The 144,179-nt window shown below is 40.5% G+C and overlaps 2 protein-coding genes, 2 long non-coding RNA genes and 1 other non-coding gene across 10 annotated transcripts in view; 2 read left to right on the forward strand and 3 right to left on the reverse strand.

Annotated features, from left to right (window-relative positions):
• Nucleotides 1-596: 596 nt before the first annotated feature.
• Nucleotides 597-10,896, reverse strand: LOC116814182 (uncharacterized). The gene is made up of 5 exons (XR_004371198.2): nucleotides 10,732-10,896; nucleotides 4,182-4,279; nucleotides 2,442-2,593; nucleotides 1,365-1,410; nucleotides 597-830 (listed from the first exon to the last, which is right to left on the reverse strand). It is a non-coding gene; the product is annotated as an uncharacterized LOC116814182 (long non-coding RNA).
• On the forward strand, nucleotides 2,264-2,369 carry LOC116809951 (small nucleolar RNA U13). The gene has a single exon (XR_004370110.1). It is a non-coding gene; the product is annotated as a small nucleolar RNA U13 (small nucleolar RNA).
• On the forward strand, nucleotides 9,685-109,369 carry GSAP (gamma-secretase activating protein). Of its 4 annotated transcripts, none has more exons than XM_032761253.2 (31): nucleotides 9,685-9,866; nucleotides 20,484-20,560; nucleotides 21,973-22,029; nucleotides 29,157-29,226; nucleotides 29,530-29,583; nucleotides 39,323-39,411; nucleotides 44,131-44,200; nucleotides 45,410-45,459; nucleotides 49,711-49,815; nucleotides 50,233-50,292; nucleotides 51,330-51,373; nucleotides 52,274-52,359; nucleotides 63,519-63,596; nucleotides 65,276-65,353; nucleotides 70,566-70,658; nucleotides 70,791-71,008; nucleotides 72,556-72,679; nucleotides 73,220-73,302; nucleotides 76,309-76,362; nucleotides 89,887-90,015; nucleotides 90,854-90,912; nucleotides 91,610-91,641; nucleotides 93,973-94,034; nucleotides 96,487-96,582; nucleotides 98,813-98,883; nucleotides 99,399-99,493; nucleotides 105,719-105,838; nucleotides 106,655-106,716; nucleotides 107,912-108,013; nucleotides 108,178-108,277; nucleotides 108,678-109,369. In XM_032761253.2, the coding sequence occupies exons 1-31, from the start codon at nucleotides 9,758-9,760 to the stop codon at nucleotides 108,767-108,769; spliced, it is 2,619 nt and encodes an 872-aa protein (XP_032617144.1). In that variant the 5' UTR covers nucleotides 9,685-9,757; the 3' UTR covers nucleotides 108,770-109,369. The 4 variants fall into 4 exon arrangements, with proteins under 4 accessions (XP_032617144.1, XP_032617145.1, XP_032617146.1 ...); XM_032761254.2 differs by having other exon boundaries at nucleotides 72,610-72,679; XM_032761255.2 differs by lacking the exon at nucleotides 96,487-96,582.
• On the reverse strand, nucleotides 71,356-113,522 carry LOC131380800 (uncharacterized). The gene is made up of 2 exons (XR_009209013.1): nucleotides 113,161-113,522; nucleotides 71,356-71,525 (listed from the first exon to the last, which is right to left on the reverse strand). It is a non-coding gene; the product is annotated as an uncharacterized LOC131380800 (long non-coding RNA).
• Nucleotides 113,523-125,707: 12,185 nt separating this feature from the next.
• Nucleotides 125,708-144,179, reverse strand: part of CCDC146 (coiled-coil domain containing 146) — a 178,712-nt gene continuing 160,240 nt past the window's right edge. For 2 of the 3 annotated variants that reach the window (XM_032761257.2, XM_058425428.1), the window contains exons 15-19: nucleotides 143,800-144,028; nucleotides 139,651-139,779; nucleotides 139,002-139,139; nucleotides 127,747-127,995; nucleotides 125,708-126,247 (exon numbers count right to left, since the gene is read on the reverse strand). In XM_032761257.2, coding sequence (XP_032617148.1) covers nucleotides 126,044-126,247; nucleotides 127,747-127,995; nucleotides 139,002-139,139; nucleotides 139,651-139,779; nucleotides 143,800-144,028 — 949 coding nt within the window. In that variant the 3' untranslated portion in view covers nucleotides 125,708-126,043. The remainder of the gene's footprint in view (nucleotides 126,248-127,746; nucleotides 127,996-139,001; nucleotides 139,140-139,650; nucleotides 139,780-143,799; nucleotides 144,029-144,179) is intronic. The other variant, XM_058425433.1, reaches the window with a different exon arrangement.

Here is a 144,179-nt window from a genome sequence, read left to right on the forward strand (position 1 = left end):
TTGTATATTGTGATTCATGCTAAGATAAATAAAAAATAAACCACGATTGAAATTTTAAAAAAGAAGTTGCTTAACGAAGATCTTTAAGTGGCTAATGAGTCAGTGTGTATTCACAGAAGTTTGATCAATGCTAGCACGGACTATTTTGTGCTGAGAACAAAGACTCCAAAGAGATAGCCACTGGGAGGAGACCGGAGGGAGGCAAGAGGCTCCTGTGGAGCACTGGAATCAGGAAAAATTTCCCAGCCCTCATTATCAAAACCGGCTGGAGGGAACAGCAGTGAAAAAAACAACATGCAAAGCCACAAACAGGTGAAAACGGCAGAAAAATGTAATGTTCTTAGCAAGGAGGCACATCCTTCATTTATGATCACCTACAACATATTTTCAAAGTAAAATCCTATCAAAGAAAATAAGCTCTTGTGATTTAACAGCCATAGGACAGCTGGCATTTCCCTCCTCCCCCCACAACTGACACTCTCCAGAAGCACACCAGAATCCCCTGAATTTGAGTATTACATCTTACAACAAAATATTTAATTTTAATCAAATTTATTTTCCTACGGGGCATTCAAAAGAGCACACTAACCCATCACTTTCGAGATGGTAATTTATTTACTTAGTTTTTGCTTATTCAGAACCTTCAATTGGCTGACTTGGTTCCTCCAGGAATTGCCCCTCCAGAGGTGGTGACAGTAGGTCTTCTGTGGAGGGAATTGCTGGGACAGCGTTCAGCTTCATTAAAGGGAGCTTTCAGGGAAAGCGGGAGCTGGGGTCTGGCTGCCAAGATTTTAATGAATTGCTTCAGATATTCTCTCTGGTGGCTTCCACTGTGCTTAGAAATTTGAGAAAAAAAAATCTATGTACAGAACACATGGCAGTTGGACATTAAAAATCTGCCACACACACAAATATCTGTCATACATTTCTTTTAAAATGGCTAAGTGCTACTCATGAAATTCACAAAGGATTTCAGGAAGTCAATGTGTATATTTTAATGAAAATATTTCTGTAATAGATATTATTTATTCTTTGTCATCAATTTCCCTGTGCAATTAAGTCATATGTTTATTTTGCAAAAAAAGTTTGATTTTAGTAATTTTTTTCCTGAGACCAGTTAATGGAAGTTTCTTCTTATAGAGGAAAGGACAGTCATTTAAAAGGTAAAAATAATACTTTTCATTAAGCTTCTCCTGTTATTTGACTATGGCTTATTTCAGCCAGTTTTGGAGAATTAAATTCATACAGCACAAGGCCAATAAATGCGGTTAATTTCATTAGGGGTTTGCAGTACAGTGGTGGGAAAATGCAATCTAATGTAAAGCCCTTGCATCTTTTAATTCAGTGTTTTAAATCAAACTTACCCATGTCACTAAAGTTTGCCTACAGCACAATAGGAGATGATAGTTCCTTGTGTGGGGGAGAAAGAAAAAAATTTTATGAGACTTCAGAAATACCAGTCCTTCTGATAACATTTATGATTTTTAAAAATATTTTTCGGCTGGGTGCAGTGGCTCACGACTGTGATCCCAGCAAGGGAGGCCGAGGCAGGCAGATTGCGAGGTCAGGAGATTGAGACCATCCTGGCTAACACGGTGAAACCCTGTCTCTACTAAAAATACAAAAAATTAGCCAGGCACGATGGCATGTGCCTGTAGTCCCAGCTACTCAGGAGGCTGTGGCAGAAGAATTGCTTGAACCCGGGAGGCGGAGGTTGCAGTGAGCTGAGATTGCGCCACTGCACTCCAGTCTGGGCGACAGGGTGAGACTCTGTCTCAAAAAAAAAAAAAAAAGTATATATATTTATTTCAGGCCAGGCATGGTGGCTCTTGCCTGTAATTCCAACACTTTGGGAGGACCTGGAGGGAGGATCAGTTGAGCCCAGGAGTTCAAGACTAGCCTGCCAAAATAGTGAGACCCTGTCTCTACAAAAAAATTAAAAAATTATCCGAGTATGGTGGTACACACTTGTAGTCCCAACTACTCCGGAGGCTGAGGTGGGAGAATTGCCTGAGCCCAGGAGGTGGAGGTTGCAGTCAGCTGTGATCATGTCACTGCACTCCAGCCTGGGTGACAGAGAGAGCCCCTGTCTCAAAAAAAATTTTTTTTTTGCATTTCGAAACAATCACAAACTTACAGAAAAGTTGGGAGTTTAATATAGGAAACATTTTTTTCTGAACTATTTGAGAATAACTGCTGATCTGATGTCCCATTACTCCCAGATACTTTAGGATGTATTTTGTACAAACAGGAATATTCTCTGATCCTTTCATAGTTCATAAGCATGATGATCGGGTGTTCACGTGCTCACATGTGACATGTGCCACCCTCGAATCTTGGTACAATGTTGGGACATCACCCATCTGACTTGAAAAAACTATTAAAAAAAAGAACATTCTCGTATATAACCACAGTACAAACATCAAAATCAGGGAACTAACCTTGATTCAGTACTACCACCTAATCCTCAGACCCCTTCCTTTGTAGGAAAAGAATCCAGGACAGGATTATGTGGAACATTTGGCTGCCATGTCTCTCTAGTCTCCTTTCTGGAACAGTTATCAGTCTTTCAGTGGCTTTCGTGATCTTGACACTTTAAAAGATTACAGCTTAGTTATTTTGTAGAATGTCCTTCAGTTGGTTTTGTCTGCTGTTTCCTCATGATTAGATTAAGGTTATTCATTTCTGGAAGTGGTTGTATCCTACGATTTCCATTTGTCCTGTTACTGATGATGTTCACTTAATTAAAGTGATATATAGCAGGCTTAATAAGTATTTTGTGGGATAGTATTTGGAAACTAGATGTCCTGTTCCTCAAACTTTCAATGTATATATCTGTATTTTTAATACATATGTTACATGTATTTTAATATATGTATATATTTTAATACATATATATCTGTATATATACAGATATCATATGCATATACATATATATGTATCTATATTCCTATGGACTTATGGTTTCTTGTTTTAATAGGTTATACTTCTTTATTGCCATTGTGTATTTTGATGTTTAAATTGTCCCAGATCTGGCCAGCTGGAAGCTCCTTCATGTAACTGCGCAATGGGTTCATTTTGCCCTGCCCAGATAGAGTCGATTTATCGAGACATAGGAATTGCAATAAAGAGTTTAACTTATGCAGAGCTGGCTGAACAGGAAACCAAAGTTTTATTATTATTCAAATCAGTCTCCCTGAAAATTCAGGGACTTGGGTTTTTAGGGATAATTTGGTGGGTCGGGGAACAGGGAGTGGGGAGTGCTGATTGGTCAGGTTGGATGAAATCATAAGTAGTCCTCTTGTGCAGAGTCAGTTCCTGGATGGGGGCTGCAAGACCAGATGAGCCAGTTTATCGATCTGGGTGGGACCAGCTGATCCATGGAGTAGAAGGTCTGAAAAAGACCTCAAACACCAATATTGGGTTTTACAATACTAATGTTATCTATAGGAGCAATTGGGGTGGTTAGTGATCTTGGGGTTTCTGGCTGCATGACTCTTAAACCATAATTTCTGATCTTGTATCTAACTTGTTAGTCCTACAAAGGCAGTCTGGTCCCCAGGCAAGAAGGGGGTATGTTTTGGGAAAAGGCTGTTATCATCTTTGTTTCAAAGTTAAAGTTAAGTTCCTCTCAAAGTTAGTTTGGCCTACATCCAGGAATGAACAAGGACAGCTTGGAGGTTTGAAGCAAGATGGAGTCAATTAGGTCAGATCTCTTTCACTGTCATAATTTTCTCACTGTTATAATTTTTGCGACAGGGGTTTCATTCACACTGGCTCCTGTGTCCTTCTGACATGTCCTTATGGTTCTTTGAGCATGTTCTTGCTTTCTGGCACTACAAGGTGTTCCAGGTTCATCTTTCTTTGTGCCAGATGTGTTGATTGAGATGGGGCATTGCTGCTCCCTGATGTTCAGTGGACAGAACAAAATAATATATGTGTGTATGTGCATACATGCATATGCATATTTATTATGATATCTACCCCTCTATCTCCCTATCATCATCTATGCATTAAAAACTATGTTGGCTGGACATGGTGGCTCACGCCTGTAATCCCAGCACTTTGGGAGGCGGAGGTGGGTGGATCATGAGGTCAAGAGATTGGACCATCCTGGCCAACATGGTGAAACCCTGTCTCTGCTAAAAACACAAAAATTAGCCAGGCATGGTGGTATGTACCTGTAGTCCCCGCTGCTCAGGAGGCTGAGGCAGGAGAATCGCTTGAACTCGGGAGGTAGAAGTTGTAGTGAGCCGAGATCGCACCACTGAACTCTATCCTGGCGACAGAGTGAGACACCATCTCAAAAATAAATAAATAAATAAATAAATAAATAAATAAATAAATAAAAATAAATAAAAACTATGTTTACCCCAATATTTATAATTCCAATCCAACACTACAGCTTTTTTCTTTTTTGTGACTTTTTTGCCTGCCAGTGAGAGACATGGGTCACATTATTCTTAATATATTCACTTAAATAATTCAACCTCGTCTTAGCTGCCACTCCCATCCTTGGCAGATGCCCTCTCTAAGCCACGTGAAATCTGATACCCCAGGCTGGACAACCACTCCTTGCCCACTCATCCACCCACGTGACCCACATGGACACCCTTCTCATCCTACTTAGTTAGACTCTGACATCTCATGCTGGGTGACCATTCCCTAGTCCCCACCCCATCCCCCAAGGATAACCTCTTCTCCCTGCTTGAGTTCTGACATCCAAATTTTGGTCGACACCTTGCTCCAAACCCCTGTGCAGAGGCTTGCTTTTCTTTGTCTAATCTGGTAGTTTTAGGATGGAATTGTTTAGAAGGGGAAGGGAAAGGAATAAAGGGTGAAAAGTAGGAAGGAACAGGAAGAAAGGGGAAGAACATTTATGTGGAAGTCACAAGATTAAGTTTCTGTTTGAAAATGATACAGTTTTAATAAGAGAAGAATCAAGCCACTTAAAATGGAGTGTTTTCTGACTGATATAGAATATAACATCCTTTCTTTCTTGGTCATTACAAATGATACTAAAATCCATGTATTCATTTATCCTGTGAAATGAGTTATCATAGATGGCAACATAACTTTCATATGATTATGTATTTCTCAGATGATCTCTTTATATTTTGTACATTCCATTGTTCTATTTGAGATATAGTAATTCCATACAGTTAATATTTGTTCATCAACAAAACTTTAAAAGGAAATTAGTGAAGCATTCTTACTCTCAGAAATGTTTAGTACTCTATTTTCACCTCAGTTCTTCCTTGTTCCTTTGATTAAATCAGATATAGTTCCTTTAGAATATTTGAATTGTTGTCTAGCCCATCTTGTTAAATGGCAGTTCTTTATTTCCTGCCAAGTCATAGGGCTATCATTCCATAGAAAATTTCCATAAAAAAATCTGTGTCAGTCTTCTTTTCAACAAATTTCAGGATGAGTGCTTTCACTCTAACATCATAAATAATAACCAAGCAGATTTAAAGAGTTATTCTATTAATCATTGCTAAACTCAGTGTCAGCTTTTTAAGAAAACAAATAAAAACAATATGAGTTCGTGACCAGCCTGACCAACACGGCAAAACCCTGTCTCTACTAAAAATACAAAAATTAATTGGGTGTGGTGGCGGATGCCTGAGTAATCCCAACTACTCAGGTGGCTAAGGCAGGAGAATCGCTTGAACCCGGGAGGCAGAGGTTACAGTGAGCCGAGATCGCGCCACTGTACTCAAGCCTGGGCAACTGAGTGAGACTCCGAAAAAAAAAAAAAAAAAAAAAAAAAAGCCAAAAACAAAAAACAACAATATATGACGGCCCTGAGCATGTAGCCATCTATGTAACTACACAGGACAAAAATTAGCAGAAGTTGTCAGGAAGATGGTCCCTTAAAGGCTGAACAATAATTTTATAGTCAAAATCTGAGTGAAGATACATTTTAAAAAATTAAGCTAGTTTTTAAAATTGAAAAGCTAACATGTGCCTAAGGTTAAACAAAAACAAAAACAAACAAACAAAAAAACAACCTTCACTGAGTTACATTCCCCACAGAAAACTATCGTTAACAGTTAGGAGTTGGGATAGTCCTTGGAATTCCACTTGCAACTGTTAAGAAATAGGACTATATCTTCTATTTTAAAACATATCTAAATAAAACCGTTAGATGAAGAAAATATGTAGGGTGTCAATGTGCTTCATTTTTAGGACAGAATTAAAAACTGCTATGAAATGACTGCAAAGACATCTTTATTATAACAGCACTTGGAATTGGCAATTCAGGAATTATTCATCTTGAACATCTTATGTAGTTTTAAAAATTCTCTAGAAAAACCACAACTGTTTTCATCTTCTCTTGTGTACATCTTTAATACTATTCTTGAAATTATACTAAGAAGAACCCTGAAAAGTTAGTGAACATATGTAAAGTAGATCACCTTGATTTAGGATGCCTATTTATTTTATTAGGATCACTGTGTTGTGCTGTGCACAGAGTGTTTCGGAGGACTCATATTCCTCTACCCCATTGCCTACTGCATCTTGGTGAGGTCTCTGCTCTGCAACAAATCAACACAGGCTTGAAACTCAGTAATCCAGTCACGAAGAGAAGGAAAGAAAACCACCTCCATTTAAAGCACCAGATAGCTAGACCAGTGCTTCCCAAACTTCAGTGTGCACAAGAATCATAATTTTGAAGATTCTGATTCACTGCATTGCTTCACCTCTTTTCTTGCCTTGTGCTTGCATCTCCACTATAGTGTAAGCACCTTTATCTCCTCCCTTTAGCTTACTGATTCTCTGTGGCTTGCTACTAGAACTTGTGACTCATGGCATGGTTCAAACTTCTGGAATCAATATTTACCTCCATTTTAGATTTCTCCCCAGATACAGACCTTTAGCTCTGGTATATCTTCAAAGCTAGCCCTTTCATGCATATCCTCACTTGGCCCTCCCTATGGTGGACAGTAAGGCAGCAATACAGAGGTGGAAAGATCCTCTTATTAAGTAGCAGAATGTTGCTATTCAAAATGTCATCTGTGGACCAGCAGCTTTGGTGTGACCTGGAAACTCGTTAAAATGTAGATTCTTCAGCACCACCTCACCCTACTGAATCAGAATCTAACTTTTATCAAGATCCTTAGGTGAGTTGAATGCTCATTAAAGTTTGAAAATCCCTGATTTAAGATGCTTTTGGCACAAGTAACAGAAAACTCAACTCAAACTGGCTTACATAATATGTAGAATGACTTTCAGGTGATCTAATCCAGAGGCCCTTAGGTTTTCAGGGCTTTGCAACAAACTCTTTTTGCTTATCTGAGCTGTTTCCTGTAAGCCTACTCCCTCCACATAACTTCATTTTATGTTAACAATACAAAATGTAGAATGTGTTCTAATAAGTGTTCAAAAAAAAACCTATTATTATAGTGCTCTTTGGCCTGTGCCCTAAATTTTGAAATGATCACTCCTTAAAATTGGAACCCTTGGTTGCAAGTAAAAGTCTGACTTAGTATCATTTAAACAATAGGAAATTCAACATCTCTAATATCAGAAAGGGCAGAGGATGGCTCCAAAAATAATTTACCAAGGTTTCTCTTCTCTGCAGTTCTCTGGACTCTCCTGACTCCAATGACTCCATTTTCAGTGTGCTAGATGGCTGAAATTCCAGCAATCATATCTAGACCCCGAAATAGTTAAAGACTGAAAGGGACCATCTTTTCCCATGTCTGTTTTAAGAATAGAGAAATCTGTCATAGCTGAGGTTTCCTTACAACTCAGTGGCCAGAATTGGGTATCATACTCTGACAGAGATCTCTAATTGCTTCTGAATATCTACTTTCCCCACCTTCTTTAGTAATACTGTCCTGATTTTTATCTGGGCACATCACTGGCCAGGTATATTTCCTTGCCTCCCTTGAAAGCTACATTTGGCCATGTGACTAAATTCTGGTGAGTGAAACATATGTAGAAATGTTGTGTAGAACTTCTGGGAAGTATCCTTAAAAGAGAGGTAGCATCCTCTTTTTATTCCTCTTCTCCCATTCTGATTTCTGGAATGCAGACATGAAGGTTGAAGCTTCTGCAACCCTCTTTGATCATGAGGACAAGGGTACACTCAAGATCAGGTGGAGCAAAGAGCTGCAAGGAGCCTGGGTCCCTGATAAATTAGGAACCTGCCCTAAGAGCTTTATTCTGCCCATCTCCAGATAGGTGACAGAATACAACTTGTGTGTTTAATTTACTGTTAATCTGAGTTCTTATTAACTTCTGGAGAATATAATCCTAAATGATACACATGCCTTCATATAGCACCCTCATGATTTTGGCCACATCTTTCTATTATTATCTTATTATTTCTCACCTTCTTTACATTCGCTTTTTCACTTAATTTGAAGAGAATTTTTTATATCATCACTGCTTGACTATAAAATCAGTCCTGCCTGGCAAAAATAGAAGTTAACTGCAAAAATAAAAACAATGGAAATGTATTGAATTTAAAAAATTGGCAAACAGTGTTTCTGTATGACAAAGGCAACAAGCTTATTTGATACGAAATAGTAGTTGCATTAGCTCCTCGGGGGCTCCAGTGGCCTTCCTTTTATTAACTGATAATATTAGCAGCTTCATTGGGCATTTATCTTAAATCTGCATGCACTTCCCAGGTGGGAGGACTTTCCTCTGTATATGGTGGTGAGTAATGGAGTTCTACCTGAAATCATCCACTACCTTAGTTGGAGAAACATGTCTCTAGGAGGGAAAAAAATTCAAGACTTTCTTTTACATTTAGTTGGAGTAGTTTTCAAACTTAGTAAGCCTAAGAATCGCCCGAGGCTCTGGGTAAAATGCACATTTCTGGTCTCGTCCAGGTCTAGAGATCAGGAGTCTGCATTGTAAAACGGTGCCCCAGATGACGTCAATACAAGTAGTTTTCAGACCTTAATTTCGGGAAACATGTGAAAAAGCATTCTTTACTACTGTATTCACTCATTCTTCAGTAATTGTCGAGCACCTTCCAGAGTGCTCTGTTAGCCCCTGGTGGGAGGCAGAGGGTTTGCGTGGAGACTTAAGATTCAGTTTTCATGTCTCAAGGCATCAAATGAGATGTACTAGAGTTAAAAGGCAAAAAGGACGCTGTTTGTATCAAGCGCATTAACCTTTTTTAGCGTTTCTCTTACAATGGGACCACCTTCGTCACACGCTCCCAGTTGCTACTCATTACCTTAATAACACTAATAAAGCACCACCACCTCGAAGCTGGGGCGAATAGGCCCAAGAGACGGCCTACTTCTGTGGTGACCCTGAACTGCTCCAGAGGACCCAGCTCTCTCAAGCCAAGTGGTTTCCACACTTCGCTGCACTTGGAGAATAAAGAAAATAGGCAGACCCTCCAGGTTTGGAAGCCACTGGGCTAGCGGCCTCGCCAGGGCCCTGAAGCGCCCACGTCCTTGAGCCCTCTATCGTCAGCCCCGAGGGTGCGCGCAGAGGCCTCCCGCCCCGGCGGGCCTGGTCCAGGCGCCCGGTCCTCCCCGCCCCACCGCTACCCGCCGTGCCCGGCTCCGGCTTAGGTGCGGGCCGCCGGCGGTTGAGGGCCGCTGGCCGGGAGGAGGCGGTGCCGGGGCTTCTCAGGCCGGGGCGCCGCAGAACCGAAAGCAGCAGGGGGCGGGGGAGAGGAAGGAGGGGGCAGGCACGGGGACGCGAGGGCGAGGCGGCCACGCGGGGCCGGGAATGCCCGCGGTGCGGGGACCCAGAGCCGCCCGGTGGTCGTGTCCGGGCGATGGCTCTCCGCCTGGTCGCCGACTTCGACCTCGGAAAGGACGTGCTCCCGTGGTTGCGGGCGCAGCGGGCAGTGTCCGAGGCCAGCGGGGCCGGAAGCGGCAGCGCAGGTGCGGGAGGCGCGCGTCGGGGCGGGGTGGGGGCGGGGAGTGGGAGTCCCTCATAGCCCCCGGACTCCGACCCGGCGGGGAGCAACCCGGGGCGTCGCCGCCCTGGGAAGGCTGGTGCGAGGGCGCCGCTCCCCTCCTCGGAGGGCTGTTTTGGCTTTGCCACCCTCACCCAGCCACGGCGGAAAGTCTGGGGGCAGAGCCTGGGCCAGGTCGCGGTGGGGCCTGAGGCGCCTGGCTCGCTGCCGGCCCGCGGAAATTCGCCTTTGGCAGAGGGGCCGGGCTGCTGGCGGTTCCCTCGGCATCACCTTACGGCGAGGGCAGAGGGTCGTGCTCAGCTCAGCTGTCGCATCCCACCTCCCGGGGGGTTCATCGGCAGCGCAGGGGCTTTGCCAAGACAGGGGTGCTCCTGGAAGCTTCACGTTTTGAGAAAGAATCCGTGACCACCAAGCAAATCACCCTATACCTAACAGTGGAACAGTTTGTCCCCACATTTGCGAGACGTGATTCTGTGTCTGTTGAACCGTGTCCGTGGCTGAGGGGACACGGGCCTCGGCGGTGAGGCGCGAGAGGGCAGGGGCCGCCTCCAGGCTGCGCGCGGGGGGGCGAGAGGCCCCAGCCGCCCCCGTGCTCCGCACCTGTGCAGGCTGGGGCTGCGCGCGAGATGCTCGGCTCCCGGCCCCGCCACCTCTGGGCTTTTCGATGATTCGGTAAGGGAGTGAAAGTGACTTGTGAGCTTTCCCAGCACTGATCTGTTTTAAAGAAGGGGAACTTTGTGATTTCTCACAGAGTTTTTAAAGTCTTCTGTAAATGTTGGAGCTTCAGAGCTTAAATGCAGCTTCAAAGCAATGATGCCCGTAGGTCTCACCTTGTGTGTAGGGAGCTGTCCACTTCAGTGAATTTGGAAGTGGGTTTTTCGGAAGTGGGTATTAAATGACCCACATCTACAACTCCTTTCCCTTAAACGCTGGTGAAAGTTTTCTTGATGTGAGTTATATATCAAGTTGCTATCTTGTATCTTCACACTCTCTTACGACTATAGCGAAATTATTTGTAGGTTTCCTTGGTTTGGAATATTATTAGCTCCAAATAAGGAGTTATATGTTTGTGTAGCGTATACATTGAGTTTGCGTTAGTGCCATGCTTAGTAAGGCTTTACTTTTTTTCGAGGTGGAGAGGGTGATCAAGGAAGAATTTTATACAAAAACTAGCTGGGCGTGGTAATCCCAGCTACTCGGGAGGCTGAGGCAGGAGAATCGCTTGAACCTGGGAGGCAGAGGTTGCAGTGAGCCGAGATCGCGCCACTGCACTCCAGCCTGGGCAACAGAGTAAGTCTCCGTCTCAAAAGAAAAAAAAAAAAAAAAAAAAAAAATGTCGCCCAAATGTCTGAAAAGTTTTTGAAGGCTTAACTTTTTGAAATACTACAGGCAGCTCTGTCTTCTACCACCAAGTACTCCTTTTTCTGGACTCCCACTTTATTTTGCTAAATGGCAGGTGTCTGCAAATGAGAAGTTAGATGAGCGTGAAATGCCACAGTCTTATGTTTCCGTAATGTGTGTTGTGCTTGAAAAGCTGTGTGTGACCCACTGGGACCTGGCTTCCTTGTATCTTTCGCTCATCTCTGAAGAAATACAAACTTGTGTATTGACCTTCCACTAAACAACAGCCCTAGATCCTCAGAAGGTACTTTCTGGAAATACTAGCTTTTCTGATACTGGTAATATTTTGCTCTTTCAGAGCAAATACCTTGGTAAGATATTAGCCCTGTTACACTAAGAGAATTATCACCTCTGATAATCACCAGTGGGTGGTAGCTCAAAAATACCCCCACACAAATTAATTCCTGTTCTGTAATTTATAGCAGTGGCAAGGAAATCTGGGATTCTGTCTCATTTCTAGCACAGCAGCTACTACACACATTTGTGGAAATCATTATCCTTTCAAAGTTCTAGCTTTTCAAATGTAAATTATGAATTACTATACCATTGTAATGCCTCCTCTATGCATACTTGCTTTTTAAATTTGAAGCCTTAATATTTTTACATCAACAAATACAATTGAAGTTTTCTTAGAGGTGCTAAGTAATTCTCATGAAATATGCATGATATATTCCTGGCAAAACAGAGAGCTGGGCTAAGTCAGCCATGGAAATTCTGTGCCTGTAAGCATTTTGGTCAACAAGGGGTCAAGGAGGAAGGAGAACAGATTTGGTTACTGCATTTGCTCCTGGTTCTGGGTTGAACTTTTGAGAAAACAGTTTCTCCTGAAATAAAAGAAGATATTTGTTAAAAATCAAAACAACTACATAGAAGAATATTTTAACAGGTAGCTGTAAATGATAAAAGAAAAAAAAAACCACCAAAGCAAAACCGTGTATCCACTACCCAGCTTAAAAATAGAGCAATGTCAAGACTCTTGAAGTCTCTTATGTGCTCCTTTCTGATTCTATTTCTTTCTCTCGTCCTCACCTCCTAGGTTAGCAACTATTTACATTTTTATATTTTAACATTTCTTTGACTTTATTTGTAGTTTTAGCCTATATGTATGGGCAAAATATTTCATTTTGCTTGCCTGTGAACTTTAAAGCATACTGTATGCATTCCTTTTGCTTATTTTCTTTCTCAATATTGTGAGATTTACCCATATTGACTGGCTAGCTGCAGGTTATTAATTTGTATTAATTAATGCTATATAGTGTTCCATCGTGTGAATTCAACATGATGGTGGACATGGAGATGTACCCCTTAGATTTTCGTTTCAAAGAAGAGCTTGTCCCAGGTGCTATGAGTATAGTCAGCAGGCAGTCTTCAGCTGTCAGCCCCTTCAGGGATTGCCTGGCAAGAGGGCTGCCCTACCCAACTTCACTTCCTTTTGGGTATGGACCACATGAGATTGAGTGGGCTTTAAAGGCCGAGCCATTTTGACTGAACATGGGACAACTCCATTTCAGTTCTGAAGCTTCCTCTTTGGGGGACCCAAGGTCACCTGAGGATGTTGGGCCTGGGTTGCTACTGGACTTCTCACCCTACCAGGACTTGCTTCCTTCTCCTTCCTCTTAAGGGTGTTAATCCCACTTTCCCACTCCCTGATGAACATACTGGGTACTAAACCCTGTCTTAGAGTGCTTCCTGGGGAACCGAACTTATTTTTCCAGTGGGTGGCTTTTGGGGGGTTTCTGGGGTTTGCTGTATGGTCAGTACTCTTACTAACCACCTGGTGCACACAGGCATATGTTTCTCTAGAATGTACGTCTAAAAGTGGAGTTGCTAAGTCATAGGCTGTGCACATCTTCGTCTTTCCTGGGCAGTGCCAAATTGTTTTCCAAAGTGTTGTACTTATTAACACTCCGATTTGTGGCGTGGAAATGTTTCTGATACTCATTATTCTCACAAGCCCTTTACAGTTCCAGATTTAATTTTTTTTTTTTTTTGTCACACTGGTAGGATTAATTATTTCATAGTGCTCCAAGGTTGAGCATCTCTATGTATTTACTGGCCACTTGAATTTCCCTGCCTGTGAAATGTCTATTCATCCTTTTGTCCACTTTCCTATTTTTTTAATTGATTATTTTAGAGGTTATGTTTTTGGGATTCTAGTTCTTTATCACATGTGTTGCAAATATTTTTCTCTCAATCTGTCACTTCTGTTTCAGTTTGTGATGGTGCTTTTGATAAACAGGAGTTCTTAATGTAGTCTAAATTAGTTTTTCTTTATAGTTTGTACCTTTTTGGATCTCTTAAATCCTCCCTGTTTTGAAGTCGTGAAGACATTTCTAATATTAACTTTTAGAAGCTTTATGACTTTTTCACCTTTTGATTTTGATCCACCTAGAATTTATTTTTATGTGATTTATAGGAGTCCAATTTTTTTAAAAAAATATTAATAAGTAATTGTTTCACTATTATCAACCAAATAGTCCTTTTAGTTCTCACAACAAAGCCACTTCTGTCACATCAAGCTTCCTTACGTAGGTCTCCTTTTCTGAGTTTATTTTGTTTCATAATCTCAACTTGACAACTTTTTTTTTTTTTTGAGAGTCGAGCTCTGTCGCCAGGCTGGAGTGCAGTGGCACAATCTCAGCTCACTGCAACCTCCGCCTCCCGGGTTCAAGCGATTCTCCTGCCTCAGCCTCCCAAGTAGCTGGGATTACAGGCATATGCTGCCACACCCAGCTAATTTTTGTATTTTTAGTAGAGACAGAGTTTCACCATATTGGTCAGGCTGGTCTTGAACTCCTGACCTCAGGTGATACGCCCACCTTGGCCTCCCAAAGTGCTGGGATTACAGGTGTGAGCCACAATGCCCGGCCATGACAACATCTTAATAACTGTGCTTTATGATAAGTATTGATAACTGGTAGGGTAAGTCCCCTCACCTTAGTATTCTTCACGAGTGTCTTAGCTATTGTATGCGCTTTGCTTTTTCATATATATATTTTTGAATCTGCCTGTCAGATTTTACAAAAAAAGTTGATTTGGATTTCCTTTAGTCGCATTGCCTCTATAGATCAGCTTGGGGAGAATTGGCATCTTTACAATATTGGATCTTCCCAACTATGAACAAAATATAGCTCATTATTTATTTAGATCTTTTTAAATGACTCTTAATAAGTCTTAGAATTTTCTCCATGAAGGTTCTGCACATGTTTTGCTAGATTTCATCCTAGGTTATTTTTTGTTGCTCTCATAACTAGCACACTTAAAAACATGACATGTTGTAACTATTGCTGGTATATAGCACTATAATAGATAGATCTTACATGTTGACTTTTGTATCCCATGCTTAATCCCTTGTTGGGATTGATCACATCTTCAAGAAAATAAGATCTGCAATATGTAAGTTTTCTAACATTTAAATGTCAATATTTAAGACTGGAAAGGATGTAGATTTTCTTGCCTGCTTTTATTAGTCTTGGATTTATGATACACCAGATTGACTTGTCTTTCAAATATTGTAATCTTTGCCAGGGAAGTGGTATATTTTACCAAGTGACTGATTCAAGAATAATACTTTTCTTTGTTGCCTCCTATGTATTCCTAGATTGATTTGGGGGCCAGAGGGTTACCTTAATCACATTGTTTTCCCTTTTTTTTTTTTTTTTTTTAACTATTTTCTTGCCACTATCTGTCCTTTTTACTTTTCTTTCCGCTAATTCTTTCCTAGTCTCCTTTTCTAATTCTTATCTCTCTCTTAACTTCATTTTAGTCAGAATATGAAATATAAATCACATAATGTTTACTGCATAGGTTTAGGAATTATAATAACTGGTCATCTTGAGCCTGAGGATTTATATGAATTATTTAAAGAATAAGAAGTTATAGGTATAATCATATTTTATCACCTCTTGATGTATGTATTAGGAACGAGTTCAAAATTTTGTATAAGGCTGCATGACATTTTTCTCCTTGTGGTCATTGGGAAGACAAATACTTTAATTTTTGTCTCATGGCAGTTTGGGATAAAATGTACACATTTGAGAAACCCTCTACCTGTAAAGTGAAATCACTTTTGTTTGACAAATAATAGATTGAAACAAATGAGAATATCTGGCCAACCAGCTTTTGTTTTACAAGAGCTATGCCTTGCCAATACCTTTAATATCTAGGTACTCTCCTTTCTTTTATAGGTTTACCTATGCAAGTATCTATCAAAATGCTACATTGTTTTATTCATGAGCACTGAGTATACTAAACTGTGAAATTAAACCACATTTCCTCATTTGAAGTTGCAAAACTTCTTCCTCTGGACTTTCCAGTGATGAAGTACTGGGAGAAGAGTCAGAATGAATAAGCAAAGAGGTTACTGAATACTTCTTTTAAAAGGGTGTGTTAAGACGTGGGCAACTAGTCCAGGGAGGAAGAGCTGATGGCTTAATAGTATGTGGTGAGACATTGGTCTCTGGATTTGCAGCATTACCAAATTTGTCTATTTCACATGTCCTTGAAATGTGAACTGTGTACTTAACTGCAGGTTATTCAGCCCTGCAGTTATTACCTAATGTTCCCATGAAAACATTATTTTTATTTCTTTCAACTCTCTGTCTACCATGGTTATAAGATGGTCCAAGTTATGCCCTCTAACAAATATTGCTTAATATATAATGTACATTGGTAGTTCAATGGTTCTTAACCCTGGCTGTACATTAGAATCACCCAGGGAATCTAAAACACATACGTATACACCAGAGAGTGGGCTCCACACCAGCTCAATAAAATCAGAATATCCTGGGTATGGCTTGGGGCATCGGTGTTCTTTTAAAAGCTCCCTTAATGATTTTAAGACAGCCAGAGTTGAGAACCACTAGTTTAATGGGATAAAAATGTGCCATTTAGTGGCCGGGCGCGGTGGCTCACGCTTGTGATCCCAGCACTTTGGGAGGCCGAGGTGGGCGGATCACGAGGTCAGGAGATCGAGACCACGGTGAAACCCCGTCTCTACTAAAAATACAAAAAATTAGCCGGGCGTGGTGGCGGGCGCCTGTAGTCCCAGCTACTCGGAGAGGCTGAGGCAGGAGAATGGCCTGAACCCGGGAGGCGGAGCTTGCAGTGAGCCGAGATCGCGCCACTGCACTCCAGCCTGGGCGACAGAGCGAGACTCCGTCTCAAAAAAAAAAAAAAAAAAAGTGCCATTTATTGTAATCTGCGTTTGTTGGAGAATTTTTTTCTCTTAGTATTATAGTAATCTGAAAACAGATATGCTTTTGCAAGTAAATTGGATTTAGCAAGATTTCTTGTAAAGGAGTTCTTATCTTAGCCAAAACCTTTTAAGTATACTTTTGCGACGATCTCTCCTAGCATACTTATAATCTTTTTTTTTTTTTTTGAAGATTCAGTGATAAAGTTTTATTAAATACCAATACTGGCTAGGCACAATTAGACACATTATTATCTCATTTGCTGTATCTGGTATCAAACAGCAAAGCCTGTTTGATGGCCTCATTAACATAATTAATCTGTAGTGACATTCCCTGGATAATAAATACAGTTTTATGTCCGTGTGTCTTCCGTGTCTTCCAAGTTGCTACAGGGCTCTATTTGATAGCATACTTATAATCTTGAAAGAAAAAAAATATTTCTCAAAATATTGACACATTGCATTCCAGAAGTTTTGAGTCATGTACAGGATGAAAAAACTCACTGAAATTCTCTTTAGATGTCTACAATATCTACCTTTCAAAGGACTTTTGAGTAATTGCCCATTTTCTCATTGTAAGCTTGATACAGAACACTCAGCCCATTGTTCTGTTTACCTTTTTCTAGGTTTGAGTTCAGTCTGCGCCACCTTTTCACTGTATATTGGTCAAGTATCATTATCTCATTGAAAAGTATAGTAGGCCTGGAATACATTATACAATGCAGATGAGATAGAAATGAGAACTCTCTAAATTGTGAAGGCCTACTTAGCCATAAGCTTATTTTTATTAAGAGACAGGGTTTTGCTGTGTTGCCCAGTTTGGTCTTGAACTCCTGAGCTCAAGCCATCCTCACACCTTGGCCTCCCAGAGTGCTGAGATTACAGGCATGAGTCATCATGCTTGGCCCATAAACTGATTATTTAAATCCTAGTCTCCTAAGAGACCAAATTATTATCCTTATTATCCTTCAGTGTGAAGTGAGTCTGACAGCTCCATATACATGTCAATATACTGACAAACGTTTATACCCATGTATAGGAAACACTTTGCCCTGCCCCTAGGAGACCCACGAAGCTGCTGCTTGTGAGGGGTGGGGAAGAGAGATCTCAGGATGATGTCTAAGTTCTCAGTGAAATCTGCTCTTCCTCTTTCTAAATGTTTCCCACCTCCAGCTCCAGTGCAGGTGTCCAGCTCACCAATTATCCTTATTTTTTTATCTTGTCTTTTCCTTTTAGGAATACAGGTAGAAATTTGTGGAGTTACAGATAGTTTGCATATGTTTTGTCTGAATATTAGAATTTGTCGTAATCAATGTAATTAACATGTAAAAACTATTCCTGTATGGGAAAAATGAGTTAAATTTAAGCAATTTATCTTTTCTTTTCTTTTTTTTTTTTGAGACAGAGTCTTGCTCTGAAGTGCAATGGCTCAATCCTGGCTCATTGCAACCTCCACCTCCTGGGTTCAAGCGATTCTCCTGTCTCAGCCTCCTGAGTAGCTGGGATTACAGGTGTGCACCACCATGCCCAGCTAATTTTTTGTATTTTTTAGTAGAGATGGGGTTTCACCATGTTGACCAGGCTGCTCTTGAATTCCTGGCCTCAAGTGATCCATCTGTCCCAGCCTTCCAAAGTGCTGGGATTATAGGCGTGAGCCACTGTGCCAGCCATAATTTTGGATAACTTTTGAGGAAATTGGGAAAATACACGCTTCTGCCCAATTAGTGATAATTACAATGCTGAATCTACCAGTGTTTAAATCCTTTAACTGTAGAATTAGGAGAAATATCCTAAAATTTTAGAAGAAAGATGGTCAGTTAACTTATAAGTTAAATGTTTTGTGTAAAGAGTCTGTGTATCCTTCAGCAAAATAGGGCTTTCATATAGACAAGTAGACAAGTTATAAGTTCACAGGTTTAGTTAATTTTCACCAAGTGAAACACACTTATGCAACTAAGACTCAGAACAGGAAGGAAAACATAATGGAACCTCAGAAGTCCTTCATGCTCCTCTCTAACAGTCACTTATCTAACACTGTAGATTAGTTGTGCCCATTATTGAAAACTTGCTTATGAATTGAAACATACAATTTGTACCTTCTTTTGGTGGTGGGGAAGGTTCTTTTGCTCAGTTTCATATGTGTTATTGCAGAATATTAATTCATTGTTTCGTACTATTCCATTGTTTGGATATAACACAATTTATTCATTCTTCACTTAATGGATAGTTTGGGTTTCTGGTTTGGGCAATAATGTACCACAGCACTATAGACATTCTTATGTGTCCCTTGCTAAATATCTATATATATATTTCTTTTGAAGATACATGTACAAGTACAGTTGCCGAGTCATGTGTTCAGCTTCACTAGATACTGCCAGTTTTCCAATTTATACTCCCATTAACAATGTATGAGAGTTTCAGTTGCTTCAGATTTTTTTTTGCATCACATAATACTAAAACATAATAAGTCAAGGATGCATGTTATAACTTTTAGTATAACTAATAAAAGAATAGCAAAAACATATAACTGATAAGTTAATAGGTAATAGAATGAAATAATAAACTTAGTCCAGAAGAGTAGTAAAACAGGTGAGACACATAGAAAACAAATAGTAATATGATAAATATCAACCCAATATGTTAGTAATTACATTAAATGTAAATGGACTGCATATCCCAATTAAAAGATTAAGAATGTCAGATTGGAGGAAAAAATCTCAAGTAGATATTGCTTATAAAACGTATCTTCAGTATAAGGACACAGGAAGATAACAAAGTTACGCAAGCACTAACCAAGCTGATGTAGTTATACTAATATCAGACAAAGTAGACCTTAAAGTAAAAATAATTATTAGAAATAAAGGACATTATATAATGAATAAAGGGTTGCTAATCCAGCTCCTATTTTAAAAACTTATGTGTAATTTTTCAGACCCAACTATGTGCAGTTACAAAGACTTTATCTGACAGGCCTTACAGGAGAAAGCTGCCCTCCCCAAATCCAACTTGGTGTGTGGCCAATGCCCTGTAGTCTCTGAAATGAGTTGTGGCTGTGATTCAGGCCCTTGCTGGCCAGCCATACTCTTATAGATAGCTGCATCCCTAGCCCGGGGTTCTTCATTTAGAGGCCTCTTTATCAGAGGCCTTTAGCAGAGACCTTTCTCAGGTGCCTCTAAACCACTAAAACCACCTTAGTAGCGGGGAGAGGGGAGCTTCAAAGACTGTTTTTTCTCTACTCCAGTGAAATACTTTTCCACTCCTAGCTCTTCTCCCTCTCCCTACCCTAGGCTCCTGTATGCATGATACTGCAAGAACGTTTTTGGGAGGGTCCCTCGATAGTGAAGAGAGCTCCATATCTGTGCTGATTCACCTGACCCTTGGCTAACGGCACCATTCCATGGGGAGAAAATGGACCAGGGACATTAGCACTTTCTCTTGTTTAGCCTCTTGCTTTATAGCATCACAGTAAGTGATTAAAAGCTTGACTGTTAAAAAGTTAATATTAACTTTTTAATCTTGTTTCAATTGAGTACTCAGACACCTGGCAGTTCAGCTTAGAGCCTAACAGTGGTTAATCCACCAGGAGGCTATAACAATTCCAAATTCGTATGCCCTTAATGATGTATCCTCAAAATGCATAAAGCAAAAACTAATAGATACTTGAAATGTATTGTATAACGTTCACACAGAAAAGAGTATACAGCTCAGTGAGTTATTACAGAGTATATCAGTATACCCAAAACATTTAACAAAACCAACACCTAACAAGGCTCACTTGAGATACCTCTTAATGACTGTGGCTTTCTCCTTCCTTAAAGGTCACTACTGTTTGTACTTCTAATAAAAGAGATTCGTTTTGCCTGTTTTTAAGTTTTATATAATAGAATTATTAGTATATATTTATATTTGGCTTCCTTCACTAATGTATTGGTTAGATATGTTTCTAACCATCTTCTGCTGAGTATTAACCTCCTATTATCATTTCAGATGTTTTAGAAAACGATTATGAGAGCTTACGTGTATTAAATGTTGAAAGAAATGGAAATATTATTTATACCTATAAGGTATGTCTGTATTCTTTTTTATTGTGGTAAGATGTAAAATTTACTGTTTTTAATCATTTATATTCTCTTTTTACAGAATTCTATACTGTATCTTATTGAAGGGTAATGAATAAACTTGTTGGCATTTAATCTTAACATATGACTTTGTGTGTGTGAGACTGAATAAAGTGATTGAAATTTAGTAGTATTAGGCTGGGCATGGTGGCTCACAATTATAATTCTAGCACTTTGGAAAGCTGCAACGGGCAGATCACTTGAGGTCACGAGATCGAGACCAGCCTTGCCAATATGGCAAAAACCCCGTTTGTACCATAAAATACAAAAATGAGCTGGGCGTGGTGGCGCACACCTGTAGTTCCAGCTACTCAGGAGGCTGAGGCAGGAGAATCGCTTGAACCCAGGAGGTGGAGGTTACAGTGAGCTGAGATTGTGCCACTGCACTCCAGCCTGGGTGACAGAGCGAAACCCTGTCTCAAAAAAAAAAAAATTTTTTTTAGTATTAAATGTTTCTTCATTTTAAAATAAAACTAAACGGGTATATCTGACATAATACTCAAATTTTGAATCAATGAACAATTTCATTTTCTAGACAAAAAATGCCAAGTAAAAATGTTTAAACCTAATTAATATGTTAACATTTTATCATTGGAGAAAATATTAAATATGATTATGCTCTTCAGACGTAGGTATGTTAGGACTTTTGAAGTATTATTATTATTTTGTTTTTAGAAACAGAGTCTTGTCCTGTCACCCAGGCTGGGGTGTGGTGGCACAATCATAGCTCACTGCAGCCTCAAACTCATGGGCTCAAGTAGGTTCCTTGAGCTCCTGCCTCAACCTCCCCAGTAGCTAGGACTACAGGCACGTAAAGCATTGTTATTTATCAATGTGTTTTCAATGTCAACTGTTCTAAGGAAAGTTTAACTTTAATAGGCACACATGAATAATTCAAATGGCCAGTTTGCTTTGCGCAGTTATGTCATTGTACTTTTTAAAGTAAAAATGATTATTTTAAGTTGTGTCTTAGAATGGTACCTTTAAGGAATTGTGTGATTCACAATGTTTTACTTAAAAGAATGTTATGGACTTGTCCTAGCCATCCCTATTATCTATCATATGTATATATTTTCAAAGACATAAGTGGAAGTATAAAAAGATTTACACCTTCACCATGCTCAGTGCTACTAGACAGTTACCCAAATTCACTGAGCTCTACACTGTTGATCCATTTCATTCTTTGAGCCCAAATGACTAGCTGAACTGGATTCAGTCCCGCCTCTGACAGGCACAGAAAGCTTCTTTTAGAGTGCTTACTGCTAAGGTTGAGTTATTGCAGGTTGGTTTTAAAACTAGTAACATTCTAACTTCCTAAACTATGACATTTAATAAACATCTGGTTAATTTTTTTTTAGGATGATAAGGGAAATGTCGTCTTTGGATTATATGATTGTCAAACCAGACAAAATGAGGTAAAAATCATAGATTACTCATTGGTTACTTTACTGCCTTTAGAGTTTTCTTTGTCTCCTCCTTTTTCTAGATATAAATTCCAACTTTATTTTCTCTTGTTCTCTAAACATTTATTTGAAAAAACAGAATTGCAATTTGAGGCATACACACAGACCAGGGTAGTCTTTGGATGTTCAAAGAACTAAGAAAGGTTGGGGGTTTTATCAGAAAGAGAAATGTTACACATGGCTTTGAAAGAAAACTCATTGGCAATAGGAAAGTTTCCAGGAGCTGGCAAGATCTCATTGGTGTGTGAAAGCAGTAGGTAAAACTAGTTTTAGAGCCATGGCGGTTTGTTTCAGCAGCTACTAGGTGAAGCTGTTCTTAAGTTTATGGCATTTGGTATTTTGGCAGCTGGCTTGCACAGTACATGGGCAGGCACTTGTGCCCTGTGTGCTTCTCTTTTCCTCTCCTGATCTCTTGATTTAACTCGATTGAGTATGACAGACTAACTCCAATTCTTGTAATCAGTTATCACAGTACATGCAACAGTTTTATTCATTTATTTGTTGATGGGCACCTGTTTCTAATATTCGCCTATTATGAACACTATTGTATACATAGCTATGTTTTAATTCTTTTGTATGTGTATCTAGGAGTGGGAATACCAACTTTATTTTCTAAAAAATTATATTTCTTTGCTTTCCTTCTCTTCTCCCTTAACGATCTCTTGGTCCTCTTATCTTAAACAAAAAATGCAAGGACTGTTGGACCAAAAAGTGAGGTGAAGTCTCTTAGACCTTTGAGATTTAAGTAAAATTGGCCCAAACAAATTATTCAATATCCTGTAAGAAAGTAGGAGGTCCAGTGTCCTCCTTGAGATTTGTGTACTCCCAGTTCATCGTATAATGACTTCTGACTCTTTCTGCTTCTGCTTAACCTTCACATGTCTTGTTTCTCATTATTTCTTAGTGATCCAGACAAGGAACCCCTTTCCTTATTTTTTTCCCCCAAATTACTCACCTAAGGCGTTGGTTGATGTGACAGGCTTTGTCTAATTCTGGGAACAAATGGGAGGGAGTAATTTTGTGCCTATGTAAAAACAATTTAGAATTGAATATTAGACATCTTTGAACTTAAATGTCCTTTATCCATCACAAATTTCTTACAGGTCACCTTACTCTTCAGAGTTCCAATATGCTGCTTGGTTAATTCTCTCTTCCCTTCTTCCACCCCTTTCACCTTTATTCATTAATTCATTCACCCATTCACTGATCCAACAAATAAGTATTGAATGTTTTCCCTATCAGGTGCTGGAGACACAGTGATGATCAACATAAACTCTTTCACAATACACAGTCTAGGGAAAGAGAATAAAATCTCAAGTTTTCAGTGCAATTGTTAGCTTAATTTCTGTGTGGCACGTATTCTAAAAAGATGGGTTGAGAGGAGACACCGTAGTCTGTCTTCTGTCAATCCAGTTGTGGTGACTGCTGCTATCTTTTGTGGTCATATTCCTCTCTCCCAAGACTGTGAGCACTTGACAGTAGGAGCGCTTTGCATACCAATGTGTTTCATCCCTGTCACCTTTAGCTTACTGCCTGTGAGTGGTAGGAGTGCAGCGAATGTTTTTCAATGGATTGATAGTGATGGGTTCCCTCCAGAGTGGCTGTTTTTCAAAAATTTTCCAGTGACAAAGCTGCTTTGAATTCCAAAATGTGAAAATTAGTCCAGAAAAGAAATTGGCCAAAGGATAAATTAATAGGAAATTTAAACTAGCTTTGTAAACAGGCAAATTTTTCTTCTGAACCGTAGTTGCTAAACAAACCCTCCCCTTCTCCTGTCTCTTCTCCACATAAGCACAACCCTTACAGCCCATATGTTTTTTTTTACTGACCTTTTGATGGTTTTATTGAAGGAATGGATCTGTATACCAAATCTAGATTTAAAATTCTTTTTTTTTTTTTTTTTTTTTTGAGACGGCGTCTCACTCTATTGCCAGGCTGGAGTGCAGTGGCGCCATTTCAGCTCACTGCAACCTCTGCCTCCTGGGTTCAAGCAAATCTCCTGCCTCAGCCTCCCAAGTAGCTGGAACTACAGGTGTGTGCCACCATGCCCAGCTAATCTTTTGTGTGTGTGTGTGTGTGTATATATATTTTTTCTTTTTTCTTTTTTTTGTTTTTTAGTAGAGACGGGGTTTCCCATGTTGGCCAGGATGGTCTCAATCTCTTGACCTCGTGATCTCCCTGCCTCTGCCTCCAAAGTGCTGAGATTACAGGTGTGAGCCACCGCGTCTGACCTAAAATTCTTTTCAAGTACTATATTTTTCCTTGGAAAGGTGCCACCATGAGAAAGATGGTGCCATCAAGAGAAAAAAAAAATCTTTCTCTTGGTAATTGAGCTTCAGGATGGGATAACAGTGTCTAAGTCTTAATGCTTACCCATCCTTCTCTAAAAGTTTTTATTTTTTAAATTTGAAAAACTAGTACAGTAATGTCCTATTGTACTCTTCACTCGGTTTCTCTCAATTGTTAAATCTTGTGTAACTATAGGATAATATATTAAAACCAATAAATTAATGTCAGTAGGATGTGTGCATATAGTTCTATGCCATTTCATCACTTGTGTAGATTCCTGTAATTACCACTGCAATCAAGAAAGAGTTACTCCATCACTACAAGATCTATTGGTGTTGAAATTTTACCAGTTCGAATGAAGTATATAACTATTATCTCCTTTTGAGTCTCTTTACCTTTCTGTGTTTTTGATTGTCTTTGATATTTCCTATACATTCTTTAAGATCCACATCAGGCAATGTTATACTTTTTGCCCTGATTGTCGAACATAATTTAGAAAACACAAGAGGAGAAGGAAAGTCTATTGTGTTTACCTGTATATTTGCTCTTTCTATGGTTCTTTCTGATGTTAAGATTCCTCTTTTTTTATCATTTCCTTTCTCTTTCAAGAACTTTTTTTAGCCATTTTTTTAGGGTAGGTATGCTGATGACAAATTTTCATAGTTTTCTTCATCCGAGAATGTCTTTTTTTCTTTTCATTCCTGAAGGATAATTTTGCCAAGTATAGAATTCAGGATTCATAGTTCTTTTTTGTTCCTGTCTTGAAAAACGTGCCACTTCCTTCTGGCTTCTCTGGTTTCTCATGAGAAATCTGCTGTCTTTTGAATTCCCCCCCCACCACCCCAATATAGATGTCACTTTTTTCTTTGCTGTTTTTGAAAATTTTTTTTTCCTTCTCCTTAGTTTTCTGAAGTTTGATTATGCTGTCTTGGTGTGGATTTGTTTGGATTTTCCCTGTTTGGGGTTCACTCTGCTTATTGAATCTGTAGTATCTTGCCAAATTTGGGACATTTTTAGTCATTAGCCAATATTTCTTCAAATATTTTTTCTTAAAGTTCCAATCTGTTTCTCTTCTCTTTTTATAGACTCTGATTACAAGAATGGTAGATCTTTTGTTATAGTCTCACAGATCACTGAGGTTCTGTTTCTTTTATTTTTCGATTTTCTATTGTTTAAATTAGGTAACTTCTATTGTTTTCAAGTTCACTGATTCTTCTGTCCTCTGCACTATGTTGTTGAGCCTATCCATGGAAGTTTTGTTAAAAAAAAAATTGGTAATTGTATTTTTCAGTTGTGAAATTTCCATTTGTATTTTTCTTTATACTATTTCTTGCTGAGACTTTTTTCATTTGCTTCAAGCATGCTTGTAATTACTTATTGAAGCATTTTTATGACCGTTTTAAAATCTTTGTCAGAAAATTCCAATATCTTTGTTATTTCAGTGCTTGTGCCTATTGTTTTCTCATTCAGTTTGAGATCTTCCTGGTTTTTGGTATGACATGAGGTTTTCTATTGTATGTTAGACATTTTGAGTACTACATTATGAAACTCTGGATGTTATTTAAGTCTTCTCTTTAGTATACCTCCTGTGATAATTTACCTGTTGGGGAATTAGCGGGGTTGGTGGTACAACCTACTACTGCTACTACTGCTTGTGCCGGGGGAAGGTCCAGGTTCCCCACTTGGCCTACTTGGACACCCCAGTGGAGAGAAGTGTCTTGTTATGGCTAGACAGAGGTGGGATTTCAGTCTCCCCACTTGGCCTCCACTGATACCACAGCAGAGGAGCAGGATGGGGGAAAGGTAGGTGAAGGCCTGGTTATCATTGGGTGGTAGTGAAAGTTTTGGCTTCCCATTCAGCCACCTTGGACACCATCCCAGTGAGGAGGTGGAGAGGGACCTCTTTACTACTGGGTCTGGGTGGGAGTCCAGGATCCATGTGGCTTTGCTGGCACTCTTGGTGGGGGAAAGCTTATTTACCACTGGGAATGGATGAAAGTCCTGATTTCCTACTTGGTCTTCATTGATACTCTTCTCGCAGAAGGGGGAAGGCTGCCTTGTTATAGCTGGGCAAAGGTGGGAATCTAAGCTCCCCATGCAGCCTTTGCTGGTAGAGATGGGAGTGGGGTTGCATTTTCTTTTGTGGTGTTTGACTGGAGTTAGGGTGGTTATAGTAAAAAGGTTTCTCTCTTGCTATGTTTCCCCTTTCCAGTTCCTTTGGCTAGAGAGCATGGGTGTGTGTTTGTTTTTGTCCGCTCCCATCGGTATTTCTGTTGTTTTCACCTCTTTAGCTCTGAGTCTAGGCTATATGACACAAAAGGAAAACCCAGGGAACTCACTACTGTGTCATTCATCAGGATCTGAGGTCCCTAAAAAGTCTGCTGCCTTCTCTCTGCATTTTAGAGTCATCATTGAAACTTAAGAAATGTATGTCCAGGGTTTTAAAACTGTACTTGGTGGGAACAATAGGGACAAGTGGGTTGACTCCACTTTGCCCTGCCCCCCTACCTCAAGTTTTGAGTTAATGGTCTTACCCCGCAATATGCAAATGGGAAGGAGTGTATTACTTATGCTTTCCATTAGCATAAGTAATGGGATAAGCATACGCACGGTCCCAGTAGCTTTCCTTCCTCACCCTCTTCCATCTCTTTCTCCCACCTTCTGTCATGTAGGACTTCCCTGGTAGTGCATACAAGAGTGAACATGACCTAAACTGGTTGGATACAAGAGAATACTTTGCTGGGAATTTGGGACATGGACTCTTCTCTTTTCCACTGGGTTTGGTGATAAGTGAATTCACTGGGTTGGAATTGCTGTGGCTTTGGGGAATAGAACTTGGAGCTCTATTGTGTGGAAGCTGACAAATGTATTGAACCCAGAAAGCTAGGAGAATGTGTATTTCTAGCTCTGGATCAAGCCAATACTGAAGTAACACCCCATTCTGTTCAATTTCATGAGCCACTAATTGTCTTTTTGCCTAAGCTAGTTTGGGGAAGATTTTTTGACGCTTGGAGTTAAAGACTTCTGATACTTGCACACCTATTTACCTAGAAATTCCACTTTGAGGTTTTGATTCTACAGAAATATCTGCACAAATTCACACAGGTTTATGTAAAAGGTTCATTGGATTATTATATTACCTAAATGTAGGAGGCAAACTAAATGCCCATCAGTAAGTTTTTGGAAATTGATACAGCTCTTAAAGGATTAAGAAGTCTATAAATGTACTGGTACAGAAGGCTCTCCAAAACATATTGTTACATGAAAAAAGCAAGTTGTCAGAATAATACATTCCATTTATGTTTTTAAAAAACTTGCAATGTAACTGTGTAATGGAAGTGCATAAATACAGAAAATTTATAAACATGCTTCCTTTTGGAAGAGAGTTGGGATTGGCTGAGTATAAAGGACTGCCATTTCTTTTGACCTTTTATTTTTGTTTGAGACAGGGTGTCGCTCTGTCACTTGGGCTGGAGTGCAGTGGCACAATCATGGCTCACAGCAGTCTTGACCTCCTGGGCTCAAGTAATCCTCCTATCTCAGCCTCCCAAGTAGCTAGGACTACAGGCATGCCACCATGCCTGGCATATTTTTTAAAAAACTTTTGTAGAGACAGGATTTTGTCGTGGTGTCCAGGCTGGCTTTGACATTTTATTTGATGGTGTTTGAATCTTTTAAACATTGAGACTGTACTTATGTTGTCTTTGTAATTAAAAGATAACAAACTAAAAATTAAGTGTATGTACCCATTCTTCTTAGTAATAATTTAGAATGAGGTTCTTCTTAGTAATAATTTAGAATCCCTCAGTTAGAGCAAGAGTCAAAGGAAACTGACAATTCTCACATGAATTCAGTAACTGATTAATTGAAAGTTCACTTTCTATAATCAATTGTTCCCTAACTTTCCCAGCTTTTCCCGTAAACTTCTAGCTATAGGGGTCTGGTGTGTTCTCAATACTTTTTTAGTGTGCAGATACTAGTAATCTTCTTAATACTTACACTATTTACTGTTTCTCTTAGTCGGTTCTCTTCTGAGGTCTGAGACTGTCTCTTTCCCTTATCCTCTGGGTGTTCTTTAAGAGAGCCTGCCTAATAGAACTGGTGTTCTCTACTTCCTCAATCTCTACATCACATCCTCCTGCGTGGGCATTTTCATTTTCTTTAATATTCAAGAAAATGGAATCTTGCAATATTTTGAACATTTTAAACAACAACAAGGAAAAAAAATTAAGACTACCTTCCCAGTCCTCTAAATATGAAAGGCCTGTGGGAGATGCACTTGTGACAGTGGCTAAGAAAACTAATGATTATTTTGTAATTAATCACCTCAGTAATTACAATAGCTAACATTTGAGTGCTTATTGCACTAAGTGCTTCATATAGATTATCTCACTTGATCCTCCTAACAATCCCATGAGTAGATGTTATGATTCCTATTTTACTGATGGGAGGGATGGAGAAGCTGAATAATTTATCCAAGGTCACACAGCTAGCAAGTGACAGAGTCAGGATTTGAACCTGGATCTAGCTGGGTTCCAACGTCTGTGCTCTTAACCACTATACTTGGTTGTCTCGTGGCTAAATATCAGTGCCAACATGGCTTACAATAGCAAACTTTTTTTTGGTAAAGAGTAGTCTGGAATGTGTCAGCATAGCTAAACTAGTTTGATTCTTTACTGAAATATTTTGCCCCAGTAATACTTAGCACAGAGCTTAATGGGAATTTATATTAATACAATTGTTATTTAATATATGAAACTTCAAATTAAAAAATACTTTTGTTTTAATAGCTTCTGTATACTTTTGAGAAAGACTTGCAAGTTTTCAGTTGCTCTGTCAACAGCGAAAGAACTTTGCTTGGTAAGTTGAGCTCTTATTGCTACATGTCAAGAACTGAACTACATCTTTCAAGAGTTTCAAAGTATTAGATTTTTGCAGTATTAAATTATTCTATAACAATAATTTCCTAGGAAAGAAATGTTCTTGAAGTTTGAAATAAAGAATATGGAGGGTATACCTACAGAAAAGAATGCTTTGTGTTCTGCCCTTATCTTCCGTTGACATATCCTTTGAGCCCTCATCTATTTCAGATATAAAATGGTAAACTTTAACAAGCTACCATATGGATCAATTGCTAATGGATTTTTTTTCTTTTTCCATTAGCTGCAAGTTTAGTTCAGTCTACTAAAGAAGGAAAAAGGAACGAACTTCAACCAGGTAATGAAATTACACTTTTTAGTACCTATGGGTAGATGAAGTTTATTGGTAGATGATTTATTATACTACCAAATAAAATTTCAAGCATCTTTAGAAATAGCCTTATTGTATCTCAGAATAAAAGGCAAAGGTCATGTCAAGCATGAACAAGACTTAAAAAAATTTTTTTTTTTTTTCAAGCAAACAGAAAAGTACAGACAATGATCTAACTGATTCAGCAGAAGTATTAAGATGGTAATTAGTACCTGCAGGCTAAATAAATGCTGAAATAGAAACCTATGGTCAGATGTTGGTATAAAAGATTGGGAAAGTCAAGAATGCATGTTTTCTTATATCTGGTTAAGTATTGATTAGTACCTAACACATGGTAAGTACTACAGCAATACTAAAGATTAATTCTGCTCATTTGCCAAGGTCCACTTTATGGTTTTGTAGCTATGTGATGCTCCCTGGCCCCTCCCCACCACCTTTTAAAAAGTGCTGTAAGTCATCCCTCTGTCTATAACTCAACAGTATTGAGTGCCTGCTGGGGGTCAGGCATTATGCATGGTGCTGGGGATACAATGGTGTGTAAGAGAGGTATAGCATCTGTCCTCATGGGGCTTTCAGTCTAGTCTAGGGTTTCAATTGCAAATGCATACATTGGCCAGAGAGACCATGTAAATATGTGAAGCAGATTGAATGTAAGAAAAAAATCAAGTGACCAGCAGAATGCCTTTGTTTTCCATTTTTAACATAGAAACCAAGAAATATTTTTTTTCTTTAATGAAAAAAAAAAAAATCAAGAGGTATAGGGACTAGTAGTAGGGTGGGGATGTCCCAGGAGCCACTACTCAGCTCTAGCTTTTTGTTGTCACTAGCAAGTCTAGTGGAACTGGCTTTTCAATTTATCAAGGGAAGTCTGGAGCTCTTTGTAAAGATCGAATTTGTAAATGTTGGCTTGAATATACTTAAAAATCCTACTTGGGACAATAATAACCACCTGTGGCCTGGAGCCAGCCTGTGATTACCATTGGTCAACTTCTGGCCTAGTGGGTCTCCTATCAATCTCTTACTATTCTGCTCCCAGATGCTTTCCATCTGTTCTGTTTATTTGACGCTTAAATTCCTTCTTAAATTACTTCTTTTGTTAGCATATTTCCCACTCAGATGTATTTTCCTGGTGTTGCATGTGATGGAAAAACCCGTTGTACTTACTTTCCACATGAGGCTTGTGAGGCACTCCTGGGCGTCTCATGATACACATTTCCTCAGAGCCTAGTCTGCATGGGACCTTCTTGAGGGCCTCAGTAAAATTGTTTATGGGAGATTTGGTGGGCAGGAGGCTCACCTGAAATGTCATCATTTGTATTGCTCATCCTAACCTTCCCCCTGCCATGATACACTGAGAATAACAACCCCTTCCGTCTTTGGTGCCATGTCCTCATTTTTCTAGTACTGTCAGCACTCTGCTCCTTTTAGAATTAAGCGCAGGGCTTGCTTCAGAGCAGATGGAACTGGAATAGCTTAAGTGAAATATGATCTGGGACATTGGTGTGCTGACCCTTAAACAAGGGTATGGGCAAAACCCCAGGATATGGCTGTGACCTTTGGGCTAATAGACCCGTTTCTCCAAGAAGAGGAAAGGCCTAGCTGCTGTGTTCCTGGAGGTGGTGAGGGTGGGCATCTGTATAGAACCTTGGGTTGGCTCCTGTGCCCCCCGGTTCTTCTTGAGCATTATTTTTTTAGCCTTAAAAATTCTTTATTATGTTGGGAAACTGAGTAGTAACTATATTTTTTACATCTATCTATTGTTCACCATCTATGCCTGACTGTCACACAGAACAGTAGTCCTTTATGATTATGTAGATTATAAAATTTACTTTCAGGCCAATTTTAAACTTTACTTGATTGCAACATTAAAGTCTATTCAGGGATGCTTGCTCAGTCTTATAAGTTTGATGCACTTACAGTGAGATTATCTGCTTGCATCTTTAAAAACAGTGCAGTGAACATTATTAGTTATTATATTGGATACCTCACAACTTTACCATGTTGGCCAGCTCTGCCTAGGTGTAGTCTGACAGTGCCTCACCTCAGCTGCCCTACCTGTGTCTTGCTTTCTGCCAAGGGCGCTTGGGAAAATCTACTTACTGCCTACACAGGTACAGCTTGGAAGTATGGTTGAGCATGATGCCCAGGAGAATAACCCATGACCACTGGTGGCAAGGAGCTGAAAGACAAATGGTCTTCCTTTCTGTCTCTAAAGTGGGTAATTGTGACGTGTACTCCAAGCAGCTTAAAATCCAAGGTGGTCACTAATTTGATAATGCCCCATTTACTGGTATACTTTTCTTCCCTGTTTCATTCTTCCCAGTCCCTTATGCCAACCCTGGCTAGAGTGATCCTAGAGTTATATTGTTCCCTGAGGTAAGTTTTTCTTAGTGTGAATTTCCCCATAACTGTGCCTGAAGCAGAGATTTGAGTCCAATTAATTTATCTGGGGAATGATACTAGGAAAGGCCATTAGGGGAATGTCTAAACAGAGACCTGAAGTTGGGGAGGGAACAAGCACGAGGCTATGGAGAAAGCGCATTTCTGGCAGATCAAACAGTCATCACGGGACTATACTTCGTAGACTCGCTATTCAAGGATCGTGAGGAGGTCGGTGAGATGAGTGGAGTGAACAAGGGGCAGAGTGGTAGGAACTGAGGGCAAAGGAAAAAGGAGATGAGGTGCAGACAGATCACATAGACCCAAGGAGGCCATTGTAAAGGTGTGGCCCTCATTCCTAGTAAAATGGGAAGCGATACGCATATTGAGCAGGGACGTGATCTAACTTGCTTCATAAAAGGATTGCTGTAGCTGCTGCATGGAAGATGGACCGCAGCAGGGCAAGGAGAGAACTATTATAGTCTAATGGCTTGTACTGGCAAAGTGGAGCAAGGGCTAAGTAGCTGTGTTTGGATGTATTCAAAAGATCGACTTGTCAAGATTGGCTGCTTGGCCAGGCACAGTGGCTCACGCCTGTAATCCTACCACTTTGGGAGGCTGAGGCAGGTGGATCACCTGAGGTCAGGAGTTTGAGACCAGCCTGGCCAACATGGTGAAACCCTGTCTTTACTAAAAATACAAAAATTAGCTGGGTGTGGTGGCACATGCCTGTAATCCCAGCTACTTGGGAAGCTGAGGCAGGAGAATTGCTTGATCCCAGGGGAAATAAAGGTTGCAGTGAGCAGAGATTGTGCCACTGTACTCCAGCCTGGGTGACACAGTGAGACTCCGTCTCAAAAAAAAAAAAAAAAATGTATATATGTATATGCATGCATGCCGCTGGATTTGATGGCAACATAAAAATAAGAGACAAGTCAAGCGTGACTCACTTTAAGGTTTTTTGGCTAGAACAGGTAGAAGGGCATGTGGGTGTGTACGTATGTATGGGAGGGGCAGGAAAGAAGAGTTTCATTTTGGACTTGCTCAGTTTGACATGCCTAATAGACATCCCAGTGGAGATGTGAGGTGGAGTTTGGAGATGAGTCAGAAGGCCAGGTAAGAGGGGTAAGAGGTCAGGGCTGGAGAGACACATTTAGGAGTCATCAGTATATGAAAGGTATTGCTCATCATGGGAAGGTTTCATTTTGTTCAGTAAAGATTTCAGATGATGTAACCAGAAAGCACTATAGGATTTATTAGAATGTTTTATTTGAACGAGTATTTTGGAAACGTTTATTTTGTCTGTCCATCAAATGGCCTTACAAGCCGTTTGATTACAAGATGTGGTTTGTCTCAGGTAGGGTTTAACACTGTTGCTTAAAATAAGATTTCTCTACTGTAGATGAGACAAATTGTACCATTTTTTTGTAAACAGGGTTCTTTGATCCACATACTTTACAATGCAGTTTTTTTCTTTTTTTAATCAATAATGCTCCTTTTCTTGGCTGTAGAGATGGCAGAGTGAATATTTTACAGAGAAAATGGCTTTCCATAGGAAACCAGGCTCTGGCTGTCCCCTTCGTCCTCCCCTGTGGAGTTGCATTTGCCACAAGTCACAGCAGATTCCCACTGGGCAGCAATTGGGGTGACCATATGGGTCAGGAGCCCCATTGCCACTGAGATTTTCCAGAGCTCCCTGTCACCATCACAGACAGTCAAGTGTCACAGATGCTCTGTGAAGCTGTGATTTGATTCAAGAGCTTGAATAACCAGAGCTCCTTCAGAACCAGGCCATATTGAACTCTCCCATCCTTGTCACCATTTCACAGCATGTGCCTGGATCACACCACGGTCTTTTGCTCACCTCCGTTCACCTCATGTCATGTCTATCCCTCTGCCTGATCCTGCTGTCTGTCCTTGTGGTATCCAGATATTGCCTGGTCTTGTCTTCCCCTTCAGTGATGGTCTCCCAGTCTCCATTGATAATCTTTTTTTTTTTTTTTTTTTTTTTTGAGACAGTGCCTTGCTCTGTCACCCAGGCTGGAGTGCAGTGATGTGATCTCAGCTCACTGCAACCTCCACCTCCCGGGTTCAAGTGATACTCCTGCCTCAGTCTCCCGAGTAGCTGGGATTACAAGTGTGCGCCACCACACCTGGCTAATTTTTTGTGTTTTTAGCAGAGAGGGGATTAGTCATGTTGCACAGGCTGGTCTTGAACTCCTGAGCTCAGGCAATCCGCCCACCTCAGCCACCCAACATGTTAGGATTACAGGCATGAGCCACTGTGTCCAGTCTCCACAGATATCTTGATTCTCAAAATTCTTTCTTTTTTTTTTTTCCCCCGAGACGGAGTCTTGCTCTGTCACCCAGGCTGGAGTGCAATGGTGTGGTCTCGGCTCACTGCAACCTCTGCCTCCCAGATTCAAGCGATTCTCCTGCCTAAGCCGCCTGAGTAGCCGGCACCACAGGCATCCACCACCACTTCCAGCTAATTTTTGTATTTTTAGTAGAGACGGGGTTTCCCCATGTTGGCCAGGCTGGTCTCGAACTCCTGACCTCAGGTGATCCACCCACCTTGCCTTCCCAAAAGTGCTGGGATTACAGGTGTGAGCCACCACTCTTGGCTGTCAAAATTCTTAATTTAGCACCTCATAGAATAATGGGATTTTATGGCTGAAAGGGATTGTAGAAGTAATCTGGTTCTTTGGTCGTTCACTTTATTCTGATTATTTTTGAGACAGGGTCTTGCTCTGTTGCCCAGGCTGGGGTGCACTGACATTCTTTTGGCTCACTACAGCCTCGAACTCCCTGGCCCAAGTGATCTTCCCACCTCAACCTTCTGAGTAGCTGGGACTATAGGCACACACCACCATGTCCAGCTTGTTCTTAATATTTTTTTCATTTTTTTGTAGAGATGGGGTTTCACTATGTTGCCCAGGCTGGTCTCAAATTCCTGGCATCAAGTGATCTTCCTGCCTTGGCCTCCAAAACGTTGGGATTACAGGTGTGAGCACCTTGCCCTGCACGTTTTATTATGTTTAATAATGAGGCGTTGAGGCCTAGGAAAGCTTGGTGATTTGCTGTGAAGTAAATACCAGGATAATGGCAGAACTGAAACTAGAACTGATGTCTCTAGAATCTTAACTCACAATGCTTCCTTTTTCACTGTGAAAGCACATGGTATGTTATTGAGAGAAATTACTATTTGCAAAGGTTTACTCTTATTATGCTAGTAATATTAGTCAAATGTCTGGGTTGTACTCCAGAAGGGAAAAATTAGTGTAGAAAGGTGTTTTCTGCCTTCAAAGATCTTCCCATTTTAAAGGTAAGAAAATCTAGCTGCTAGCTGGCTATCTCCTTTGGGTACAAATTCCTGCTTAAAAAAAAAAAAGCCAAATATGGTGATTCTTTTTCTTTTTCTTTCTTTCTTTTCATGTTGCCCACCTGGATGGTGTGACTCACTCACTGCAACTCCTTCTGGTTCAACTATTCACTGCCTCACCTCTGATACTACTTTTAGACGGAGGCTGGAGTGCAGTGGTGCAACCTTGGCTCACTGCAACTTCCGCCTCCTGGTTTCAAGCGATTCTCCTGCCTTAGCCTCCCGAGTAGCTGGGACTACAGGCGTGTGCCACCATGCCCAGCTATTTTTTTTTTATTTTTATTTTTATTTTTTATTTTTATTATTATACTTTAAGTTTTAGGGTACATGTGCACAATGTGCAGGTTTGTTACATATGTATACATGTGCCATGATGGTGTGCTGCACCCATTAACTCGTCATTTAGCATTAGGTATATACTAATGGAACAGAACAGAGCCCTCAGAAATAATGCCGCATATCTACAACTATCTGATCTTTGACAAACCTGACAAAAAGACGAAATGGGTAAAGGATTCCCTATTTAATAAATGGTGCTGGGAAAACTGGCTAACCATATGTGGAAAGCTGAAACTGGATCCCTTCCTTACACCTTATACAAAAATTAATTCAAGATGGATTAAAGACTTTCATGTTAGACCTAAAACCATAAAAACCCTAGAAGAAAACCTAGGCAATACCATTCAGGACATAGGCATGGGCAAGGACTTCATGTCTAAAACACCAAAAGCAATGGCAACAAAAGCCAAAATTGACAAATGGGATCTAATTAAACTAAAGAGCTTCTGCACAGCAGAAGAAACTACCATCAGAGTGAACAGGCAACCTACAGAATGGGAGAAAATTTTTGCAACCTACTCATCTGACAAAGGGCTAATATCCAGAATCTACAATGAACTCAAACAAATTTACAAGAAAAAAAACAAACAACCCCATCAAAAAGTGGGTGAAGGATATGAACAGACACTTCTCAAAAGAAGACATTTATGCAGCCAAAAAACACATGAAAAAATGCTCATCGTCACTGGCCATCAGAGAAATACAAATCAAAACCACAATGAGATACCATCTCACACCAATTAGAATGGCCATCATTAAAAAGTCAGGAAACAACAGGTGCTGGAAAGGATGTGGAGAAATAGGAACACTTTTACACTGTTGGTGGGACTGTAAACTAGTTCAACCATTGTGGAAGTCAGTGTGGCGATTCCTCAGGGATCTAGAACTAGAAATACTATTTGACCCAGCCATCCCATTACTGGGTATATACCCAAAGGATTATAAATCATGCTGCTGTAAAGTCACATGCATACGTATGTTTATTGTGGCACTATTCACAATAGCAAAGACTTGGAACCAACCCAAATGTCCAACAATGATAGACTGGATTAAGAAAATGTGGCACATGTATACCATGGAATACTATGCAGCCATAAAAAATGATGAGTTCATGTCCTCTATAGGGACATGGATGAAGCTGGAAACCATCATTCTCAGCAAACCATCGCAAGGACAAAAAACCAAACACCGCATGTTCTCGCTCATAGGTGGCAATTGAACAATGAGAACACATGGACACAGGAAGGGGAACATCACACACCAGGGCCTGTTGTGGGGTGTGGGGAGGGGGTAGGGATAGCATTAGGAGATATACCTAATGCTAAATGACGAGTTTCTTTTTGTATTTTCAGTAGAGATGGCGTTTCACTATGTTAACCAGGATGGTCTCAATATTCTGACCTCATGATCCGCCCACGCCTCAGCCTCCCAAAGTGCTGGGATTACAGGTGTGAGCCACCATGCCTGGCTGTGATTATTTTTCTAATGAGAAAATTTCCTCTATCTCCCCCAAAAGGTTTTTTTTCCCCTCCCAGTTAAAATAAACTTTTGGCCTGGCACATGATGAAACCCCATCTCTACTAAAAATGCAAAAAAATTAGCCGAGTGTGGTGGCGGATGCCTATAACCCCAGCTACTCGGAAGGCTAAAGCAGGAGAATTGCGTGAACCCAGGAGGCAGAGGTTGCAGTGAGCCGAGATTGTGCCACTGCACTCCAGCCTGGGTGACAGAGTGAGACTCAGTCTTGTAAAAAACAAAATAAAACAAAACAAAATATTTATATATATATATACACACACATACACACACATACTTTTAGGTCAAAAAATATATATATACACACACATACATACACACACATACTTTTAGGTCAAAAAAATGTCAGCTCGTACTATTTAATATGCTAATTTAGTCATACACATTTAAGATAACAATAAGAAAAATTCATTTTCCCCCCCCATACTCACCTCTCAACAGAGCATTTCTATTCTATTTTTCTTCACAAATATCTTTGACACCAATGTCTTTCTTATTCCCGGAGCCATTTTTTGAGTCATCAAGCAGATTCCCAAAGTAACTCATCCATACCCTTGGTTGTAAGATCCTGTCACTAGGATTTTCACCCTAAGCCACAAGCACCCATTTACCAAACACTGGATTTTCATTTGTTCTGTAGTATGTATATTATATGATTCAATATAATAACTCACTGTCTTTTTCAAGTAATATTTAAAAGGCGTTTTTATAGATAGATCCAGACCTTCCAATTGTTAGGATATAGCTCAGAAATTGTTTTACGTTCTTTGCTTTTTTCAAAAAATAAAGCAGTGCTGTCAGGCTGCTGTTTTAAATATTGAAAACTAACACTGATTAAATTCCACGCTTCTGGGCCATCCCCAGATTGTATATTATTTTTCACAGTGAAGTCACTGAGAGACACTGGATCATATTAGAGTCTCAATAAAAGCTCAAATATAAGGCCAGTCCTTCTTTTCTACGGTTTAATCTTGGGGGAGGGGGAACCTTGACCTAAATTTAGATATCTTTGGTAACTCCACGCAGGGAAGCCCGTGTCCGTGGACTTCCTCCTGATTGCTGTATTTTATGGCATTTGCTCAGATGTGACACTGAAAAAATAAGTGGGTCATTATCAGTGCTGTACCACTGTCCTCCAGGGAAACCCAGCCTGTGTCCTACTGATAGATACTGTCAGCCTTAACATGTTCATGTATCAGAAATGTTTTTATTTTTCTACACAAACAATATTTGCCATTGTGCTGCCGAATTGGAGTGACACAGAATCGCACTGTTTGTTTAGACTTAAAAGCCTAGAGGGCTTGTGGAGCTATGCTAAAAATGGCATGGAGTGAGTCTAAACAGCTTCTTCACTCCGTGCACATTGATTTCTGCCTTGACGTCTTTTCTGTGTCTCTGTTGGATTTGTAGAAGTGTCAAAGTCAAACTTTAAGAAAATTACCATTTTTCCCCCAGTAGAATAGCTAATACAATAGTTAGCATATTTATATTTTCAGAAAGTTCAGACATGTCTACATTTGCAAATCATAGAATTGTGATAATTGGGAAAAATGATATCCATTAGAAACCCGTTAGGCCCTCTTATATGTTGCTGGTGAGGGTGCAAAATAATATACAGTGATCTTTGATTTCAGACGCCGCTTGTGTTTTAAATGTGATGCTTTTCTGTAAATGCAGAATTCTTATAACCTGAAATTTGTCTCCCTTGTATCTACTGTTGTTTCCAGGGCTGTTCAAAGACTTCCCTTTTCACATTTGCATTTCTTGAGTATCCTGTGGTTTTCATAATAAAATGCAGCTTCTTCAGGGCTCCTGAGGGTGTGGAAGGCAGGTCCTTTGCTAGGCTGATTGCTCTTTTGGGGTCCTGAGCCACCACACATCCTAGAGAGTAGAACTGGGAACAGATTTACAGTTTCAGTCTCCTCACAGGACTTTAGGATGGTAGAATTGTTTTAATAGTTTATAGTCCCTGTAGTAGGATTTACCAGAAATTGCTCTTCCTCCTTGCTTTGGAAAAAATAATGTGTGATACTATAATCTTAGTTACTAAAAGCCTTCTTTTCTCTGTAGGATCAAAGTGCTTGACTTTGTTGCTTGAAATCCACCCTGTTAACAATGTGAAGGTTCTAAAGGCTGTGGATAGCTATATTTGGGTTCAGGTAAGTAAGTATTCCATTTATCACTTAACTCATTAACCAAAAGGCGTGCAGCCTAGAATTGAGGTTTACAAAGTACCTTCACTCTATCATATTTAATCTTCAGAACGGTCTTGTAGACTACTATGGCTGGAAGTATCCGCTCTTTCTTTGCAAGCATGGAAATTAAGAACTCGAAGCTAGCTCCACCAACTCTGTTATACTGTCATTTGTTTCATAGTAATGTAATATTTTCTCATGACAAAATATCGAATATTAAAACACATTTAAGGTAAGCTTTAAAATGGTCTATGTAATGTATTTACATGGTTGACAGATTAAGTATCTATGATTAAATGGCTTAATCCCCAAATTTATCAACTTCATGAGTTGATGCAGAAACTCCATGTATAATGTAGGTGGCATAGATATAGTAGTCCTCATTATTTACAGATTCCATGTTTGCAAATTCTGCTACTCCTAAAATTTATTTGTAACCCCTAAATTAAACACTCATAGTACTTGGTCAGTTATTTGCAGATACATGCTGAGTGGTGAAAGGATTTGTCACCCAACATGCACATTCGCAATTGAGGTTGAACACGGCGATGCCCTGCCTTCTTTGTTTTAGCTCTCGTACTAAAATGACGGTTGTTTTCATGGCCTAGTTCCATCTTTCAAATTTTTGTGCTTTTTCCTGGCGATTTCACTGTTTAAACAGCTTCCAGGAATAGCGCTGAGGCACTGTCTGGTGTTCCTAAGTGCAAGAAGGCTGTCAGATGCCTTAGGGAGAAAGTATGTGTTTCAGATAAGCTTCATTCAGGCATGAGTTACTATGCTGTTGGCCATGAGGTTAAGGAGTGTCTTTAAATAGAAACACACAAAACAAAGTTATATACTGATCTGTTGACAAACATGTTGTGGCTAGAGGCTTCCAAGAATTTATCCTTGTTTGGGTTTGGATCATAATCCCAAAAGACAATCCTGAACACCATAATCCTGAATGTTGAAATCCTGAAAGGTCAAAAGTGTAAAGTCCCAAAAGTCATGATCACAGGGTAGTTAGTATACACGAGTGTCTATACTTTCAAAACTGTGTATGTTATTATTGCCTATTTTATTGTATGAGGTGGACTATGAAGTGTTCTTTTGCGTTTTGCTTCTCAGATAATTCTTCTTTTAAAAATGTCAATACATCTTTTAAATAATTTTTAAAATTATTTTATTCCAGAATTATATTTTTGGGATTTTGATCTTTTGGGATTTCAATATTTAGGATTATGGCATTTGGGATTGTGTCTTTCAGGATTATGATCAACTCCCTTTGTATTTTCCCCAGAAACAATGGTTCAGTATTCAGTTTACAACATTTGTGGTGACTTTACAGAACAGAACTACTGCAAATAATTTGAATCAACTGTATGTGTTCACGCAGTGCTACAGCATAATTTCCTTTTGCCTAATTTCACATTTTGTTACAGGGTCAAAATATCTTTTCTTTTGGTCTAGCTAGAGTCGATTTGCACCACTCAAAGTATCTGCCTTTTTGTCCCCCAAGCTACTACCAGCCTCCAGCCTATGGGCCTCCCTATTCCAGTGGGTTAGGGGAGAGGGTTGTCTCTCTCTGCCCAGGGTCCTCCCCTGTCAGCCAGTCCTTTCAGCTGCACATTTCCCCGCCACTCCTGACAGCACTGTGGGTCGCTTCTCAATTCCAGACATGGCCTGGCCAGAAGCTCCCAAGCTGCATTCTCCTACCCTCAGGAAGCCACTCCATCTACACTGTCATCAGTGTGGGGAGGCTGGGGACAGAGCACACTTCCCTTTTCTGGTCTGTTCTTTGGCTTCCTCAGCATCTTGTTAGGGCTGTATAGATGGTAGAGACATGACTGAAGGATTGGGGTAACTAAAGGGAATTGGAGCATAGAAAGGGGAAAAGTTTTTAAAAGCAAGTGGTTGTATACATTGCAAATATATTAAAATCTACCAAAAATTGTATATATTAAAGTGGTTAAAATGGTAAATTTTATATTATGTGAACTCAGTTTAAAAAAGTTAAAAGTGGCTGGGTGCAGTGGCTCATGCCTATAATCCTAGTACTTTAGGAGGCCAAGGAGGGCGGATTGCCTGAGCTCAGGAGTTTGAGACCAGCCTGGCCAACATGGCAAAACCCCATCTCTACTAAAAATATAAAAATTAGCTGGGCATGGTGGTGCGCTACTGTAATCCTATCTACTCGGGAGGCTGAGGTGGGAGAATTGCTTGAACCTGGGAGGCGGAGGTTGCAGTGAGCCAATATCATGCCATTGCACTAGCCTGGGCAACAGAGCGAAACTCCATCTCAAAAAAAAAAAAAAAAAAGTTAGAAGTACGTGGAACCAGGACAGCATCTATAGGCCGGCCAAAGGAGAAGTCCCAACCCAAATAAAGTAAAACTTGCACTCATTCTGTGGACCCATCTCAGTCCCTAGCCCTGCCTCCTGCCCCCATTTCTATGCCTCTGGAGAGAGAAACTCCTCTAAACCCCAGTGGCAAATACCCACCTTCTCCCTCCTGCCTCTAGAGAAATGACATCTACTGTGCATTGATTGAGTTGGTCTTGCCCTGGGATCAATTTCCTTTTTCTTACAAAAACATCCATGGTGATCTCCAGTAGCACATTTCCCTAACTCTGCATGTGTAGTCTTGACCACCTACACAGAGGAGCTTCAGCAGGACAGTGGCAGGTGGGGCTTGGATCCCAATCCGGGACCCTTTGAGTGTTTCCTTCCAGCACAAGGTGTGTCTTCAAGATAGTTCCAGTGGGTAATTAATTCCAGTAAGGCCTGGAAGCCAAAAGCAGACAGGCTTCAGACACAGTGCTGCAAAAGCACTCAAGGTTGTTTTTTTTTTGTATTGTAAGTAGGATTCTATGCAGATTATATTTACTTAGAAAAATTTATCTTCACAAATGTGGAGCTAGACTTAGAATGAATATTGGTCTTTGGAGGTCTGTAGTCTCGGTGTGTAGACTATAATAGAAAGAAAAACAACACCTACCTAAATGGGACTTTTAAAATAACATTCTCCCTGATTGTCACAGGAAGACCAGACAGAGGTTTAGAGGTTGGCAGTTACACCTCTTCAGCACCTCAGTCCATGTCACGTTTCTAAGCAGGCATGCCCTGGCCACCTCTGTAGACCTGGAGGCCATACCATCTTCCATAGCAGCAGATATCTCCATATTTTGAGGCACTGAACATTTGTTCTCACATCCTATATGTGGTGTCATTCATCTCTGCTTTTCCTCGACTCTGGTATACAAGTATCTTGTTTGATGTGTGACATTTTACAAATTATGAGACAATTGCTTCTGTATTATTTTTGTAGCTGAATTCTGCATTGCTATTTTATAATTTTGACTTTATTGCTGTGAAGCATGTTTTGCTTTTCATTTCTAAAAGGGAACTCAACTATAAATGTTCCAAAAATTGACTAGTACTATTTTTAATCTGATATTATGCAAAGGTAGGACACTAGGAAATAATAAAAAATTGTCCTAAGTTTAGTGAGACTAATGACTGGGAGATGAGGACATAAAAGTTATGGCCTTTTATATTACTTTCAAGTTTTGGGTGAGGAACAAAATTCACGGGTCTTTCATGCCACAAAATGAAACGGCTGGTTCACAATTGCCCTTTTGAGTCATCCTGTGACCAATTTTTCCTCATTATCACAGCTAACGGGGTCAGGACTTGTGTTGCTGGCAGCCTGCTTTGTCCTGCAAACAGACACACAGTGGTGGGCTCATATGGGAGAGCACAGAGAAGGAGGAATGGGGTGGATTTAAGCCTTTTCTTCCTGGTGACAGTCGTTCTATGCTTTCAGGCTTGTAAATCCTCAACTCATGTGACACCATGACTCACTGTTCTTTCTTGACAAGTTCTGGTTATGTTGTGCTTTATCTCTTGGATGTGGGACTTTGGAAGTTGTCATGTGGAATATATTTACTTGGCTCTCAAATTATATACTAGGTTTAGTTGCACAACGACTGTATTGACCACTGTGTGTGTGTGTGTGTGTGTGTGTGTGAAATAGAACATTCTGTATAAATGTTGTTTGCATTGTTTCTGATTGGTTTCAGAATCAAATATTCCAAATAGGAAGTACCATCCCTAGAAATAGCTTCAACCTTAACATTTACTGTTTATTTTACTTTATTTTTAGACAGAGTCTTGCTCTATCACCCAGGCTAGAGTATAGTGGCATGATCTGGGCTCACTCCAACTTCCACCTCCTGGGTTCAAGTGATCCTCCCACCTCAACCTCCTGAGTAGCTGGGACTACAGGCACGTGCCACCACACTTGGCTAATCTTTTGTATTTTTTGTAGAAATGGGGACTTGCCATGTTGCCCAGGCTGGTCTTGAACTCCTGAGGTCAAGTGATCTGCCTGTCTTGGCTTCCCAAAGTGCTGGGGATACAGGTGTGAGCCACTGTGCCCAGCCAGAAGCCTTACTGTTTAAATAAGTGAAGATAGTGTTGTATTTGAGATCAATTCCCCTCTGGAAAACTGAGGTTCTGAAAGTGTTCTGTTTTCTTGCTTGCTTTGACCTGCAATGTGTGTGTGCAGGTGATTCCCCTAAACTCTTCTGTGATTCCCAGTTTCTTCAATGGTATGTAATAATACAGTCATCAAACACAACTTTGGAAATATTTGTTCAAGCAAGATAGTTGCTTACAATTATGATTAATTTCTTTTTTACAGTTTCTCTACCCACATGTTGAAAGTCATCCTCTTCCAGAGAACCGTCTGTTACTGATTTCAGAAGAGAAATGTAAGTGTATCTTTAGGTGGAATATGGGAATTTCATGAATGGCATATCGTCTCCTAGTGTGGGACATGATTGAATCTTCTAGATATCCACCTGCCATTGCCAAGGGTCCACTGAGCTTTGATGTCCATATGAGACCTGGAATTCCTTGGGAAGGGCTTTTCCTTTGGCCCCCAAGTGTGTTGCCTTTGGCTCTGTTCAGTTTTCTCATCCTGGGAATGATGGTCTCTTGCATACATGGATCTGCAATTTTGTCCCATGGTAGAATGTTTGTAGAACAGTTGCACAGATCATTTTTGTCATTTTTAGTTCATCCGTCTTTTGGATGTCTGTCATAGTGGATAACTAGGATATGGAGATGCTTAGATGGAGAGAGGGGAAGGTTTTAGTAGCTAGAAGAATCCCATGGCAGAACTTGAGAAGACCTATGAACCTAATTCAGGTAGAGGCAAATAAGTTTAGGACATAAAAGGTTATGTCCTTCCATGATGATTTCAAGTTAGGAGAGAGAGAGGAAGGACAAAATTTACTGGTGGAGCTTTTCTAGTAAGCTGTCTTTTGCATTACAAGATGAAACTGCTAGTTTATAGTTGGAAGGACAGGCTTGAGGGGTAAGGTTTTGTTCAGTCTCTAAGCTCTTGCTCAGTTGTGTAACTAGGACCAGCGGAAGGTAAATATGGCTGAATTCAAATTGTTACTGATAGAAAGGGACCATCTACACAGATTGTCTTTAGTGTTCAGGGTTTTGTTCATATGAAATTGGCCTCTATTAAAATGCTTCCCCAAAATGTCTTGTATAATGAGTTTTCTATCTGGTATGTTCATACAAACAAGTGTTTGGTATTTGGGAATTGAAGAATAAACTCTGCTAAGTAAGCCCTTGTTATCCTTATACAACACTGATGGTACAGGGGAGTCAGTACTTGCTGAGGGAACCCAGGGAAGCAGGAGGGCTAAATGCTTCATGTATTGTTGATATTGAGGAGCAGAATAAATGCAGGACTTGAAATTAACTGTAAAGGGAGGATGGAGAAAAATGGGTTTTAAAGTTTTTGGACCTCTATTGTGAGATTACAGTTTGTGATAGTGTTTTTGTGGTCAGTTGTTCAATCTGCATTGCTTTTATAACAATGTTTTTACAAGTGTTAGGCAAAAATAGTACTCATATATTTCCTTAAGGTTAAATTATCTTTCTTTGTTTTTCTTTTAAAGATATTGAACAATTTCGTATCCATGTCGCCCAAGAAGATGGAAACAGAGTGGTAAAGATTTGAAATTCTTTTCACTTCATAGTTTTTTTTTTTCCACAAAGAACTACATTACTAGACTGCTAAAGATAAATTAATGTTACTGATATGTAATGTTTTCTTTATTTGATGACTTTTGAAGTATAGACTTGCTGTTTTAATGTGTGAAATGATACAAATATATATGAAGTTAATTATCCCCTTTTTCTGTACTTCAACCCTCAATCTCAATATCCTGAGGTAGCTAATAACAGCCTGTGTGTCTTTCCACAGCTTTTACCTTGCTTGTCCAAACCTATGCAAGGTTAGATGCACATATGTGGGGATTCAATTGTTTTTACCAAAGTAGAATCATAATACATACATTTACCTGCTGCTTTTGTGTTTGCTTTTTGCTTAGCAGGTAAAAAGATCAGGAGTATCCCTATGGGTTACTAAAATAGAGATGTAACTAATTGGTTATTTACTCTAATTTTTATATGTACATATATGCATATCATGGGATCATACCATATATTTATACCATATATACAATCATACTATGTATCATGCCATATATGGGTTTCATAGAGTATAATTTTTTTTGCTTGTTTTCCACATGTACCTTTTTTTAAAATCTCTTTTGTTCACAACCTGGTATGTATCATACTTTTTTCCACGCTAATACTAATCTCCTACCCCCACCTCTGACCCACCCAGGGGTTTATTATTCATTTCTTACTCAGCTTTGTGGAATTACCTACAAGTAAACTAGAATAGCTCCAATTCAGTCTCTTTAGAAGTAGATAATAGTCCCTGGTGTGGATAGACATTAATTAAATTGCCAGTTTTTTGTTTTTACTTTTGAATTATAAATCATCTTAAACTTTTTTTTTTCCTATAGCCTTATGTATTGGTACATACATTTCTTTGACCTAAATCCTCAGGGATGGATTGTTTGATGGGTACATGCATTTAATAAATTCCAACAGATTTTTCCAGATTGCTTTCCAAAAAAACTTCTAACAATTGATAGTTTTAGAAGCAAAATTTAAGAGTACATGTTTCCTGAATTCATATCATGAAAAGGTATATTTACCTTTTAAAAAATTTCCAATTGGATGAGTCTAAGTTGATAGCATATTATCTTAGTCTGTATCTCCCTTAATATTAATACATTTCAGCATCTTCTCCTAAGCTTACTGGCTATTTGATTTGCTTTTTTGAAAATTGTTTAGTTGTATCCTTATCTATTTTTCTACTGGCTTGTCTTTTTCTTGATAATTTGTATAGGATCTTAGTATGTTATTGATATTAAAAATGATTTTCTTCAATATTTAGTCTGCATCAAAATTGTCTCTGAAGATTTTAACGTTTCTCTGAAGATTTTAAAGTTAAATGAACAAATTGAAACAGAAAGTGGAATTTATCATTTGTGTATCAGCTATTAAAAGCCTCAAATCAAGAAGCCTGGCTGGAAAATTGCCAGGAGAAAGTATGTCACTGGAGCTCTGGGCTACCATTGTCCCGCAGGGGCTAAGTGGATGGGAGCACAAGGACAGACAGGGCCAGGAGTCAGAAGAGGGTCAAGCCCAAGAGGAAAGATCAAGGCTGAATCCCAAAGCCAGTGATGAGCATTTAGAAGAGAAATAAATAAGCAAGTTGGGGTCAAGAACTGGGAATGAGCATAGACGGTCCTCTTCCAGAGAACCGTCTGTTACTGATTTCAGAAGAGAAAGTAAGTGTATCTTTAGGTGGAATATGGGAATTTCATGAATGGCATATCGTCTCCTAGTGTGGGACATGATTGAATCTTCTAGATATCCACCTGCCATTGCCGAGGGTCCACTGAGCTTTGATGTCCATATGAGACCTGGAATTCCTTGGGAAGGGCTTTTCCTTTGGCCCCCAAGTGTGTTCCCTTTGGCTCTGTTCAGTTTTCTCATCCTGGGAATGATGGGCTCTTGCATACATGGATCTGCAATTTTGTCCCATGGTAGAATGTTTGTAGAACAGTTGCACAGATCATTTTTGTCATTTTTAGTTCATCCGTCTTTTGGATGTCTGTCATAGTGGATAACTAGAATATGGAGACTGGCTGGTTAGAAGAGGGCTTGAGAGCAAAAAGGGAGAGGCAGACAGACACACACTGGGAAGAGTGATGGAGGGGACACCTGTCAGCAGCCCAGAAAAGATTCAGCCGTTCAGGATGGTGCAGCTTCAGCATTCCTTAATTCACATGTGTTCTTCTGAGAAGTACTTCTGCCTTCATTCTTAAAGGCTTAGATGACAGCTTCATACAGCATAAGTATAATACCATCTCTATCATGCAGGGATGTTGCAAAGAATATGCAATTCCACATACTCTTTGCAACATCCCTGCATGATAGAGATGGTATTAGGCTTGTCCCTATTTTTACAGAGAAGACAGCAACCAAGACTCACAGAGGTGAGGTGATTCTAGAGAGGAACAAAATTGAGATTGGGACCTGGGTATGCCACAATCTGCCATTCATTTTCTTGTTAGTACATACCTTTACCTGGAACGGTTCTCAGATCTACTCCAACTCAACAAATTTCAGAAAAATGATTGTCCGAGGTTTAGAGACAGACAGGTCCTCTTGGATCTTCTCTCTGGCATCACTTTCCTCTTGTCTAAATATAATGGACAGGGTAAGCAGGAAATACTGGTTTACAACTCTTTGTGCCACATGGCGCCCCTCAAGTTGCAAGTTACCATGGGTGGAGAAATCCCTATTAGGATTAGGGAGGGTTTAGGCATGAATATGGACCATTCTGGTGTTTCCTTTTTTCCTCATTTCTTCTACCCCAACCGGTCTTTATTCTTTACTCATCTATCTCAGTGTAGATTACTTTTGCTTAATAAGCACTTTGAGGAAAGTTAATTCTTAACTGCTTCTGTTAAATTATTCTGAGGACAGCTGATGCACTGAAAGGGCACTGGGAGGATTCCAGGACATGGATTCCAGATCTTGCAGAACTAACTATGCAGCCTAATCTAACTGCTCAGGGCCTCAGTTTTCTTACCTGTTAAGGGGTTGAATTGGATGGTTTCTAGAATCTCCTGATTTTAAAGTTCCATAGTTCTGACTTTGTTACTTAGTAAACAAATATTTCATACTTACAATATATTTGACAATTTACTATTGCACACTTTATTTCATTTTCTGCCTTTGTTTTTTTTGAGATGGACTCTTGCTCTGTCACTCAGGCTGGAGTGCAGTAGTGGGATCTCAGCTCACTGTAACCTCCACCTCTTGGGTTCAAGCGATTCTCCTGCCTCAGCCTTCCGATTAGCTGGGATTACAGGCATGCACCACCATGCCTGGCAAATTTTTGTATTTTTTTTAGTAGGGATGGGGTTTCACTATGTTAGCCAGGCTGGTCTTGAACTCCAGACCTCAGGTGATCCACCTACCTTGGCCTCCCAAAGTGCTGGGATTACAGGCATGAGCCACGGTGCCTGGCCCATTTTCCGCCTTCCAAACGAACATTCCTTGAGCATTGCTACATGCTAGAAACAATCAATGCATTGGTAACAGAAACATGTTGTAGAAGAGTGCGTACTCACTGGGGAAGGCTTATAGCATTAATTAAAATGTAATTGTCAAAGAAGCGTGCCAGTGCACCATAGGGAAACAGGTGAGGGTGATACTACATCTTGGGGATGTGAGGGAAGGCTTTGTGTAGAACACAATGTGTAAGTCAGGTCTTGAAGAATGAGTAGTTAAGTATTGCTGAGAGATGGGCAATATCATCATACTCATCATGGAAGACATAAAGGTGAGAGGCATGCCCAAAGCTGCATGGTTGGTTTATGGCCAAATTGGGGTCATTGCCTACTACTTTCCACTGTCAGGCCTGAGTTTTTCCTTGGCATCACAGCCTCTCTCTTTGGTAGTGGAGGGCTTTTGTCTGCAGAGGCTTGACTTAAGAGAGTTAGGTACAGAACAGTAAGTTCCAAATCTTCTATTAATGCAGCTATTGATTTGTGGGAGGTATGGTGTTGTCTTCAACAGCTTCAGCCTGTCTGCTAAACTAAGAGCAAGAATAAAATCATATATTATACATGGGAAGAAGAGGAGGCAATGAAATGATGTCTTAAAACATTTCTGGAAAGACTGTGTGTGCCAGGGGTGGGGAGCTTCTAACAGTGAACTGTGGAAATATTTATATGTATCATAAAGGTAGACATGGAAAATAATTATGAATTCCAGATATGTTCTCCTTTAAAAGTTATTCTTACTTTTTTTTTTGCATTTTTAGGTGATTAAAAATTCTGGCCATCTCCCAAGAGACAGAATAGCTGAGGATTTCGTTTGGGCTCAGTGGGATATGTCAGAACAGAGATTATACTACATTGACCTGAAGGTAAAAAAGCTAGTTCATGGGCACTCCTTTTTTTTTTTTTTTTTTTTTAACAAACATATTAATTTTTTTGGAGACAGGGTCTTGCTCTCTTGCTGACACTGGAGTGCAGTGGTGTGATCATAGCTCACTGCAGCCTTGAACTCCTGGGCTCAAGTGATCCACCTGCCTCAGGCTCCTAAAACATGGATTACAGGCATGAGCCATAGTGCTTGGCCCCAGCACTCTTTTTTATAAGAACAATTTGATTTTGACATTATTATTACTGCAGTTTACTAATCACTACATTTTCATTGATGGAAATAGTCAGTGAAGTTTTATTAAACACAATGAAAAGATTTTTATTATTGTTTGCTTCTTGACTGCTTCCTTTTCTTTTTTTCCTGGTTTTTTAATATGCCATTCTGTTTTCTCTTTTAGAAATCAAGGAGTATCTTAAAATGTATCCAGTTTTATGCTGATGAGAGCTATAACTTAATGGTAAGTCCAGAAAATGATCACACTACAGGAAAGTTTATGATACATTACTCTCTTTTTTTTTTTTGAGATGGAGTCTCACTCTGTCGCACACGCTGGAGTGCAGTGGCGTGATCTCGGCTCACTGCAAGCTCTGCCTCCTGGGTTTACGCCATTCTCCTGCCTCAGCCTCCTGAGTAGCTAGGACTACAGGCACCTGCCACCACGACCAGCTAATTTTTTTGTGGAGGCAGGGCTTCACTGTATTAGCCAGGATGGTCTCAATCTCCTTACCTCGTGATCCACCTGCCTCGGCCTCCCAAAGTGCTGGGATTACAGGCATGAGCCATCGCACCCAGCCGACACATTACTCTCTTTTAAGAGAATTGTTATCATAAGCAGCGCTTTAGCATTCCGCATGATTGTGTTAGTCACTCGTATGAGCAAGTAAAATTAGTTCTTGCCACCTCCAGGTTTCCACTCTATAACAAATCCAGTTAATGTAGGTCATTAGAAGAACACACACCAGAAATGTCCAGTAACTGAATGCTCACATCAAAGAAAAACGTGTAAGTGGGGATTAGTAGAAGGCGTTAGGTTGGCGCAAAAGCAATTGTGGTTTCTAATCATTTAAAAGTAATGGCAAGAACTGCAGTTACTTTTGCATCAACCTAATAATTGATGGGGTCTGTAAGAGATAGCTTTAAGGGGTTATAAGTTACTTGACCCAAAAGGACTTGTGAGGATGGTGGATTTGAGAATAAAGAGACAAGTCAATGAGAGGGTATAGTTTAACCAAAATCTAGCATTACCCCTGAAAAAGCTATTTGGAATGTTAGCATTGTGTTGTATCAGTGGAATAAAAACTTCTAAAAATAGGAAAATTTCAATTTAAGAACTTGAATTTTTTAAAAAAAGATTTTAAAAAAGTTAGAATTGTGGTGAAGGGTTCTTAATATCTTTGTGATGAACAATATAGTGGTTTTTAATTTTTTTTAAAATCAGAACTGTCATCATTTACTGTCATTTTGGGTTCATTTTCTTCTGATTTTTTTTGACAGTTTGAAGTACCCTTGGACATATCATTAAGCAACTCAGGATTTAAGTAAGTTATTCATAGGTTGTTACTAATTTTTATAGATGCTTGTGGGCAAAATGATTATATTTATTCCTACATTATACTATGCAGATAAAAAGAGAGTTTGATATTCTGTGTGTGCATCTATTTTTGTATTCCCATTCTTCATAGCAAATAAAAACAACTTTATCGAACATGAACCCAGGATTTTACATATAAGGTCAATTGTATTGATTTTCTTAGCCATTTATTTCTGTAGTGCATCTCCATTTATTTTGGTGTATGGATATACCCTTCTCCCTGCAATTAAATAGAGGGATTCAATGGGTCAGAGAGCTATATTGAGAATCAAACATCAAAACCCTTTTTGTTGCCATCAAAGAGGATGTCACAGGTCAATCCACTTGTAGTTCAGCTGAATTAATTTTTTTTTCTGTTTTCCTTTTTACACAAAAGACAAGGTTTTTTTTTCCTTTTCCCACTCTATTTTACATGTAGCGGGAACATGAGATGCTTCTGAAAAAATAAGCATAAGGCCATCAATATGTAGAAGACATGAAAATCTTCCTAAATTAGAGTAATGATAATCCTGAACTGTTAAGTATTTCACTAGCTTTATTTCATCATATATGAACATTTAGCTGTGCTTACTTTGAAACTAGTATGTGCATTACTCTATATCAGAGAAGTTATAAAAATGTAAGATGAAGGTAATATTTTTTCCTTGTTATCAGGCTGATGCCATTTATATACCATGTATTTTGAAAAAACTACAGAATTTATTAACCAAAAGAAAGTTATCTACTTATATTTCTCAGGAACGTGTTTCTACTTCTGTGGGTATATTATTTAGTGGTTACTCACATCCTTTATGAAGGGATGTATTTTTAAATGCATTCAATAATTTATCATTCTTTATGTTCTTAGACTTGTCAACTTTGGATGTGATTATCATCAAGACCGAGATAAATTTTCCAAACACCTGACTCTGTGTGTTTTTACCAACCATACAGGTAAACTAGGGTTGTATTTATCAATTTATTCAACTGTACTTGAGTTCTAGACACAATTTACTCATTGTTTAGCTATATGGAGTCTGAAAATAGAACAGAGCTACATTTTTATGTTGGTGATCATATGGATTGTCATATATCAAATCATCTTCATTAATTTTAAATATACGCTGTCTGTATTGAGGAAGCCACAATTATTCTTAACAGCAGAGTTATTCTTCTAGTAGTTATTATTTGTGTGGTTCTAACGGAGAAAATGGATTTGTATTTAACCAATCTACATTTTCCCACCTGCTTCATCTTTTAACAAATGGCAAACAGCGATGGCTATGCTTTCTGTGTCAGGCTTACTGATGTGTTTGGTTCTAAACTTATGTACCTGGCTTTAAGAGCCATGCTGCAGCCTACCGATGTAACAATCAGAGCTTAACATAAAGTTATTAGTGTGAAATATTTTGTTCCTTAATCCAGTTTTTATAGATAGAAAAAATGGAGAGGGTAAAGAAAAATACCTAAAGGTGAGAGAAGATGAATATGATTACATTCAATAAATCTGGTGAAAAACTGCTCATTAACCTTAATAATCATCTAAATAATCAGCTCTGATAACTACATGTAATAGCCATTTTTAATATCCCAACTTTAATGGACATTTACTACTTGAGTTAAGTAGCATTTGGACTAAAATTGTATTCCTTTAAAGCCAAATTATTGTGGGATATTCACCCATTAGGCCAACATTTATTGAGGACTTACTGTTTGCTAGGTGTTGGGGATATGATAAGTAAAACTGCCCTAATCTTTATTAGTGTAAAGGTTACTATTTGGCACAGATTTTAGACATTACATAAGTGCGCACTTAGTATTTAAATAGAATCATATTATGAATGAGCATTATAGGAAGTCATGAAAACTTATGATGGAGGTTTAATAGAAGATATTAGTATCTTCAACCATGTTCTAGTTCAGCCAGTCCATCCTTGTTTCTGCCTCCCTCCAAGATATTCCATCCCATTCCATTCTTAGTCCTGAAAATGGTCCCCTTTCCCACTTCACTCTTGCATAATCCATTCTTCTTTTTCCTGTCCATCCCAGGTATCCCTCAGTTGTACTCATCCCTTCATATACCAGTCGTAGGGAGCTCAAGGAGGTGGTATTTCAGTAGAGACTTGAAGGATATGTATGAACTAAGACCATATCACTGAAGTAGAGTGAGTGAGAGAGAGAAAGCTGGAGAGGTAGGCAGGGGCCAGGCTATGTGGGACCTTGTGGATCGTGGGAGGATTTTAGACTTTATCCTAAGAGTGATGAGAAGTCATTGAAGGGAATTTTTTGTTACTATACAATTTATTTTGAGAATGCACAAGCTCGCTGTAAAGTTCAAAATTATAATGAACATCCGTTTACCTTTTACTTATATAATCATATCATTTACAGTATTTGATTTATCATTCTCACTATATATATATATATCATTTTATTTTTTGACCAAGTCCATTCAAAAATAGGTTGCAGACATCATAACACCTAACCAGTAGGTAATTCAGTACACACCTCCTTTGATTAAGGACATTCTTCTACATAATGTCTGTTCCCTTATTACTGAAATAAATTAATCACATTAATCAATAAACTTTATTTTCTATTCAAATTTTCATAATTTCTTGAAAAATGTCATGTATGTGTATATATAAATAAATATGTATGTATATAACTTTTAAAATCAGGATTCCATCAAGATTCATGCTTTACATTTGGCCGTTTAAATCTTCATGGTCTGTTAATGTACAACAATTCTCATGTTCTACTCCCTGCCTTTCTTTTCTTTTCATTGACATATTGAAAAGTCCAGGCCATTTGTCTTGTGGAATGATCCACATTCTGGATTTATCCAATTGTTTACTTACATAGGCATTTAACTTTTTCCTCTATACATTTCCTGTAAATTGGAAGCTAAACACAACTGAGTAAAGGCACAGTTAGACATAAGCATTTTTAGTGAGAATGCTTCACAGGTGATGTTGTGAACTTCATTTTTATCAGATCAGGAGGCCTGTAATGTCAGGATATCCTACTGTTAGTGATGCTAAGTCTGGTCATTTGGTTAAGTGGTAACCACTGTATGTCTCCCTTGTGAAGGCACATTTTAACCTCTGAATTAGTAATTTGTAGGATGGTACTTTGTTACCATGTGACTATTCTATTCTCAGCTTTTCACCTGTCAGTTTTAGAATTCACTGATACTCCTTCACTGAAGCGTCTGTGCAGGCAGTAACATTAGATACATATTTTCAAAAGATTACTGTGGCTGCTGTATGGAGGATGGATTGGGCCGGGTACAGTGGCTCACGCCTGTACTCCCAGAACTTTGGGAGGCCGAGGCAGGCAGATCACCTGAAGTCAGGAGTTCGTGAGCAGCCTGGCCAACATGGCGAAACCCCGTCTCTAGTAAAAATACAAAAAAATTAGCTGGGTGTGGTGGCACGTGCCTGTAGTCCCAGCTACTCAGGAGGCTGAGGCAGGAGAATCGCTTGAACCCAAGAGGCGGAGGTTGCAGTGAGCTGAGGTCACACCAATGCACTCCAGCATGAGCAGTAGAGCGAGACTCCATCTTAAAAAAAAGAAAGAAAGAAAAAAGATGGAGGATGAATTGGAGGAGGCAAGAGAAAAAGTGGGAAGATGAGCAGTTAAGTCTAGTCCTACGTTTGAAATAAGGGTGAACTAGGATGGGCAGTGCAGGTGGAAGGAACTAGATGGGTTCGGGATGCATTTTGGAGATGAAATTAAGATAATTTGCTATAAATTAGAGGAATGGTTCTCAGGTTTCTGGCATCAGCAAATGAGTGAACAGTAGTGTCATTTACTGAGGTTATATGGGTTTTGGTGGACCTTAGGAAGATTGTGAGTTTTGCTTTAGACATATTGACTAAAAGATCTGGAGCTTAGAAGAGGGGTCAGGACTGGCAATGAATAAATGTGGAAGTTGTTAGAATATAGCTGGCGTTTGAAGCCATAGGAGGGAGTATTTGGTCAGGAGGAAAGACACTTACGAATAAGATCTGGGGACATAAAAATATAAAGGTTAAGTGGAACATCCAAAGGAAAAGGAAAAAAGAATGGAGAGAGAGAAAGGGAAAACCAAAACAAGTATGGTATTGTAGTAGCTGAAGGCACAGGGTAGTTTCACAAAGAAATGACTGAATAGGTAGTGAGAGGTGGGAGTCCACTGTGTCTGGTAGCATGAAGATTACTGTGAGCCTTTTGTGTTGTGGAAGTGAGGTGAAATCTTGACTATGCTGGGTTAAGTGGCATATGGGAATTGAAAAAAGTCATAGCAGCATGTGTAGACATGACAGAGGCAGCAGCTGGAAAGGGAAATAGGATTTAGGGAATATTTTAAGACAGTACAGACTCTAGGATGTTTGAATTCTCACAGCATATATTGAGTGGAGAGGAAACAGGACAATACATAGCAGAGAGGATAACTGGTACAGTGAATTTGCTTAGAAGGTGGGTTGGGATCTGGAGCTCACATGGAGGGAGCAGGGTGGGTTCTTCCCTGGTACTTTGCTTTTATTTATTTATTTATTTATTTATTTATTTATTTATTTATTTATTTATTTATTTATGAGACGGAGTCCTGCTCTGCTCTGTTGCCTAGGCTGGAGTGCAGTGGAGCGATCTCAGCTCACTGCAACCTCCACCACCCGAGTTCAAGCGATTCTCTTGCCTCAGCCTTCTGAGTAGCTGGGATTACAGGCACACATCATCATGCCTGGCTAATTTTTTTTGTATTTTTAGTGGAGGCGGGGTTTCGTTATGTTGGCCACGCTGGTCTCGAACTCCTGACCTCAGATGATCCACCCACCTCGGCTTCCCAAAGTGCTGGGATTACAGGCGTGAGCCACCGCGGCTGGCCCCTGGTACTTTGCTTTAAATCTATTGGATGTGAACAATCATTTTGGCTTTAATCCAGTGCGGCTTTTTATTCCTTTTTCTATTTCCATAGGAATTTCTCATGACCATTACTAGCTGTAAGTTATAAATGAGGGTAGTTATGACATATTTAATAAAATGTTAGGTTTATCTGACATAAAATGTGGAAGAGTCTGTTTTTCCCCTTTTCAGCAGTGTGTGGAAGGGTAGAAAATAAGCTTCACTCTTCACAATCAGCTTTGAAAAAATAAAAAGAAAATAACTGTTTCAAATGAGATACTTCCAGATTTAAGATGAAACAAGCCAGATAAGCAACCTTTTGTTTTTTGACTAAGAAATTGTTCATTTGTTTCCTATATTACTCTTCAAAAGTGTGTTTTTTTTTTTTGTTTGTTTGTTTTTTTTTTTTTTTACCTTTTTTGTTAAACAAAATCTATTCCAGCAAAATAGGATTGGAGAAGGAAGCAAAGAGTCTAATCTAAATGTGACTCCCTCTATACTAGAAAGCTGAATTCACTGGCATGGAGGCCAGAAACTGTGGTTCATGAAAGGAATGCTGATGGACTTAGGCCCTTATACAAACTTATTTCAAATATTTTCATTAATGATGATGATATAATAATATTTGACATTTTGCTATCATATTTTGGTCATCAAAAGCTATTTTGTCTTTTCAGCATTACTTTTTATATTCTTGAAAGCATTTGTCCTGAATTTCCCAGCACTAAGAAATAAAGACAGCTGTCTTCCAAGGAACTAGAGCTTACAATCTGGGTGATGGGTGTGCTCATGAGATTGGTGGTGGGCAAAAGTGCTGCTGCCACTTCTGCTGTCAGGCCACTTGTGTATTATTTAACATGAGTTTATATATATTTTTCTAATAAAAAGGATAAATCAGACTTTCTAAGCATTGAAAGCATATCTTACTATTTCCCTACCTAATAGTCAACTCTGAAGCTGTAGTGCTCTTGTGTGTTCTAAGTCAGTGGCTGTAATTCTTTCTTGTGCACCACCTACTGGGAGGGTAGTGAGTAGGGAAATGTGTAAATTCTCCTTCCTATTCATATAACTGCAAGAGTTGCTCTTCACAAGTTCCCGATTAGGCCTATGTTTTAGCACTTTATAGAGCCTTTTAATAATTGCTCCAATAACATAATTTCCCTTGGAAAACTTTGTCCGCAGTAGTTTTCATTGTCCAAATGGTTTCCCCAAGGCTAGCCAACATTGAGATATTATCTTCATCATTGATGAATTTCATTAAACATCTCTGGATACACCCTTAAGAGCATGCTTCCCTAGCTTGTAAATAGCAGCAAGACTGTTATGGAATAATAATACCAGCTAATTTTTATAACCAGATATAACTTCTTTGCAACTGACAATCTAACAATAACAATCTCTTTATACACAATATCTTATTTAATTATCTCACAAGAACCCTGTGAAATAAGTTCTGTATTTTCTTTATTTACTAATGAGGAAACTGAGGCTTAGATAATTTAATTAATTTGCCTGAGGCAATAGACTTAGTAAGCCAAAAGCAGAATTCACATCCAAATCTGCTGATTTCAAAAGTGGTTCTCAATCTGGGTTCACATTAGAATCATTTAGTGAGCTTTAAAAAATACAAATGCCTGAGTCTCACCCCCCAGAGATTCTGACTTAATTCTTCTGAGGTGGAACCTGGGCATCTGTGATCCCAAGTAAGTTTAATGTGTTGTCAGGGTTAAGAACGAGTGCTCTAGAGCTGTGTTGTCCAATATGGTAGCCAATAGCCACATGTGGCTGTTTGAATTTACATTAATTAAAATTAAAGAAAAAAATTCAGGGCTGACTAGAAGCAGCTAATGTGAGCCACTCTCACAGGGAAGAACAGAAGGGGCGAGTAAATGCAGCACCTTCAACTGAATCATCCAGATGTTCACATTGGGACTAATCCAGGAAACAACTTGACCCATGGAGAATGGCGAAAAGCAAGGCAGGATGACAGCCCACCTAGGAGTGACACAGAGCCAGGGGAACCTCCACCACCCAGGGAAGTGGTGAGTAAATCTACAACTCCAGGAACCCATGCTAGGCTAAGAAGACAAGAGAGAAGATCCAAATAAACACAATTAGAAATGACAAATGGGATGTCACCACTGACCTCACAGAAATAAAAATAATCATCAGCAGCTACTAAGAACACCTCTATGTACACAAACTAGAAAACCTAGAAGAGACAGATAAATTCCTGGACACATACAGCCTCCCAAGGCTGAACCAGGAAGAAACTGATTCCCTGAACAGACCAATAATAAGCTCCCAAATTGAATCAGTAGTACATAACCTACCAACCGGAAAAAGCTCAAGATCTAATGGATTCACAACTGAATTCTGCCAGATGTACAAAGAAAAGCTGGTACCATTCCTACTGAAACCCTTTCAAAAAATTGAGGAGGATGGACTCTTCCCCAGTTAATTCTATGAGGCCAGCATCATCCTGATATTGAAAACCTGTCGGAGACATAAGAACAAAAGAAAACTTCAGGCCAATATCCTTGATGAACGCTGATGCAAAAATCATCAAAATACATGGAAACCAAATCCAATAGCATATCAAAAAGCTAATCTACCACAGTCAAGGAGGTTTCATCCCTGGGAGGCAAGGTTGGCTCAACATATGCAAGTCAATAAATGTGGTTCATCACATAAACAGAATTAAAGACAAAAACCACATGTTTATTTCAATAGATGCAGAAAAGCCTTTTGATAAAACTTAATACTGCTTCATGTTAAAAACTCTCAATAAACTAGGTATTGAAGGAAAACCTCAAAATAATAGCCATCTATGACAAACCCATAGCCAACATCATACTGAATGAGCAAAAGCTGGTAGCATTTCCCTTGAAAACAGGCACAGGACAAGGATGTCCTCTCTCACCACTCCTATCCAACATAGTATTGGAAGTCCTAGCCAGAGCAATCAGGCAACAGAGCATCCCAAATAGGAAGAGAGGAAGTCAGGCTATCCCTGTTTGCATGTGGCATGATTCTATAGAAAACTCCATAGTCTCAGCCCAAAAGCTCCTTCAACTGATAAACAGCTTCAGCAAACTTTCAGAATACAAAATCAATGTACAGAAATCTCTAGCATTTCTTTACACCAACAAGAGTGAAGTCAAGAGCCAAATCAGAAAGGCAATCCCATTCACAATTGCCACAGAAGGAATAAAATACCTAGGAATACAGCTAACCAGGGAGGGGAGCTTAAAGATGTCTACAATGAGAATTACAAAACAGTGCTCAAGGAAATCAGAAGTTACAAACAAATGGAAAAACATGCTCATGGATAGGAAGAATCAATATCATTAAAACGGCCATACTGCCCAAAGCAGTGTACAGAGTCAATGCTATTCCTATCAAACTATCAATATTCTTCACATAACTAGAAAAAACTCTTAAAATTCATATGGAACCAAAAAAGCCTGAGTAGCCAAGGCACACCTAAGCAAAAAGAACAAAGCTGGAGGTATCATGTTACCCATCTTCAAACTATACTACAGGGCTACAGTAACCAAAACAGTACGGTACTGTTACCAAAACAGGCACGTAGACCAATAGAATGGAATAGCAAACCCAGAAATAAGGCTGTACGCCTATGACTACCTGATCTTCAACAAAGCTGACAAAAGTGATGGGGAAAAGACTCCCTACTCAATAAATGGTGTTGGGATAACTGGCTAGCCATATATAGAAATCGAAACTGGAACCCTTCCTTACAACATATACAAAAATCAACCCAAGATGGATTAAAGACTTAAATGTAAAACCCAAAATTTATAAAAATTTTGGAAGAAAACCTAGGCGATACCATCCTAGACATAGGAATGGGCAAATATTTCATAACAAAGACATCAAAAATAATCACAAAAGAAGCAAAAATTGACAAATGGGATCGAATTAAACTTAAGAGCTTCTGCACAGCAAAAGAAACTAATAGAGTAAACCAAACGACCTACAGAATTGGGAGAAAATATTTGCAAACTATGCATCTGACAAAGGCCTAGTATCCAGCGTCTACAAGGTACTTAAATTTATAAGACAAAAACAACTCCATTAAAAAGTGGGCAAAGGACATCAACAGATACTTTACAAAAGAAGACATGGTGGCCAGCAAGCATATGAAAACTCAGTATCACTGAGGATTAGAGAAATGCAAATAGAGATTACAATGAGCATCTCATACCAGTCAGAATGGCTATTATTAAAAAGTAAAAAAAAAAAAAAAAAAAAAAATACAAACCCACAGTTGCTGGCAAGTTTGCAGAGAGAAGGGAAGACTTATACACTGTTGATGAGAGTGTAAATTAGTTCTACCATTGCGGAAAGCAGAATGGCGATTACTCAAAGGCTAACAGCAGAACTACCATTGGATCCAGCAATCTGATTACTGGGTATATACCTAGAGGAATAAAAATCATTCTACCATAAAGACATGTATGCAAATGTCAATTGCAGCATGATTCACAATAGCAAAGACATGGAATCAACCTAAATGCCCATCAGTGACAGATTGGGTAAAGAAAATGTGGTACATACATACCATGGAATACTGTGCAGCTATAAAAAAGAATGAGATCATGTCTTTTGTGGGAACGTGGATGGAGATGGAGGCTACTAATCCTTAGCAAACTAACGCAGGAACGGTAAAACGAAATACCTCATGTTCTCACTTATAGGTAGGAGCTAAATGATGAGAACTCATGAACACGAGGGAACAACAGACACTGGGGTCTTCTTGAGGGTGGAGGGTGGGAGGAGGGAGTGGAGCAGAAAAAGTAGCTATTGGGTACCAGGCTTAATAGCTGGGTGATGAAATTATCTGTAAAAATAAACCCCTGTGATATGAGTTTACCTATATAACAAACCTTCACATGTACCCCTGAACCGAAAATAGAAGTTAAAAAACAATCCTGTAATCCCAGCTCTTTGGGAGGCCAAAGTAGGAAGATCACATGAGCCCAAGAGTTCAAGACCACCCTGGGCAACATAGACTTCATCACTTAAAAAAATAATTAGCTAGGCACACCTGTAGTCCCAGCTATTTGGAAGGCTGAAGTGGGAGGATTGCTTAAGCCTGGGAGGTTAAGGCTACAGTGAGCCATGTTTGTACCACTGCATTCCAGCCTGGGCAGCAGAGTGAGACTTTGTCTCAAATAAATAGTGCTTCAGTCATACTATCTACATTTTGAGTGTTCAAGGACTACATGTGGCTAGTTGCCACCATATTGGACTATACAGGTATATAACATTTCCATTGTCAAAGACAGGTCTGTTGGATAGCTTCACAGAGCCTGTGTACATACCATTTCAACTTACTGTGTCTTTTTTTCCCTTTGGGATTGGGTGGGGCAACTAAGTATGACCTAACAATTTGGAAATATTTGCTTATAAGTTTTGGATATGGTTCTTAGAATATGTAATTAGGTACATTCTACATCTCACTTTTTTTCAAAATGAGAAAAACATTCATTCTCTAAAGGATGGAGTGCAGATAATTTGCTAGAATGGAGGTTATGATCTATGTTGTCGTCATGTTCATTTCCCAGGATAGAATCCTAAAAGAATTACTGGGTGTACAGGTATGAATATATTTAACCCTCTGTGAAAGAATTTTTCTGAGATACTGTATTAGTTGACTCATTCACTACTATTTGAGAATTGTGTAAGAAGCACATGCTCCCTTGACAGTATTTCATTATCATTTAAAAAACTACTTCTAAAGGAAAATTATGGTGCCTTGTTTTAATTTTCATTTATTACTAGAGAGTCTAAAGTCTGTCTTTTTTTTTTTAAGCAATTTCATGTTCCTTGTGATTATAGTATATAAAAGAATGGATAAACCAGTAGTTTCTTGCTGATAATGTTTACTGTATGAAAGCAGTCCAAGTGGTATATGAGACTTTTGTAACTCTTATAATTATTATTTTGTTTATACTTTAGTGATAGATTACTTTTATTCTCAGTGAGTCGTGAGTCAGCTGTAATTATAAAGAAAAGTTGTTATTGTGTGCTCAGTAACCATAACAGTCACTTTACATCTAATAGAATTGTTACCATGTTATCTGATGAAGTTATTCTTTTTTGCTATTATGTGTTTAAGATAATTGCAATAAAATGTACTGCTGACAATACTTTGCAGTGTTAGATGTCATTAAAAAGTCACAATTGATAAATATTATAACAGAATGCTTATAAATGTCCTTAAATAGCCCTCTTAGGGGAAACTGACTTTTTTTCTACCATGATTCTTTGATAAAGAAACTAATGAAGGAAACTAGAGGAAACATTGAAATCCACTGAAGTAGAGTAGCGATTGAATTCACACAGCTAGTTAACATTAGCTCTGGGGCTAGAACTCAGGTTTCCTGACTCCTTGTCAAGTTACTTTCTACCCGTCAATCTCCTATTTCAGTTAATCACATAAATGCATTAGAATAGACATATCTGTTTAAGTATATTGTCCTCAATTATATGTAGGTCACTGATGGACATTAGTCCATACAGCAGCAGCTGCTAGAGATAATGTACAGTTTCACGCATTGAGAGAGGTGGGGAAAGCTGAGGGTGTTCTGGAGTGATGGCGTAAGTGAAGGGGGTCAAGACTCACCTGGAAAGGCCGCTGTATGCCAAGAGCTCTCCTTTGGCCTTGGGCCAATGCCTTCAGTGACTCAGTTATGGATGGATATGGACTCACATGCCACATTTATTTTCACTGACCCATAAGATAGATCACACTTTGCCTTTCAATCAAGATAAACTAGAGACTGGAAACTTTCTGTGAAATGAACACATTTTTGATAAACTGGTGTTCATAGCTGTTAGTAATAATTGGAAGGTGACAAGCTGGATAAGGAAGGACAATGCATGCTTACTAGGAGAATCTCATGAAGCTTTGGAAACTGTCTAGAACCCCAGTATTTCATATGCAGGAGTATATCTGTGTTCATTTTCCTGTCCTTCAGTAGCCTGCCACAATATGTTGCTTATAGTGTGCACTAAAAAATTACTGCTTTGAAATTTCTTAGCAACTGGTTAATAGACCACTTCTAGGACTTGGGAATAATCTATGAGGTGAGATGAGACAGGACATCTAAAGGAATAGAAGTAAATTTAAGTGGTTTAGGAAACTTTATGATATAGATTCTGTTAAACTCTACTAAATATCCTTTTTCTTCTAGGAAGTTTGTGTGTATGTTACAGCCCGAAGTGTGCCTCTTGGGAACAAATCACATATTCAGTGTTTTACATTCATAAAGGTACTTTTCATGTCTTCTTTGTTACTTTTACATAATAACTTTTTCCAAATAGTAGCAAATTAGATAGCTCTTAACAGTGTTATTAGTAATTTTTTGGAGACAGGGTCTCCCTTTGTCACCCAGGCTGGAATGCGGTGGCGTGAATACTGCTCACTGCAGCCTCAACCTTATGGTCTCAAGTGATCTCTCTCCTCAGCCCACCAAGTAGCTGGGACTGCAGGCACATGCCATCATGCCTAGCTGACTTTTGTATTTTTTGTGGAGACGGGGTTTCACCATGTTGCCCAGGGTGGTCTTGAACTTCTGAGCTCAAGTGATCCACCCGCCTCAGCTTCCCAAAGTGTGGGGGTTATAGGCATGAGCCACTATGCCCGGCTGAGAGTATTATTACCATGGAATCAATTTTAGTCAGTTCATTCTTTATCTGTATACTTACAGGATACATATTTCCTGAAGAAAGTTGCCAGTGGTGAATATCAAGTTAGCTAGTTATTTTTATATATCATATATTTTTATCCTGGCCTATATATTTTTCTAGGCTTGTGGACCAGTTCTAAGGAAGGTATTTATCCAAAGTGTGTTTATTTGCTTTTTAGTTATTGCTATTTGAAAAGTATCTATAGATTTAACTTACAGAGTTACATAGGGTTTCAGTTAAAAGCGTCCATGATCTCAGACCTCAACAGGTTTTAGATCTAAGATACATTTATTCCATTTCACACATCTATGGCCCAAGATATTGATAAACAGTCTAGGGAGAAGCAGTCAAATGCCTGACTAATTTCTCCTGGTTCTGTAGTCGATCACAGTGTGCCCTGTAGTAGTTTTAGTTTGAACCATGCTAAGGAGTAATTGTTTTGCTTGTTTAATTCCTTAAAATGAGTATCTGTGCAGTATATACTATGGGTGTATTTAAATTTTTTTAAAGATGAAAATTTTTCCAATATTTAAAAAAAATTAGGCCAAGCCACACCAGAGCTGCTTATTCTATAGATGGACCTGATATTACCTCCTCAGTTTAGAGATCAAGGTAAAAAGGTTTAAGAACTTAATGGAGAAGCTAAAGTAACTTCAGAACTAGACATATATACTATTCATACTTAAGTTGTATAAGTTTGAGATTTTTGTGGAAAATTTTCACACGTTTTTCTAATGGTTTATCTATTGATCAAAGCCAGTAAATAAAACTTTTCTGAAGATTAAGAGTTAGAAAGTAGAGAGGAAAGGCCGATATACTGACGTTATTAGCTCGACTAATTCCCTTCCTACCTAAAAGTGGGATTTGTTAGTGATTTGGAGAAGTCTCAGAGGGTCTTAATGACTGCATGTGTGTGGCGGTGAGCCTTGAGGAATGTGGGCCAATGAGCCATGTGGTCATCTCTATCTCTTGGATCTTTAAGTAAATTCCTTCAGATCCTCTCCTCCCTGAACAATCCACCTGTCATGGTCTAAGATTTTAATAAGCCCAGAACAACTACTGGAGTGTGACTGCACTCAGATTATCTGCCTTCAATGCTGGTTTTTGGAGAATGAGGGGAACCATGAAATCTAGAAGTCTGAAGATGCCCGCTTACCAGTTTCATGGTCACTGAAAATACAGTGTGTTACATAGTCACTGCCTTGGGTGGAGTTCCAGTTCTTTGTTTAACATTCTCTGGCTTCATGTTCTCTCTTTGCAGGACACAGCAAGACCTTCACCACTTCTCTGGAGAATGTTGGCTCACACGTGACAAAGGGCATTACTTTTCTCAACCTTGGTGAGTGATGGAGAGATCACACCCCCTGCTCTGAACACTTCTTCCTAGGCATGGTATACCTCAGCCTTCTATACTATCCTATTTCTCATGCCTCTTTGAGACTTGGATTGTGATGACAATCAATGACCCACTTGAAGTCTGATGAGAGAAGATTTTCTCTGGAACACACCCTTCCCTCTCAACTCCTTAGCCTTTGGCTTGAAAGGATTGGGGGATGTAGCTTCCCTTTTTAGAGAACCTGGGCTGTGAGCTTTCCTATGTTTTTTGGTAGCAGCCTAAAAAGCCATTTGTTAACATAAAAATGATAACTTGTATGAGATGTTCCCAAATAGCCCATGAGAAATAATACATCATGTTATCCCTTGATTATAGAGAGGACGGGGCCTCTGGGAAATTGTCTGTTTCCTGTTGCTAATCTTGAAAAGCTTCCAAGTCCCATTAATGATTTATGGATCAGCTTGGGTTGTTTTCATTGAGTAAATATGGCACAGGGAACCTGAGTATAATGAGGAAAATAAAGAAAGGGTTTGTTGTACCTCCCCCCCGAAAGCTGCTTTTCCATGCCAGTTAGGATGTGGGGCACAAAGTTTAGCACAAGACTAAGTAATGGTTTACTTGCTTACATATGGAACATGGCATATGGAACATTTCCTTTAAAAAAGGAGTTTCAGGTTTAGAGCATGTAATTCTTTGGTATCTTTTTCCATCCCTATTCCACAGTCCATCCACTGTCATGATGCATGTTTGGGAGAGTGCAATGTGAGGAAACTGAGCAAAGTTATTTTTATTTTGAATGATACCATTGATGAGGTTGGATACTTATGCTGAGTGGGCCAGTATGGGCAAATTTTAACATGATCTCTGAATTTGTGGGAAATTGCCTTAGGGAAGCCTGGTTCTACGGCTTCCTGTAATAAGAGAGATAAATATTATAGAAGGTTTCCTGGGTCTGGGACTCGATTCTTATCAGCAATGCTTTATCAGCATCCCATCTCAAGAGTGATGTGGGAAACTTTCCACTAAGAAAACAGCACTTTGTGAGGGCAAAGGTATCCTTCCTTTTTTTACCCCTGGGAATGACTTGCAAAGGGCAGGCAAGATTTAATCTGTGTGGTCTTCAGCATGTGGAGAGGCCAGAAATATAAGCTTTGTAAAAATAGGCTATCTTAAACATGTTGTCTTTCCTTCTTAAGCATATTTTATAGGCACAAAATCATAGTCCAGTTTAAAACTTCTGTACAGGTAATTTTTATGACAACAATATTGTTTGAGTAATATATTTTTTGCTATTAATTACATACAATTTCCCCGGGCTGTCACCCTATTAAAATGGGCTTATATTGATTAAAATATTAAAAAATAGTTTTTTGAAAATTTCCATGAACCCCAGATACTTCTGTGTAAGAAAGATATGTTTATAAATAATGAGCTACTATTTATTTAATGAATACTATATGTTAAGTATTTTACTTGTTGTCTTGCTCCCTACAGCAATTCTGATTGGTGACATTATCCCCATTTTACAGATAATGAAACTGAGGCTCAGAAAGAGCTCTGTACTTAGGCTTACTTCAGTGTCTTTTATCAGGGACACTAGATTATTAATAGTTACTTTGTTTTTTTTTGTTGTTTTTTTTTGAGATGGAATCTTGTTCTGTCTCCCAGGCTGGAGTGCAGTGGTGCAATTTCAGCTCACTGCAACCTCCACCTCCCGGGTTCAAGCAATTCTCTGCCTCAGCCTCCCAAGTAGCTGGGATTACAGGCGCACGCCACCATGCCCGGCTAATTATTTTGTAGTTTTAGCAGAGACGGGGTTTCACCATCTTGGCCAGGCTGGTCTTGAACTCCTGACCTCGTGATCCACCCGCCTTGGCCTTCCAAAGTGCTGGGATTACAGGTGTGAGCCACTGCGCCCAGCCTATTAATAGTGTCTTTAAACATTTTGTAATTTTTGTTTTCTTAGCATTTTATTTCAACTAAAACTTTATCAAGTGTTTTGTTTAGAGGTGTTGTTCTAGTATTTTTCTGTAATGCAATCCAGAATAAACTGAGAGAAAATGAAGTGAAATGATCCCATCAGTCACCCAAATGGTATGCAACATAACTGCCCAAACTAGAAAAGATAATTAGTGTTGTCAATGTTACAATCCTAGAGTACTTAATTTAAAAATATTTATTCATAGAATTTCATTTTTATCTTAGAGCATTTTTGATATATTTTTAAAAATATAAAACTTCAGTCTAAATGTTTTCAAACATTAAAGTTTTAGCTAAATATAGGTGACTAAAGTATTTCCTTGAAATTATAAGAAGTATCCATTTTACATGTGGCATATGAATGTACGTATAGCCTCTGCTTATGTGTAGTACCTTTTCTTCTCCATATAAGATCTTTATTAGAAAAGTCAGCAAATAAAATATAACAAATCTGTATAAAGAGTTCTTTCATCAAATCTTCCTAGCAAACTTTTTTGTTTGTTTGTTTGAGACAGGATCTTGCTCTGTTGCCCAGGCTGGAGTGCAGTGGTATGATCTTGGTTCACTGCAACCTCTGCCTTCTGGGCTCAAACTATCCTCCCACCTCAGCCTCCTGAGTAGCTAGGATTACAGGCGCATGCCACCATGCCCAGCTAATTTTCTGTATTTTTTGTAGAGATGGGGTTTTGTCATGCTGCCCAGGCTGGTCTCGAACTCCTGACCTCAAGTAATCCACCTGCCTCAACCTCCCAAAGTGCTGGGATTACAGGTGTGAGCCACCGTGCCCAGCCTACCTTATTTTGTTACCTACCTTATTACCAAAATAATACCCTACCTTATTTTGTTTTTAACTGACAAATAGTAATTGTATATATTTATGGAGTACAATGTGGTGTTTTGATACCTATATACATTGTGGAATGATCAAATCAGGCTAGTTAGCATATCCTGTATTAGTTTATTGTTGCTGTAACAAATTATGGCAAACTTAGAGCTTCAAACACCACAGATATTCTCTTAAAGTTCTGTAAAGTTGGAAGTTCGAAATGAGTCTTGAAGGGGCCAAACCAAAGTGTGGGCAGGACTGGTGCCTTCTGGATGCTCCAGGGAAGAATTTGTTCCTTGCGTCCTCCCTCCAGCCTGTAGAACAAGCTTGTCCAACCCTTGGCCCATGGGCTTCACACAGCCCAGGATGGCTTGAATGTGGCCCAACACAAATCTGTAAACCTTCTTAAAGCATTATTTTTTTTTAGGTTTTAATTTTTTTTTAGCTTATCAGCTGTTATTAGTGTATTTTATGTGTGGCCCAAGGCAATTTTTCTTCTTCCCAATGTGGCCCAGGGAAGCCAAAAGATTGGACACCCCTGACTAGAGGCTAGCATTTCTTGGCTTGTGGCCACTTCATTCCAACTACTTTCCTCATCATATGGTCGTCTTCTCTTCTCTAGTCAAATCTCCCTCTCATAAGGACTTTTGTGCCTACCTGTGTCTACCTGGATATTCCAGGATAGTCTCCCCATCTCAAGATTCTAGTCACATCTGCAAGGTCTCTTTTACCCTATTCACAGGCTCTGGGGATTAGCACGTGCATATCTTCAGGAGCCATCATTCAGCCTACCACAGATACTACTGACCCTTTTGGTGAGACAAAAATTCCCTGCTCATTGAGGGACTGAACATCCATCCCTAGAGCCCACTCACCAAATGCCAAATAGGAATCTCCCTCTCCCTACCTCATGATGTGACAACCCAAATCACTGTCATATATTTTCAAATGCCACCTCCCCACAGACATAGTGCCATCCTAATTAACTCGTTAAGTGGTACAGCTGGGAGGTAACTAGGTCATTTGATGCCGATACCCTTTCCATTATGTCCCACTGTATTGTTGTTTGTGTTTTTCTAGTAAAGTGTTGCTATAATAAGACGATCGCAACCATTTGTGCTAAGCACTTTAGCATCATTTAATCCACGTTGACAGAAAGGACACTTCTAAGTCAACTGGTTTGAGTTCTATATCCTCTTTCCTTTCCACAGAATGCCTTCTATGCAAATGATATAGCATGTGTTCCTTCATTTCTTAGGAAAAGGAGTCTAGCTGGCTCACTTATAATCTAAATGTTTCATCTATATAAAATTACTACTGTGTGAATTTCTGTTTTCTAAGATCCTAGAAAAAGTATTGGCAAGGGCTACTTCCACCCTCCATTCTCCAGAAACCTATTTTTTATACCTTGTCTCCATCTGAGTACAAATGTTCTTGATACAAAAATATCTAGTGCAGGGACTGAAGGTGTGAATTCTAGTCAGCTTGATATGCAAGGAAATAAATTAGTACTTCACAAAGTGTTAGTGGGTCTGCAGAGATTGTTCTGATGAATGTCGATTTAAAGGTTCTCTAAACAAAATACTTCTGCGATGATGATAATGATGATCAGTGGACGAACATGGGCAACAAAATTTTAGAGCTTCCCCAAACTGGCAGAAATTATGAAGAAAATTCCCAATATAAGCTGTTTCCAGCCTATCAGATGAAGGAATAATTCATGTTACTTGGTATTTTTTATTCTAATTTGCTCTGAGATTATTTAGATTCACATAAAGCCACAAATTACTTAGAAACAAAACTGCAGGTATAAATTAAGATAACCATAGCTAAATATCTGAAGAAAATTAGCCAAAGATGGAAATAAATGAGGTTTACCTAGTAAGAGAAATGTGGCTGGGCATGGTGGCTCATGCTTGTAATCCCAGCACTTGGGGAGGCTGAGGCAGGAGGATTGCTCAAGCCCAGGAGTTCAAGACCAGCCTGGGCAACATGCCTGTAATCCCAGCACTTTGGGAGGCCGAGGCAGGAGGATTGCTTCAGCCCAGGAGTTCAAGACCAGCCTGGGCAACATGGTGAGACTCCATCTCTATAAAAATAGAAAATATTAGTGGGGTGTTGTGGGCACAGGCCTGTAGTCCCAGCTACCTGGGAGGCTGAGGTGGGGAGGATCACTTGAGCCCAGGAGTTTGATGCTGCAGTGGGCTGACATCACACCACCGCAACTCCAGCCTGGGTGACAGAGGGAGACCCTGTCTCAAAAAAAAAAAGGGCTGTCATTAGATAGCTTATTACATTGGTAAAACTTTTGCCTTTTGAGATATTCAGAGAAAAGCAGGGATAATGTGACGTTCTGTACCTATGCAGCTCTTACCACATGTAGATGATGTAAATCTTTCTCTTCTATAGACTATTATGTGGCTGTTTACTTACCTGGTCATTTCTTCCACCTACTTAATGTTCAACATCCAGACCTGATCTGCCACAATCTCTTTCTGACAGGTACGGCTATAGTTTTTCTCTTGTAGAGGTGGCCTATTTGAGTTTGTTTTGACTTTAATATCTATGTTTGGGTGAAAGGAGTTTCTTTTATTTGCTGATCTACTGTGTTTTTTTTTTTTTTTTTTTTGCCAGGAAATAATGAAATGATTGATATGCTACCTCATTGCCCTTTACAGTCATTGTCAGGGTCCCTGGTATTGGATTGTTGTTCTGGAAAGCTCTATAGAGCACTGCTCAGCCAGTCGTCTTTATTACAGCTTCTGCAGAACGCTCGCTTAGACTGTGAGAAGATGGCCGCGTTGCACTGTGCGCTCTACTGCGGTCAAGGCGCGCGGTTCCTGGAAGGCCAGGTGAGAAGATAGCTCATGTTTTAAAATGGGCAGATAGACGACACTGATCATATTTATTTTGTGGATGAAAATGGTCAGGAGTTATTTTTATTTAGTAACAATTAATTGAGGTGTATGGCCTTGCTGCTGACATCGTCATCTTTTGCGCTGCTTTTCTATGGATCCCTACCAGGTCTCACACTCAGGGTGTTTCTGTTCTTTTGGGTACCCCTGTTTTCCATATTGGGAATAAAAGTTTAGCTATGTCAGTAACATTTCAATGAAGAGCTCAGTAAATAAGGCGTTTCTTAAGTAACTACTTTTTCTCCTGGTCCGTATTTGATCTATAATTATCAAAAGGACTAAAATCTGGTGGCAGATATTTATTACATTTGTAATAAAAATAGCTTACATTTGTATTTCACTTTAGAGTTTATTAAGTACTTCCACGTGCGTTCTGTGTTATTTTACAGCTATCCTGTGATGTCAGAGAAATCTCCTTATCAGATGTGGTTAAGATCAATGAGTGGCTGGTTAACTACAAAAAAAAAAAAAAAAAAAAGACATTAGACATTTTATTTTAACCTGAAACATAACAATGTACATTATTCACCCATGGTTTGACTCCAGCCTTTCTTTGCACATCTGCTAATTGAAGTTCAACATCACTTTTCATGCATAAAAGCACTAGTAATGAGTTACCTCTAACTTCCTGTTACTTTTTAAAAATTTTTAGTTCTAAGGATATAGTAATTTAAAGACCCTTACAAAGCAATCTGTGTATACTAGGCATTTTTTACCCAATCTTTTTTAGTTGTTCCCCCTAAACCTAGTTTTCTAGTGTTTTAGAGACATGCCTTTGACTCTTTACAAAGCATTCAACTTTTACTGACCCAACGACACTCTCTGCATCCACATTTTACTTGTCTGTAGTAATATTGTATTACCTAATTTTGAAAATAAGTACAATACCATAAATAGGTTTTGAATAAAACAGCTTACTGGTAGGAGCAGAAGTGCAAGTGTGCACCATGGTTAGGCGTGCCTTATAATATCTGCCAGTGCTGTGATGGCAAACATTCCTCTAGCAGGTGAGGATGATTATGGAGATGAGCGAGTTGATGGTATAGCAAGGATTATCCCTCCTTTGGGAAGCAGTGCAGTGATGCTCACAGAGGTTAACTGGTATGTCCGTATTCACACCCAGGACCCAGCTGGAATTCACACCCAGGACCCAGCTGGAATTCACACCCAGCTCTGCTGCCCCCAAGCCTAGTGGTTTTGTTTTGCTTTTTTTCCTGTATCCCACAGCTCTTTCCACTGGTGCTTTGCTATAACATGACCTATTCTTGCACAAACATTAGGTTGAAGAACGTTTATTTGGTTTCCAGCCAAGGAGATTTATTAAAAAGATGTATAAAAAGGATCTCACTTATAAAATACTGTTTTACCTACCCAGAATTGCATTATGTATCTTGAAGATAGTGTAGAAGTGAGTCTATTCTTACGCAATTCTAAAATAGGTATAGAATGCAAAAGATTCATGTATATTTGTACTTCTTTGGTAGTGGAGGCACAGAGCAGATTTAAATACCAACAGAGTTCTGTCTGACTTTTTAAAGATTATTCAATGGATTTCTGAGAATGTCTCTGCCTGCCATTCATTTGACCTCATTCAGGAATTTATAATTGGTAAGTGTTGCTGATGTTGCAGCTTAAGTTGAATACTTGACCTTTTTGCTTGAGGGAAAGCAGTAAATTGATAATGAATGCCTTAACCTGTCCAAATGCTGCTTTGGAGCACATTTAAAAAAAACAAAACCCTATCAGAGTCAGCAGCTAATTAAATTTCATTCTCTTGTGGTTTTCTGAGAAGCTATGGCTGTACAGAGATTGATGAGATACAAGATAGGATCTTGATTCTATAACCTTATTAGTGATTTTTTTTTCCAGTAAGATGTAACTTTCTTAGCCCAGTTTTGTGTTGGCTGGTGTCGTATGAAGTGATATAATATCATTTGGGTAGATATGGTACTAAGTTATTGTTCTCATTGTAAAAAGCAGAACCTGAACGTTTTAATCAGTAGATAAAATCATAATGGTTGCCGTTTTGAGGATGAGGGATAAGACAATGAAAACTTTGTTGGTTTGCTTGTTTTGGTTGAATTACAATGCTGTCATCATCTTATTAAACCACATCTTTTTTTCCCCGTTTTAAAAAAATCTACTCAGCTTCTTCATACTGGAGCGTATATTCAGAGACAAGTAACATGGACAAACTATTGCCACATTCCTCAGTGCTCACTTGGAATACAGTAAGTTAACACTGTGCTGTATGCAAATAAAATCAATTCACAGTTGTGGGTCAGTTGTTGGACACCCCTCTTACAGCCATCAAGGTCGTGATTTCACTGCTGTTTTGACTGATAAAGAACTCAGTTGGATTTTTTTTTTTTGGCAGAAAAGTAATAGCAAATCCCTGCTATTGGCCAAAAGTATTTGTATAAAAACAGTAAAACCAAAGCAGCAGGTACACAGGGTATTTATTATTCTTCCTATTATCAGGCAGAACTAAACCTCTATCATGGTATTTTTATTTTCTAAGTGACTAGACTGGATTAAATTATGTACTAGGTTTATATAAGTGAGGAATGGGTGGATTGCTGCTATCATACTTGATAGATAAGGACCTTCATGACCCCTTTTTCCAGCCCCATTAAAAAGTCTGTAATAACTCTAGAGCTTCAGGATCAGTAAAAGTCAGCAATCTTAGGCACATTCACCCCAACTTACTTTTTCTCCCTGTCGGTTCTGACTCCCTGCTTTTAAATTAGGATGTGCTGAGCTAAAACACTGCTCATTTTCTCTTGAATATGGTACAGTAGACAGAGCTTTGCTGGCCCAGCAAGTGAAAACCATACATAGGCTGTGCCTGAAAAAGTTCTGCCTCATGTTTCTTATTTAGATATTAGAACTACATGCTTGCTTTTGAGGTAGAAGTTTATATCAAAAAGGTATTTAGAAAAATAAATTGAATTTAAATAACACAGTCATAGGAAAATATGTACTAGGGTAAATGGTGACACTTTATGTTTAGACCCTGTCTAAATATAGTCCTTAAAAAAGATGCATCAAGTGTGTTTGATTAATTTCTAAATTTTTGGTATGCACAGTGGCAGTGCTTTCCTAAAGGCCTTTTCTTTGTCTTTTACTGTCGTGGTTATTAGATTTTTATGCCCCACCTTAGAATTTAAGGGAAAGAAAGGCCTGAACTTGCTCCCTCTCTAGGCGCCCACGTTTTTCTTTCAAAACACATGTGAATAGACATGCAGACCCTGTGGTCATATGGCAGGAAGTCTGCAGGTTACACCACCGCAGAGTCAGGAAATGCACATCTCCGCTCCCTCCCTTAGCACTCCCCTGCTGTTATGTCCTGTGTTCAAAGTGTCCAGGAGGCAGCTGGGACCACTGGTTCCCAGGGTTGTGTTAAAAGACTGAGCCACATGTTAATTGGATGTGGTGTGAGAATATCACCCTGAGGGTAACGCTTCCCTTTTGCACTTCTCAAGATTGTGCAGGGCGGAGCAGCTATTGTGGACACGCACAGGGTGACATCAGGAAGTCCAAGAAGAGCGATATAAAGAAACCTGTGGTTATAACCTCTCTGTACTGAACTAATCTTGGGGTTTGCCATGTTGCTTTAAACTTCTTGTGGTTGGACTAGGTTACCTAAAAGGTCTCTTCTAATCTTGAAAATCTATGAGTCTATGCTTATCATTAGCTGTGATGTAAATCATTTATTTTTCTCTAATCTGCAAATGTTCTTAATGCTACAGCCTTAATAAAAAGTTTCCACAGGAGAAAACATGGATTTCACATTTTTGTAGGAGACAACTGACTTGGATTTTTTAAGTTAATAGAAAATGTGATGCCCTTACACATAGATAATCTTGAATTATGTTTTGCAAACAACTATACCTTTTTTTAAATGCTATTTATAACCAAAACTGTAATGAAATTTTAATGTTTTTTGAAGTATCCTCTGTAGTGATAAATGAAGCACACAATAGATTCTTTTACGGCTTTCAACTGTCACAATGAAGAACTTAGTTGTTTGCATGTTCTGAAAATTTATTTCTCTGTCACTATGATACCCTTTTTTACAGGAATATTCTATATCAGTAAAATCTCGGTCATTTAAATTATAGACAAGTATCAATTTTTATTTCTATATTACATCTCCTAAAATATTTTCTTATACACTTATCTACCTTTTTTTAAGGAAATGAAAGCTGATTTGACCAGATGAGAGGCTAATTACATAATTAACATACAGATAACACTTTTCAAAATAATAGTGAATAAAAGGCAATCTTGAAAGTTTATCCTTTTATTAAATTTCTGTTTTAATGCTCACTAGTTAGCAGAATGCTATCATTTGCCCTTCTTGAAAAGAATTGTTCACCTTTCAGATTTGCCATGATGATAGCACTGCAGAAACTCTTTTTTTTCTTTGGAGACGGAGTCTTGCTCTGTCGTCCAGTCTGGAGTGCAATGGTGCAATCTCAGCTCACTGCAACCTCCATCTCCCAGGTTCAAGTGATTCTCTGCCTCAGCCTCCTGAGTAGCTGGAAATACAGGCACCCGCCACCATGCCTGGCTAATTTTTTTTTTTTTTTTTTTTTTTTAGTAGAGCGGGGTTTCACCACGTTGGCCAGGCCGGTCTCAAACTCTTGATCTAAAGTGATCTGCCAGCCTTGGCCTCCCAAAGTTCTGGGATTACAGGTGCGAGCCACTGTGCCTGGCTGCTGCAGAAACTTTTTTATGGGGGGCTCCTACCTCTGCAATTACAGAGGACAATGAGGTACAGAAAAATTATCCAGTCAAGTCATGCAAGAATCCCGTTAGTCTTGGTTCCTTCTGGTGAGGTAGGAGCCAACTATAATACATTTAAGTGAAAGAAGAGAGAGGAAGGAGTATTGATAATGAAACATTTCCCCTTTATCATTACATTTGGTGCAAACATAATTTGCCTCATTTGTTCTTTAATAGAAATGTATAAAAAACCCTATTTGCTCTCTATTTCTTTGTAATAGTCTTTTCCTTTAATTTAGAGACCCTGTCACTTACTGTAATTGTGACTTTAAAGAATATGTCCCTTCCTGAGGCAAGAGATAAGCTATATTCACTTATTTAAAGTAGAAGTTAGAAACTGGAAGCTGCCCTCAGCTTCTGTCTGTGCAGAAAACACTCCCTGAAAGCTTGAGCTGGTGGTAGTTCATACACTGAGCAGCTGTGTGTGTGTTTTTTCCCCACTATAGGAAATTCCTGGAATAACTCTTGTGACAGAAGACATTGCATTGCCTCTTATGAAGGTAGGTCCCTTACAGCGAGAAACAAAAGTACAGACACATGACTAAAGCTCTGCTGCCTGAGTATTATGGTGGTTCCAAAAGGGATTGCAAATTGGCAGGGGAGGGGAGGGCAAGGCAGTAGGGTGGATTTTCTGGAGAATCCTTCCTACATGGGTGAATGATCACTGAGTATATAATGGCAATTCTCAGGAATGCTCTTTGAAGAAGGAAGTTTCCTGAAGATAGGAGAGAACTACAGTGCTCAACTTAAACCTTCCAGAACCAGCACTTGCCACTGTGCCTCAGACCAGGCTGTACTGGGGGAGGTCTTGTAGATGATCTTTGGAGAGGCTGGTAGCTGCTTTTACTTTATTTGCACTATTACTCCCTCAAAATGAGCTTGTGCGCACGCACACACACACACACACACACACACACACAGAATTTCCAGTCTTAAAACCATTAAGTAATGTGGGCTAGGATTATCTAATTTCCTTCTGGTTCTAAAAACAGCTTTTTTGTTTCTCAAGAGTGATCTGTATTGGCCCACTATGTGGTCTCCATCAACCTCTGAACATTAAGCTGTAGCTGTTAGTTTCTTTCTGCAACCTGGTGGCTTCACAATAGTTTTGGAGTACCATAGGAGAATGGGGTGGAGTGAGTAGAAAAGGATATGTATGTAGTTAAAACTAGGGGAAGTATTTTAGCACAGTTTCCTTGAAGCTCCTTTGTTGTTTTTGGCATTTAGCATTGCCTCCTGTTAATCATAGCTTGAGGTAGACTGGGAAATCTCAACTTCTGGCAGCAGGGAGCTCAGGGTGCTGACGCCTTTTATTTCCATTTGATTCTTTTGTATCTGTGAAGGGCAGGCCAGGCCTGGACAGCTGGGGGAAGGCTGTGGCGTTTGAGGTCACAGTGATTCACTGGGGGCAAGAGAGGGTAGATCGGGGGCCAGGTTAGTGGTTCTAGGTTTTGGTCCTAAGAAGAATCCCTTAAAAACAGACTGATGATCTGTGTTTCCAGGCAAAAGCATGGGACTGCTGTGAAGTCCTACTAACATGAAGACGAAGAGAAAAGGTTTTATTAATAGTTTAAAAGGTGTTTTAAAAGATTCCACCCTTTCATTTTATTTATTGTTTATTGTTTCTGCGTTTTCCACTAGTCTTACCAAATCCATAATGTGTTTTTATTTTATTTTTAGAGATGGGGTCTCCCTTTGTTGCCTAGGGTGGAGTGCAGTGGCATGATCATAGCTCACTATAATATCTAATTCCTGGGCTCAAGCAATCTTCCCGTCTCAGCCTCCTGAGTAGTTGGTACTACAGTCATGAGCCACCACATCCATCCAGTTTCTTATTTTTTCTTTTTCTGTTTTTTTTTTTTTTTTTTTTTTTGTAGAGATGGGGTCTTGCTATGTAGGATGATCTCAATCTACTGGCCTCAAGTCATCCTCCTGCCTTAGCCTCTTAGAGTGCTAGGATTATAGGTGTGACCCACCATGCCGGACCATAATTTTTTTTTTTTTTTTTTTTTTTTGAGACGGAGTCTTGCTCTGTCGCTCAGGCTGGAGTGCAGTGGCGCGATCTCGGCTCACTGCAAGCTCCGCCTCCCGGGTTCACGCCATTCTCCTGCCTCAGCCTCTCCGAGTAGCACAAACCAGTGAAGAAAAATTTTGAAAGAAATATCATCCATAATTCTACAGTTCCTAATGTACCAACTGTCTCTTCTCCCCCATCCCCTCTTGGCCTTTGTTATAGGTATGCATATTTTACCCAGTAGTAATTGTGATCTAGAGATATTAGATAAATTTTAGAAATTATATTATTGTAAACATTTTTTCATGTTGCTATGTAAACTTATAATTTCTAATGATTCCATAGGATTCCACTGGATGGCAGTGTCTTTTTGTTTTTATTATTTTAAATTAGTAAGTGTGTGAGGAAAAACTCTGTCCAAACTGTGTTTTCCCTCTCTGTCACACTGCAACAATAATCATCAACACACAAAAACACTTCTGTTACCAAATGTGTGGGAATTCTTCACGCACCAAGTAGCAGACACCAGCTGGGTGTCCTTTAATTCAGTTCTGACACTATCTATCCAGAGACAGTGTCAGTCCCACAGGTTGGGGGGCATAGTCCCCAAGACTACCCTCCACACCCCCAGATAACAGGTGCAAGTCCAGACCTCTGGAACTTCTGACCAACTGTCTTCAAGTTGGGGTTCCCACGGTACCTCTTTAGGTTTGATTAATTTGCTGGGGTGGCTCACAGAACTCAGGGAAACATGTTTACTGGCCTATTATTATAAAGTATATTGCAGAGGAAACAGATGAAGAGATGCATAGAGTGAGGTATGAGGGAAGGGACGTGGAGCTTCCATGCCCTCTTTGGATTCACCACCCTCCAGGAACCTCCACCTGTTCAGCTATGAGGAAGCATCCCCAACCCAGTCTCCTGGGATTTTTATGGAAGCATTCCTTCCCTCCAGGGTATGAGGCGGGACCCTCTTAGGGGAGGGTCTTAAGATCTGCAATCAGAGAAAGGTGGGGGTGGGGCAGGGGGGTGGTGGTGGGGAGTGGTGGAGGGGAGAGTCCTGCCTTAGGGCAGGTGAAAGGAAGGCAGGAGAGAGAGAGTTTCCTGAGACTAGTCCTGGTCCTGAAGCCTAAAACACGCGATATTATAACATCAGGCTGTAACAAAGGCTATGGGCATTATGAACCAGGAGTGGGTGGATGAAAATTAATACATACAAAACACCACAATAAGTATGTCATACTTTTTTTTTTCTTTTTTTGAGGTAGGGTCTTACTCTGTTGCCCAGGCTGGAGTGCAGTGACACAGTCACAGCTCACTGCAACCTTGAACTCCTGGGCTCAAGCAGTCCTCCTGCTTCAGCCTCCTGAGTAGCTAGGACTACACATTACATGTCATCATGTCTGGTTAATTAAAACTTTTTTTTTTTTTTTTTGGTAGAGACGGGTCTTACTATGTTGCCCAAGCTAGTTTTGAACTCCTAAGCTAAAGCCATCCTTTTAACTCGGCCTCCCAAAGTGTTGGTATTACATGTATGAACCACCATGCCCTGCTGGGTTGCAGTGCCTTAACTCAATTGTTCTTCTGTTTTTTGGACATTTAGTTTGTCCCTAGGCCCCATTAAAAAAATTTCTTTTTGCTATTAGAAATAATGTTCTAGTGAATTTTTTTTCTTTTTCGTTTTCTTTTTCTTTTTCTTTTTGAGATGGAGTCTCCTTCTTGTTGCCCAGGCTGGAGTGCTTTGGTGCGATCTCAGCTCACTGCAGCCTCTGCCTTCTGGGTTCAAGCGATTCTCCTGCCTCAGCGTCCTGAGTAGCTGGGATTACAGATGTGCACCACTATGCCTGGCTATTTTTTGCATTTTTAATAGAGGCGGGGTTTCATCATGTTGGTCAGGCTGGTCTCGAACTCCTGACCTCAAGTGATCTGCCCACCTCGGCCTCCCAAAGTGAATATTTTTATACATACAGTTTTTCTTTTGATCTATTCCCCTAAGGTTAAGAGCCCAGAAGTAACATTGGGTGAAAGGCTATGATGATTTTTATAGCATTTGATTCTTATTTTATGATAAATTGATATTCAGTGAAAGGGATGTCACGTGTGTCCATGTGAAGAGACCACCAAACAGGCTTTGTGTGAGCAATAGAGCTTTTTAATCACCTGGGTGCAGGTGGGCTGAGTCCGAAAAGAGTCAGCGAAGGGAGATAGGGGTTGGGGCCCTTTTATAGGATTTGGGTGGGTAGTGGAAAATTACAGTTAAAGGGGGTTTTCTCTTACAGGCAGGGGTGGGGGTCACAAGGTGCTCAGTGGGGGAGCTTCTGAGCCAGGAGAAGGAATTTCACAAGGTTAATCACTCAGTTAAGATAGGGCAGAAACAAATCACAATGGTGGAATGTCATCAGTTAAGGCGGGAACCGGCCATTTTCTCTTCTTTTGTGATTCTTCACTTCCTTCAGGCCATCTGGATGTGTACATGCAGGTCACAGGGGATATGATGGCTTAGCTTGGGCTCAGAGGCCTGACAAGGGATAATTTACATTTACAAGGGGTTTATGAGTTTACCAGTTTTACTATAACCTTATCAACAGTGTGTATTTTCATTTAAAAAGTTAAGTATAAAAGAGTGATGGAAAGGTCCTATTAACTTTTACCTATTAGGTTTTCTAAGAGTATGATTTAGCTTTGCTTATGAACAAAGTCGCTTCTTTTTTGCACTGGCTTGTTTGTTTTCCGTGTGTGGGTGTGTGTAAAATGGAGTATTTTATGTCCTCCATGTGTTTCTCTCCTCCTTTTACATTCCCTCTTTCTCCTCACGTTTTTCTCCTCTACCCGTAGCTTTCGTATTTGGCTGTGCAGACAGTTGTTTCCCATTCACCATTTCCACACATGCTTGGGGGCTCTTTTGGCTCCACATGTATTCATCTGCTAGTAGTTATTAATACTGAGGACAAGTATGAGGCACTGTAGATCTCTCTGTGACCCTCTGCACACAGCCATGATCCATCAAGCAAGGCAGAGGTGTATTGCTGGGACTAGCCCTGGACTCAGGAGAAGATAGTACTGGGTTTGGTTTGACCAACTCCACCTACCCCAAATGCTCAGCATGGGAGACTCTAATCAGGAGATTCTCATTCCCAGGACACTTGATTCTGCGATTTCTCATTTGTTTCCTCATCTCTGCTTGCATAATATCACTCACTCACTCCAAGCTGCTACCTTCACCTTTAACCTACTTCTACCCCAAGTCCCAACTTAATTATAGAGGGATGGAGCTGGTTGCATGAGCATGTCCCACCCTCAGCTCCTCTCTCCCTAGTCTCAGTTATGTGACTGTTCTTGCCATACTTAACCAATAGGAGGTGGCTCTGGACACTCATGACCTGAATCACAAATTACATAAGAGTGTGTGCTTGCTTCCACATTCTTTCTTTGAGGACCAAGGTACCCCTATTTACTCTGACCACACTTATTTCTTTTCTCCTTAGTAGATGAGTGCCCTGATAAGGAGTCAAGAGAGGAGAGGGGCGGGGGTGTGTGTGTGGGAACTGGATAGGTATGTTCCTCCTGTTCTCTCTGCATTCTGAAGCACTTCCTTTTAGTATAAAGTGGAACACTATACAGATGTTTAATAAATTGCAATATTGCTATGGTCTGAATGTTTACCTCCCTTCAGGATTCTTATGTTGAAGTCCTGACCCCGAAGGTGATGGTTTTAGGTGGTGGTGCCTTTGGGAGGTGATTAGTTCTGAGGGCAGAGCCCTGGTAGTTGCAGTTAGTGCCCTCATAGAAGAGACCCCACAGAGCCAACTTGCCCTCCCGCCACATGAGGTTACAGTGAACACATAGCAGTCTAGGAAGTGGGCCCTCATCAGACACCATATCTGACCACACCCTGATTTTGGGCACTCCAGTCTGAAGAACTGTGAGAAATAAATTTGTTGATAAGCCATCCAGTTTATGGTATTTTGGTATATCTGCTGTAACAGACTAAGACCTATATGAACATCTTGGGCAGGATAAACCAGTTAAATCAGAATATCTTCCCTAGAGAGACAAAGGACTTCCTCATCTTATAAATAGTTCTCAAAGTCATTTTAAAAACACTAAACAGGAAATATATTGAAACAAGGTGCTTACCTTAAAAGGAATGTCATTAAGAGTGTCCTTCCTAAGAATGATTTTATCCCTTTGTAAACTATGGATTGCTCTAGGGAAACGGCAACTTTCATAAAAGGCTAAAAATTGCCCTTGATTTTATTGTTATTTTTTAAAAATTTTGATTGATTGATTGATTGAGATAGGGTCTCCCTCTGTCACCCAGGCTGGAGTGCAGTGGTGCCATAGTGGCTCACTGCAGCCTCGACCTCCTGGGCGTAAGCAGTCCTCCCACTTTAGACTCCTAAGTAGTTGGGACCACAGGCACATGCCACCACGCCTGGCTAATTTTTGTTTGTTTGTTTCCTGTAGAGACAGAGTCTTGGTATGTTACTGGGGCTGATCTCAAACTCCTAGCCTCGAGGGATCATCCCACCTCAGCCTCCCAAAGTGCTGGGATTACACACATGAGCCACCACACCTGGCGTGCCCTTGGTTTTATGAGAAGAAAAACATTAAAACTATTCAACCACAGGAAGCATGTATGGATTTTTAAAAATGGAAAATAGCTTAAATATAAAGATAAAAGATGAGCATGCTACAAATGGAGAAATGGGATATTTTTACCACAGTCTTTAAGTTGGACATCTATAGTGCATTTCATCACTTGTTAGAGATTGTTGATTACCTGACTCAGAGACTGGGAAGGACAAAAACTTACTGCTCCTTTCTACTTATGGCCACTCAGATGTGAGGGTGTTACTGCCAATGTCTATCAGTGGTCTGATGCCCTTGAGCAACTGGGAGAAGGGTAGTTTATACCTGGGCTGCTCTCCATTCAGAGACTTGTTTATCTGCTTCTTCACTGGTGTTAAACTGTTTTAGGCTGGGTGCGGTGGCTCACACCTGTAATCCCAGCACTTTGGGAGGCTGAGGCGGGTGGATCACTTGGGGCCGGGAGTTCGAGACCAGCCTGGCCATCATGGTGAAACCCTGTCTCTCTACAGAAAATACAAAAATTAGCCAGGTGTGGTGGTGCACGCCTGTAACCCCCCTGCTACTCGGGAGGCTGAGAGGCAAGAGAATCCCTTGAACCTGGGAGGTGGAGGTTGCAGTGAGCCAAGATAGTGCCACTGCACTCCAGCTTGGCGACAGAGCAAGACTCCACCTCACAAACAAAACACAAAGTTTTAATTGGGCAGAGCATGAATGTAATTAATTGCTTAGTGAAACACAAAAGACCCCCACAATACAGACAACCATGATCACTTAAAAAGTTTTTTAGTGGTCTGAAGTAATGGTATAATTACAATATAATAGTTTACAATTTTAAAAAATTGTTGCTTTGACAAAGATGTAGCATCAATAGCAGTGTTAGTTGGTTATGTGGGAAATACTGATTTCCCAAATTTCAGTTTGCACATATTTTCTGGAACAGTTAATTATAGTGAGGCCAGTGGGTACCATAAACCTTAATTTTATGATGCAACGAAGAAATACTAATTAGAGGTAGATTAGCATAGATTAAAAAAATAAGATGATACTGGCTGGGCACGGTGGCTCATGCCTATAATCCCGTCACTTTGGGAGGCCTAGGTGGGTGGATCACCTGAGGTCAGGAGTTCGAGACTAGCTTAGCCAACACGGTGAAACCCATTTCTACTAAAAATACAAAAATTAGCTGGGCATGGTGGCAGGCGCCTGTAGTCCCAGCTATTCGGGAGGCTGAGGCAGGAGAATTGCTTGAACGTGGGAGGTGGTGGAAGTTGCAGTGAGCCAAGATTGCGCCATTGCACTCCAACCTGGGCGACAGAGGGAGACTCTGTCTCAAAAAACAAAAACAAAAGAGCTTGAGGCTAGTGATTTCATTCCTGTTGTTTCTGTAGCAATGGAGGTGTCTTCAGGCTACTTCCTAGTTGACGAAATTGAGGAACAGACCCAGGTTGGAGGATTCTTGTTTTTGTTCCTCTTCCACCACCTACTACACTGTGCTGGTCTTATTCATAGTTTTGGTTGGGGACAGGTGTTTTTCATTCTCAAGACTGAGAGGAGGGAAAGAGCTTAGCATTGACTTTCTCAGGGCATAAGCTGATTGTGAGATGGAATAGTTTAGAGCCATATTTAGTGATTTCATTTTTAGAAAAAAATCCAATCCATTAAAAATGGCTAATAGAACTACCCAGATGGGCAAGTAAGTGGAAATTTTTGCTAGATATTGGGGAAGAAGGAGCAAGTCCATTTATATTCAGGAGACCTTGAAATTGCAGCGTGCGTTTCCCTAAGTGGGCAGCCTCAGGAGTTCTGGTTACTTGCCCTGTGTATGAGTGTTCCTGTTTGGAGCATCTTAGTTTAGTGCCTTCCTAGCTTTATGTATACACAAATGTTTTCTATTTATTCTGTCAGTGCTTAGAGGTAGTGGGTCACTGTGTTTCTCTGGGTTGTAAGTAAAAGCTGATACTGAGATGGAATCCACTGAAGAGCCAAATTGGATGATGCTTTAGCTGTGTTAGTTGAGTCCTGGCACACAGAGGAAAGGGTTCTCTTTGAGTTGGCTGCCTTCTCTGTAAGAAGATGCTGGTTAATCAGCAGAAGTGGGACCAAAGCCAAAGGGCCTTTTAGAAATGAAAGGCAGATTTTTTTTCTGGCAGTAATTTGCAGATGAGCCAGTACCACAGAGCTTTTTGTTTGTTTGTTTTTGGATCAATTGGCAATCCAAATCATAAATGGGAAACAATTCCTTAATGTAACCCACTGGTTCTTTTGTTCAGTGAATAGTTGTGATGGGCTGTGTTTGGCAATTATTTCAGGTCATCCTAAGAGAAAAAACTCCCCTTTATGTAGGAAAATGCTTCCAGGTCATTCCTTGAGGATCTGATTGCTTTTAACATTGTCTCTCATTCAGGGGTATTTTTCTTTGCTTTGCTTTTTATGAGACAGTCTCATTCTGTCATCCAGGCTGGAATGCAGTGGCATGATCTTGGCTCACTGCAACGTCTGCCTCCCCAGGTTCAAGTGATCCATCTCAGCCTTCCAAGTAGCTGGGCCTACAGGCACACGCCACCATGCCCAGCTAATTTTTTGCGTTTTTAGTAGAGCCGGGTTTTCACCATGTTGCCCCGGCTGGTCTCCAACTTCTGAGCTCCAGTGATCCAACCATCTTGGCCTCCCAAAGTGCTGGGATTGCAGTGTGAGCCACTGCACCCGGCATGGGCATGTTTCTTTTTTGTGTGTGTGACAGAGTCTTGCTCTGTTGCCCAAGCTGGAGTGCAGTGGTGCGATCTTGGCTCACTGCAAGCTCCGCCTCCCGGGTTCACCCCATTCTCTTGCCTCAGCCTCCGGAGTAGCTGGGACTACAGGCGCCCGCCAGCACTCCTGGCTAATTTTTGTATTTTTAGTAGAGATGGGGGTTTCACTTTGTTACCTAGGAAGGTCTCGATCTCCTGACCTTGTGATCCACCCACCTCAGCCTCCCAAAGTGCTGGGATTACAGGCGTGAGCCACTGTGCCCGGCCGGGTATGTTTCTTATACAGCATTTTTGTGTTTTATTTTTAAAGATTTATTAGCTCTTTTCAAGTAGCTGGTAATGGGCTTCCTGGGCAGTGGTGGCTTTCATTTTGTGGTGCTGTTGTTCCTGATGAGTACAGTATTTGCTTTGTTGGATAAGTGCTAGCTGATTGACAGTGATTTTCTGTGCTCCCAGGTTCATCTTTTTAATTTTAAGTTCCAGGATACATGTGCAGGACATGCAGGTTTGTTACATAGGTAAACGTGTGCCATGGTGGTTTGCTGCACCTCTCAACCCATCACCTAGGTATTAAGCCCAGCATGCATTAGCTATTTATTCTGATGTCTTTATTTTGTCCTTCCCCCAACCCCCCAAAAGGCCCCAGTGTGTGTTGTTCCCCTCCTTGTGTCCATGTATTCTCATTGTTCAGCTCCCACTTATAAGTGAGAACATGTGGCATTTGGTTTTCTCTTCCTGTGTTAGTTTGCTGAGGATAATGGCTCCCAGCTCCATCTGTGTCCCTGCAAAGGACATGATCTTGTTCCTTTTTGTGGCTGCATAGTATTCCATGGTGTATATGTACCACATTTTCTTGATTCAGTCTATGATTAATGGGCATTTGGATTGATTCCATTTCTTTGCTATTGTGAATAGTGCTGCAGTGAACATACATGTGCATGTAGCTTTATAATAGGATTTGTATTCCTTTGGGTATACACCCAGCAATGGGATTGCTGGGTCAAATGGTATAATACTTCCGGTTCTAGGTCTTTGAGGAATCGCCATACTGTCCTCCACAATGGTTGAACTAGTTTACATTCCCACCAACAGTGTAAAAGCATTTCCATTTCTCCACAGCCTCACCAGCATCTGTTGTTTCTTGACCAGGCTCATCCTAGAGCTTAGTGGTGCGACGGCGTGTCTTGGCTCTTGGGATTGTGCAGATTCAACTCTCCCTTCCCCTCCCCTCCATTCTGGGTTACAACATCTAAAACGTTATGTGCGAGATCCTTTATTCTCTGGGATAATGAGCATGCTGGTGTCACCTTGGCATTCAGAATCCCTCAAAGATTTGGCCCTAACTACCTCTTTAACTATATCTCCTATTTTAAAACCACACAATCAGAAGTCTTTAGACAGCTGGTGATTTATATAGCCTTTAATCTAGAGGTGTATAGACTGAGTAAAGTGTTTGAGGGTGGGGTGCCCGGGATTACTTGAACATGCTGACTGTTCTCAGTCCTGGCTGAACATTAGGATCACTTGGGGGAACATGTAAAACTCATAAGGCTCAGGCACACCCCAAGCCAATTAAATCTAATGGGGGATGGGACCCAGGTGGTTCCAATGGGCAGCTGAGGCTGGGAGTTGCACATGCTGGAGGCTATTGTCTTCACCATAGAGAATGAAGTGCTGTTGACTGGAATGCTCTGGCTCAGATCTGAGCCCCGAATCCATCTTCTAGTCTCTGTCTTTGCTCACACCCTAAGAGTCCCACCTGGAACATCCTTTCCTTGTCCTTCACTGACTCAAATCCATTTCCCTCCCCTGTTCCGTGTCTGTTTTCCAGGTTTCCAAATAGACTTTCCAATTTAGAATTATCTCCGTGCATTTCTTTTTTTTGGAGACAGTCTCGCTCTGTTGCCAGGCTGGAGTGCAGTGGCGCCATCTCGGCTCGCTGCAACCTCCGCCTCCCGGGTTCAAGTGATTCTCCTGCCTCAGCCTCCCAAGTAGCTGGGACTACAGGTGCATGCGACCACACCCAGCTAATTTTTGTATTTTTAGTAGAAATAGGGTTTCATCATGTTGGCCGGGATGGTCTTGATCTCTTGACCTTGTGATCCGCCTGCCCCCGTCTTCCAAAATGCTGGGATTACAGGCATGACCCATCACACCTGGCTGCATTTCTTAACTGAAAAAAGTTATATCACTTCTCTAGTGGATACCAAATAGTGAAATATATAGATTTTTCTGTATCATCTTAATATCTGTAAGATATTATAGATATATCTAATATCTGTATTAGGCCAGTGACCCCCCTCCTGAAAAACATGTAAGTTCATGTGAAAATATTTTTGGGATGTTTGGCTAACAATATTTCTTACTTAAGTGTAAGTTTAAATTTTTGTTTTATTTTAAATTCAGATCCTTTTTCTTCTAACTCTAGTCATTTTAGGCCATGGATTTCTTTGAAAATCTGGTGCAAGCTATAGACCATCTCCCCAGAAGAGCGCTCATACAAACACATGCTCTATTTTACATTCAGGCAGTGGGTGCTGGAGCCCCTGGAAAGCCTGTCCACGGACATGTGGCAAGCTCTGTTTGATCTGTTTCTTCTTAGCAGACAGATGGCTATGCTAATTAGCCTGATTTGATAATTCCACAATGTATGCATGTATTGAAACACCACATTGCAGCCCATAAATATATACAATTATTTGTTAATTTAAAATAAAACAAAACTATGAAAAATGTGCCTACCTCCCCAAAAGGTTATGAGGAAAGGGATTTTTTAAATGGAGTGAGAAGGAAGGTAATTTGGGAGAGATCTTTTCTTAGGAGCTGCAGTGAGTGGGGACTTGTAACAACAGGATAGCATTTGACTTGAGGGGATGGGGCCAGATGACAGGTAGAGGGCATCTGAGTTTCTCCCCTCCCATATCCTGTCCTGGGCAAGGTCTGGGTGAACTGTGTGGGTGGGACAAGCAGGAGGAATTAATAGCTCAACTGAACACTAGATGTCACCACAACACCAATTAGTTTTCTGGCTTTTGGCTCTCCTGTGCCTGAGCCCAGATTAGGACAGCAAGAAAGCTTTAGAGACTTCCAGTCAGGGACCTAATTCTGTCAAACATCTGCAGGATTTGTCTTGTCTTTTTTTTTTTTTTTTTTCTTAAATACAAAGAAGACCCAAAGGGTGGATAAGTATACATTCATTATAAATAAATGGAAAAGGAAAGAAAAGACTAGTGAGGTGAGTCAAGTGAGGAGTGGGATCTGATTCATGTTTTCCCCTGGACATGAGACTTTCTTGGGAAGAGTTTTTCTGTCTCTGGGAGGAGGGATGTTGGCTGGATAGGCATTTCAGGCTTCTGAAAGAGCAAGTTTTAATATTATGTTACTTACTTTACTGATACTCCAAAATACATTTCAAACCAATTATGACTGTCTTTAGATTAAAAATGGTAATAACATGCTATAATTTAACATGAGGGCATTTTTCTTGATTGAGGTGTTTTTTTGTTTGTTTGTTTGTTTTTAAGTTTTCTTATTTTTCTTGCAGTTCAGCCAAGTCTGTCACCTTGGCAGGCAATAGTTCACTTAGTTTTATGACCACACAGTACATCTCTGGCCCCAGTCAAATCATTTGTAAATGCACGTATTTTGGCAAAAAGTATCGTAAGTCTACCTTTATTGGTTTAAAACCAAGTTGTGTCAGAATATCCTTCAACACTAAGAATGTATTTTTTTATCTTTATTTTTTTGAGACAGAGTCTCGCTCTGTCACCCAGGCTGGAGTGCAGTGGCGTGATCTCTGCTCACTGCTAGCTCCACCTCCTGGGTTCATGCCACTCTCCTGCCTCAGCCTCCCGAATAGCTGGGACTACAAGTGCCCACCACCGCACCTGGCTAACTTTTTGTATTTTTAGTAGAGATGGGGTTTCACTGTGGTCTCGATCTCCTGACCTCGTGATCTGCCCACCTCAGCCTCCCAAAGTGCTGGGATTACAGGCGTGAGCCACCGCGCCTGGCCAACACTAAGAATGTATTAACATTGCATTTTATTATTTAAAAATGAATATAATGGATATATTCTTGCTTCAGGGTAGTACAATTATATCAATAATTCAAAGATCTAGATAGAATGCTGACTAATTCTGTTTTGGTGTATGTGACAATATAAAATTAGTTCATTTCACCTTTTTTTGATTCCTAGGTTTTGAAAAATGTCCTTGGCAGTAAATAAGTTTAGCAGGAAAGTACGCCTACTCCATTTATCCAAATGTTAATGAACTTTGTCTTAGTGAACATGGCACTGTTGACACCACCTAAGTCATAAAAAACGGGTCTCAAGGGAGGAAATGACTCAATGTGTTTAATACAGGTTTCCCTGCTAAGCCTCAATCTGGGGAAGTCCTGTTAGTTTTGGGAAGTGAGCAGCAGTTCTTTATGTGGTTTAAAAAAACAAACAAGAAAACAAAAAAGACAGAAAATGAAGTGGGGAAACAAGATTCTTTAAGTCTATTTTAGAATCCCTATTGGGTCTAGAATACCATCCTCTGTACAAAGTATTCACCCAGAAATGTGGGCCGTGAGAGCTCAGGAAATAAGGCTTGCGTGATACTCACTGGGTGGTTTGGGCCACTGGGCCTGCCTCTGAAGGCCACTGATGTTTTTGTCTCCTACAGGTGCTCAGCTTTAAGGGCTACTGGGAAAAACTGAACTCCAACCTAGAATATGTTAAGTACGCCAAGCCACACTTCCACTATAACAACAGCGTGGTCAGGAGAGAGTGGCACAACCTGATCTCTGAAGAGGTATGAGTGGGTCAGTGAGAACAAAGCCAGCAGCCAGGCATAGTGGACTGGATCCAGGTGATGTCTTTAAATCATAAGGCTGGCTTCCATGTAGCACTCTTCCCAATTGCCAGGGACTTGAACATTGTCATTACTGATCTCAATAGGCAGAGATGCTTCTATGATCTCTGTTCTCCTGGGGAGGAAACTGAAAAGCAGAAAGTTTAAGGGACATGCAGCACATTCATAGTAGAAGTATGATTAATATCCATGTCTCAGATGTGTTCTCAGGTTACTTATGCAGTTAAAAATTGATATTAAAAAATCTAGGTGTTTCCAAATTAGTGGTCATTAGGGGTTGGGGTAGTTGGAGGGAGAATAGTGGATGTGACTCACTGTCCAGGGGTGACCCAGGGAAATCTTTGGGGGTGTTCGAAGAGTTCTGTATATTGATTGTGGTGGTACATTGTGGGACATGAATCTAAACATGATGACATAGAACGACACACACACATTGTGCCAGTGTCAATTTTTGATTTTGATATTGTGCTCTAGTTAGGTAAGATACAAGCACTGAGGAGACTGGGTGGAGGGTACATTGGATGTCTCTCTAGTATTGCTGCACGTAGATTAGTGTTGTTGTATATAGTATATAGTTGACTCGCAGTTTCCTGTGAATCTGTAATTGTTTCAGAATAAAATGTTTCTTAAAAGTTTAAAAAAAACTAGGTGTTCTGATTACCTGGAAAGTGTATTTCTTCTCTCTGATGCTCTTAACTGTATTGCATTATATCCTTGATGTGAAAAGTCACCAATAAAATTTTTACCTTCCACACTCCTGACATGTTCTCACTCCTAGAAAACAGGAAAACGAAGGTCCACGGCATACGTGAGGAATATTCTTGATAATGCAGTAAAGTAAGTGAAATTAGAGGTTATCGTATCTAAGATGGTTAACATTTACAATTACTTTGTTTTGTTGGCTACCTTTTATAGAAGTAGTTTACATTTGTTGCATATCCCCAGCAAAATAATATTGTCAGCTTCACGAATGCAGCCACTTGGACCCTATTCTAGAATTTGGTGCTGGAATTTCTAGTGGGAAAATCTCATATGTTGAACCTTATAGACTTGTAACCTGCGGATAGATGTTTACAATGGATAATTGGTAAAGAAATTTCCTATTAGTGAGCATTTTAGGAGAGAAAGGCAAATAGTAGGTTGATTTTTTTTTTTTTTAAGTGTCAGTGGGCTAGTGAGCTTGCTCTTATTTTGAAAGCCTATTTTCTGGATATATGAGTCATCTCAGAGTACTAAAAGTATAGGCCCCATTCCAACCTCTGTTCTATTTTCTGTCCCCATTATTTTCAATAACTGAGAGCTACAATTGTTCTAAATTATTGCCATTGTTGGCACTAAAGGGTTTTGAGATTTTTTAATTGCCTAATGTGGCTTTCACTACCATTGATCAAAGTTTTTGAGGTTTTCAGCAGCCTGAGAATAGTTTCTATGGTGGTTTTTATGAATTTTTAAAGGAGGATATCTTTGTATGATGTGGCTTTAAATTTTTTAAAAGCAATGCTGTCTGTGAATAACATGGCTGATTTCTTCGTAGGGTGATTTCTAACCTAGAAGCAAGAAATTTGGGTAAGAAAAGATGTGTAATAAAGTCTTCTGGGTTCCAGTCAGTGTTTTGTTTGTAGCACTGTTCTTCCTACCACTGTGGGTTGGCAAGAAAATCACTTCCAGTAGTGTGGTGCAGGCAGCACCTTTTAATATCTTGCTGTTAGAGTGGCCGCACGGCTCTTCCCATGTCTGTCTAGGCACCAGGACCTCCGGGGACAGCTGCTGAATGTGCTTTTGCTGTGGGAGTCCCTGGGTGATGGCCTTGCAGTTCTCCTTATTTCCTGTCATACGGAGCTGCCCTCTGGCTGTGCGCACAGGGTGCATTTTGGCATTTCCCTTGGCTTGGTGCTGCTTGCTTTCTAGCTGTCTGATCCTACTGGGTCTTGCCTTGTATGTGCCTCTCATTTGGGTTAAAAATTGGGCACACAGGTCCTAGAGGCATAAAGATGAGGAGCTTCCAGGTAAGCAGTGTGGTTCTGGGGGAAAGAGCACAGGCTTGAGAGCTAGACAGAGCTGGACTTATATTCCAGCATGGCCTCTTGAGAAGCATGTGCTCCTGGGCAAGTCACTTACCCATTTGTGCACTGTCCTCAGGGGAGTGAGGAGAAAATGAGACTAACTGGGGCAATGCAGATAGCACCTAGCATAGTGCTTAGCACATAGGGGTACCTGAGGTGGCTGCTTTATTCCTTAGTGTGTAAGGAAGAAATGTTAACATGTGGCTTCTAAACCAAATGACAGGTATTATATAATCCATAGGTGCAGGGAGTGAGAGGATAGGTCAGGAGCGGGGATGGCTGGAGGAGGGAGGGAGGTTGGAAGAGGCTCCCCCAGAGGGCTGACAGGTGAGTTAAGTCTTGATAAACAAAGGGGACTTGGCCAAGTGAAACCAGGGGAAGGGAATGCTGAGCATATTCAGGCACAGGCTTATTTGTAGTTGCCAGAAGAACACTTTCTTGCCTCATGAAGGTCAGCCTTCATTAAATAAGCTTTTGTTTTTATATCCCACTCCTGTTTTATGGGCTTGGATGTTGGGTGATTCTAATGGAAACTATTTTATACAGTGCATTGCTGCACCTCCTCCAGCTGTGTACACAGCACAGTGAACTGTGACAGTACACTTGTCATCCAGCTTACGCTGACAGAGCCTGGGCTCAGTGACCAGCGCGGGAGGAACCAGCCTCTGCCTTACCAGGCCATCGGTGCCTGAAGCCAGGGGATCTGCCCTGCCAGACAGGGGCATGCATGTGTGTGTTTCAGGCTTATCATCCTTGCATTGCTGGGGGTTTTGCAACACGGGGAATGTTGCTGGTCTGGTTGAGGTTTCTGTCGTGCCACCCCTCCTGCCCTGCTTATGGAGCTACTCTATGTGTCAGGGCCATTTGCATCCTGTTACTAGTCAGTCTCTCTTAACACGCTTTAGGAAACTCTTCCCTTTCCTCGCACGTGCTTTGCGTATACTAGTTCCCCATAAAGAATGTCACGGCCTGAAACAGAACATTCTGTGAAATGCAGGGCTGTTGGATTCACATGTTAAATTGTTTCATCTCAATCACGAGGGTTGTGTAGGATCCAGGGAAGATTTATCCCGGGGGTCAAGAGATATCGATGCCCTCCCAGAAGGAGTTGCCAGCCCACTGAGCAGAGTGGTTCTGCCTTCTTGCCTGGCACTGGATCTCAAGTATTTAAGAAGAAAAGAATGGAATACAAAGATGTTAGAAGCGCTTTGGGGCAGATTTTCCAGCAAGACTGGGTTTGGCTGCCCCTAGAGCCACTACACTGTAGTGTGCATTGAAAATCATGGTGGAGAAAGTACCATTTGATTTAACATATCACTTTTCCACCTTTTCCTAGCTACCTTTGTAGTCTGATAACTTGTGCCAGTTAGTATTATTTGCTGCAGTCATTGACTGGCCCACTCAGCTCAGTAACTCCCAAGGCTACTGAACTACAGGGTTCAGAAAGTAGAAGGGAGCCATAAAGTCCTTCCACTGAGCCGTGTTCCCTCAGTTTATGACCCCAGAAGGGTTAAGAGAAGGCCCAAGTCCCTCTGTTTCCAGTGGAGCAGAGGTTCTTAGCAGTGAGTTTTACTGTTGAACAAAAATCCAAAGCTAGAGCCTACTGGGGTTGAGGAATGTGTTGTTTTCTTCCTTTCTCGGTCATTCCCTGTTTCACACGGCTCTGATAAGTTCACCTTGTAGGACTACGTCACACTTAGGTAATGAAAAATTTTCATCCTGTGTTATGTTTTCTCAGTGACTCAGAGAAGGGAAACCCAGGCTGATTCTTCTTCCTTCTAACCCATCTCCTGAAAACTGCTCAGAGTCTAACTATTGCTCTGTTTCATTTCAGGGCCAAGATTAACACCCCTCCTGCAGGAGGAAGACAGCCACCAGCGGCTGCTCATGGGGCTGGTAAGTGGTACGTGGGTTCTTTAGGGGCTGGCAAACGAGGGACCATAAGACAAGGGGAAAGGGTTACGGGGGCTTCTCATTCTGATCTTATTCTTTATTCTTTGCACAAGTATGTTTTGCCAGCATTATGGACCCTGTGTGCCCAGTGGTAAGCAACCCATATGATTTCTGCCGTCTTGGAATATGTAGTCAAAGGGGGAAGACGCACATGAATCACACAAATACATATGTAATTTACAAACCATGATAAGGAGTTTATAGCGTTGAGAGTGCTTTAAAAAAGGAAAGAGTTGCATCTTTGTGGCATTTGTATTTGGGGTTTCAAATACAACAGAACAGGCTGGGCACGGTGGCTCATGCCTGTAATCCCAGCACTTTGGGAGGCCAAGGCAGGCGAATCACCTGAAGTCAGAAGTTTGAGACCAGCCTGGCCAACATGGTGAAACCCTGTCTCTACTAAAAATACAAAAATTAGCTGGGCATGATGGTGCACACCTGTAATCTCAGCTGCTCAGGAGGCTGAGGCAGGAGAATCACTTGAACCCAGGAAGTGGAGGTTGCAGTGAGCCAAGATTGCGCCACTGCCCTCTATCCTGGGCGACAGAGGGGGACTCCGTCTCAAAAAAACAGAACAACAACAAAAAAACAACAGAACAAAGTACTTTTTCTCAAGAAGTCATAATACTAGGATGGCCAAAGAAATATAAATCAAAATAAATTAATTGAAAAGCAGAATTTGTAAATAAATCCAAAACCTTTAAAAAGCTGATTAAAGAGACATCTGGAAAGTCTAATAACATTTTTAATACCATGTGTACTTAAGAATGGGATAATCTATTTATTAGTTGAGGTTTGATTTTCAAGTTTTCTGCCTTTATTGCAGTCATTAGTGTTGTTTCTGCATAATATATTTGAATTTCTACAGTAAGGTTTGAGTTTCATAGTTTTTAATAGGAGAGGTTAGTTTAGATAAGGCAACAATAGTAAAAGAAAAATCTCACATATACAAGAAGGAAATAATTATAGTACTTTTATAAAATTAAATATTGTGCAGCCATTAAAATAGTATGGCAAACATGGCTGGGCACTGTAGCTCACACCTGTTATCCCAGCACTTTGGGAGGCCGAGGCGGGTGGATCACCTGAGGTCAGGAGTTCGAGACCAGCCTGGTCAACATGGTGAAACCCCGTTTCTACTAAAAATACAACAATTAGCTGGGCGTGGTAGCACGTGCCTGTAATCTCAGCTACCGGGAGGCTGAGGCATGAGAATCGCTTGAACCCAGGAGGTGGAGGTTGCAGTGAGCTGAGATCGTATCACTGCACTCCAGCCTGGGTGACAGAGCAAAAAAAAAAAAAAGTATGGCAAACAATGTTTATACGACAAACACACAACATTAGAATGGGTGTGCACACCAGGAAAAAGAAAAAAATAACCTCCAATTGTTAATGTGGGTGGTAGGATTATGGGTGATTTTAATTTTTATCTTCATGGAAAAATTGAAAAGCACAAAGAAGTATGCACTATGTATTACATAGAAAGCATCTGTTTTTTAAAGCCAAATTAATTGGCACATGCATGAGACTGAATTGAAATAAGATACCATTATGTCTTGGCCCTGAAGGTTGTGGACTTGGTTTTACTCGGGGTATTGTAATGTGAATCTGCTAAAATAGAAGATGTGTGCATGGGTGATATAAGCTGTACAACTCCCTTGGGCTGTTTATTGGCACAAACATGGCCCTGGCATCCTGCTCTTGCTGAGCGTGTTGTCTAGGCAAAAGAGAAAGGAGGGAGGAGGAGAGAGAAAAGCAAAAGGTGGGGAGGGCTGGGAATGCTAATGGTTGGGGGAGTGGCGAGGCCCAAGGATGATCATACAAAGCGAGTATAGAAACAAACCTATTTGGAGGCACCAGAATGAATATTTCATAAACTTTGCATGTCAAGGGGCTGTGTTGAGTGTCTGTGGCCACTGTGTAGAGGGAAGTACCTGATTATTTCCCTTTTACTCCTGCTTCTGTCCTTCTAAAACACCCAAAACTGTTGCCCCCATTGGCTCAGTCATTCTATGTATAGAGTTGTTCCTGTTAATCCCCCAGGACTCTAGGAGAAGTAGACTTTAATCCTTTGGTAGATCCCAAAGCCTGTGACTTCTAAGTTGGTGACTTTCACTGTCTTCTTTGGAGGATTCTCGTCAGAGTTAGAACCTTACTCGCAGTTGCTCACGGGGCTTTGGGTGAATCATAAGTAATTCCTTTTGAGGCAAATGTTGGGGACCCCTTATTTATGCTTACCAGAGAAATATTGAGAGTTATGCATTTCCATTGATGGGACCTTCAGATCCAATATTTTTTATATTGATAAAGAATGTTAATAAGTGGATCTAATTCAAACCAGTTGCAGGTATGAGTGGGTAGGCTGTGACTTATCTAATGCATATCCTGTTTTCAGATGGTGTCTGAGCTAAAAGACCATTTTTTGAGACACCTACAGGGTGTAGAAAAGAAGAAAATCGAACAAATGGTTCTGGACTACATTTCAAAACTGGTTGGTCTTGCTTTTTATTCTCCTCATATGCCCCTTCACCCCACTCCCCATATAGTTCTGAAAATGTGGTTCAGTGAACCCATTTATGTGTTTTTCAAATTAGATTTTTGGACATCTCCCATTCTTAAATCAGTACTTGGTGCTGTAGATTGAGAAAAGGGAAATAAGGACCATAAACAAAGAGCATTTGGTTTGGAAAGTGGTTTATTGCTCTCCCTTCAAATACTGATTTATATACCCATGGATACATAGGACAATGAATTTAGTATGCTTGCCAAATGTTAATATCTCGTCTTGGCAACTTCCAGCTCCTTATTAAACAGTAAGAGATGATTTTTCTACATGGAGGTTTATGCAGACATGAGAGAACTTGAACTTCAAATCTTAATTAGTTCCAGTAGCCTAACTAGGCCAGATTCTAGCTCACTTGTATGAATACTACCATGTGAGACTGAGATTGGCAGTTCCTTACCTAGTAGCCACTTACTGAAATTTTGTGATCCAGATTAGTAACACCACTGTATGTGTAAATAGTAGTGATATGACTAGATTGAATTTTAAGGTTGTTTTGAGTCTTTGAAAAAGCATGTAGAGTTGAGGCCTGATCTTGCTTAGAATCTAGAAATAATGTTTGACAAATTCAAAAAAAGTTTGCACAGGAGAAAGAACACTCCATTATTTCTCCAAATTTGTAAAAGACCAGTATGCAAATAAGCCAGTGTGTGAACATATATTTTTCCACTGAACTCTGGAAGATTTGTTAAATTTATTAGATATAATCCTGATTTAATCATTTCATGTTTAAAGTTTTCTGCCTTTATTGCAGCCATTAGTGTTGTTTATACATAATATATTTGAATTTCTATAGTAAGGTTTGAGTTTCATAGTTTTTAATGTATTAGGAGAGGTTAGTATTCTCATGTAGTGATATTTATAATCAGGGATTTGAATCTTTCTTAAGTCTCCTTCTCCATAGAACTGTACCAAGGAACTCACTTGATGAATGTGTTACTGATCCTCCCCATGTTGACATTAACATTTTTTTTTTAAACTCACAACACACAGTGATTTAACACATCTACCTATCACCTTTATTTCTGTTGACTTGAAGTCTTACTTCCCAAAGTGCTAAGAAGGGTTTCCATTCAAGCGTCATTTTTCTCCATCGTTAATAACATAAATTTTAACACTAGTTTGTGTTAACAGCCTGTAGAACCAATAGGCCCAGAAATGATACATATGAAGACTCACAAAACTCAAGGTCCCTGACATTGACTCAGCAGTCACTGATTGAGGCCGCATCTCCCTGCCCCTGCCCAGCAGCCACCAGTCATGCCTTCTGCTCCCCTCTAAGGAGAGTGGCTGGCATCCTTTCTAAAACATATGCAAGGAAGTTGCTGCAGAACCTGATTATACTGGTTACATGTTAACTTACTTGATTTCAGCCAAAGAGAAACTGAGGATCTGTATCATTGAGGATAGCGTTTGCCTGTGAGTCTATGGAGATCCTTCTGCTTTGCCCCGTTTTTAGCTCACACAATGTGTGGATTCGTGGCTGATAACTCCATAGGGACTGCTCTTCTGCTGGCAAACTTGCTGCAGCGTTAGAATGGGTTTCTGGATAAAGCTCTGAGACAAAGAAGGCTACCTACTTTGGTTGATTAGTTCCAGTCAGTGTGCTAACCAATTCTTACAACAACCCTATGAAATATTTCCCCTCACTTTGCAGATGAGGACACTGCAATTTGGAGAGGGTGGGTAACTTGTGTAGGGTTACACAACTAGTAATGTATAGAATCTGGACTTGATACCAGTCTTACTTCACAGCTCACGATCATGACCTCCATTCTGTGTCTCTTTTCTTCTGACTGTCCACTGTTGGCTCTTGCGTTGTGACAGGCCTAGAGCAAACCCTGTAGCACTTTACCTTCACTGATGGATGAGGGTCTGTAAGTGTGAGTGGTGGGGCCAGTTAGCTGGGCTGGGGAGGCTGAGCTGGGGCACTGCCCACACAAACAGAGGATGCTTTGTTAGATTCTGGTGCACATTTTCAGTCTTTCCATTTTGGGTTCAGTGCTTCAGAATTGACCTCAGAAAGGCTAGTTGTGTGTCTGGATGCAGCCTGAATGCCACCTGCCCTGAAATGCTTATCTGAGTTGTGGAGGCCTAGCTGTGGGGCCCTTGAGGGAAGGAATGGAGCAATGGTTAATGGACTGTCTTCACCCTCCAGCTGGATCTCATTTGCCACATCGTAGAAACCAGTTGGAGGAAACATAATCTTCATTCCTGGGTTCTTCACTTGTACGCAAGTATTTCTCGCTTTTATCATGGTGTACAAAGAGTGGAAACAACTCTGTTTTAGCAAAACACTTTTGAAATGTACTAGTTCAAATCAGTTCTCACCAGCTTCAACACCATCTAGCTTAATTCTATACTCAGCATTTAAAGTTATGCCCCCCTGCATGTGTACCCTTTAATGTATAATAAAAGCTAAAATTAAAAAAAAGTTATGCCCCTGTTACTTTATCCATCCTCTTTCCCTGGCACATGGTTGGTGACAGGGGAGGGACAAATGAGCCCAGTACTGCCAAGAAGGGGAATTTCACTTAATACAATGTGTAACATATGTTCCTACTCTGATTAAATTCTAGGCATTAGGCTGATGGTCACAGTCATATTTATGGGGCTTTCTACAAGGCATAGCATTTCATGATTAGCATGAACCCTTGTGTAGTACTCAAAGCCACTGCTTAGGACAAATGGAGCATCACAGATGAGCTCCTTGGCTGACGTGCTGCTTTGTTTTTTTTACCCAGCAATAGTCGTGGCAGTGCTGCTGAATTTGCAGTTTTTCACATCATGACCAGGATTCTGGAAGCTACAAACAGTTTGTTTTTACCTCTGCCTCCTGGTAAGTGTTGGCTCTTTTGTCCTTTGGTATAATAAATTTATTTCTTCTTCATATGGGCCCTTGCCTTTGGTACATTGTAAGTTTGATGATGAGACTTGTGTATGAGAAATTGTGTATCTCGTGTCACTGTGAGTGATGGGCCATTGGGTTGGTCTCTGCTGACCACAGCTCCTCTGACTACTAAACTATGATGTAGCTTATTACTAACTTTAGGGAATCTAGGCTTACCCCATGCAGCTTTCTAGGATAATTTGAACCAGTAGAGCTAATTCAGGGAGCTCTGTCTCTGATGTCTCCAGGCCTAGTTTATCTGATTGAGATGTCTGAAGATTAACACTGGGAAGTGGGTCTGGCTTGGTGCCAAGAATTGAACTGATTCTTATGTGCTTGGAGGCTAAAAAATTCCCTTGGAATTTTTAAATAGGATCAAGTCAGGCCACAAAACATCCTGGGGAGATGTATATGCAGTCATTCATTTAATTGGTCATTTGTTCATTTAGTCAACAAACATTTGTTGAGCAACTATGACATGACAGGTAATGTGCTAGAAATTAGAGCAATTACAAAGATTAGTAAGAGTCTAGTTGGGAAGATGTACATAGAAATCAGTATCCATTATGAGAAATAAGCCCCTGTTAGCTATAAACTGTCTTGTGCTCATTACATACCAGTTCATTTTTTTATTGTGTAAGAACACTTGACATGATACCCTCTTAACAAATTTTTAAATGCACAATACAGTATTGTTAAATATAGGTACAATGTTGGATAGCAGGTCTTTAGAACTTACTCATCTTTCATAGCTGAAACTTTATACCCGTTGAACAGCAATTACTTATATCCTACTCCCCAGTTCCTGGCAAGCACTGTTCTACCTTCTGTGTCTATGAGTTTGACTACTTTAGATACTGCATGTAAGTGGAATCATGCAGTATCTGTCCTTCTGTGACTGGCTTGTTTCACTTAGTGTAATGACCTGAAGTTTCATCCATGTTGTCACACAGAGCAGGATTTCATTTTCTAAGACTGAGTAATACTCCATTGTATATTCTACACTTTCTTCATCTGTCAGTGGACATTTAGGTTGTTTCCCTATCTTGGCTATTGTGAATATGTTGTGATAAACATGGGAGTGTATACATATCTCTTCAAGATCCTGATTTCAATTCTTAGGGATATTTATCCAGAAATGAGATTACTGGATCATATATTGATTCTTTTTAATTTTTTGAGGAAACTCCATGCTGTGCGCCACAGTGGCTGTACCACTTTACATTCCCACCAACAGCGTATAAGGGTTCCAATTTCTCCACATTCTTGACAACACTTAGATTGTGGTTTTTTGATAGTAGCCAACCTGAGAGATGTGAGGTGATATCTCATTGTGGTTCTGATGTGCATTTCCCTGATGATTAGTGATGTCGAGCATATTTTCATATAAGTGTTGGCCATTTGTCTGCAATCTTTGGAGAAATGTCTATTCAAGTCCCTTGCCCATTTTTTAATCTGGTTGTTTTCTTGCTATTGAGGTTTGAGTTCCTTATATGTTTTAGATATTAACTCTTTGTTAGATATATGGTTTGCAAACACTTTTTGTCATCCTGTAGGTTTTGCCTTTACTCTGGATCGTTTCCTCTTATATATATATATATATATTTTTTTTTTTTTTTTATACTTTTAGGGTACATGTGCACAACACACAGGTTTGTTACATATGTATACATGTGCTGTGTTGGTATGCTGTACCGATTAACTTGTCATTTACATTAGGTATATCTCCTAATGCTATCCCTTCCCCCTCCCCCCACCCCACAAAAAGCCCAGGATTGTTTCCTTTGCTGTGCAGAAGCTTTTTTGTTTGGTGTAGTCCGTCTTACATATTTTTGTTTTCATTGTTTGTGCTTTGGATGTCATATTCAAGAAATCATTGCCAAGACCAATGTCAAGAAGCTTTCCCTCTATGTTTCTTCTAGGGGTTTTTCAGTTTCGGGTCTTATGTTTAACTTTCTAATGCATTTTGAGTTGAATTTTGTTTATGGTAAAGATAAGGGTCCCATTTCATTCTTTTGCCTACCGACAGTTTTTCCAACACCATTTATCAGAGATACACGATCCTTTCCCCATTGTGTGTTCTTGGTGCTTTTGAAGATTAGTTGCCTGTATATGAATGGGTTTATTATTGCATATAAGTTCTAATGAGTGTTAAACTTTATGATAGCTGTAACTACATATCAGCTGATTTTTAGTTACTTCATTCATATATATTCATCCATTCATCATTTGTTCATTCCTTCATTTTAGGCCAACATATATATGATACTCATTTTGTGCCAGGTACTGTTGAAAGTACACACAAATTAGTACACTTAATTTTCATAAAAACTGTAACTGGTAGAAACTTAAATTGGACCACATTAAATTGTCAGTGTCCAACCATTTTTTGGCCAACAAAAATGGCACTTTCATGTGGTTCCACTTAATATTATTCCCATTTTATAGATGGTGAAACTGAGGCCAGAAAGGTTAAGTAATTTGCCTAAAGTCATATTAACTATTGAGTGACAGAGCTGATATTCAAATCCAGGCAGTCTGGCTCCAAAATCCATGCTGCTTCTTGAATTTTATATTCCAGTTGAATTAGTTGATGTTGAAACATGGGCTATTTATGGGCCTAAAGAATCCTTACAGCATATGCTGCTCTGCATTTATGACACATCTGATACGATTTGGAATCCTTCATTCTTCATCTACCTTATTTAATGTCTGTCTGTAGTGGCAGTACAAATGGAGTTGAAAGGGACCATTCGTGAGGGGAATGGATGGTTTAAAATTATCCCAATGGAATATGAGTTATGAGGTACACCCTAGAAAGAGTGAAGGATTTCAGGAAAACTACCTTTGTGGCTTAAATTCTTAATTGTTTGTTGTTAACACAAAAAATTTGGTAGGGAAATAGATTGACAGTTTCAGATTTGTTCATTACAGATATTCAAGCTTCTTTTGAAAATAAATGAAACTGACTTACTGGGGACATTGTTATGCCTGGAGATCATAAAAATCCACTTTCTACCCAACTCACATTCCTTCACAGGGATAAGGAGGGAAAACAAAGATGTTATCCATAGTGATCGAGAATTATTATAAGTAGACTTATGGCTTGTGTCTGTGGGTCAGGTAAGGAAAAGGTGTTTCTCATTTTTTTTAAAATTATACTTTAAGTTCTAGGTACATGTGCACAATGTGCAGGTTTGTAACATAGGTGTACATGTGCCATGTTGGTTTGCTGCACCTATCAACTCGTCATTTACATTAGATATTTCTCCTAATGCTGTCCCTCCCCCAGCTCCTGACCCCATGACACGTCCTGGTGTGTGATGTTCCCCCCAACACCTTGTCCAAGTGTTCTCATTGTTCAATTCCCACCTATGAGTGAGAACATGCGGTGTTTGGTTTTCTGTCCTTGTGACAGTTTGCTCAGAATGATGGTTTCCAGCTTCATCCGTGTCCCTGCAAAGGACATGAATTCATCCTTTTTTATGGCTGCATAGTATTCCATGCTCACTCCTTTTCTCTTAAATGTTTATGTCCATCATGTGACATGGAAATAGAGGTGGGGAGGTGACACTGGATCATGTGTGTGTGTGTGCATGCTTGTATGAATTCAGGGTGTTTCTATATGCACATGCATAAGTGTGCTTGCTTTCCAGGCCTATTGGACTAATGAGGACTATTTGAGTTACAGTTGTCAGAGACTTGTAACATGAATTGGTTAAAGTTAAGAAGAGGATGGGAGACACAAGAAGGAAGTCAGGGTTTAGAGCTAGGGCATTTGCTTTTAAAAAAAGGAACTGTATTGCACTTGCTGGCTAGAGGAGGCCAGGAGCCCTGGAAGATGAAGACTAAAGTTGGGTGGAGCTGATGACTAATTACAGCCAATTTGCTCTGTTGCTCAGAGCTGATGTACAGAGGCCAAGAACGGGTCCCTGAACTTGGGATGGTGCCCTGGGGATAGAGGATGAAGGGTCATCAGGGATCTTTAGGATATGAACACAGGGCTGGAGAGGGAAATTTGAATCCAGAAAATCAATAATCTAGTGTAAACTTTTCTTCAGAAATAATTTTGTAACTTTTTACTAAGTTTTGTGAAGAATTTCCAAATCCATTTGAAAAACTTTGTTGTTAATTAACTAGTAAAATAGTGGCGTTTTTTTGGACTCAGGGAAGCTAGTGGACTCATCCTGTTAGCCCATCAACACATGCTTGTGGGCAGAGCCTGTACTTCATCTGACCCTTGATGTTACAAGGACTTAGGACTGTGCGCCATGGCTTGTGATTCATGTGTTTAGAGAGAGAAAATCCCATGATTTCTCTGAATCCAAGCCCTGCTCGTTGGGCATCATCCTTTTGTCAGGTACCCTCCCTAGAGTAGACTATGATTCCTCTGTCATTCCCACATTCAATCAGTTGCAAAGCCTGTACATGTCACCATACCTCTCTGATTCAGTACCTCCATTACCTCTTATCCATGTTCAGGCAATAGCTTCTCTACAGGTGTTCATACCTTCTGTAGCAAATTGTTACTCCAACTCATTCTTGGCCTGTTGCCATATTAATATCCCAATGGTAAATCTTCTGTCCTGCTTAAAAACTTTCATTACCTCCTCAAAGTCTCTCAAATTAATAAGCCTCTGTCATTCAGGATTCAACCTCTGTCACCTGCACTCATAAGCACAGAACTGGTCACATTTTTTAAAAATGTCTATTTTTTTGTAATTGATTGTCTGCCTCCCCCAGCAGACTGCAAGGTGTACGGGAGCAGCAATTGTGCCTGTTTTGCTTATTTTTATACTCTTAGCCCCTTGCCAGGTGTGTGGAAGGGATGTGCTGAATAAATTAGCTTTTCCAACCTTACCTCTTAATCTTTCTCTCCTCTAATATGATTCCAACCCAGCTGGATCATTTGCTATTTTCTGAATATGCCCTATGCTTTCTTATCTTCAGACCTCTGTTCATGTTCTATTAACACAGCTGCCAGTTATTAACAGTGATACTATGGTTGAAAGCCTACCCTACAATCACACAGTTGATGCAAATTTCAACTTACACATTATTATTTCTGTGATCCTGGGCAAATTTCCTCGTTCTTGTGAATCTTGGCTTTTGGTTTTTCCGTTTATGAAATGGGAATCTAGTAATTCCCATCCCATAGTTTTGTATGAGGATCAGATGAGCCAGGACACAGGTTGAAAGCCTTGGTACATGTCCAGTATGGGTCGCTATTGTTATATTGCATGCTAGGCTCTTCACAGACCTGGCTCTAGTTCTCAAAGCAGCCCTGTGGGAAAGGTACTGGTGGTTCCAATTTAGAGATGAAGAAATGGAGGCTCAGAAAGGCTTAGTTGTCTGCAGCTGGTGAGTAATACAGCAGGATTCTGGCCTAGGGCTGCTCATGCCAAACCTGGCTTTTTCTACTGTCCCCACTCATTTCCACTCATAGGAATTGCATCTATCCTTTGAAGCTCCCCGCAAATGCCATCACTTCCAAGAGAGCTGTTTTGATTCTCTCCTGGTCTGATACCTTCTCCCATGCATGATGTTTTTATCTGTTGTCAGTAGTAGTACACTTAGAGATCTGGGTTTCTGTGGGTAGCTCTACCCATGAGACAGGCTTGAGAATGCCTACCTTTCAATTGAATTCCTATAAATTTGCTATCTGGCCATATTGTCTTAATTCTTTCTTTTCTGTACTTTAGTCCAAGTAGACTCTAAAAGCCTTTCTCTAGGGCATACCCAGAGATCAGCCATATGAACTATTGCCTTGTGGTCCAAATTTGTTTCCCTTCAGCAAAATGGTCCTCATCCCAACAACCTTTTAGTCTGGACATATGAAGTCTGAAATGCTTCTGTACTCTTTTGCTATCTTACTGTAGAATCACAAACATATCAAACTGTAAAACCATTGAGTAGGCCTTGCTCTGTTTTTGTGCAGGAAGGGACCCAAGGAGCAAGGATTGTATACTTACCGGAAACTTACTATAGACCTAGCATGATATTTAGTTATGAATAATACACAGAAGGAAACTTGGACCTTGTTTTCAAGAAATTCAGTTGGTTCCAGGCACCAAGCACTGAACTAAGTGCTTTATTAACATGATCTAATCCATTCCCTCGGGGCTGCTGGAGATGTTGGCTGACTGTGTTTACCCTCTGGATCTCTCATCCTAGGTTTTCATACTCTGCACACCATCCTCGGGGTCCACTGTCTCCCTTTGCATAACCTGCTGCATTGCATTGACAGTGGAGTGTTGCTTCTCACCGAAACAGCTGTCATAAGGCTCATGAAAGGTAAGAAGCCCTGAGTTTGCCAGAGTGCTAGTTCCAGCCTGAGCACCACCAAGGCTAGCTTCTTGGGTGTGCAACCTGTGCAGTCACAAAGAGCCTGGCTGCACTCAGAAGAGTGCCCTGCTCAGTTTAATGCTGCATTACATCTTGAAATTCTTAGTAATATTTGAACAAGGGCTTGCTCATGTTCATTTTGTGCTGAGCCCCACAAATTATACAGCTGGTCCTGTGAGCACAATCCATTCCCTGTAATCATCTTTTGGGCCAATTTAAAGTGTCTGAGCCCTTCACGAGGTCCCAAGGGACTTTTCAATCCACATACAACTATTAGATTCCTTTTCTGTGCAAGAGGGCACTTGAGGCTCCGAGCCTCTGCAGGCTCCTTTCTCAAGAAAATGTCACGAAATGGCTTACTTTCAGCTGATTAACTCTGTCATCTCAAAGTTAGACTAGAAATGCAAGGAAAATTATCGAGAGGGGCAATTAAATGAATTTGAACTTTAAATTCTATAGTATAATCACTCAAATTATTCAATTGTATTTTAAGATGATTTTTGTTTATATGAAAGCATTTGTCATTCCTCAAGGTACCTTCTGTTTTTAGTCAATAAAATTGCTTTGTACCTGGCAGCCTGTTATAGAAAAATCCCTTTTTATTCAGAGAGTCAGAGTAAAATTTCCAAAATGCTGTTAGATTAGCTTGAGAATACACAATTGGGATATGTCTTATCAAGATGAACCGCTCAAGTATTAATATTAACTTGCTGAAGTATCAAAATGGGTATTTGTTTCATTTGTCAATCTCTAACTTTCTTGTAGATCTGGACAATACAGAGAAAAATGAAAAACTGAAATTCAGTATCATTGTGCGGCTTCCTCCGGTAATCCTGAGTTACATTTTATTTTCTCCCTAAGCTTTGGCATGACCCTCCTTCAATTTCTTCTTGCAAAAAGAGCATTTACTTGCTTTGGGTTAAAGTCAATTGAATCGTTTCACTTTTCAACGCTTCCAAGAAATCCCACCCATCCTCAGCCCTCTGTCAGCTGTTTCCCACTTGGCCTACAAAGCACTTGCTCTCTGGCTCTGCCCTGCCTTGGCACAGTCCAGTGAGAACATTAAGCCATTTTTGCCTCTTAGGAAACCACACTAATATTTACATCTGAGTCTGAGAGGGAGGGAGAGGGGAAACGTGCTTTTGGCATTTAAACAGATTTAACTTGGATACATTTGAATACAGGTGAGGACAGAAGGTTCTAGAACTGTATTTCCCCTTACTGCATTTCTACCATGGTAGGAAGACATTCCCAGGTCAAAGGAAGAATGAGAAACACAAGGGAATATCAACACTCAGAGTCAGAGATACTATGAAAATATGAAATTCCACAGCAAGGTCTTCCGAGCCTCTAATTCTGCAAACTTCCTGACCTGAAGAGCCTCAGCCAGCTCCATCTGCTGTGTACACGCCTTGCACCTCTGGCACTGTCCTCTCACGAACGGCTGTCTGTTGCCTTTCTGGACCTAATCGCCCTGCTCTGTAGCAGCCCTTGCCCCTCACTCAACAGGCTTACTGAAGCAAAGGCAAGAATAGAAAACAAAGCATATTTTCCATAGCTAGATCTCTCTGGGAAACATTGCTGAATATTTAGTTTGGTCTCCAAATTTGTTTATTTCCCCAATACTCTTAGGGAATTAAAATTTTCTAGGCAAGACAATGGCAGAGAAGTTGATATAAACATGCCTACACCCCTTTAGTTTCCTGTCAAAACATCAGAGTTGGCATGCCCATCTCTGGTTTTGAAGAGCAGCAGATAAACTCCATTTCAGTAAAAGGGTTTAGCAATATCAGTGTATAAACCACTTTCCTCAGTGTAGCATTTGAGAGAGTATTTACTCCTTCATAGAAACTTCATAGGAACATGGCATTTCTCCAAGGGTCCTTAATCATCAAGGGCCTGTCTTAGACTAACCAGCTACTTTGGAATAATACTTTTAAAAATTATGAATAGATATAAGCTATGTTTACTTAATATAGTGTGCGGTATATTCTCTACATTTTTTTTCAATTTGCATGATAGCTTATTGGTCAGAAGATTTGTAGACTTTGGGATCATCCTATGAGTTCTAACATCATTTCGCGGAACCACGTGACACGACTGCTTCAGAACTACAAGAAACAGGTGAGTGAGTTTCTCTGCAAGCACAGCCAACTAAATGTTCTTAGGATCCTGTTTGCCCATGACAACATATCTGTATGGACAGCAATTACAGTTCTTATCACTTTATTTTAAAATTGTGCTTATTGTGGAGAACCAACTTACACCAGAAGTGGTTTCCCTTTTAGCCTCGGAATTCTATGATTGACAAGTCATCGTTCAGTGTAGAATTTCTGCCTCTGAACTACTTCATTGAAATTCTGACAGATATAGAGTCCTCCAATCAAGGTAATTTACTCCCCTGTTCTCAGGGTCTTTCCACTTTTCCCTTGACACATCAGTCCTTCCCTATTCACTTCTTTGAACTGTTTTCTTTCCAAAATCCTTTTAACATACAAGTAGGCCCTTATAGCAATTGGTTTACATTAGCAGTACCCAATTTACTACCTAGAGTAAATTACCAAATAATCATCTCTGAAGTTTTAAAAGAGTCAAGAGGTTTAAAGCCCATTTGGTTGATGCAAATGTTCTTGGTGCTGAAGTTTAATAAAATTTAAGAACATATTCTTAAAAAATTCATTTTACTAAAATACAATTATGATTTTAATGAGCTGTGAGCACAAAGTTATAAATGTTTCAGGGCCCCATAGTAACCCTTTTTCCCTGCCCCCTCCCCATTTTTTTCCAGCCCTGTATCCTTTTGAAGGATGTGACAATGTGGATGCAGAATTTGTAGAGGAAGCAGCTCTGAAACACACCACCATGCTTTTAGGCTTATGAAAAAGAAAATGCAATTGGATCTGCTGCTGCCATTTTAATCTTGCTCATTAACCTTACTCCTTTGAGAATTCTTTAACAATATTTAAAATTGGTAACAAAAATAAGAAATTGTTCAGCCATCTGAGTTTCAGGTTGGTACACGTTCAGACAGAACTGCTGTATCACATTCCAATTTTGAATAGCCAGTGAGCAATCAAGTGTAGAGAAATGACAAATGGCCTAAGAAGGCATACAGTGGCATAAATGATGCTCTTCCTAGTAGCTTAATAGGCCACAAGCTAGTTTCTGTTGCACTCTGAAATAAAATATGCTTTAAAAATGTAGGGAACAGTGCTTAGAAAAGCAAAAACTAGGTGTGTCATTGAAATAATAGGCAGAAAAATTAAATGTTACATAAGAACACTATTTGGAAAGAGGCTCCTTTTAAAAACTGAATTTGTACTAAATCAGATTTGCCATGTCCAGTACAGAATAATTTGTACTTAGTATTTGCAGCAGGGTTTGTCTTTGTGAATTCAGATGAAACGTATTTAATTTTTTTTATTTATAAAAGGTTGATTTAGGAATATTTTGTCAGTCATTAAAAAACCTGAAAACAAAGTTTTGGCCTGACTTTCCCTGTTTTTTGAATGTAGCCTTCTTATTGAAGCCAAGAATCATGAGACTATAAACATTTTCTCCAAAGGCCTCCATGTGACACCTAACTCATTGTACCATTTCTTTTTTTCGCTTTTCCATAGTGATTTCATTCTAACCCATAAATACAGCTGCAGCCCAAGGTCAGCCCACAACCCTTTGCTTTTCTGTCTTCAGACTGAATTTGAGATTTTAATGATTATAAATATCATTAGCTGGTATGATCATTCAACTTCCTGTCTAAAATCATTTTGTTCTAAAAATTGTCCTGTCTTATAGAATTACCCTTTTTGTTCAAATACTTCATTGTCACCAATACTCAAAATCTTGGAGCCTAGTCAATGCGGTGCTGATTCTTACTCTTGATAAGGTCATTATCTTTCAATCCCTGCTTTCATTCATTTCTTTGCATACCTGGATTGTTTTAGTTGCTCCCTAAGGTCTAAATTTATCTGAAACATATTTGAGATAAACACTAGTTTGATCTGGTCACTCTGCTCATAATCCTTTAATAACTTGCCATTCATTATAGGATAAAATTCAAACTCCTTGACATTCAAGGTGTCCCAAATTCCTGCCTTATATAATATGAACATTTTCTTCCAGCCAGGTCAGTTCACTGGGCCTTGAACACAATTCTTGTCTTAGTTCCAAGCCTTTCTTTAGGTTATTATTTCCCACACCTGGATTCCCTCCTCTGTTAAAATCTTATTCATGCTTAAGGGTCAGATAAACAGTTCTGTGATCCAGGTCATTCTAGCACCTGGTGGCATCTTCCTTCTGAGCCAGTGCCATGCATTGTAATATTTAACTATCCTTCCCTTTGTGATGTTATTTTTCTATTCTTAGGTTGCTCAAACTTCCTATGTGTGTATTTTTGAATCCCTAATGAGGTTACCAATTCCTACAGTACAGGAACTATGCTTAAATATGCAGTATTTCTTATTTTCAAAGGCACTCCCAAGTAATTGCTTTATGACTCACCAAGCAGGTAAGGTTTAGGCTGAGAGACATTAAATTTCTTTTAAATCTGGCAGGATTAGGACCTTGTACAGATGAATTTAGTAAAATAAAGGGATGGAATATTTCTCACTCCCAGAGTTGCAAAATAAAGTATGAAATAAAGATACTTTCACCCCCTTCCCTCCAGAAACACCACTGGGCCAGCTAAACAGTCATGCAGCCATGTCATGGGCTTGAGAAACAGCCCTGGGCCCACCCCTGGCAGACATACCCCCAAGCTAGCTGAGCAGCTCTGTGCCCACGAACTGGACCTGAGAAATGGCCCCATGGGCTACCCCTAACCGACATGATCCCAGGCTAGCTGAGCAGCCTTGCACCCACATACTGGGCTTGAGAAGCAGCTCCATGGGCTGCTCCCAGGCTGGCTAAGCAGCTATATGCCTGTGTCCTGAGCCAGAGAAACAACAGTCCCGTGGACCACCCTCAGCAGACACATACCCAGGCCAGCTGAGATGCTGTATGACCATGTGCCAGGCCTGAGAAACAGCCCTGTGAGGTGTCCCTACCAAACATGCCTCCAGGCCAGCTGAGCAGCTGTGCGTCTGCATACCAGGCCTGAAAAACAGCCCCATGGGCCACTCCTCATAGGCACATGTCCTGCCAAGCAGACTTGCACCTGTGCCATAGCCCTGATGATAAACAGCCCCGTAGGCCACTCTCAGCAAATGTGCCCCTAGGCCAGCCATGCAGCATTGTGCCTGCATTCAGGGTGTGAGAAACAGCCCCATTGGCTGCCCCTGGCAGAAACGTCCCTAGGCTGACTGAGCAACCACATGCCCATGTTCCCAGCCAAAGTAAAAGCTGCGTGGCTCCAACTTCAGCAAGCCAGACTCCAAGTTGGCTGATCCACCATGTGCATGCATCTGCCCTCAACCTGAAAAATAGCCTGGTGAGCCCACCCCAGTTGCCACAAACTCTCTCAACCTAGGCCACTGAGAAACATCACTAGTGTGGATTGCAGCTGAAGAAACTTTAAAGATAGCACACTGCTCCTTCCAGCTAGAATGAAGGCCAATGCACTCCATTGAACTGACACTCCACAACTCATTTATACAAGTAAGTCTTTCCCTGTGAAACCTCCATAAAATTGGAAGAGCTGATTTTTCCACCAGATGCATAGAAATCAATGTAAGGACATATCAAACATGAAAAAGTAAGGAAACATGACACCTTCAAAGGAAAACAATTCTCCAGTAGCAGACCCCAATTATAACAAAATATAGGAAATGCCAAAAAAAAATCAAAATAATAGTCCTAAGGAAACTCAGATTCAAGAGAATACAGATACATAATTCAACAAAATCAGGAAAACAATTCATGATTTGAATGAAAATCCAACAAAGAACCAAACAAATCCTACAGCTGAAGGATTCAATGAATGAAAAACACAATTGAAGACTGCAACAACAGACTAAACCAAGCAGAAGAATTTCTAAACTTCAAGTATTCTGAAATAATACAGGCAGACAGAAAAGAATAAAAAATAATGAAGAAAGCCTATAGGATTTATGGAAAACTATTAAGTGAACAAATAATCATATTATGGGCATTCCAAAAGGAGAAGAGAAAGGAAAAGGTGAGGGAAACATATGTAATGAATAGAAGACTTCACAAGTCATGAGAGAGAGGTGGACATCCAGGTCCAGGAAGCTAAAAGAACCACAAATAGATTCAACCCAAACAGGTCATCTCCAAGGCACATTGTAGTCAAATTGTCAAAAGGCAACAATAAAGAATGCTAAAAGCAGCAAGAGAAAACTGTCAAGTCACATATAAGGGAAACCCCATTAGATTAATAGCAGATTTCTCAGCATAAAACTTCAGGCTAGGAGAGAATAGGTTGATATCTTCAAAGTACTGAAAAAAAAAAAAAAGCCAACAATATTATATCCAGAAAAGCTATCCTTCATAAATGAAGGAGAAATAAAATATTTCACAGACAAACTAAAACTAAGGACATCTCTCACCATTAGACTGGCCTTACATGAAATCCCATAAGAAATACTCAAGGGAGCCTTACATCCGGAAGTGAAAAGACAATCGCCATCGTCATGAAAATATGTGAAACTGGCTGGGCATGGTTGTTCACACCTGTAATCAGCACTTTGAAAGCCCGAGGTGGGGAGATCACTTGAAGCCACAAGTTCAAGGCCAGCCTGCACAACATAGTGAGACCCTGTCTCTACAGAAAAAAAAAAAAAAATTAAAAACATGCAAAACTGGCAAACTCATTAGTAGAGCCAGTACACAAAAAGAAAGGAATCAAACCTTATTACTACAGAAAACCATCTACCCACAAAAGTAAATAAGAGGAAGGGACAAAGAATAAACAAAACAACCAGAAAACAATCAATAAAATGACAGGAGTAAATCCTCACCTGTCAATAATAACCTAAAATGTAAATGGATTAAATCCCCCATTTAAAATATGTAGACTCAGTGGGTGGATCATGGCAGACAGGATGCAGGACTAGATTGAAGCTCCGGAAGAGCAGCATGCAGAGGCTTGCATTATGAATTTTAGCTCCAGATCAACTGTAAGAACAGACCAGCAATCCTGAGAGGACCCATAGACCCTCTGAAGGAAGCAGACTGCTCCTGCAGGACCTGGGAGACACCCCAAATACTGTGAGTGCCCCAATCGCGGAAATGGGAAACAGAGACCCTCCTCTCCCGGACACAAACCCCCACTGGAGAAGCTGAAGGTCTGTGAGAGAAGTTCCCGACCTTACCTGGAGCTGAGCCAAGTTAGAGAGCCGAGCTGAGCGAAATACAGGGGTAGAGGAAGTAGCAGAAAGGCACTGGGAGCTCGCTGGATCCCCAAGCAGCCCATTCCTGCCTGGCACCACAGGGATCCATCAGGATGGTGGCCAGAGGAGCAGGAGGTAAGACTACAGGGAGAAGGACTTCTCTAGCTGAACTTTGTAACAATTTGAACGGGGCCAGAAGCCTCCTGGCCAGAACTCGGGGGAGGGCACGAAACCAGCTTGCGGACTTCACAGGCGGGGAAAGAAAGCCCTTTTCTTTTGCAGCTGGGAGGCAGAAAGCCTTGGGCAAGTTTTCAAGCCCGACTTGCCCTCCGCCTGGAAACAAGACTTGGGGCTGTAGTGGGTGGCACGGTGGGAGTGAGACTGGCCTTTCGGTTTGTATGGGAGCTGGGTGAGCCCTGTGACTGCCGGCTTTCCCTCACTTCCCTGACAACCTGCATGACTCAGCAGAGGCAGCCATAATCCTCCTGGGTACACAAATCCAGTGACCTGGGAATCTCACCCCCCTCCACCACAGCAGCTGCAGCCAGACCTGCCCAAGGAGAGTCTGAGCTCAGACACACCTAGCCCTGTCCCCATCTGATAGTCCTTCCCTACCCACCCTGGTAGCGGAAGACAAAGGACATATAATCTTGGGAGTTCTAGGGCCACGGCCACCTCTGGTTCCTCTCCACACTACTATAGCTAATGCTTTCTGCAAAGTGCCACCTCTTTCTGGTGGGAGGCCAACCAGCACAAAAATAGAGCATTAAACCACCAAAGCTAAGGACCCCCACGGAGTCCATTGCACCCTCTGCCACCTCCACTGCAACAGGCACTGGTAACCAGGGCTGAGAGACCCATAGATGGTTCACATCACAGGACTCTGTGCAGACAACCCCCAGTACCAGACTGGAGCCAGGTAGATTCGCTGGGTGGCCCAAAAGAGAGACAACAATCACTGCAGTTTGGCTCACAGGAAGCCACATCCACGGGAAGAGGGGGAGAGTACTACATCAAGGGAACACCTGGGACAAAAAAAATTTGAACAATAGCCTTCAGCCTTAGACCTTCCCTCTGACAGAGTCTACCCAAATGAGAAGGAACCAGAAAACCAATCCTGGTAATATGACAAAACAAGGCTGGTCAACACCGCCCAAAAATCACATTAGTTCACCAGCAATGGATCCAAACCAAGAAGAAATCCCTGATTTCCCTGAAAAAGAATTCAGGAGGTTAGTTATTAAGCTAATCAGGGAGGGACCAGAGAAAGGTGAAACCCAATGCAAGGAAATCCAAAAAATGATACAAGAAGTGAAGGGAGAAATATTCAAAGAAATAGATAGCTTAAAAAAACAAAAAATTCAGGAAACTTTGGACACACTTTTAGAAATGCGAAATGCTCTGGAAAGTCTCAGCAATAGAATTGAACCAGTAGAAGAAAGAAATTCAGAGCTTGAAGACAAGGTTTTCAAATTAACCCAGTCCAATGAAGACAAAGAAAAAATACAAACAAAGCCTCCAAAAAGTCTGGAATTATGATAAACGACCAAACTTAAGCATAATCAGTGTTCCTGAGAAAGAAGACAATTCTAAAAGCTTGGAAAACGTATTTGGGGGAATAATCGAGGAAAATTTTCCTGGCCTTGCCAGAGACCTAGACATGCAAATACAAGAAGCACAACGAACACCTGGGAAATGCATCGCAAAAAGATCTTTGCCTAGGCACATCGTCATCAGGTTATCCAAAGTTAAGACAAACGAAAGAATCTTAAGAGCTGTGATGAGGGAAGAGAGAGACCCTCTCATATTGTTTTATACTCAGTACCTGTTTTAAGAAAAAACAACAAGGAAGTAAAACCAAAGACAGGCAGCCCGGTGCCAGGCCCGAAACCAGGCCTGGGCCTGCCTGGCCTAAACCCAGTAGTTAAAAATCAACTCATAACTTAGAAACCGATGTTATTCATAGATTCCAGACATTGTATAGAACATTGTGAAACTCCCTGCCCTGTTCTGTTTCTCTCTGACCACCTGTGTATGCAGCCCCTGTCACGTACCACCGGCTTGCTCAAATCAATCACGACCCTTTCATGTGAAATCTTTAGTGTCGTGAGCCCTTAAAAGGGATGGAAATTGTGCATTCGGGGAGCTTGGATTTTAAGGCAGTAGCTTGCCGATGCTCCCAGATGAATAAAGCCCTTCTTTCTACAACTCGGTGTCTAAGAGGTTTTGTCTATGGCTCGTCCTGCTACAGTGAGAGAGAAGCACCAGGTAACCTAGAAAGGAAAACCTATCATTTAACAGCAGACTTCTCAGCAGAAACCCCACAGGCTAGAAGGGATTGGGGGTCTTATCTTCAATCTCCTCAAGCAAAACAAATATCAGCCAAGAATTTGGTATCCAGGAAACCTAAGCATCATATATGAAGTAAAGACATTTTTAGACAAACAAATACTGATCAAATTCGCCATTACCAAGCCACCACTACAAGAACTGCTAAAAGGAGCTCTAAATCTTGAAACAAATCCTGGAAACACATCAAAACAGAATCTCATTAAAGCATAAATCACGTAAGACCTATAAAACAAAAATGCAAGTTAAAAAACAAAACAAAAAAATCCCAAAAGTACACAGGCAACAAAGCATGATGAATGCAATGGTACCTCACATTTCAATACTAACATTGAATGTAAATGGCCTAAATGCTCCACTTCCTAAACATATATGCACCTAACACTGGAGCTCCCAAATTTATAAAACAATTACTAATAGGCCTAAGAAATGAGATAGACAGAAACACCGTAATAGTGGGGGACTTTCAGTACTCCACTGACAGCACTTATGTCATCAAGACAGAAAGTCAACAAAGAAACAATGGATTTTAACTATACCCTGGAACAAATAGACTTAACAGATATATACAGAACATTTCATCTAACAGCCACAGAATACACATTCTATTCAATAGTGCCTGGAACTTTCTCCAAGACAGACCATATGATAGGCCATAAAATGAGCCTCAATAAATGTAAGAAAATTGAAGTTATATCAAGGACTCTCTTAGACCACAGTGGAATAAAACTGGAAATCAATTCCAAAAGGATCCTTCAAAACCATGCAAATACATGGAAATTAAATAACCTGCTCCTGAATGAGCATTGGGTCAAAAATGAAATCAAGATTGAAAATAAAAAATTCTTTGAACTGAATGATAATAAATGACACAACCTATCAAAGCCTCTGGGATACACCTAACGTGTAGTAAGAGGAAAGTTCATAGCCCTAAACGCCTATATCAAAAAGTCTGAAACAGCACAGACAATCTAAGTTCACACTTCAAAGATCTAGAGAAACAAGAACAAGCCAAACCCAAACCCAGCCGAAGAAAGGAAATAACAAAGATCAGAGCAGAACTAAACAAAATTGAAACAAACAAAAACACAAAAGATAAATGCAACAAAAAGCTGTTTCTTTGAAAAGGTAAATAAAATTGATAGGCCATTAGCAAGATTAACCAAGAAAAGAAGAGAGAAAATCCAAATAGCCTCACACTGAGAAACGAAACAGGAGATATTACAACTGACACCACTGAAATACAAAAGATCATTCAAGGCTAATATGAACACCTTTATGCACATAAACTAGAAAACATAGAAGAGATGGATAAATTCTTGGAAAAATACAACCTTCTTAGCTTAAATCAGGAAGAATTAGACACCCTGAACAGACCAATAACAAGCAGCGAGATGGAAACAGTAATTAAAAAATTACTAACAAAAGGCTGGGCATGGTGGCTCATGCCTGTAATATCAGCGCTTTGGGAGGCCGAGGCGGGTAGATCACTTGAGGTCAGGAGTTCGAGACCAGCCTGGCTAATGTGGCAAAACCTTGTCTCTACTAAATATACAAAAATTAACCGAGTGTGGTGGCACGTGCCTGTAGTCCCAGCTACTCTGGAGGCTCAGGCAGGAGAACTGCTTGAACCCAGGAGGTGGAAGTTGCAGTGAGCTGAGATCATGCCACTGCACTCCAGCCTGGGCAACAGAGTGAAACTGTCAAAAAAAAAGTTACCCACACAGAAAAGTCCAGTACCAGATGTATTCACAGCAGAATTCTACCAGACATTCAGAGAAGAATTGGTACCAATCCTTTTGACACTATTCCATAGGATAGAGAAAGAAGGAACTCTCCTTAATTCATTCTATGAAGCCAGCATCGCCCTAATACCAAAACCAGGAAAGGACACAACCAAAAAAAAAAAAAAAACAACAACAACAAAAAAACTACAGACCAATATCCTTGATGAACGTAGACGCTAAAATCCTTAACAAAATACTCGCTAACCAAATCCACAAGATATCAAAAAGAGAATCCACCATAATCAAGTAGGTTTCATACCAGGGTTGCAGGGATGGTTTAACATATGCAAACCAGTAAATGTGATATACCACCTAAACAGAATTAAAAACAAACATTACATGATCATCTCAACAGGTGCAGAAAAAGCATTTGACAAAATCCAGCATCGCTTTATGATTAAAATCCTTAGCAAAATCGGCATACAAGGGACATACCTTTTTTTTTTTTTCCAGGCTCTAGTGTCTTTTTATTAATTTTTTTTTGCACACAAAATAATAAACGTTTTCTAAAAATACAAACAAAAAGATGCATATCAAACATATTAGGAAGGTTGCACATGGGAAGACGGGGAATAGAAATGGGGGGTGGGAATTAAAGAAAATAAATGAGAGAGGGACTTTGTATGGATCAATGATAATAACTCAATCCTCTATCTGACAAAGAAGAAGGAGAAGGAAGAGGAAGAAAAAGAAAGTGGGATAAAGGATCAGAAAGGGAGGAAAATAGAGAAAATTAGAGTATGATTCCAGGGTAGACCTGTTTTGTTGTCACTGGGTTGGTTGGTTGGTTGGTCTGTTGTATTTTTCATGTGTTTCGCCATGTTGGCCAGGCTGCTGTCGAACTCCTAGCCTCAAGTGATCAACCCGCCTCGGCCTCCCAGAGTGCTGAGACCACAGGCGTGAGCCACCACGTCCTGTTCCCACATTGGGTCTGGCCTCCCTGGTAGACCTCCCAGACGGGGCGGCCGGGCAGAGGCGCTCCCCACATCCCAGATGGGGCGGCCGGACAGAGGCGCTCCTCACTTCCCAGACAGGGCGGCCGGGCAGAGACGCTCCTCACTCCCTAGACGGGGTGGCGGCCGGGCAGAGGCGTTCCTCACTTCCCAGACAGGGCGGCCGGGCAGAGGCGCTCCTCACTTCCCAGATGGGGCGGCCGGGCAGAGGTGCTCCTCACTTACCAGACGATGGGTGGCCGGGCAGAGGTGCCCCCCACTTCCCAGATGGGGCAGCCGGGCAGAGACGCTCCCCACTTCCTAGACAGGGTGGCGGCCGGGCAGAGGTGCGCCTCACTTCCCAGACAGGGCGGCTGGGCAGAGACGCTCCTCACCTCTTCCCAGATGGGGCGGCCGGGCAGAGGCGCTTCTCACTTCCCAGACAGGGCGGCCGGGCAGAGACGCTCCTCGCTTCTTCCCAGACGGGGCGGCCGGGCAGAGGCGCCCCTCACTTCTACTCAGACGGGGCGGCCAGGCAGAGGCGCCCCTCACTTCTTCCCAGACGGGGCGGCTGGGCAGAGGCACCCCTCACTTCTTCCCAGACGGGGCGGCCGGGCAGAGGTGCTCCTCACTCCCCAGACGGGGCGGCCAGGCAGAGGCGCTCCTCACATCCCAGACAGGGCGGCCGGGCAGAGGCGCTCCTCCCTTCCCAGACGATGGGCGGCCGGGCAGAGGTGCTCCTCCCTTCCCAGATGATGGGCGGCCGGGCAGAGGCGCTCCTCCCTTCCCAGACGGGGCGGCTGGGCAGAGGCGCTCCTCACTTCTTCCCAGACGGGGTGGCCGGGCAGAGGCGCTCCTCACCTCCCAGACAGGGCAGCCAGGCGGAGGCGCTCCTCACTTCCTACACGGGGTGGCGGCCGGGCAGAGGCGCTCCTCACATCCCAGATGGGGCGGCCGGGCAGAGGTGCTCCTCACATCCCAGACGATGGGCGGCCAGGCAGAGACGCTCCCCACCTCCCTGATGGGGCGGCGGCGGGGCAGAGGCTGCAATCCCAGCACCCTGGGAAGCCAAGGCAGGAGGCTGGGAGGCGGAGGCTGCAGCGAGCCAAGACCACGCCACCGCACTCCAGCCCGGGCAACACCGAGCACTGAGGGAGCAAGACCCCGTCTGCAGTCCCAGCACCTTGGGAGGCCGAGGCGGGCAGACCACTAAAGGTCAGGAGCTGGAAACCAGCCTGGCCAACATGGCGAAACCGCGCCTCCAGCCAAAGGAGAAAAACCAGGGAGGGGTGGTGGCGCGCGCCCGCAATCCCAGGCAGGTTGCAGGCCGAAGCAGGAGAATCATGGGAGCTGGAGGCAGGGAGTCTGCAGTGAGCCAAGTACACTCCAGCCTGGGTAACAGAGGGAAGAAAAGAAAGAAAAAGAAAGAGAGAGGAAGGAAGGAGGGAGGGAGGGAGGGAGGGCAGGAGGGCAGGCAGGCAGGCAGGCAGGCAGGCTAGGGACATACCTTAATGTAATAAAAGCCATCTATGACAAACCCACAGCCAACATAATACTGAATGGGGAAAAGTTGAAAGCATTCCCTCTGAGAACTGGAACAAGACAAGAATGCCCAGTCTCACCACTCCTCTTCAACATAGTACTGGAAGTCCTAGCCAGAGCAATCAGACAAAAGAAATAAAGGGTATCCAAATTGGTAAAGAGGAAGTCATACTGTCACTGCTGACAATATGATTGTTTACCTTGAAAACCCTAAAGACTCCTCCAGAAAGCTCCTAGAACTGATAAAATAATTCGGCAAAGTTTCCAGATACAAGATTAATGTCCACAAATCAGTAGCTCTTCTATACACCAACAGCAACCAAGCTGAGAATCAAATTGAGAACTCAATCCCTTTTATAATAGCTGCAAAAAAAAATCCTTAGGAATATACCTAACAAAGGAGCTGGAAGAGCTCTACAAGGAAAACTACAAAACACTGCTGAAAGAAATCACAGACAATACAAATGGAAACACATCCCATGCTCATGGATGGGTAGAATCAATATTGTGAAAATGACCATACTTCCAAAAGCAATACACAAATTCAATGCAATCCCCATCAAAAAACCACCATCATTCTTCACAGAGTTAGAGAAAACCATTCTAAAATTCACATGGAACCAAAAAAGAGCCCACATAGCCAAAGCAAGACTAAGCAAAAAGAGCAAATCTGGAGGCATCATATTACCTGATTTCAAACTATGCTCTAAGGCCATAGTCACCAAAACACCATGGTACTGGCATAAAAATAGGCACATAGACCAATAGAACAGAACAGAGAACACAGAAACAAACCCAAATACTTACAGCCAACTGATCTTTGACAAAGCAAACAAAAACATAAAGGGGGGAAAGGACACCCTTTTCAACAAATGGTGCTGGGATAATTGGCTAGCCACATGTAGAATAAAAGTGGATCCTCATTTCTCACCTTGTACAAAAATCAACTCAAGGTGGGTTAAGAACTTAAACCTAAGACCTGAAACTATAAAAATTCTAAAACATAACATTGGAAAAACCCTCCTAGACATTGGCTTAGGCAAGGATTTCATGACCAAAACCCCAAAAGAAAAATGCAATAAAAACAAAGATAAATAGCTGGGACCTAATTAAACTAAAGAGCTTTTGCATGGCAAAAGGAACAGTCAGCAGAGTAAACAGACAACCCACAGAGTGGGAGAAAATCTTCACAATCTATACATCTGACAAAGGACTAATAACCAGAATCTACAACAAACTCAAACAAATCAGTAAGAAAAAAACAAGCAATCCCATCAAAAAGCGGGCTAAGGCCACAAACAGACAATTCTCAAAAGAAGATATACAAATGGCCAACAAACATATGAAAAAATGCTCAACATCACTATGATCAGGGAAATCCAAATCAAAACCACAATATGATACCACCTTACTCCTGAAAGAATGGTCATCATCAAAAAAATAAAAAAACAGTAGATGCTGGCATGGATTCGGCAATCAGGGAAACCCACCTACACTGCTGGTGGGAATGTAAACTAGTACAACCACTATGGAAAACAGTGTGGAGATTCCTTAAAGAACTAAAAGTAGAACAGACCATTTGATCCAACAGTCCCACTTCTGGGTATCTCCCAAGTAGAGGAAACAAACTCATTATTGGAAAAAGATACTTGCACATGCATGTTTATAGCAGCATAATTCACAATGGCAAAATCATGGAACCAACCCAAATGCCCATCAATCAATGAGTGGATAAAGAAACTGTGATCTATATCTATATCTATATCTATGTATATCTACACACACACACACATACAAACACACACACACACGCACAAATGGAATACTACTCAGCCATAAAAGGGAATGATTAACAGCATTTGCAATGACCTAGATGAGACTGGAGACGATTATTCTAAGTGAAGTAACTCAGGAATGGAAACCCAAACATCATATGTTCTCAATGATATGTGGGAGCTAAGCTATGAGGATTCAAAGGCATAAGAATGATACACAATGGACTTAGGTGACTTGGGGGGAAGAGTGGGAGGGGGTGAGAGATAAAAGAACATATATAGTGCAGTGTGTACTGCTTGGGTGATGGGTGCACCAGGATCTCACGAATCACCACTAAAGAACTTATTCCTGTAACAAAATACCATTTGTACCCCAATAACTTATGGAAAAATTAAATAAAATTATAATTAAAAAAATAAAATATATCAAGTGGCTAATTGGATTAAAGCAAACCAACACCTAACTATATGCTGCCTACAAGAAACTCATCTCACTTGTGAAGACGCACATAGACTGAAAGTGAAGGGATGGAAAAAGATATTTCAAGCACATGAAAACCAAAAGTGAGCAGGAGTAGCTATACTTATATGAGACAAGACAAACTTCAAGTCAAAAGCTGTAAAAAGAGACAGAGAAGACGATTATATACTAATAAAGGGATCAATTCAGCAATAGAACAATTATAAATATATATGCACCCAACACCAGAGCACTCAGATATATAAAGAAAATATTAGAGCTAAAAGGAGTGATAGACTCCAATACAATAATAGTTGGAGATTTCAACACCTCATTCTCAGTGCTGAACAAATAATCTATATAGAAAATAAACGAAGAAAAATTGGATTTAAACCATATCATGGACCAAATGGACCTAACAGACATTTACAGGACATTTCACCCAACAGGTGAAATACAGGATACACATTCTTTTCATCAGCACATGAAACATTCTTCAGGACTGACCATAGGTTAGAAATAAAACAAGTCTCAAAAAAAGAGACTTTTTTTGAGATGGAGACTTTTTTGAGATGGAGTCTCGCTCTGTTGCCCAGGCTGGAGTGCAACGGTGTGATCTTGGCTCACTGCAACCTCTGCCACCTGTGTTCAAGCCATTCTCCTGCCTCAGCCTCCCAAGTAGCTGAAACTACAGGCATGCACCACCATGGCCAGCTGATTTTCATATTTTTAGTAGAGACGGGGTTTCACCATGTTGGCCAGGCTTGTCTCAAACTCCTGACCTCAAGTGATCCACCCGCCTCAGCCTCCCAAAGTGCTGGGATTATAGGTGTGAGCCACCTTGCCCGGCATCCAAATTTATTTTTTAAATCAAAATTATATCAAATATCCGACCATAATGGAATAAAACTAGACATAAATAATGAGACCATTTGAAACTATACAAATACCTGGAAATTAAACAACATGATCCTGAATGACCAAAATGAAGAAGAAAGAAATTAAGGAAGAAATTTAAAAATTCTTTGGAACAAATGAAAATGGAAACACAACATGCCAAAACGTATGGGACACAGCATGGGCAAACACATGGATCTTTGCCATTGTGAATAGTGCTTTGATGAATGTACAAGTACACATGTCCTTTTGGTAGAACAATTTATTTTCCTTGGGTATATACCAAGTAATGAGCTTGCTGAGTTAAATGGTAGTTCTGTTTTTAGTTCTTTGCGAAGTGGTTGAACTAATTTTACATTCCCACCAGCAGTGTTAAGCATTCCCTTTTTGCTGCAACCTTACCAACATCTTTTTTTTGGTATGTGACTTTTTAATAATAGCTATTCTGGCTGGGTGTGGTGGCTCATACTTATAATCCTAGCACTTTTTGGAGGCTGAGGCAGGAGGATTGCATGAGGCCAGGAGTTTGAGAGCAACCTAGGTCACCTAGTGAGACTCCATCTCTACAAAAAAATAAAAATATTAGCTGGGTGTGGTGGTGTGCACCTGTAGTCCCAGCTACTCAGGAGGCTGAGGTGGGAGGATCACTTGAGCCCTGGAGGTGGAGGCTGCAGTGAGCTGAGATCATGCCACTGCACTCCAGCCTGGGTGATAGAGTGAGACTCTGTCTCCCAAAATAAATAAAATAAAATAGATAAAATAAAACAAAACGAAATGACAATACTACCCAAAGCAAACAACAGATTGATTGTAGTCACTATCAAAATACTAATGGCATTCTTCAGAAAAATAGGAAAAACAATCCTAAAATTTGTATGTAACCACAAAAGACCCCAAATAGCCAAAGCAATCCTGAACAAAATGAACAAAGCTGCAGGTATCACACTACCACATCTCAAATATACTTCAAAGCTCTAGTAACCAAAACAGCATGGCAGTGGGATAAAAACAGATACATAGACCAATGGAACAAAATAGAGAATCAAGAAATTCATCCATATATCTATAGACAACTGATTTTTGACAAAGGTTCCAAGAATACTCATTGGGAAAAGGACAGTCTCTACAATAAATGGTGCTGGGGAAACTGGAGGTCCATATGCAGAAGAATGAAACTAATTCCCTACTACTCACCCTATTTAAAAATCAACTCAAAATGATCAAAGACCTAAATATAGGACCCAAAACCATAAAACTACTGGAAGAAAACATAGGAGAAATGCTTCAGGACATTGGCCTGAGAAAATATTTTATGAATAAGACCTCAAAACTCAGGCAACAAAAGCAAAAATAAACAAATGAGATTACATCAAACTAAAAACCTTCTACACAGCAAAGGAAACAACAGAGTGAAGACAACCTACAGAATCAAAGAAAATAGTTGCACACTACTCATCCAATAGGGGATTCATATTCAGAATAAATAAGGGACTCAAATATCTTAACACCAAAAAACACTACAAAAACAACAATCTGACTTAAAAATGGGCAAATGACCTGAACAGACATTTCTCAAAAGACATACAAATGGCCAACAGGTATATGAAGAAATGCTTAACATCACTAATCATCAGGGAAATAGAAATTTAAAAAAATATGATGAGGTATCATCTCACCCCAATTAGGATAGCTATTACCAAAAAGTTAAAAAATAACAAATGCTGGTAAGGATGCAGAGAAAAGGGAGCTCTTATATACACTGTTGGTGAGAATGTAAACTAGTGCAGTCACTATGAAGAATGATATGGAAGTTCCTCAGAAAACTACAAATAGAACTACATATGATCCAACAATCTCCCTATCGGAAATTTATCCAAAGGAAAGGAAATCAGAATATTGAAGAGACAGCTGCACCCCCATGTTTACTGCAGTGCTATTCACAATAGGCAAGACATGAAATCCACCTAGGTGTCTGTCCAACAACAGAAAAATGGATAAAGAAAATGGGAGCTATATATATATACACACACACACACACACACACACACACACATACATACATATGCATATACACAACAGAATACTATTCAGCCACAAAAAAGAACAAAATCCTGTCATTCGTGGCAACATGAAAGGAACTGGAGGACATTATGTTCATTGAAATAAGCCAGGTACAGAAAGTTAAACACCACATGTTCTCACTCATATGTGGAAGCTAAAAATTGTTCTCACTCATGTGGAAGCTAAAAGTAGAACAGCGGATATAAAAGGCTGGGAAGGTTAGGGGAAAGGATAAGGAAAGGAAGGAATGGGGTAGATTTGTTAATAGGCACAAAATTACAGTGAAATAGGTGGAATAAGTCCTATGTCCTATACCACTGTAGGATGACTATAAGTAACAATATATAGTTTCCAATAGCTAGGAGGATATTGAATATTCCCAACACAAAGAAATGATAAAGTTTGAATGTATATGCTAATTACCCTGATCTGATCACTATACATTATATGTATTGAAACTTCACTATGTACCCCATGGGTAGGTACAATTATTATTTGTCAAAAAAATAAAATGAAAAAAATGAAAAAAGCCATGACCAGCTTCACTACTTTACGTAATTTAGATTTACCGAGATTAAGTGCTACTTCTTATTCAACAAAGTGAGTTATGCCTTTGCAATACTTGAGGTATTTTCCTTTTCAAATAGCCATTCTTTCTAAGTGTGTATATTGAACAGTATTTGTTTTTTCTTTAATAAACAAAGACCACTCTGTCCATTTCCATACTTCATTGAAAACAGATTTATTTTTACTGCATTTTTATAGCACCTTGCCTACTACAAATTTCTGGAATGTACTCAATATAAAGAGTGAAAAAGAAAATATAAGCAATTCAAATATATACTTTGACATAAATGTAGGACAGTTCTATGTCCCATTCAACATCATGAAAGGTATAGTAGTTGGTGGGTAAATAGAAACCATGTTGTACTCTAGCTGACTAATTGTGCTTACCTTACTTATCAATAATACTAGAAGTATTATGCTCACATTTTTCACCTGTGGCTACAAGGAAGCCTGGTTGAAGTCCTTTCCTTGAGAGGCCTGGATTTGTTCACATATTCAGATTTCAATTGGCTTTATAACAGGTTTCCTTATGTGCCTCATATTGGCTCCAGGTTCACTGGGTTTAAAAGGAGCCAAAGCACCATAAGGTTTTGGCAAAGGAAGAGTGGCATCTGCTTCTGGGATGTAGGCATTTGGACGCTGCTCTGCAGTCGTGTAAACACCACTGGGCAGCTGGCGAATATCTGCTTCCAAGAACTCCTGTGAAGAATGATTTTTCCTTTTCAGTTCTCTGAAAACTCTGAAGTCACTTTATCCTTAGGTCCCAAAAGACACAGCTGGTCTGGACAGTCTTTGACTGTGCTAGCTGATACTCCCCAAAGGGATGGGAGGGGTAGGAGGGTAGAATCACACCACACACACACACACACACACACACACACACACACACACACACACACCACACACACACACACACACACACACACACACACACACACACACACACACCTCATTGGCATGGGCTGTATTGCTTCAGCATCACATTATTCCTGGGGTTTAGGGTAGGAGGGTGGAATCACACCACACACACACCCACCCCTCATTGGAATGGGCTGTATTGCTTAAGCATCACATCAATCCTGGAGTTTAGGGTTTTTCAAAGACTGCTTTGTGGGTCCTAACTATGTTTCCACCTCAATATCTGTCATCAAGCACTAATTATTTCCCTGTTTTTGACAAAGGCAGAGCAACATATTTCCTTTGGTAAGTCACTGGTGAGCAAATGTTACAATGGAAGAGATAGAGGAGTAAAGTGGAAGCAGAGGAGGAAAATGGTCACCAGCTTTGCCCTGAGCCTCAACGTTTTCAAGATTTTGTCTGTGCCTCTGGAAAATAGAGTAATCACTTACTACACTGAAAAGCCCTCTAATAAATGGCAGTGGGACACCACAGGTAAAATCTGAATGCCCTAAAAGGAACAGTCCCAGGTGGTGTGGAAATTATAAATCACATAATTTACACTTGTGCTCAGGTATTCCTAGTGTGTTCTGAATGCAGTTTTGTCTTGAGTTCAGGAGCAAATAGGGACCCTTTCGGTGACATCCACTTGGCAATCTGAGTGAGTTGTACATCTGGAGGATGTAGACTCCTTAGAAAGAGATGCCTAATTCCAGTCTAAGAATATTGACAGGTCGTGGGGGTACACAGAAGATCTGCTATCTAACTTGCAAGGGGAGTCAGTAATAGACCTAGTCTTAGGCCAGAGGCCTAAGGTGGGAAAAGAAAGGGGTGGCGCCGAGGCCTATGATGTCCATCAAGCATCTGCAGAAGGCATGGCAACAACAATGTGGGTGGAGGCCTCACTGTATGCTGTGGAGGCCACAGGAGATGAACATGAAACAGTCAGGTGTGGTCTGAGCAGAGGTGCCAAGACAGAGATTGGAGACTTATGGACAAGGCCAATGCCAGCCTGGTCATCGCTATGCTGGTGGAAGGCCATGATGTTCAGCCTCGGCAGCCCAGGATGTAAGGCTGTGGGGTGGGCCCTGTGCTGGCTAAGTGTTCTTCAGTGAGTATTGTGGCACTCTGGATTACTGCTCTTTGACTTATCATAGAATATCTTAAATACACTTCTAATGACTGTTGGGACTGTGTATAGTACAGTGGGGAAATTTTTCTTATACTGTGGGATAACTGACCCCCCGAATGCAACGCTTGCTGGCACCCTTTAGAAATGCAATACAGGAGCCAAAGCCTACCCGAGACTTTTCAGCGATGGCCAAGGCATGCATTTCTTCATCTCGAAGGACCTTCAACCATTCTTTCTCAATTTCCTTATTGAGTGGCAGACCTTTTTCTATCCTGGAATTGCAAGTGAAGATGAAGTCTTCTTTCTCCCTGACTTCCTTTTGGAGTTCAATGGTTAAGGCTTGTTTCATGGACAGCTCAGCAACAAGAGCCATCATTTTCTCAGTTGCATTTTTGATCCTTCTTTGATAGCCATTCATCTAGAATTAAAGAGCCCAAGGCTTATGTATACAGTCTATGTATACAGTCCACGAAGACTTAAAATGGCAGGCTGCTGGCTGTCTATAATGGCGGCGTGCATTTTTATCTGAAGGAAGGAGGGTCTAACTTGGAATTCACAGAAATTAAGAACTGGAAGAGACTGCAGATATTGAGCCGAACACCCTGGCTGTGTAAGTAAGGACAAGGAGAGAACAAGAAAAGGATTTGTTTATCTAGTTACTGGATTTCAAGGTGAATAACATTGAGGAGAACAGTTTAGTGCCCGTTTTTAAGAGGTGAGAAGGAGAGGTGAAGGGATGTTCTTTTTTTTTTTGAGACGGAGTCTCACTCTGTCGCCCAGGCTGGAGTGCAGTAGCGCCATCTCAGCTCATTGCAAGCTCCGCCTCCTAGGTTCACGCCATTCTCCTGCCTCAGCCTCCCAAGTAGCTGGGACTACAAGTGCCCAACACCATACCCGGCTAATTTTTTTGTATTTTTAGTAGAGATGGGGTTTCACCGTGTTAGCCAGGATGGTCTCGATCTCCTGACCTCGTGATCCGCCTGCCTCGGCCTCCCAAAATGGTGGGATTACAGGCGTGAGCCACCGCGCCTGGCCAGGGATGTTCTTTTTTTAAAATAAATAAATAAATAAATAAAATAAAATAAAATAAAGACAAGGTCTTGTTCTGTTGCTCACACTGGAGTATAGTAGTGTGATCATAGCTTACTGCAGCAGCCTGGAACTCTGGGGCTCAAGCAGTTCTCCTGCCTCAGCCTCCTAAGTAGATAGGACTATAGCCATGCACCACCATAGTTAGCTAATTTATTATTTTTGTAGCAATGGGGACTTGCTGTGTTGACAAGGCTGGTTTTGAACTCCTGGGCTCAAGCAGTCTTCCTGCCTCAGCCTCCCAAAGTGCTGGGATTACAGGCATGATCCACTGTGCCCAGCTAAGAGTGTTCTTGATGCCTAAATTCTAGTTTAATTTGACATCATTAGTTTGTCACTTATTCAGGGGAAAAAATCTGGTAGAACTAATGTTACTCTTTGCTTATATAAGGTAATCAGCAGAAGTTCTGCATCTGAAATGACTTTTTAAATGAAAACCATCACATTGACATGTTGGCATTATTGATCATAATTCCTGGTGTGCATCATTATTACTAGGTCAGAAACATGCATGAGCTGAGCTGGGGAAAATTTAGTCAATAATTTAGAATGAGAGCTGTTCCTGGAGTGCTTTGTTTCATTCGTTTGTTTTCAGACAGGGTCTCACTCTGTCACTCAGGCTGGAGCACAGTGGTGTGATCTCAGCTCACTGCAACCTGTACCCCTGAGGCTCAAGTGATTCTCCTACCTCAGCCTCCCAAGTAGCTGGGACCACAGGTGTGCACCATCATACCCAGCTATTTGTTTTTTGTATTTTTTGTAGAGATGGAGTCTCACCATGTTGCCTAGGCAGGTCTTGAACTCCTGAGCTCATGCAATCTACCTGGCTTGGCCTCCCAAAGTGCTGGGATTACAGGCATGAGCCACTGCGACCACACTTTTTTTTTTTTAACCTATTAATATCAGCTATTTAGCATTAATACAGTTAAAAGATAAGACTAATTGGAACAAAAAGATCTCAAGAGGCAGGAAGTAAACCTGGAATTAGGGGTTCCTGTAAGCTCTCTGTCTTATAAATGGTAGAATCTTTTAGTCTGATAGCCATAGTGGGGCAGTTCAGTGGTTATACTTTCTACCTGGCAACACTCACTAGTTCCTCTTACCTTGCCTTATTTTTTCTTCACATCATGTCTCACTGCTGATGTTATATATGCATTTCACTATTTTTGTCATCCCATAAGGATATACTCTTCATGAGGACGAGGACTATTTGTTTTATTCATCATCATAGTCCCAGTGCTTAGGACAGTGCTTGGAATATAAGAGGCACCCCCCCACATTAAAGTTGAATATTTTCTGAATGAAGGAATGAATGAACTCTTAGTTTGTTTCTTTGTTCTTGGACCAGGATAAATTGGGACATGCAAATGAGCTTCCAATACTACACCTAATGTCAAATACCTTCCTCTCCTAATAGAGCGTATCTGGTCACATCTGTACCTCTGTTTAGAGAAATGTTGCTGCTAGTGATTTACCTGCCTCTGAAAATGTAATAACTGATTATCATACACAAATTTTGCCTCCTTAATGGTAGGTAATATACATTTTTATGACTCTTCTATAGTGGACTAATTTTTAGGAAGCATGTATCGAATAAAAATGACTACCACTAAAAACTTCAATGAGTCGAGGTTGAGGAGGTGGAGCCAAGATGGCCGAATAGGAACAGCTCCGGTCTCCAGCTCCCAGCCCCAGCGACACAAAAGACGGGTGATTTCTGCATTTCTGCTTGAGGTACCGGTTTCATCTCACTAGGGAGTGCCAAACAGTGGGTGCAGGACAGTCGGTGAAGCGCACTGTGCGCGAGCCGAAGCAGGGCGAGGCACTGCCTCACTCGGGAAGCGCAAGGGGTCAGGGAGTTCCCTTTCCTAGTCAAAGAAAGGGGTAACAGACGGCACCTGGAAAATCGGGTCAGTCCCACCCTCATACTGCGCTTTCCCAACGGGCCTGGAAAACGGCACACTAGGAGATTGTGTCCCGCACCTGGCTCGGAGGGTCCTATGCCCACGGAGTCTCGCTGATTGCTAGCACAGCAGTCTGAGATCAAGCTGCAAGGTGGCAGCGAGGCTGGGGGAGGGGCGCCCGCCATTGCCCAGGCTTGCTTAGGTAAACAAAGCAGCCAGGAAGCTCGAACTGGGTGGAGCCCACCACAGCTCAAGGAGGCCTGCCTGCCTCTGTAGGCTCCACCTCTGGGGGCAGGGCACAGACAAACAAAAACTCAGCAGGAACCTCCACAGACTTAAATGTCCCTGTCTGACTGACAGCTTTGAAGAGAGTAGTGGTTCTCCCAGCACCCAGCTGGAGATCTGAGAACAGACAGACTGCCTCCTAAAGTGGGTCCCTCACCCCTGAACAGCCTAACTGGGAGGCACCCCCCATTAGGGACAGACTGACACCTCATTTGGCCGGGTACTCCTCTGAGACAAAACTTCCAGAGGAACTATCAGACAGCTGAATTTGTGGTCTCACGAAAATCTGCTGTTCTGCAGCCACCGCTGCTGACACCCAGCCAAACAGGGTCTGGAGTGGACCTCTAGTAAACTCCAACAGACCTGCAGCTGAGGGTCCTGTCTGGTAGAAGGAAAACTAACAAACAGAAAGGACATCCACACCAAAAACCCATCTGTACATCACCATCATCAAAGACAAAAAGTAGATAAAACCACAAAGATGGGGAAAAAACAGAGCAGAAAACTGGAAACTCTAAAAAGCAGAGCACCTCTCCTCCTCCAAAGGAACGCAGTTCCTCACCAGCAACGGAACAAAGCTGGATGGAGGATGACTTTGACGAGTTGAGAGAAGAAGGCTTCAGACGATCAAACTACTCTGAGCTACGGGAGGAAATTCAAAACAATAGCAAAGAAGTTAAAAACTTTGAAAAAAAATTAGAAGAATGGATAACTAGAATAACCAATGGAGAGAAGGGCTTAAAGGAGCTGATGGAGCTGAAAGCCAAGTTTTGAGAACTATGTGAAGATTGCAGAAGCCTCAGTAGCAGATGCGATCAACTGGAAGAAAGGGTATCGCTGATGGAAGATGAAATGAATGAAATGAAGAGAGAAGGGAAGTTTAGAGAAAAAAGAATAAAAAGAAACAAACAAAGCCACCAAGAAATTTGGGAATATGTGAAAAGACCAAACCTACGTCTGATTGGTGTACCTGAAAATGAAGGGGAGAATGGAACCAAGGTGGAAAACACTCTGCAAGATATTATCCAGGAGAACTTCCCCAATCTAGCAAGGCAGGCCAACATTCAGATTCAGGAAATACAGAGAACGCCACAAAGATACTCCTCGAGAAGAGCAACTCCGAGACACATAATTGTCAGATTCACCAAAGTTGAAATGAAGGAAAAAATGTTAAGGGCAGCCAGAGAGAAAGGTCGGGTTACCCACAAAGGGAAGCCCATCAGACTAACAGCTGATCTCTCAGCAGAAACTCTACAAGCCAGAAGAGAGTGGGGGCTGATATTCAACATTCTTAAAGAAAAGAATTTTCAACCCAGAATTTCATATCCAGCCAAACTAAGCTTCATAAGTGAAGGAGAAATAAGATACTTTACAGAAAAGCAAATGCTGAGTGATTTTGTCACCACCAGGCCTGCCCTAAAAGAGCTCCTGAAGGAAGCACTAAACATGGAAAGGAACAACCGGTACCAGCCACTGCAAAAACACGCCAAATTGTAAAGACCATCGAGGCTAGGAAGAAACTGCATCAACTAACGAGCAAAATAACCAACTAACATCATAATGATAGGATCAGATTCACACATAACAATATTAACGTTAAATGTAAATGGGCTAAATGCTCCAATTAAAAGACACAGACTGGCAAACTGGATAAGGAGTCAGGACCCATCAGTGTGCTGTATTCAGGAAACCCATCTCACAAGCAGAGACACACATAGACTCAAAATAAAGGGATGGAGGAAGATCTATCAAGCAACTGGAAAACAAAAAAAGGCAGGGGTTGCAATCCTAGTCTCTGATAAAATAGACTTTAAACCAACAAAGATCAAAAGAGACAAAAAAGGCCATTATATAATGGTAAAGGGATCAATTCAACAAGAAGAGCTAACTATCCTAAATATATATGCACCCAACACAGGAGCACCCAGATTCATAAAGCAAGTCCTGAGTGACCTACAAAGGGACTTAAACTCCCACACAATAATAATGGGAGATTTTAACACCCCACTCTCAATATTAGACAGATCAACGAGACAGAAAGTTAACAAGGATATCCAGGAATGGAACTCAGCTCTGCACAAAGTGGACCTAATAGACATCTACAGAACTCTCCACCCCAAATTAACAGAATATACATTTTTTTCAGCACCACACCACACCTATTCCAAAACTGACCACATAGTTGGAAGTAAAGCTCTCCTCAGCAAATGTAAAAGAACAGAAATTATAACAAACTGTCTCTCAGATCACAGTGCAATCAAACTAGAACTCAGGATTAAGAAACTCACTCAAAACTGCTCAACTACATGGAAACTGAACAAACTGCTCCTGAATGACTATTGGGTACATAATGAAATGAAGGCAGAAATAAAGATGTTCTTTGAAACCAACGAGAACAAAGACACAACCTACCAGAATCTCTGGGACACATTCAAAGCAGTGTGTAGAGGGAAATTTATAGCACTAAATGCCCACAAGAGAAAGCAGGAAAGATCCAAAATTGACACCCTAACATCACAATTAAAAGAACTAGAAAAGCAAGAGCAAACACATTCAAAAGCTAGCAGAAGGCTAGAAATAACTAAAATCAGAGCAGAACTGAAGGAAATAGAGACACAAAAAACCCTTCAAAAAATTAATGAATCCAGGATCTGGTTTTTTGAAAAGATCAACAAAATTGATAGACCGCTAGCAAGACTAATAAAGAAGAAAAGAGAGAAGAATCAAATAGATGCAATAAAACATGAAAAAGGGGATATCACCACTGATCCCACAGAAATACAATCTACCATCAGAGAATACTACAAACACCTCTATGCAAATAAACTAGAAAATCTAGAAGAAATGGATAAATTCCTCGACAAATACACCCTCCCAAGACTAAATCAGGAAGAAGTTGAATCTCTGAATAGACCAATAACAGGTTCTGAAATTGTGGCAATAATCAATAGCTTACCAACCAAAAAGAGTCCAGGACCTGATGGATTCACAGCTGAATTCTACCAGAGGTACAAGGAGGAACTGGTACCATTCCTTCTGAAACTATTCCAATCAATAGAAAAAGAGGGAATCCTCCCTAACACATTTTATGAAGCCAGCATCGTCCTGATACCAAAGCCTGGCAGAGACATAACCAAAAAAGAGAATTTCAGACCAATATCCTTGATGAACATTGATGCAAAAATCCTCAATAAAATACTGGCAAACCGAATCCAGCAGCACATCAAAAAGCTTATCCACCATAATCAAGTGGGCTTCATCCCTGGGATGCAAGGCTGGTTCAACATATGCAAATCAATAAATGTAATCCAGCATATAAACAGAACCAAAGACAAAAACCACATGATTATCTCACTAGATGCAGAAAAGGCCTTTGACAAAATTCAACAACACTTCATGCTAAAAACTCTCAATAAATTAGGTATTGATGGGACGTATCTCAAAATAATAAGAGCTATCTGTGACAAACCCACAGCCAATATCATACTGAATGGGCAAAAACTGGAAGCATTCCCTCCGAAAACTGGCACAAGACAGGGATGCCCTCTCTCACCACTCCTATTCAACATAGTGCTGGAAGTTCTGGCCAGAGCAATCAGGCAGGAGAAGGAAATAAAGGGTATTCAATTAGGAAAAGAGGAAGTCAAATTGTCCCTGTTTGCAGATGACATGATTGTATATCTAGAAAACCCCATTGTCTCAGCCCAAAATCTCCTTAAGCTGATTAGCAACTTCAGCAAAGTCTCAGGATACAAAATCAATGTACAAAAATCACAAGCATTCTTGTACACCAATAACAGACAAACAGAGAGCCAAATCATGAGTGAACTCCCATTCACAATTGCTTCAAAGAGAATAAAATACCTAGGAATCCAACTTACAAGGGATGTGAAGGACCTCTTCAAGGAGAACTACAAACCACTGCTCAGTGAAATAAAAGAGGATACAAACAAATGGAAGAACATTCCATGCTCATGGGTTGGAAGAATCAATATCGTGAAAATGGCCATACTGCCCAAGGTAATTTATAGATTCAATGCCATCCCCATCAAGCTACCAATGACTTTCTTCAAAGAATTGGAAAAAACTACTTTAAAGTTCATATGGAACCAAAAAAGAGCCCGCATCGCCAAGTCAATCCTAAGCCAAAAGAACAAAGCTGGAGGCATCACGCTACCTGACTTTAAACTATACCACAAGGCTACAGTAACCAAAACAGCATGGTACTGGTACCACAACAGAGACATAGATCAATGGAACAGAACAGAGCCCTGAGAAATGATGCCGCATAGCTACAACTATCTGATCTTTGACAAACCTGACAAAAACAAGCAATGGGGAAAGGATTCCCTATTTAATAAATGGTGCTGGGAAAACTGGCTAGCCATATGTAGAAAGCTGCAACTGGATCCCTTCCTTACACCTTATACAAAAATTAATTCAAGATGGATTAAAGACTTAAATGTTAGACCTAAAACCATTAAAATCCTACAAGAAAACCTAGGCAATACCATTCAGGACATAGGCGTGGGCAAGGACTTCATGTCTAAAACACCAAAAGCAATGGCAACAAAAGCCAAAATTGACAAATGGGATCTAATTAAACTAAAGAGCTTCTGCACAGCAAAAGAAACTACCATCAGAGTGAACAGGCAACCTACAGAATGGGAGAAAATTTTTGCAACCCACTCATCAGACAAAGGGCTAATATCCAGAATCTACAATGAACTCAAACAAATTTACAAGAAAAAAAACAAACAACCCCATCAAAAAGCGGGCAAAGGACATGAACAGACACTTCTCAAAAGAAGACATTTATGCAGCCAAAAAACACATGAAGAAATGCTCATCATCACTGGCCATCAGAGAAATGCAAATCAAAACCACAGTGAGATACCATCTCACACCAGTTAGAATGGCCATCATTAAAAAATCAGGAAACAACAGGTGCTGGAGAGGATGTGGAGAAATAAGAACACTTTTACACTGTTGGTGGGACTGTAAACTAGTTCAACCATTGTGGAAGTCAGTGTGGCGATTCCTCAGGGATCTAGAACTAGAAATACCATTTGACCCAGCCATCCCATTACTGGGTATATACCCAAAGGACTATAAATCATGCTGCTATAAAGACACATGCACACGTATGTTTATTGCGGCACTATTCACAATAGCAAAGACTTGGAACCAACCCAAATGTCCAACAACAATAGACTGGATTAAGAAAATGTGGCACATATACACCATGGAATTCTATGCAGCCATAAAAAATGATGAGTTCGTGTCCTTTGTAGGGACATGGATGAAACTGGAAAACATCATTCTCAGTAAACTATCGCAAGGACAAAAAACCAAACACCGCCTGTTCTCACTCATAGGTGGGAATTGAACAATGAGAACTCATGGACACAGGAAGGGGAACATCACACTCGGGGGACTGTTGTGGGGTGGGGGGAGGGGGGAGGGACAGCGTTAGGAGATATACCTAATGCTAAATGACGAGTTAATGGGTGCAGGAAATCAACATGGCACATGGATACATATGTAACAAACCTGCACATTGTGCACATGTACCCTAAAACCTAAAGTATAATAAAAAAAAAAACTTCAATGAGTCATAAGTTTTGCCATTTTTATTTGATTTCTATGCTTCTGCTTTGACAACTTCCACTAACAGACCCATCAGTCCAGCAGCACTGGTGCAATTCGCAACTTTAACTCATAAAATAAGAAATGCTAAGACTTAGATAAGCTAATGCACTTTGAGTGAATTAGCATGTCTGATGTTTCCTTAAATGTTGCTGCCTTTCCTTTTTTAAATGAATTTCCTTTTCTTTGGGGGGAATCATTTTCCACTCAACCACTGCACACTTGAGTGTGTGTGTCCGTCTGTGTAACTGGCCAACTTCCCTCCTCTTCCATAAATTAGAAAACAAAGTTTCGTATTATCCTGGGTTGCTCCAAGTCTTAACTGAGATTTCCCACTTTCTGCTCCCATTTCTGTTGGGAAATTTGCAGGAGGCGCCATAAGCTATGTAGGAGAAGTGAGACACTTGAGGAGATGTGCAATCTTTTTGAATGTGGCTAGGTCACTTACATGCTCGACTGTGTAATACTTGCAACAACTTCGGCTATCACACCCATTACACAGATGAGAAAACTGAGTTTTAAGATCATTTATCCATCTTTCTCAAGGTCGTTTTCTAGTTTTGATAAATCACAGATCTGGAATCTGAATGTCTTTCTACTTTCCAGTTCTGCCTACTATGAGATAATCATTTTAAATGGAGGGGGCAGTGAAAGCTGGGGAGGAGGAAGAAGCCAATGGAGAGCATGGAAGGTAGGGAAAGGAAAGGGGAGAATAATTGTTAGACTAGGACTCGGCTGTGCTGGAGCATTCCTGGCTATGGAAAGTGGCCACTATGTACATTTCTCTAGCATTACTGTTGCCTTCCAGGCGACTGTGCCATTAGCTTTGATAAGTCAGGCCTCAGTGAAAAATGACTTCCCCCAAAGAAAGGAAATTCATTTTGCAAAAGGAAGGAAGGCAACATTTATTTAAAGGAATATCAGACATGCTAATTCAGGCAAAGTGCATGAGCTTAACTAAGCCTTAGCATCAGTCCAGTGGCAGAAGTGCAACTCACAACTTTAGTTTGTGAGGCCAAGTTGTGATTTGCACACCTGCCACTGACCTGATCAGTCTATTTGTGAAAGTCATCAGAGCAGAAGCATAATAGTCAAATAAAAATGGCAAAGATAGTCTAAGATTTACAATAATTTCTTGTTTAGCGTGCCACATGTGCTTCTAGAACAGAACTGATTATTATTCATCCTTCAAGTGTTTTTCTAGAGTCTGGTACATGCTAGGCATTGGAGAAATTAAGAACGAGGAACAATTGCTGCCCTCAGGAGCCCACAGTCTCTGGTGTGGGTATTACCGTTATCTGTTTTCATCAGTCTCCCCCTACTAGACCCTATGAGCTTCCTATGGTGTAAACAATGTGTCCCTTCCTCTTTGTTTCTGAACTCATGCCTAGCATGAGAGTAGCACATAGCAGGTGTTCAGTAATTACTGTTGACTGGCTGAACTCTCTGCACTGATGGGATGCTCCAGGGGACCCCAGAGGCCAGGTGAGTGGCCAATCCTCTGATGGCTCTATGGTATGCATGAAAGGCCTCGCATGAATGGTCTTGTGTAGGGGTAGACTGAGGAAGGAGTGAGTCCCGTGCCTGCATGGACATGCGCAGAAATGGGTGTACAGGCTGATGGGGCAGTTCCCCAAATGAACCTTTATTGGAAGCAGGAGTCAGAGCCACAGGAAGCCTGGCAAGACCTGCAGGCACCATGCTTCCTGCACAGCCTGCAGAACCATGAGCCAAAATAAACCTCTTTTATTTATAAGTTACCCAGCCTCAGGTATTCCTTTATAGCAATGCAAACGAACTAATACACAACCTTCACCTCTTCGTTGCAGGTTGTTACAGAGACCAGGGTAACTAGCATACAACATGCTGGGAGTCCAGGGGGACTTCTAGGGGCTCTGCTGGCTGCTCCTTTCAGTGCAGCTTCTGGCAGTCCCACCCCGATCCTGAGGCTCTGGATCTGCTGTCCTGGTCTCTTATGCTTATTAAATTAGGGGGTTCTGTGTTCCTGGCCTTTCCTCACTAGTGGTGCCTGGTAGGCACCTCCATGGTGCAGTTGGTCTGGGTGTTGTGTGACTGCATTTCTCCTTAACAGTCCCTTTCAATTTCTGGGTTCTGGCTGAGTTCTGGATTGGAGCAGTCCCTACTAAGATCACTGGATAAGTGAGGCGCTCCACTTAAAAGGAACTAAAAAGGATTTAACTTTGTGCACGAAATACAAGGATAATAACTGTCATATTTGGGTAGTTGCCTTGCTAAGTGAAACTTGTATACTGTCATTTAAAAGCCTAAGTTTTGCCACTGTGAAGTGAATTAATTCAGGGAATAAGATTGAAACATTTTGGACAATTCTCTGAGTCATCCTTTCATTTTTCTAAGTTTCCTTAGTCATAAAGCCTAATCTCTCCAGTGCTTCTCTCAATAACTCTATCAGTCTGTGGAAAATAAAAGGTAATAAAGGAGCAGGGGCAGAAGGGAAAAGGCAGGGTCTCAGGCCTACCTTCTTGGCTAAGAGCAGTGTGTCCTGCTTGCAGTCCTGAGTTTTGCTGCAGAGCCTGTCTGTGAGCCTGGAGACCTGTTCATAGATGAAATCCTTCTCCAGCAGCTTCTCCTCCTTCTTGGCCAGTTGTAGTTCCAGCTATGTTTGAAAATTGTTTCAAGAGGAATAAAAAAAGTCATCTAAGACAAAATCTTATTTCCTAATTAGAGCACTATCTCCCCCCACTCCCCACAAAATACCTCTGGAAAGTGTTTAGAGCTGGGTTAAGACATTCCCTGCCCCAGCCCCTGCAGATACCTCTGGGAGTTCGAGTATGGCCCCCTCAGCTCTATCTAGCATCCACATCACCATTCTTCTGGTGTGTTCCCATCAGGAAGACAAATTAATCCATTTAAGATGCCAAAATTACTCCTTTGGGTCATGAGAGAAAGGTGCCTTTGGAATCTCGAAACCACTGGATTGGAACTTCTCTTGGCAAGTGTCTAAATCAAGCTTAGAATGTATGACTAGATTACTACAAAATGACTATATTAGTGACTAGAATAATGAAGGATAGGTCTGTCAGCATAACATGAAACAGTACCATAGGTATCTGTGAAACTACATCAACCAGGGGCTAACAGATGCAATTTTAAGCAATAATGTTTACCTTGTCTAATTTTTTGATCATTTCTTTTTCAGTCAGATCTTTGCCTGGAAGGAAGCGAGCTCTATTCTCACCATCAGGCTTTACGAACTGTTTCTCCAGGTCTTTAATTCTGTCTGTACACTGTGAAAACTATTAAGAAAAAAACATTAACTTTAAAATGAATTCTCTAGCTCAGTAAATCTGAAAATCACATTGCCCAGAGTCTTGAGAGTTTTTCAGGAGGACCAACCCAGGCAAGGGTAGAAGAGAACTCTGTTTTCTTAACACCCCATCAGCTGGGACCTGGTTAAGTGACGTTTCTGCTCATTTATGGTACTGCAACAATGATGTCTATAATTGATCATATGAGGTGAGGCAGTGCCTTCTGGGTCATAGAAAAAGCTGATTTCAAAAGCGGCCCTTGATTGCTTCCCATTTTGTGTCATGTTCATGGGATGCTGTGTGGTTGCAGGGCTCCAAGTATACAGCCTGATATGGTTTGGATGTGTCCCCCTCCAAATCTCATGTTGAATGAATATAATCCCCAGTGTTGGAGGTGGGGCTGGGTGAGAGGTGTTCAGGTCATGCGGGCAGGGTGGGGCCTTCATGAACGGCTTGGTGCTGTCTTTGGGATAATGAGTGAGTTCTCACTCTATGAATTTAAGTGACATCTGGTTGTTTAAAAACAGCCTGGCTCCTCTGCTTCTTTCTCTTGCTTCCTCTCTCGCCATGCAATGTGCCTGCTCCCCCTTTGCTTTCCACCATGATTGGAAGCTTCCTGAGGCCCTCACCAGATGCAGATGCTGGCACATGCTTCCTACACAGCCTGCAGAACCATGAACCAAAATAAACCTCTTTTCTTTATGTTATCCAGCGTCAGGTATTCCTTTACAGCAATGCAAATGAACTAATACACAGCCTTCACTTCTTCATTGCAGGTTGTTACAGAGACCAGGGTAACTAGCATACAACACACTGGACTTCATTTCAAACACTTGGCTGGCAAGAGGTTTAATGGCTTCCCAAAGAAGGAGAAAAACATTCTTAATTATTGAATCTACCTAATGTACACTCTGTGAGGAACAGCTTGGGCTATTTGTATTTTTTCTGCTAAATCCCTAATATAGTGTCATATGTATCAACTCTATTTGTTGAATCAATGAGATTTTGGTGGTGAATGAAGAAACATGGCTACTCCTAAATAGGAATGGCAGCCACACTTAGTTTTTGTTTTATAGGGAAAGAGATACGGAGCATGGTGACAACCAAGAAGCATTATTTTCAGTTTCCTACTGAATACCTGTGTAATCTCAAGTAAATCATTTATCTTCTCTAAACCTTAGTTTCCTCACTTGTCAAATGGGAAGAAAAGGCTCAGTGCCATGGGGTTGATTCATCATATGAGATAATATATTGATAGTATTTTACAACATGTCTAAGACTGATATAGGCAGCATTTTTAAAATTTAATTTATGCTCCTCCTCCCTACAAAAAGAATTATAAATGGTGACAAATAATTTAACATTTTTCTTTTTCCTGTATCTACATTCCTTAAATGTCCTTAATATAGAATTGAAGTATACATACATATGTAATCAAGCATTTATTGTATTTATTATTAACAATACTTAATGTTCCCTTTTCTTATTAGGAAACTAAATAAGAAACAAAAATACAGTGCTTGCTTATAAAGGGGTGTCTCAATTTTAGTTTTCCCTTGGCATTTGAGGAAAAACTGTTTACTCTGTCTATGTAAAATAGTGTCCTTGTGTCCCAGAATAGTTCATGTGACTTCCTAAAATTGAGCTATCATTACAGGAACCAGGAGAACACACTCATGATAATCCTTGGATTAGATTGTTGGACAATTAAAAACCGTTCTGGACAACTGAAAAAAATGCAAACCTTAAGAGAATTCTGAAAACGATGCAAAAAAGGAGAAGACTTAAAAGAAAAAAAAAAAAAAACCCAGACACTGTGGCTGTAAAAAATGACAGGATATGACCGGGATCCAGCACTGCAGAACAGGGCACAGAAATGGCTTGCCTGAAGCTAGAAATTTCACATCACATCCTTCAAGGGTACACATGATTGGTGTTGAGCAGATAATCAGAATTCACTCCAGCAGAGCAGATAACTCATAACACAGTCTGCATGTCTCAGTTCATGTGCAATCAAAATGATCAAAATTCACCATCAGGCAGGGAGTGTAGTGTTATGAAATGCATAATATTTCCTTCTTGGGTAAAAGTGAATTTACATTTCATACTAGATAATAGGTTTTATATAACAAAATGACAATTTTTTTTCTAAGAACAATTTTGTCCACTGAATGGAAGTATTGATTTGCAGTGAACACAAAGAATATGCTTATACAATAGAGAGGAAATTATTCTGTTGCAGATTTTATTGAATTTAAAGTTCTTTTGTGTTGCTCTGCATCTTGATAGTTTAGGATGGGCAAAGATGGACCTAAAGCTTCATTTTGGCAAAAAGCTGGAGAGAGCCAAATTCTTCTGTAAAATGGAGTGGGGGCAAGCATGGAGTTCCTGGGGGCAATCTGGGATGAGGAGGCTGTAGAGGGAGAGGGGAGGTGAAAGACAAGCCAGTGAAATCAAGCTAGGCAAGAGTGCGGTACAGGGTATTAGTACTCAGGGAAGAGTCGCCAGTGATAGAGTGCCCCCAAGAAGAGTATGGATGTCTGATATCTAATTGAAGTGCTTTGCATTTCTGTAATGTAACCCCACATCTTTAATAAAGTCTGTCCACAGAGGCCTGGCATGAATGGTCTTGTGTAGGTGTAGCCTGAGGAAGGGGTGAGTTCTGTGCCTTTGCGGACATGGCACAGAAGTGGCACAGGCACCGTGTGTGCCGGCTGATGGGTGATCCCTCAAATGAACCTTTGTTGGAAGCAGGAGTCAGAGCTGCAGGAAGCCTGGGGAGGCCTGTGGGAGTTTAGGGGGACTTTCTAGCCAATCGATCTGAATCTGACTACACTTACTGAAGAAATGAGTGGAAGAACTCAAGGCTAAATTAAAAAAAAAACAAAAACAAAACTTGGAATCAGAACATTGGCATATTTGTGCAAACTGAAAGAGGCTATTATCTATGCAGCATATATACATTCAAATGGCATAAAATATGAAATCAGATCTATCATCTAGTCCCATGAAATCCTATGAATCCCCTTGACATGATTAAAAAAAAAAAAAAAAGAAGGGGACCCCAAACTGTCTAGGGCATGAGCTAATGAAAAACATTTACTTGTATACCTAGAAAATAAATGAAAGGATCTCTCCCAGATTTTTGATAATTTTAATAGTAATTGTATCTTGGGGATAGAATTTTATCTTCTTCTTTATAATTTTTATACTTTTACAAAATTTCATTCACCAAATGTCTTAACTTTTTATCAGGAAAAAAAATCCAAATGCAAACCTGACATTTTAGAAAAAATATTATAGGTTAGAATTTGTTCATGCTACATTGGTCAATGGGAACAAGTTTAGGCTACACAGTTTTTAGTTTAATTTTTAAAAAACTTATATGAAGAATAAACCCCAAGTAACATGTGAAGAAAGTAGCTTTATATTCACATTTTATTTATTTTGTTATTTCATGTTTTAGTTTTTTGGATTTATTCCACTTTAAAAAAGGCCATGTCAGAGGCCAGGTTACTAAGCTATCATAGAACTACAGTGGTTAATAAAGATTCAAGTTATACGTGACTGACAACTACTAATAAGCAACAATCTCCAGATAATCTCTTGCTCTGGGGGCCAGAGTATCAAAAGTAAGAGTGCTGGCTCATCCTCAAGATCTGTCCAGCAAGCAGCAACGACATAATTATGCTGAGGGTAGTGAGAGTCTAGATCACTAAAGCTTGAGCTATGGAGGAAGCTGAGCTAGAGATAAGTCCTGGGAGGCTTTAAATTCCAAGGCAGGCAGAAAATTCTTCAAAAGAAAAAAAGACAATGTGTAGCCTGGATGCCTGAAGCACAGATTCCACCCTAGAGTAGCATTCAAGTGCATTTTTAAACAAGATGGAGGCATCGTTATAGGTCCCAGAAATAGTATGGCTTGGTTTACATGCAAGAACTCATCCACAAACTAATAAAGGCAGAAAAAAATACATGGTCTGAGGAAGTGTCCCGTGATCACTCACCCACCTGAATTTGGAGCACAGCTAGGTCGGCATCCAGGGACCTCTTGGCTGGCAGTAATTTCTGGGTCACACGAATTTGTCTTTGCTTCTCAGCAATCTTTATTTTCAGGAATCGGATCTTTTCTTCCAGTAGATGTATTTCAATTTCTCCATTTAGTTTCATCTTCTCTTGGATATTTATTTTTTCATAAAAAATGCATATTTCTTCTTCCCGCTCTATGAGCTGAACGCCACTATGGTCAAATTCAGAGGCAGAGGCTAAGTGGGCATTGAGACCACCATTCTACTAGGCACTGTGGTTCCCTCTGGCTTTGGATGCAAGATATACATCAACATAGCATACTTCCAGAGGATCACAGATAGTCACCAATGGCTTTCTAGTTA

Source organism: Hylobates moloch, unplaced genomic scaffold (genome assembly GCF_009828535.3).
Source record: "Hylobates moloch isolate HMO894 unplaced genomic scaffold, HMol_V3 SCAFFOLD_1, whole genome shotgun sequence".
Taxonomy (NCBI): Eukaryota; Metazoa; Chordata; class Mammalia; order Primates; family Hylobatidae; genus Hylobates; species Hylobates moloch.

Coding starts and splice junctions, on each gene's coding strand:
- GSAP (XM_032761253.2), top strand. CDS start 9,758: ATGGCTCTCCGCCTGGTCGCCGACTTCGACCTCGGAAAGGACGTGCTC. Junction 73,303..76,308: donor CAGTGCTCACTTGGAATACA/GTAAGTTAACAC, acceptor TCCCCACTATAG/GAAATTCCTGGAATAACTCT. Junction 105,839..106,654: donor TGTCATAAGGCTCATGAAAG/GTAAGAAGCCCT, acceptor ACTTTCTTGTAG/ATCTGGACAATACAGAGAAA.